The sequence below is a fragment of the Lepidochelys olivacea genome (assembly GCF_965140295.1).
Source record: "Lepidochelys olivacea isolate rLepOli2 genome assembly, chromosome: 8".
Classification (NCBI taxonomy): domain Eukaryota; kingdom Metazoa; phylum Chordata; order Testudines; family Cheloniidae; genus Lepidochelys; species Lepidochelys olivacea.
The window spans coordinates 70,812,249-70,952,193 of record NC_140418.1 but is presented as its reverse complement, the minus strand read 5'-3'; the positions used below and the strand labels follow the sequence as shown (position 1 = coordinate 70,952,193).

The 139,945-nt window shown below is 40.7% G+C and overlaps 4 protein-coding genes across 9 annotated transcripts; all 4 read left to right on the top strand.

Moving 5' to 3' along the window:
- Positions 1-20,263: 20,263 nt before the first annotated feature.
- LOC311525429 (uncharacterized protein) lies at positions 20,264-68,955 on the top strand. 2 transcript variants are annotated; one of them, XM_084637568.1, is made up of 27 exons: positions 20,264-20,348; positions 23,927-24,122; positions 28,880-29,016; positions 30,052-30,143; positions 31,493-31,604; positions 32,311-32,346; positions 32,896-32,934; positions 33,936-33,974; positions 37,768-37,812; positions 39,247-39,285; positions 40,419-40,457; positions 41,374-41,403; positions 42,856-42,894; positions 44,021-44,038; positions 45,090-45,128; positions 48,065-48,094; positions 49,718-49,753; positions 50,614-50,655; positions 54,102-54,143; positions 54,851-54,883; positions 61,935-61,979; positions 62,844-62,885; positions 63,367-63,408; positions 64,006-64,047; positions 64,512-64,547; positions 65,888-65,917; positions 66,677-68,955. In XM_084637568.1, exons 2-25 carry the CDS (start codon positions 23,927-23,929, stop codon positions 64,533-64,535), a joined length of 1,278 nt encoding a protein of 425 aa, XP_084493694.1. In that variant the 5' UTR covers positions 20,264-20,348; the 3' UTR covers positions 64,536-64,547; positions 65,888-65,917; positions 66,677-68,955. The 2 variants fall into 2 exon arrangements, with proteins under 2 accessions (XP_084493694.1, XP_084493693.1); XM_084637567.1 differs by having other exon boundaries at positions 54,099-54,143.
- A 2,200-nt stretch (positions 68,956-71,155) lies between these two features.
- SLC35A3 (solute carrier family 35 member A3) lies at positions 71,156-99,794 on the top strand. Its single transcript, XM_084635940.1, has 8 exons — positions 71,156-71,443; positions 87,768-87,972; positions 89,113-89,267; positions 89,348-89,470; positions 90,145-90,316; positions 92,937-93,055; positions 96,076-96,209; positions 98,259-99,794. Exons 2-8 carry the CDS (start codon positions 87,786-87,788, stop codon positions 98,347-98,349), a joined length of 981 nt encoding a protein of 326 aa, XP_084492066.1. The 5' UTR covers positions 71,156-71,443; positions 87,768-87,785; the 3' UTR covers positions 98,350-99,794.
- An 83-nt stretch (positions 99,795-99,877) lies between these two features.
- Positions 99,878-107,170, top strand: LOC311524642 (uncharacterized protein). Of its 2 annotated transcripts, XM_084635941.1 has the most exons (4): positions 99,878-100,396; positions 101,370-101,566; positions 105,377-105,972; positions 106,520-107,170. In XM_084635941.1, exons 3-4 carry the CDS (start codon positions 105,684-105,686, stop codon positions 106,882-106,884), a joined length of 654 nt encoding a protein of 217 aa, XP_084492067.1. In that variant the 5' UTR covers positions 99,878-100,396; positions 101,370-101,566; positions 105,377-105,683; the 3' UTR covers positions 106,885-107,170. The 2 variants fall into 2 exon arrangements, with proteins under 2 accessions (XP_084492067.1, XP_084492068.1); XM_084635942.1 differs by lacking the exons at positions 99,878-100,396; positions 101,370-101,566 and adding an exon at positions 103,027-103,424.
- Positions 107,171-117,193: 10,023 nt separating this feature from the next.
- MFSD14A (major facilitator superfamily domain containing 14A) lies at positions 117,194-138,683 on the top strand. Of its 4 annotated transcripts, none has more exons than XM_084637327.1 (13): positions 117,194-117,477; positions 119,535-119,613; positions 125,997-126,092; positions 127,820-127,882; positions 128,556-128,683; positions 129,974-130,088; positions 130,858-131,076; positions 131,423-131,536; positions 132,077-132,148; positions 132,845-132,957; positions 133,863-133,960; positions 134,808-134,971; positions 137,830-138,683. In XM_084637327.1, exons 1-13 carry the CDS (start codon positions 117,341-117,343, stop codon positions 138,034-138,036), a joined length of 1,605 nt encoding a protein of 534 aa, XP_084493453.1. In that variant the 5' UTR covers positions 117,194-117,340; the 3' UTR covers positions 138,037-138,683. The 4 variants fall into 4 exon arrangements, with proteins under 4 accessions (XP_084493453.1, XP_084493454.1, XP_084493455.1 ...); XM_084637329.1 differs by having other exon boundaries at positions 117,196-117,427; positions 137,830-138,672; XM_084637328.1 differs by lacking the exon at positions 119,535-119,613 and having other exon boundaries at positions 117,195-117,427; positions 137,830-138,669.
- The last annotated feature ends 1,262 nt before the right edge of the window (positions 138,684-139,945 follow it).

Sequence of the window (139,945 nt, the reverse complement as noted above, 5' to 3'; positions counted from 1 at the left end):
GATTTTCATGAAGGAAGTGCTCCATGACTTCATGCAGCATGTCCTCTTTGCTTCAATGTGGCCTCTTCCTGATTCTTTGTAGCCTCTGGGCCGGTGATATCATGGACAGCTGAGATCTCAAGGTTGCATCTGTAAGGGCAAAATGCAACACTTAACAGAGGCAGCATTGTTCACACCAGACAGAGCAATGATTCCCCTGTACTTAAGGAGGGCAAGCACAGTCTACACAATAGCATAATTTGCCCGTCCCAAAGCGAGCGCACATAACCCACTGGAGCCCCAAAATGGTGAGTAAGCACAGGGTCAAGGGGGACTGATTGTTTCATGTACTGTCCTCTGGGTTTCTGTGTCTTGGGGAGAGCCAACAGCTGCAGGGGACCCCTATACTGAACACTGTCCCCACATTTTCTGAAGGGTTCATGTTTAGCTATTCCACCTGGAAGCAGGCAGGGCACACCCTGACTGTTTTGTAGAAGCAATGCACACATTGCTCTATCCAAGGACAAGGGCTAGATATGAACCATGAGAACTTGATTGTTGGGACAGCAACTGTGGGAAGCTTTCTTAGCCTGGGCTCAAGGCCTGAGAACCAGGATTGTAGTAGATAAAGGATGGTAAATAAGTATATTAATCAACGTCATACATTCCTTTGTGTATCTTTTTGCGGTAGCAGTGTGTAATGCTTAGGGGGGAGAAATATAATAAAAGGAGAAGGTGGAAGGCGGGGGGCAGAACAGCCCATCTCAGCTGACCAGCCTGCTTGCTTGCATAAGGCTGTGTTCTGTCTCATCATTGAACCGCCACAATTTTCCACAGGAGTTCATCCTGGAAGATATCTTGCTGCTGAGGGAGACCTGGGAAGCAATGGAGGGTCTTCTACTACAATGCGGCTTCCACCCTGGCCCACATGCAGCTTGCCTGTGTGCAGCAATGGTCCCTCCGCCCCTCATGGCACAGTGGTGCGGATATGCTAGCCTGACTCCCACAAAACCTGCGCAAGCGCATTGCCCAAGTTCTGGCTGAGACCTTTGAAGAGATCACTGAGGCTGATTACCACAATGTGAGAGAGTACATCAACGCCCTATTCCGCATCTAGGCATGCATGCAGTCCTAACCCTCCTTACCCCAAGAGCCCGCACCGAATAACTTCCTTCCCAAAATAAAAGTCGCTTACTGGGAACCTCCTCCGGTGTTTGTCCTTCCCCAAGCATTGGTGCTATGACTAGCTACCTTCCTCCTGGCTTGAGAACAGCTCCTGGCTGCATGCATCTAGGGATGCCGGGGTGTCTTCCTCCTCCTCAGCACCCTCGCTCCTGCTTTGCTCCTCCTTCTCCTCCTCCTGCCTTGTTGGACTAGGCTCTGAAGTGTCCATGGTGGTATTTGGAGTGGAGGTGGGGTCACCCCCAAGTATCGCGTCCAGCTTTTTATGAAAACAGCGGGTCGTGGGGGCAGCACCGGAGCAGCTGTTTGCCTTGCAGGCTTTGTGGTAGGCATTCCGCAGCTCCTTCACTTTAACCCTGCACTGCAGTGCGTCCCAGTCATGACCCCTTTCCATCATGTCCCTTGATATCTGCCTGAAGGTATCGTAATTCCTACGGTTGGAGCACAGCTGGGACTGGACAGCTTCCTCCCCCAAACACTGATGAGGTCCAGCACCTCACCATTGCTCCATACTGGGGCTCGCCTGGCGTGTGGAGGCATGGTCACCTGGAAAGATTCTCTGAGAGCACTCCATGCCTGGCTGAGCAAACAGGAAGGGGATTTTCAAAATTCCCAGAAAATTTAAAGGGCGGGTCTGACAGTTGGTCACCTGAGGGCAGGGCAGTAGAGTTCAAAGTGATGACCAGAGTGGCTAGAACAGGCATTGTGGGACACTTCTGGAGGCAGATCAGAGTGCACTAACAGACCAGGGTGTCCACACTGGTGCTGCGGCACTCCAGCGGGGGCGCATCAAACGTTATTCCACTCGCTCAGGTGGAGTACCAGGAGTGCTCTAACCATGGAGTCAGAGCACTCTACGTGCCTTGCCAGTGTGGACGTGTCGTGAGTTAGAGTGCACTGGGCTGTTTTAATGAGCTGTAACTCGCAAGTGTAGCCATGCCCCAAGCTGGTGTAACCATACACCACGAGGCCAGAAGGGAGCAAAAGAAGCAACTCCTGGACCTAAAGCCTGGTCTATGTGTGAACAGTTACCACCCAAGATGACCTAAATTCTGAACACAGTTTAGCAGTCAATGTGGGCCAGGACAAATCGCATACATCATCATGTCAGCTAATTGTGGTCAGACTCTGAGATTTGCTGACATGATTGGTCCTGATATACACTGTGCTGCTGAATTATCTAATATGATTATTGACAGCTATATTTAAATGTGCCAGCAGTTCACAGAGGGGACCAGACCTTACATGCTTTCCTCTCTTCCATTCTGGCTCCACAGTATGTGCTTACATCAATTTAGATTCATTTTAGAGCAGGCTTCACAAGTAGGTGTAGGAAGGTTCAAGTTAAAGTAGGCTATGCTCAAATAAATTGGTTAGTCTCTAAGGTGCCACAAGTACTCCTTTTCTTTTTGCGAATACAGACTAACACGGCTGTTACTCTGAAACCTATTTAAACTTACACCATCATCCTGCTCCTTGGCCTATAGGTTATACCAGCTTGAACTCCCTTCCACTCACACTCTTATCAGTAAAAGGCTGCAAGGAGGACTCAGGGTATGTCTACACTTGCCAGTAGATCAGCACTGCTGCAATCGATGCAGCGAGTGTTGATTTAGAGGTTTTGGTGTAGACACGCTAAATTGATGGGAGAGCACTCTCCCATCGATTTGTGTACTCCATCTCCCCGAGAAGTGTAGGGGAAGTTTGCGTAAGTTAGCTTGATTTACCACGGTAGTGTAGACCAGCCCTAAGGTACTAAGTGTACCGAAGTCTACATTATTGCATAGGCATCTAATGTGTGTATAACCTTTTAGTTTTACAAAAATACACCCCGCCCAATGATGTTCTGCAAAAACAGAAACACACCCAATGCTGCCAATTTCAGATTCCCAAGAGATTGTGCCAGGGAGACATTTGCTTTACTCTCACATAGACAGAGGCAAAGTGGGAGGAGTCACTCACGTACATACAGTACCTTAAAGTAGGCAGTGAGATACTTTTTTGCTGGCTATACTCTGATTATACATTGGGTGACTTGATTCATCTTTAGGTAGCCAACTGGTTTACAGTCTCCTGGTCAGCCTCAAATGGGTAGGTAGGAGTAAAACAGAATTGGATGCTTTTTTTCTCTATATATCCAGGATCATAAAGGTGTCTGGTAGAATACAGAGAAGCAACCCAGGATGGCACTACGTTCCTGAATTGAAGGTGCAGATACAATTCCCTTCTGAGCCTACAGAAGAAACCCTTTATACATGAGCATCACTTCTGTTTTGTCTGGATTTAATTTCAGATATCTCACTTGCATCCAGGTTCAAACCTCCATAAGGCACAGAGAAAGCACCAAAACAACAGAATCCATTATTCAGTAAAACTAAATTAGCATTAGGTTCAATATCTGCAGGGTCTCATGTAATTATAGGCCTACATAAATTGCTCCTTAGTTGCCCTTCTTTCTGAAATTGCCACATAATTGTGCCCCAGAATTTAATATTTAGTGTAGCAAAATATTTCTAGTCCTTATGGTGGCAAAGAAAACCTAATAAAATGTGAATGATGTCTGCCTAAGTCTGCAGACAGCTTGAAACAAGAACTCTAAGGATAGGAAGTGCCCCTTTCATCTCAATGCAGTGTTAAATCTGAAGTCTAATGATCCTAGTTTAAATGTTAGCATTTACCATTTCACTGCTGATCATTTTAGAAAAAGCGGTAAGCTAATGTGCTTTGCCACCATGGTTGGTGTGATGACCAAGAGAGTGAGGCAGGGTGCAGTGGGACAGGTACTTGCTGTCAAATGTTGCTAGGTGCAGAAAGAAGAGAACCTTTCACTACTTTTTGTTTCTCTCATGGAGCAAAGCAGTCAGAAAGCAAGCTTCCCCAGATACTTGGGGATTCCTCTTCAATAAGAGAAATCTTGGGTGGCAAAGAACTAGCTACACTCCTCCTGATCCCTGGCACAGGAGGTATTTTGGGGAAAGGTACACAGTCAGGGCACCTGTGCACTCTGGTTTCCTTTGGCTGTTGGTTGGAATGGTCCCTTGGGGTTGTAGGCAGCCAGAAATTGATTAGAGCAACATTTGGGTGTTTTTTGTTTTGTTTTTTTTACTCTAGGGACTGGAGCAGTCCCTAGCCAGTACCCAGATCCAGGGCCACAAAGTTGGTGTAAAGCCCCCGTGTGTCTCCACAGGTCCTTCACTGAGCACAGCTGAGACAGACCAGAGGCTCAATGCTTTCATAACACCGTATCTATTTTACTAGTACACCGTCTGTCAAGGTTCCTCCCCCACTCTGAACTCTAGGGTACAGATGTGGGGACCTGCATGAAAAACCTCCTAAGCTTATCTTTACCAGCTTAGGTCAAAACTTCCCCAAGGTACAAAATATTACCCCCGTTATCCTTGGACTGGCCGCTACCACCACCAAACTAATACTGGTTACTGGGGAAGAGCTGTTTGGACGCGTCCTTCCCCCCAAAATACTTCCCCAAACCCTTGCACCCCACTTCCTGGACAACGTTTGGTAAAAAGCCTCACCAATTTGCCTAGGTGACTACAGACCCAGACCCTTGGATCTTAAGAACAATGAACAATCCTCCCAACACTTGCACCCCCCCCTTTCCTGGGAAATGTTGGATAAAAAGCCTCACCAATTTGCATAGGTGACCACAGACCCAAACCCTTGGATCTGAGAACAATGAAAAAGCATTCAGTGTTTTACAAGAAGACTTAATAAAAAATAGAAGTAAATAGAAATAAAGAAATCCCCCCTGTAAAATCAGGATGGTAGATATCTTACAGGGTAATTAGATTCAAAAACATAGAGAACCCCTCTAGGCAAAACTTTAAGTTACAAAAAAGATACACAGACAGAAATAGTTATTCTATTCAGCACAGTTCTTTTCTCAGCCATTTAAAGAAATCATAATCTAACACATACCTAGCTAGATTACTTACTAAAAGTTCTAAGGCTCCATTCCTGGTCTATCCCTGGCAGAAACCAGCATACAGACAGACACAGACCCTTTGTTTCTCTCCCTCCTCCCAGCTTTTGAAAGTATCTTGTCTCCTCATTGGTCATTTTGGTCAGGTGCCAGCGAGGTTACCTTTAGCTTCTTAACCCTTTACAGGTGAGAGGAGCTTTCCCCTGGCCAGGAGGGATTTCAAAGGGGTTTACCCTTCCCTTTATATTTATGACACGCCCCCCAAATCTCAGCTAGGGTGAAACACTGGCTGGGATTTCTTCCTGGAGCTCTAGGAAAACAGAGTTAATAAGACACATGCATCTCTAAATATACTACCAAGTACATAAAGACTAACAATATTTTCCACCTCTCAAGGACGATTTTAACCAGTTGATTCTGGGAAACTTTCACAGGAGAGTGCATCAGCCACTTTGTTAGAAGCTCCTGAGATGTGTTGGATGTCGAAATCAAAATCTTGGAGAGCTAAACTCCACCGAAGAAGTTTTTTGTTAGTTTCTTTGACGGTGGGAAGCCACTTTAGTGCAGCATGGTCGGTTTGCAGGTGGAAACGCCGTCCCCAAACATATGGGCGTAGCTTTTCCAGAGCGTAGACAATGGCATAACATTCTTTTTCAGTGACTGACCAGTTGCTTTCCCTCTCAGACAGTTTTTTGCTGAGAAACACTACAGGGTGGAATTCTTGATCAGGTCCTTTCTGCATTAAAACTGCTCCCACACCACGCTCGGATGCATCTGTGGTTCCTAGGAACGGTTTGTCAAAGTCTGGGGCCCTTAGTACAGGGTCAGACATGAGTGTCGCTTTAAGCTTGTTAAAGGCCTTCTGACACTTTCCGGTCCACTGAACAGCATTTGGCTGTTTCTTTTTGGTTAGGTCTGTCAGTGGGGCAGCGATTTGGCTGTAGTGCGGTACAAATAGTCTGTAATAACCGGCCAAGCCTAAGAAGGATTGAACCTGTTTCTTTGACTTTGGGACAGGCCACTTTTGGATAGCATCCACTTTGGCCTGTAGGGGGCTGATAGTTCCTTGACCCACCTGGTGTCCAAGGTAAGTCACTCTGTTTAGGCCTATTTGACACTTCTTAGCCTTAACAGTTAGTCCTGCCTCCCTTATGCGCTCAAGGACTTTTTGTAGATGTTCCAGGTGGTCTGCCCAGGAATCCGAAAATATGGCCACATCGTCAAGGTAGGCGACTGCATATTCTCCTAATCCCGCTAGGAGACCATCTACAAGTCTTTGGAAAGTGGTGGGTGCATTTCGCAGCCCGAAAGGGAGTACATTAAATTCATACAGCCCGAGATGTGTGATGAAGGCTGACCTTTCCTTGGCAGATTCATCTAGTGGTACCTGCCAGTACCCCTTGGTTAAGTCCAAGGTAGAGATGAACTGGGCCCGTCCCAGGTTCGCTAATAGTTCATCTGTGCGTGGCATGGGATAGTTGTCTGGGCGAGTTACAGCATTTAGCTTACGGTAGTCCACGCAAAAACGTATTTCCCCATCTGGTTTGGGAACTAGAACCACTGGAGATGCCCATGCACTTTCAGAGGGGCGGATTACACCCATCTGTAACATATCCTGGATCTCCCGTTCTATAGCAGTTTTAGCTTGAGGAGACACCCGGTAAGGTTGGACCCTAATTGGGTGAGCATTACCTGTGTCAATGGAGTGGTATGCCCGTTCAGTCAGTCCTGGGGTGGCTGAGAACGTTGGCGCGTAGCTAGTGCACAGCTCCTGGATCTGCTGTCGCTGCATACGCCCAAGGGTCATGGAGAGGTTCACCTCTTCCACACCACCAGCACATTTCCCTTCGTAGTAGACACCTTCAGGCCACTCAGCATCGTCTCCTCCCTGGGCTGTAAACTGAAAAAACCTTTAATTCTCTGGAATAAAAGGGCTTTAGAGAATTAATATGGTACACCTTAGGCTTTCGGTTGGAGGTGGGGAATGCTATGAGATAATTAACAGCTCCCAGGCGCTCCTGGACCGTGAATGGCCCTTCCCACGATGCTTCCATTTTATGGGCCTGGAGCGCCTTTAAGACCATGACCTGGTCTCCTACTTTGAAGGAACACTCTCTGGCATGTTTATCATACCAGGCTTTTTGCTCTTTTTGAGCATCCTGTAAGTTTTCTCTAGCAAGGGCTAAAGAGGTTCGGAGGGTGTTTTGTAGGTTGGTTACAAAGTCCAGAATGTTAGTTCCTGGAGAAGGTGTAAATCCCTCCCATTGCTGCTTCACCAACTGCAATGGCCCCTTAACCTCACGGCCATATACAAGTTCAAATGGGGAAAACCCTAAACTGGGATGTGGTACAGCTCTGTAGGCAAAGAGCAACTGCTGCAATACTAGGTCCCAATCATTGGAGTGCTCATTTACGAATTTACGTATCATAGCCCCCAAAGTTCCATTAAACTTCTCCACCATGCCATTTGTTTGATGGTGGTAAGGAGTGGCAACCAAGTGATTTACCCCATGAGCTTCCCAAAGGTTTTTCATAGTTCCTGCCAGGAAATTAGTCCCTGCATCTGTGAGGATGTCGGAGGGCCAACCTACCCTGGCAAAAATGTCTGCTAGTGCCTGACACACACTTTTAGCCCTGGTGTTGCTTAGAGCTACTGCTTCCGGCCATCGGGTGGCAAAATCCATGAAAGTCAGTATGTACTGCTTTCCTCTGGGTGTCTTTTTCGGAAAAGGACCCAGAATATCCACAGCTACTCGCTGAAATGGAACTTCAATGATGGGGAGTGGCTGGAGAGGGGCTTTGACCTGGTCTTGGGGTTTTCCCACTCTTTGGCACACCTCACAAGACTGGACATAGGTAGAAACATCCTTGCCCATTCCCTCCCAGTGGAATGATCCCCCCAAACGGTCTTTGGTCCTGTTCACCCCAGCATGGCCACTAGGGTGATCATGGGCTACGCTCAAGAGCTTGGCCCGGTATTTAGTTGGAACTACCAACTGTCTCTGAGGATGCCAGTCTTCCTGGTGTCCCCCAGAAAGAGTTTCCTTGTATAAAAAGTCCTCTTTCTACAACAAACCTGGATCGATTAGAAGAGCTGAGAGGCGGTGGGTTGCTCCGTGCCGCCGTCCAAGCTCTCTGGAGGCTTTCATCTGCTTCCTGTTCGGTCTGGAACTGTTCCCTTGATGCTGGAGACATCAGTTCCTCATTGGATTGGGGACATAGGCTTGGTCCCTCTGGAAGCGATATAGGGGATGGAGCTGTTTCTGTTGACTGTGAACCGCTCTCCGCTGGTGCACTATGTTGGGATTCAGGCTCTGGCTGAGCCTCTTGTGTAGGGTTATCGGCTGCTGCCAGTTCAGGTTCGGTTGGGCCCTCTGGTGTTGAGGTTGCAAGTACTGGATTCAGTGCTGACACGGGGTCTGGTGTTGGTTGTTCGGCTGGTTCCGGTTCTGGGACTGGTTCCGTCTGGGTCTCTGGGACTGGATCCACTACTGCTGTTGCAGACATTGGCCTGGGGTCCAGGTCCATCACCTCTGACTGGGTCCTGATAGAAGTTTCCGGAACAGAGCTAGGCCTCACGGCTTGTTTAGCCTGGCTGCGGGTGACCGTTCCCACCCTCTTGGCCTGCTTCACATGATTGGCCAAGTCTTCCCCCAACAGCATGGGGATGGGATAATCATCATAGACTGCAAAAGTCCACATTCCTGACCAGCCCTTGTACTGGACAGGCAACTTGGCTGTAGGCAAATTGAAAGAGTTGGACTTGAAGGGTTGAATCGTCACTTGGATCTCTGGGTTGATTAAATTGGGGTCCACTAAGGAAGCATGGATAGCTGACACTTGTGCTCCGGTGTCCCTCCACGCGGTGACCTTCTTCCCGCCCACACTCACAGTTTCCCTCCGCTCCAAGGGTATCTGGGAGGTATCTGGGCCTGTGGACCTCTGGTGTGATTCCGGTGCAATGAACTAATCTGTTGGGGTTCTTGGGGCAGTTGGCCTTTACATGCCCCAGCTCGTTACACTTAAAACATCGTCCAGCTGACGGGTCACTGGGGCGAGGAGGGTTGCTGGAGAACGGGGTGGTGGGACGATAAGGGGTCTGGAGGGTTCTTTGGGAGGTAGGTGGGGCTTTGGGCGGCCCCCGGTAATAGGGTGTGGTCTGGGGTGGTCCCTTCTGGTCTCCGCTCCAACTGCGACCAGTTTTCTTCTTCTCTGCCACCTCCACCCATCTGGCTCCAATCTCTCCTGCCTCAATTACAGTTTTGGGTTTCCCATCTAGGATGTGTCTTTCTATTTCCTCAGGAACACCCTCTAAGAATTGTTCCATTTGCATTAGGAAGGGCAAATTTACTGGAGATTCAACACTTGCTCCTGATATCCAGGCATCCCAATGTTTTACAATGTGGTAGGCATGTCGGGTAAATGACATGTCTGGTTTCCACCTTAGGGCTCTGAACCTCCGACGAGACTGCTCGGGTGTTATCCCCATTCTGACTCTCGCCTTGGATTTAAACAGTTCATACTTGTTCATGTGTTCTTTAGGCATTTCAGCTGCCACCTCAGCTAAGGGTCCACTGAGCTGCGGCCTCAGCTCTACCATGTATTGGTCAGTAGAGATGTTGTACCCAAGGCAGGCCCTTTCGAAGTTTTCTAAGAAGGCCTCAGTATCATCACCTGCCTTGTAGGTGGGGAACTTTCTGGGATGGGAAGTGGTACCTGGAGAAGGATTGCTAGGGTTTGTTGGTATATTCTGCTGGGCCTTTATCCTCTCCATCTCCTCCACATGCTTCCTCTCTTTTTCCTTCTCCTCCTCCACATGCTTCCTTGCCTCCATTTCCCTCTTGTGGGCAGCCTCTTGGTGTTGTTCTGCCTCCCTTTCTTGTTCCTTCTTCAGCTGCATGAGTTCTATCTGTCTTTCATGTTCCCTTTGTTTTTCCTCAGCCTGAAATTTGGCTAATTCCAGCTGTAGTCGAGCTGAGGATTTGGCCATTCTAACCTCTCTGTTTTTAACTAACTTTACACCCGAGGTTTAGAAATAAACAAACAAAACTTGGCTGTAAAATTTTGCTGTGCTGGAATAGAATACCTATTCTCTGATAGTGATTGTCAGCCTACAGAAAAAGACAATTCCCTTGTCTCTGCTCTGGGCCCAAATTAAAGCAAAAAAACCTCCAACTACTTGGAAACCTGCTTACCCAGCCCAAAGAAAAAAAAAATTCTTTTTCAAACCTGTGCTCCTTGTAAAACAAAAAAAATCAAAATCCTAAAAAAAAACCCTGCCACTTTTGTCTCCAGGCAAATGGGTAGAACACACCCCCTATTTACTTTTAGGAAGAAAAGAAAAAAAAACCTCTGGGTTGGAAGACTGTGAATTTCCCTGCAGGAGTTAAGTACCCTGCCTCCAGGCAAAGAAAACCTGCAATTCACAAGATAATCCCCTTTTGTCTCTGCTTGGCCACAAAGCAGAGAGAAACCAAGCTGCTTTCAGTTTCAAAGCTGCTTTCTGGACTTTCTTTCCAAAGAAAAAAAAATTTCCTTTTTAAAATCTGTATTTCTAGTTCAAAAAATCTCAACTGGATCTCAAATGATTTCAGGTTAATCCCACCACTGTGCCACCATGTCAAGGTTCCTCCCCCACTCTGAACTCTAGGGTACAGATGTGGGGACCTGCATGAAAAACCTCCTAAGCTTATCTTTACCAGCTTAGGTCAAAACTTCCCCAAGGTACAAAATATTACCCCCGTTATCCTTGGAATGGCCGCTACCACCACCGAACTAATACTGGTTACTGGGGAAGAGCTGTTTGGACGCGTCCTTCCCCCCAAAATACTTCCCCAAACCCTTGCACCCCACTTCCTGGACAACGTTTGGTAAAAAGCCTCACCAATTTGCCTAGGTGACTACAGACCCAGACCCTTGGATCTTAAGAACAATGAACAATCCTCCCAACACTTGCACCCCCCCCTTTCCTGGGAAATGTTGGATAAAAAGCCTCACCAATTTGCATAGGTGACCACAGACCCAAACCCTTGGATCTGAGAACAATGAAAAAGCATTCAGTGTTTTACAAGAAGACTTTTAATAAAAAATAGAAGTAAATAGAAATAAAGAAATCCCCCCTGTAAAATCAGGATGGTAGATATCTTACAGGGTAATTAGATTCAAAAACATAGAGAACCCCTCTAGGCAAAACTTTAAGTTACAAAAAAGATACACAGACAGAAATAGTTATTCTATTCAGCACAGTTCTTTTCTCAGCCATTTAAAGAAATCATAATCTAACACATACCTAGCTAGATTACTTACTAAAAGTTCTAAGGCTCCATTCCTGGTCTATCCCTGGCAGAAACCAGCATACAGACAGACACAGACCCTTTGTTTCTCTCCCTCCTCCCAGCTTTTGAAAGTATCTTGTCTCCTCATTGGTCATTTTGGTCAGGTGCCAGCGAGGTTACCTTTAGCTTCTTAACCCTTTACAGGTGAGAGGAGCTTTCCCCTGGCCAGGAGGGATTTCAAAGGGGTTTACCCTTCCCTTTATATTTATGACACCGTCTGTGGCTCAATTATAGGAAAAACACAATGACACACCCTCTAGAGGTGCAGCTAGCAGTTCCCAGAACCTCCCCCCTCTCACATCCTGGGTCATCCTCCCCTTTTCTCAGGTCCTCCGGTGCCAAACACTTATTTTTAAAAGCAACAGCAATAATGACCCTAATATTGGGGCTTTAGTGGACTCTCTAGATATGGCTTGAGGGATGTTGTGAGGAAACCTCCCATGTGATTGCTTCCTGTAGTGTGTCTGTTCGGTGGTTTAAAAGAAGACTAATGTTGTTACCTGAGCTGTCAGCCTAACCTCTTTCTGAAGCATTACATTCCGTTTTAAAGAAAAAAGAAAAACATCTCCCTTTTTCATTGAACAGGGAGTGAGTGTTAGATGCAGCTGTGGAAGAAGAGATGATGCCACATTCTCTTCCGAATTAAAGCAATGGAAGCCCAAATAAAGTCAAAGTGTGGGACCAGAAAAGGCAATGCTCATGAACGCCGAAATTATCAAACTTTTGTGTCTGTAGGCACATAAATCCATATAGAGGGATCTGGAAAGTGCCCAGATTTGATGCTGAGATGCTGAGCAACTACAGCTCCAAGTAATTTCATTGATCTCAGTAACTAAATTTGGGCATTCAAGTTTGACAATTTTGGGCAAAACTCTGGGTTGGTGCCATTCAGGGGCATGGGATTGACAGAGTTCCTTCAAGACCCAACATGTTCTGTAGCAGTCATAAAAAAGGGCTACAGGGAAGTAACATCAATCTGTACTATGCTACCCACAATGAATCTGACCGTCCACAGGGAGGGGCATATGATGTGGGGCACAGCACCCTGTGACAATGCTTGAAAATTCCACTATGGACTCCCATGCCTTTTGCATGGGAGTTTTCAGAGGAGAGAAGGTGCTAGGGAATGTGCTAGGAGTTAAACCATCAGTCCAGAGACAGGAAATGCCAAGCTGAGGGTATGTCTGTACTTGACATTGGCGATGTGATTCTCAGCTCATGTAGACGTACTTGCACTAGCTCAATGAAAGCTAGCATGCTAAAAACTATAGTGTAGCTGTGCCGAGTACGTACTCAAGGGATTCAAGCGGGTTTGTACTCAGGGCAGCTAGCCTGAGACATTGCTTGCCGCTGCCCATGCTACCATGGCTACACTACTCTTTTTAGTGTGCTAGCTCAATGACAGCTAGCATCAGCATGTCTATGCAAGCTGGGAATCTCACCCCTAGCTCTTAGCATAGGCATAACCTTAGAGAGATGAAGGTATCACTTTCCACTGAGCTAGGTGTTTACCCGGGAGGGTGTGATGGGGTATGCTCCCCACACTGGCCCTGCAAGAGTTGAGCTGGGCCACATGGGCTGAATCATCTAATTAGGTTGCAAAGGGGGCAGGGGGAGCTTGAGGCTGGAGGCAGCTAATTAGATAGAAGCTCACCTATGGGTGCTGGGCGGGGCTTCTACAAAAGACAGGACATTGGAAGTTGAGGAGCCTGCAGGGACGAGTTGCCTAAAGTCTTCCGGGGGTCTGCCGAGATGAATTGCCTAAACATGCTCCCTGGGAGGAGGGAATGAAGAGATTGGCAAACCCAGAGGAATGGGGAGGGCCAAGAACAGTGCTTAATTTGTTCACCTCTAGGCTTGTCAGTTCGTAGCCCCAGCACCTCTGGGCTTGCTGCATAAGTTATGAATGTAAAAAAATTGCTTGAGCTCCGGCACCTTATTAATTACAAATTAAGGCGGTATGGAAGCCGCTCAGGGGAAGGCAGCAAGGAATGGAGCGTTAGAGCGTCTCTGTGTAGAGGGTCCCTGAGCTGGAACCTGGAGCAGAGAGTGGGCCTCAGTTCCCTTGCTAGCCACTGTGGGAATGGCAGTGAAGCAGAAGACTGCCTGAGGCTGCTGGACAGCAGGAACTTTGATCCTCCCCTCCGAAAAGGGAAACCACAACAGTGACCTGCCTGGAGGGCTGAGTCACGAAGAGGCCGCGGCAGCTCATGGAGCAAGAGAGGGGCTGCAGACTGGCAGAGAGAGACAGAGTGATGGCGTGTTGAGCTGGTGAGCTATTCCCCAGAGTGACCAGGAGGAGTCGCCCTCCTAGCTGTGAGAAGAGCAATCCCCGTGAAAGAGGGAAAGTGTGTGTAAATAACATAATTTATTTAAAACACAGACAAACCTTCATTTTTGCCTCCGTGACTAACCTGATTGACCAAGGTTCCTTGCATGATGCAGACAGAGCTGTGAGAGTGATGCCACAGTGACTCTTCAAAAAACCTTCACAGCAAACACAATAATCAGGTTATTACTGTGCACTCAGACGTCACCTTCTATCTGAGGAGCTCAACTACTTCACAACTGGTAATTAAACCTCCCACCACTCTATGACTTAGGTATGGATCATCATCCCTATTTTACAGATGAGGAAACTAAAGCATAGAGAGATTAAGTGACTTACCCCTGTTCACCTCGGAAGTGGGTGGTAGAACAGGAAATAGAACCCCAGTCCCTGACTTCCAGTCCTCTATCTTAACCATAATGACAGGTTTCAGAGTAACAGCCGTGTTAGTCTGTATTCACAAAAAGAGAAGGAGTACTTGTGGAACCTTAGAGACTAAAAAATGTATTTGAGCATAAGCTTTCGTGAGCTACAGCTCACTTCATCGGATGCATGCAGTGGAAAATACAGTCAGGAGATTTTATATACACAGAGAACGTGAAACAACGGGTGTTACCATAAACACTGTAATGAAAGTGATCAGGTAAGGTGAGGTATTACCAGCAGGAGTGGGGGGGAACCTTTTGTAGTGATAATCGACGTCTCCGACTCAAGAAATATTTTCAATACACCTCTGAACAGCATACTAACCCACAGAGACCTTCCTACCAACACTACAAAAAGAAAGATTCTGGGTGGACCCCTCCTGAAGGTTGAAACAACAGACTGGACTTCTACATAGAGTGCTTCCGCCGACGTGCACAGGCTGAAATTGTGGAAAAGCAGCATCACTTGCCCCATAACCTCAGCCGTGCAGAACACAATGCCATCCACAGCCTCAGAAACAACTCTGACATCATAATCAAAAAGGCTGACAAAGGAGATGCTGTCGTCATCATGAATAGGTCAGAATATGAACAAGAGGCTGCTAGGCAGCTCTCCAGCACCACATTCTACAAGCCATTATCCTCTGATCCCACTGAGGGTTACCAAAAGAAACTACACCATCTACTCAAGAAACTCCCTGAGAAAGCACAAGAGCAAATCCGCACAGACACATCCCTAGAACCCCGAGCAGGGGTATTCTATCTGCTACCCAAGATCCATAAACCTGGAAATCCTGGACACCCCATCATCTCGGGCATTAGTACCTTGACAGCAGGATTGTCTGGCTATGTAGACTCCCTCCTCAGGCCTTACACTACCAGCACTCCCAGCTATCTTCGAGACACCACTGACTTCCTGAGGAAACTACAATCCATCGGTGATCTTCCTGAAAACACCATCCTAGCCACTATGGATGTAGAAGCCCTCTACACCAACATTCCACACAAAGATGGACTACAAGCTGTCAGGAACAGTGTCCCCGATAATGTCACGGTAAACCTGGTGGCTGAACTTTGTGACTTTGTCCTCACCCATAACTATTTCACATTTGGGGACAATGTATACCTTCAAATCAACGGCACTTCTATGGGTACCCACATGGCCCCACAGTATGCCAACATTTTTATGGCTGACTTAGAACAACGCTTCCTTAGCTCTCGTCCCCTAATGCCCCTACTCTACTTGCGCTACACTGATGACGTCTTCATCATCTGGACCCATGGAAAAGAAGCCCTTGAGGAATTCCACCATGATTTCAACAATTTCCATCCCACTATCAACCTCAGCCTGGACCAATCCACGCAAGAGATCCACTTCCTGGACACTAGAGTGCTAATAAGCGATGGTCACATAAACACCACCCTATACCAGAAACCTACTGACCACTATGCCTACCTATATGCCTCCAGCTTTCATCCAGACCACACCACATGATCCATTGTCTACAGCCAAGCTCTACGATACAACCGCATTTGCTCCAACCCCTCAGACAGAGACAAACACCTACAAGATCTCTATCAAGCATTCTTACAACTACAATACCCACCTGCTGAAGTGAAGAAACAGATTGAGAGAGCCAGAAGAGTACCCAGCTACACAAGATGCAAGTTACACCAATTAAACTCCCTTAAATATTGGTACATTAGATGAAAAGAAGTCTACTTGAGTGTAAGGGGATCTAAGTTAATGGAAGGGGACCTAATTTACACATCACCTCTGAATTAGGACATCTGTCTTTACTGTCATGCAGGTGTCAACTATTAGTAACACAATATATCCATCATCACCACCTCCAAGTAATAATAGGTTTCAGAGTAACAGCCGTGTTAGTCTGTATTCCCAAAAAGAAAAGGAGTACATATTGTAAGGAGAGTGATCACTTTAGATAAGCTATTACCACCAGGAGAGTGGGGTTGTGGGGGTGGGGGAACCTGGATTTGTGCTGGAAATGGCCCAACTTGATTATCATACACATTGTAAGGAGAGTGATCACTTTAGATAAGCTATTACCAGCAGGAGAGTGGGGTGGGGGGAGAGAAAACCTTTTGTAGTGGTAAACACCCATTTTTTCATGCTTTGTGTGTATAAAAAGATCTTCTATACTTTCCACAGTATGCATCCGATGAAGTGAGCTGTAGCTCACGAAAGCTTATGCTCAAATAAATTGGTTAGTCTCTAAGGTGCCACAAGTACTCCTTTTCTTTTTCCAAGTAATAATGTACTGCTTCCCATATTCTCATGTTATACATCTGGTCAGTTTAGTAAAGAATAGGTTTTAAATGCCTTTATAGTCTTCTTTCTTAGTAGTCATGCATAAGTCATGGGCTTAACCAACTCTTCATTTCCATGAGAATCTCTGGGAATATTCAGAGTATGCCTGCTTCCACTGTGAGCAGCACATGTGTCAGCTACCCTCTTAGGCAACACACCAGTTGAACCAGGGCTTTCCAGAACTAAAAACATAAACTGCTACAGATTAAGATAAAGCCCCCTAACTGGGGGCCGAAACAACTCAGATCTAGCAGGTTACACATGCACATATACACTTTACATCAACATCACATATACAATTGTGTCTGAGTCCCCTTGGCCACCACACTGATTCAGCACTTGTGCTATTTTTCAAATGGCCTTTCCTATCCATATGCTGTGGTTACAGTATCCTATAAAATACTTGCAAACACAAACATGCAGTGATTCTAATAGGTGTTTTGTGTAAGAAAAACCCTATAGATTGCCTATGAATGCACAATTATATGCATTTATATGCAATTATATGCAATTATATGCAATGATACTATATGTCAATATTATGGCTTTCCTGTTTCATGGTGTCATAACCATAAGGGTAGCCTAAAATTCCTCCTTACCTGTAATGGGTTAAGAAGCTCAAATAACCTGGTTGGCACCAGACCAAAAGAACCAATGGGGACAAAAGATACTTTCAAATCTGGGCGGGGAGAGGGTTTGTTTTGGGTTCTTTGTTTCTGTGGCTGTTCTCTCTTGGGACTGAGAGGGGCCAGACAGAAATCCAACTTCTCCAACCCATCCTAATCCAAGTCTCCAATATTACAACCAGCATAGGCAAGCCAGGCTAGTTTATCTTTTGTTTTGCTTGTGAATTTTCGCTGTGCTAAGAGGGAGGTTTATTCCTGTTTTCTGTAACTTGAATTTTCCCTGTGCTAAGAGGGAGGTTTATTCCTGTTTTCTGTAACTTTAAGGTTTTGCCCAGAGGGGAATCCTCTGGGTTTTGAATCTGAATACCCTGTAAAGTATTTTCCATCCTGATTTTACAGAGACGATTTTTATCTTTCTTTTTTTTAATAAAATCTTTCTTTTAAGAACCTGACTGATTTTTCCATTGTTCCAAGACCCACGGGTTTGGGTCTTTGATCATTTTGTAACCAATTGGTTAGGATATTATTCTCAAGCCTCCCCAGGAAAGGGGGTGGAAGGGTTTGGGGGGATTGCTGGGGGAAGAGGAACTCCAAGTGGTCCTTTTCCTTGGTTCTTTGTTAAATCACTTGGTGGTGGTGGCAGCATACTTCAGTCCAAGGACAAATAGAGATTTGTGCCTTGGGGAAGTTTTTAACCTAAGCTGGTAGAAATAAGTTTAGGGAGTCTTTCATGCAGGTCCCCACGTCTGTACCCTAGAGTTCAGAGTGGGGAGGGAACACTGACACATGGGGATAACCTTATAATCATATCCCAGTTCTGTAGCATACCCTCAGCATGGTGAATGAATGTTTAAATTGTGTACCTATGGCTGAGTGTAAAATAATCTACTATGGTGAGGCACAGTAAATCACCTGTAAATGGTAGTTAATTAGATGTGACTTTGCCTCACAAGACATACTACATGTGTTAGCAGTTACACCCAAATACCTATCTTAAAAGTATGCAGAAACTACGTCAGGTCTTCAGCTGCATTATATTGCACAATGCATGAGATAAAAATGAAACAAGTATCATCACCCTTACACATGCTACTCATGTCCCTTGACATCTTTGGCAGCATGTAAATATACAGCAGCAATAAGCCACAGCAGGGTGTGGTTTGGTGGGATACTGATACATATCTCAGGTGCACCCATAGCTTTCTCATGACACTGTTAGCATAAATTATTCCTTTTAGTGTATGGCTCCTTCATTTTCAATTTAATATTTTTAAATGTTTTTAAATGAATCTTCAGAGGAATTTGTGCAGTGTGCCTTTCTACTGTGGAAAGTAGATTGCAGTAGAACTAACTGAGTGCATTGTCCATTTCTACTCATTCACACTCGTGTGAAAGTCCCACTGGCATCACCTGAGTAAGAACTGCATAGCACTTTAGAGAGGGAAAAGAAGAGAAGAAATGTGGATTCAATCAGTCAGACTCCCATACATTATTATCATGCATTGGCCAAAGGACTTCACCTGTGCTTTGAGCTCTTTGAAAATATACTAGGCTCCTTGAATCGGTTGGTTAAGCAACATCAGCTGTAAAACCTTGTGACATCTGATGGGTTATCAAAGAATACTTCAGACAGTTCTCCTCCCACCACTGTCCTACTACCAAGGTCCTTTGTATTCCACAGCAAGTAGGACCTAAATTTTGCTTCAAAGTCCCTAGATTCTTTGGCGCTTCTATGCTGTGGACTGAAAACTCAGCAGCAGCTTCATGTGGATACTAAACATTGATGTTTTTAAATGATAACCACAGCTTTCACCCTGATTTTAAATAAATTTTTATTTATTTTATTTAAATACATTATTTTATTTATTTAAATAAATAAAAAATAAGTTATTTTAAATAAAATTTATCTTATGCTTTCCAGCGTTTTCAGTAGGCCAAAGATTATTTTTAATGAACAATACAAGATAGTTTCACAGAAGTTGTCAGAAGAATGCTGGAGGTTTTGGCAGTTGGGTAGGGACATTTGGGGCTTTTCGCACCAGGAGAGTGGGGGGGGGCAGTTTAGGAATGTGCGGTAAGCACGTTAGCTGGATATTTCTGCTAAAATGATCAGCAGTAACATAATTAAATACTAACAGTTAACCTGTCATCTTTAATTAATAACCCAATGAGAATGAAGAATTTCATCCTTCTCTTAGAACTTTTGTTTCAGACTCCCTGCAGACTCAGGAGAACAACACTACAGCAGTTTACATTCTGCTTATGTTTTCAAGGTTGTCTATACAAAGATCAGAAACAAAAAAAACCCAAACCAAAAATCTAGATTCTACAGGGTGGAATATATGAAGCTTGCCTGTGACTCAGATCAAACACAAGTTCCTCTGAAATAAACCAGAAGAAGAGAGAGGCACTATTCCTTATAGGATCAAGGTACTCGGTTTACAGCCACTGCCTCAAGACCTAATGGCCTAAGTCTCCCCTAGCTGCCTTTGTACAATGTCTTACCAATATTATAGCAAACACAAGCATGTAACTAGCCTTATCAGTATTGCTTTATAACTAATTGTGCACTGTAGTGACACTGCTAGCATTACACCTTCCCACAAAACCTTTTTTAAAATATCAGATGTCACAATCCAGCCTCATTTGGCTCTTTGGGAGAGGGAGGATGCAGGGGGTACTTACCAGCATCCCTCTGATTTGAATGTTCCATGCTGTAATACTGGGGTGAAACAGTGAAAAGCTGAAGACAGGAGTCATGGAACTAAAGTGAAATATAATAGAATATACTTTCACTTGAGATCCTTATGAAATATTGATGTCTCTTATATGTGTATTTTCCCATAGATTTTAGCCAATAAATGTTGCTTTAAGCCATTACCCCTCAAAAGTTTTATGTATCCCAATAGTAGTCATGGCTTTAGGAAGGCATGACTCATTTGTGATCAGTATGCATTGTTATTGCCCCATCTGGATGGGAGAATTCCATCTGTTGTCCTAATTTCCACAGTGGAGATGCCAGTGTCACTGATTGGCTGCTTGCCTTTCTCCGCCCTGTCTGTGATTGGTGGATCCTCCCACTTCTGCCTTGATTTCTGTCTCTTTCTTTGCTCAGATTCTTGCACTTCACAGCTGCAGCTGTTCTACACTGACTACAGAGGGACCAGGTGTTGCTCACTGATCAGGACTCAACCAATAAGGTACATTGCTGGGATTTTGGAGGGAAGATGCACTCTGATCAGATGCTATTTGTTCTCAAAGGCTTCAGAGCAGTGGTGGGCCACCTGCGGCCTGGGGGCTGCAGGAGGCCCACCACTACTTTAGAGTGTGTATTTATGGCTAATGAACAGGATTTAGGACTAATAAGGGAAGAAGAAGGATGTTTTAAAAGAATGAGTCTGGGAAGAGGGTGTCTGTTGGGTTTAGGGGATGCAGGATTGATCCCCTAAATTGCAAGCATGCAAGGGCTCATCCAGGCTATATTTCAAAGGGAAATGTTTAGATTTAATTAAAGTGACATTATTCATTGTATTGTAAGGCTTTGTTTTTAAACACTTTTAGTCTTGATTTAAGGGTTTGCCCAAGATTCTATGGAACAATGGGAATCAAGTCACCAAACTGTGTGTATCTGAGCGCCCAGATTTGGGACAGGGGAAGGGTCTTGGGACAGGGGAAGGGTCAATATTGAAATAATTAAATAAATCGACAAGGACTTACGTTGGTGAGAAGTTATGCTAAATTAAATGTGGCTGGAGGTTTTGAAGGCAAGGGATTAGAGACTACAGTGATGAGGGCCATGTAAGTATTTAGACGAGAATGTATCCAGGATGGGGAAACGAATTAGAATTTTGCCATTAGATATGCGCAATATAGATCACTGGAATCAGTGGGAGCTGACTACATGTATCTGAGGGCACAGTTAATGGTGTATTTTTTAAAAAAAAAACAACAAACCCACCCTCATAGAAGCATGAAAATAACATTTTCCCCTAAAAATGTTGCCTGTTTGCATTTGACAAATATTAATTTTTAGGTTTGTATCAGAAGGATGTTTTCAGGGAGAAAATTATAGCTTTATGCCACCAAGAAATTATATTACACTGGAATCTCTGTACTAAAGCAAAATTTCCATGGGAGTTATTTTTTCTATGGGGATCTCTCTGCATTTATCTCCAATCCAGATTTGAAATTTAATAAGGTGTTAAGATAGCCACTATTTTTGCTCATTTTTAACCTAGTTCCCCAAGATGCCACGTCACAGATATATCTCCTGGCCAGAATGAATGGACTTCCTTTTACAAGTTCTTTGCATTGCTTTTCATCTAAAGAATCAGAAGGCTGATGCAGACGGAAGTCCTTATCACTCATGGTTCAGCATGCTGCCTTTGGTCCTCTGTCTCCCTACCATCCATAAATTGAGAAAATAAGAAACTGAAGGCCAGTTTTCTTGCATAACAGACCAGAGTACATCCAACTACAGAACAGTTCCAGAAAACAAATATTTTAGGGTGAATTTTCTAGTCTCCACTAATTTAAATGCCATGGATGCTATGCTTAAAAATAAAGCAACTAATTAGAAACCAAAACACTTCTACCTATGATATGAGTCAGACAGAAGAATCTCAACAACACAAAGACTAGTTCTTATTAAATCCCTGGTTTCAGAGTAGCAGCTGTGTTAGTCTGTATTTGCAAAAAGAAAAGGAGTACTTGTGGCATCTTAGAGACTAACCACATGAGCTTATGTTAAAATAAATTGAACATAAGCTCATGTGGTTAGTCTCTAAGATGCCACAAGTACTCCTCTTCTTTTTATTAAATCACTGTTTATCGCAGCAGTTAATACAATAGCACCACATGCTATACTTAAATTTTAATTAGAAGTGGTCCAAGTCAAAATTTTCACAGGGAAGTTAGTAACTACACCCACCTGAACATTCCTGAACATACTTACAAGATTTCCATTTAAATGGCATTTTCCATGAAAGTTTTGGGGGAGAGAGTCTCTTCTTTAAAAGATGTGGTTATTTGTTTAGACATCTTCCTGGTTGTGCACCACACTTATTGATTGTGGCATTTCACAAACCTTCATCAGCTTCTCCTCATGGGATGGATTATGATGCAGACCTCATAACTGCCCATTTTGTTATCTGCTGACATGGTGCCTTGTTGGCAAGGCGTTCAATTTCAGTTCAAAGTTAACCCAGTATATCCTTGGTCCCTTGCATCAGCTTTTTATATTTTTCTTACATCTGATTGTTCCTTCCCCTTTTTACAAGGTAGTTTACTCTTTTTTCCACTAGCATGTACAAAATCAAATATTCCTCTATTCTAAATGTGGATTCAGAAATACGGCTCAATGAAAAAAGACAGACAGGCATCCCTAACAGACAGTGTTAGAAGTCCTTTAAGAAATCTTGAGCCAATTTCTCCTTTTTGATTTATTCTTCAGCCTAATATGTCACCACAAGACAACCCACCAACAGGTAGATGTGAAAAATAGGGAGGGCTTTTAAATAACATTCCGAAATCCCGAATAGATCAGCACAATTATAACTGGGACAAAGTAGAATATTCATGAGATTTAATGACCTTATCAAATTACGTGGTGGCATGGTTCAAATATTGAGATTGGTTAGACAGTTGGGCAATAAAATCTAATTTTACAGGCTTTAGCAAACTTTTGGAAAATGTTCTCTGTGTTCTTCAAGACATTGCACCATTAGTGCCACCACTGGGGTGAATTACAAGAATACTTCCTTCTCCCCAACTTTTTATCTCATTGAAGTTCTCTGCAGCATGAATCTATTTTTACTCCTGCTCCCCATCATTAGTTTTTGTGAAGTTGCACGTCTGAGTGACATTTAGTCTTAACTTATTTGAGATATATACAGTAACAAAAAATGAAACTAAGAGTTTAACAGGGGATTTAACAAAATATTTCCTGGCAATCATTTGGCAGTGGAAGGGATGGCAAGAGACCTCGCCAGTCATGATTTTTCTTAACAAGAAGCATGCTGAGGGACAGGGGCTTTTAAACTGGATATGGCTGGACTATAGTGGGGCCTGAACCAAAATTCTGGATCCCCAGACCTGGGGGTTTAGTAAAGGCCTCTTTCTAGTTTTGAGAGGCCATCATGAAACCAAAGAACTGGAGCCTTCAATTAAAGGAAGCTCATTGTTTAAGAGAAATATTGGTTAGGACCATTTACTGAACTGTTGTAATCAATATTTATAGGCATTTTATATTAACAGGTTTTCTGCAAAAAAAAAAAATGAATGTGATGAAAATCAAATCTTTTATGTTTGTTCTGTTTTCTGGTCTGGGGAACAGGAGTAAGCATTAAAGCTGTTGATAGGGGCTGGTCTACAGTGAAAAGCTACATCAGCATAGCTACGTCTCTCAGGTGTGTGAGAAATCCACACCCCTGGAGAAGTAGTTAGGCCAGCCTAACTCTGGTGTAAACTGCACTTAGGTTGGCGAAAGGGCTGGCCTACACTTTAAAATCAGATCAATCCAGCTACATTGCTCAGGGTGTCAAAAATCCACACCCCTAAGTGACATAGTTAAGTCAACCTAAGACCCTGTGTAGAATTCTTCCGTTGACTTAGCTACCACCTCTCTGGGAGGGGAACAATTACAGCGATGGGAGAAAGCCTCCTGTTGCTGTTGTAAGTGTCTATACTGAAGTGCTACAGTGGTGCAGGTGCACCACTGTTCCATTTTAAGTGTAGACACAGCCATAGCAACTTCTCTATGCTTTCTGTTTTTCCACAGATGGACAGATATCCCTTCTTCGTGTTTGTGTTGTGTGGGGTATTTTTGCCAAGAGACCTTTGTTTTCCGCATGGAAACGCTACAATAGATTGTGATACCATGCTACCGCACCATGGAGGTGAACCACAAAAATCCACTCCACCATATGTTATTGCTGTATCTTTTGATAAATATGATCCGGGAAACGAAATCCAAGGTAAACTATATAACTCATTTAAAAACTCTGTCTCCGTGTAAAGGTGCAAGCAGTCCTTGAGCACTCTCTTGCAGCCTGGTGTGGCCCTACAGGTGTGCCCTTCCTTAATTTCCCTAAGTGGAGCAGCAGTAGATTTCAGTTTAACAGTGCCGGGGCAAGGAGGAGCTGCCACAGATTAACAAAATGCCCTCACATTTTAATCAGGTTTCAGACCAGGAATCTTTACAACAAACAGTTCATCAGGCCCCAGGTTCCGGGCATCCAAATTTATAGTCCTCCACACCCAAGTCTCTGAATCAGGTTAAACTTGTCTCCAAGTGCCTGAGAGAGAAACCACCACCCACTGCAGCCCGCTTGCTTGCCCGCCTTCTCTCTTGTTCTGCTTCCAGTCCTAATCTAATTGCCTTCTATGATGAGATAACTGGTTCTGTGGATGAAGGGAAAGCAGTGGACGTGTTGTTCCTTGACTTTAGCAAAGCTTTTGACACTGTCTCCCACAGTATTCTTGCCAGCAAGTTAAAGAAGTATGGGCTGGATGAATGGACTATAAGGTGGATAGAAAGCTGGCTAGATTGTCGGCCTCAACGGATAGTGATCAATGGCTCCGTGTCTAGTTGGCAGCCGGTATCAAGTGGAGTGCCCCGAGGGTCGGTCCTGGGGCCGGTTTTGTTCAATATCTTCATAAATGATCTGGAGGATGGTGTGGATTGCACCCTCAGCAAGTTTGCAGATGACACTAAACTGGGAGGCGAGGTAGATACGCTGGAGGGTAGGGATAGGTTACAGAGGGACCTAGACAAGTTGGAGGATTGGGCCAAAAGAAATCTGATGAGGTTCAACAAGGACAAGTGCAGAGTCCTGCACTTAGGACGGAAGAATCCAATGCACAGCTACAGACTAGGGACCGAATGGCTAGGCAGCAGTTCTGCAGAAAAGGACGTAGGGGTTACAGTGGACGAGAAACTGGATATGAGTCAACAGTGTGCCTTTGTTGCCAAGAAGGCCAATGGCATTTTGGGATGTATAAGTAGGGGCATTGCCAGCAGATCAAGGGACATGATCGTTCCCCTCTATTCGACATTGGTGAGGCCTCATCTGGAGTACTGTGTCCAGTTTTGGGCCCCACACTACAAGAAGGATGTGGAAAAATTGGAAAGAGTCCAGCGGAGGGCAACAAAAATGATTAGGGGACTGGAACACATGAGTTATGAGGAGAGGCTGAGGGAACTGGGGATGTTTAGCCTTCAGAAGAGAAGAATGAGGGGGGATTTGATAGCTGCTTTCAACTACCTGAAAGGGGGTTCCAAAGAGGATGGCTCTAGACTGTTCTCAGTGGTAGCAGATGACAGAACAAGGAGTAATGGTCTCAAGTTGCAGTGGGGGAGATACAGGTTGGCTATTAGGAAAAATTTTTTCATTAGGAGGGTGGTGAAATACTGGAGTGCGTTACCTAGGGAGGTGGTGGAATCTCCTTCCTTAGAAGTTTTTAAGGTCAGGCTTGACAAAGCCCTGGCTGGGATGATTTAATTGGGGATCGGTCCTGGTTTGAGCAGGGGGTTGGACTAGCTGATCTCCTGAGGTCCCTTCCAACCTTGATATTCTATGATTCCTGTTTATATGGCTCAACCCTCAACATGGACATGGCCTCCTTAATTATCCCCAGGCTGCAGGTTGTGGGCTCTTGCCTGTCCATTAAAGGGCTAGAACCCTTTTCCACATATACTCTTTCACGCTCCTTCTCCTACCAAATTCAGGCTGCACCAAAATTCCACCTGGTTTCCTTCTGCAGCATCTCCAAAATGTATCCCTTTCTTTCATCCCCACTCGTCCATACCCAGGTTATATCTTGCCTCTCCATGTGAGAAGATGTTTTTCCCTCGCCTATTGGGCAAATATGATTTCATCCCATTCTACAATGTCTGTGATGAAACTAAAGTCAACTGGCAAAACTGGGCTATGCTATTATTTATTTGATTTGATTTGATTTCATTTGTTGAACACTGGTTGTGTGCTGAGCGCTGTGCAGAAGGAAGGGGAACTACACTCAACTTGCTACAATACTGCAGGAGAGTAAAAGTTGCCTACAAAACTCAACATGTTAGAACTCCAAGGGTGGCTTTGTATGTTGTGCCTCTCAGAAGCTCAGCACAGAATTAGCAGCCCAGGCTTTACACCACCTTTGCACCTGCCCAGTCCTGGGCTGCGGCAGCACCTGCTGTAATTTAGACATCCTTGTTTAGGTTACAGCAGCCTTCCTGCTGCCATGTGGACAACAGCACTGCTTAGATTCTCACTGTTGCCAGCCTGAAGCATTCAACTCGCATGAGTCAGACTCTAAAATTCCATGAGATTGCATGAAAAGTCATGAGATCTTTCTAAAAATAATACAATTTGGGTACTTTTTATTTGCCTTCTGGTTTCTGAGTCTCTAGGTCATGTTCGCTTCATGTTTTCAAGCGTTTTTGAGCAACTGAGAGAGCTAGAAACTTTCAGTTTAAAAAACAAAACAAACAAAAAAACCAGCTAAGATTCTCCTGCAATCCTGAGTCCACCAGCTGGGGCTTTAAGAAATACACCAAAACTTGCGAGACTTGTGATTTTTTTTCTGAGTTGGCAACACAATGTCCACAGTTCTGGATGCTACAGCCCACCCTAACACATTCTTTCCTCCACCATTCCTGACCTCAGCATATCTTCTATGCTGAGGTTTGAAAGGGGGTCCTCAGAAGAAGTGCAGTTCCGGCTCTTTCAAGGTGACAGAGCAGGGGTGAGAATCTCTCTCTGAAACCACAAGAAGCTTGGGGCCTAGCTTAGCACATCTTAAGCCTGCTCCCCAGCACTGATCTGTGGGTCCCTTTCAGCTTGGTGGCAAGGCTCCTAAAGCAACTTCATGTCTATTGACTAACTTCAACAACAAGCCTGCAACAAGCCCCCACTAAAATGAGCAGGCGGTGTGAAGGGGAGTTAGTCAGGTCAGTTTCCTCTTTGAAATCCAGGCAGCTCAAAATGGAGAACAGAGCAGCTGTTGTCCTACTGTGCCCCAGAATGCCTTTGGAATCCCAGGGACCCAGTCCCATGGAGTTGAGATGGAGGGGCTTTCATGGGGGACAGCATACCAAGGACAACACGTAGAAGAAGGGGAACATGTGGCTCATTGTGATTGGAAACATCAGACGAAATCCATGCAGATCTAAAAAGAGGTTTTGTTAAAGGCTCCTCCAAAGATGGCAGGGCTGTTAGACCACTCAAAAGTGCCTATGAGTTTTAAAACCATTCTCAGCAACAAAATGATGGTGGATTTTAAAGGAACATTTAGGTGTGGGAGAACATTCCCATCACGTTTTAACAACATTAAGAAACAGTAAAACAAGCAATGGGCCTTACCAGTTACTAAGATTTTCCTTTCCTGTCCCTCTGGCCTTGCCCTTTTTAAATCCTGCCACTGGCTCCCTATTTTCCATTGCTTCAGGTTTTAAGGTTCCTAAGCTTGCCTTCAAGACCCTGCATAATTCTGCCTCTCCCTGCTCATATCTCTTTTTACATTGTCCCCAGCTCCACCAGCGACATGCTCTTTATCTGCTTCTTTTACAGCAACTTCTGTGCCTTAGTCCACACGGCCCTGCAGTCTATGGAATGCCTTAACCTGAGTTGGTCTCTAGGCCGCTACTCTTTCCTCCTTCAAATCCCTCTTCTACCATTACACCTACAAGAAACTAGTTGACTAATTATGGGCAGGTTGAGGATTAATTGGAGGTAGTCTACTATATTTTTTTAATGTTCGCTCAAGTACTGTATTATCAAGAAGTAGCCAATCACTACCTTAATCTAGACTTTATGTTGTCCCCTGGGTCCTCTATCATTCATCTGGCTATCTTTATTTTTAAGACAAGTTCTTTGGGAAAGGGACCAGGCTTTCTATTATATTTGGGAAAACACCTAGTACTTTGTTGGCATTACCTGAATTCATTTATAATAATAAAAACTTGTCTGTGTCCCTTTAAAGTATGGTTTCACTTTGCAAAGTGACTCTTCAAAAATGACATTGTGCAGTTCTCTGTTTGTCTCTTGATTCTTTCCATAACAAACATAATAGTTTATGAGTAAATCAATGTGTTTCCTAACTTGCATACTCAGCAGCCTGGGATATGAGAGCCAAGTTGGGTTTTTTCCTACCTTGTACATCACTGAAAATAAAGATTCTGAAGTTGGAACTTAGCTAACAAAACAATGGCCCCCTAATTCTGGAACTCAGACAGAAGAGAAACCATCTCTCTCTTTGTCTCTTTCAATACCAACTAGTCCCATGCTGTGTTGGCTCTGCAGGCTTAACAAGTAAAAGTAGAAAATCTTTGTTACTAAAGCCAGTAGTTTAGGACTCTGAATACACACAAGGAGCAGGTTGGATGAATAGGAAGATTTTGATTTTACAGTTCACTTTGTAAAGCATCTGTATTGCAGTTTAAAGTTGTTTAAAGTTGTTTGTAAATTATATGGGGTATTAAGTTACTTCAAAAATGTGTTTAGTAATATGTAACACAGATGCCTATGCTACTTTTGTTTCTTTTCTTCCTTGTCAGTCTTAATATTGCTAATAAAAGCTGCAGTTAGACATAACATTTAAAATATATATAAAGGAACATAAGGCATTTCTGTAGATGCAGGATGCTTTGATACATGGGAAATGTGATGTTAAGTATTATTTAAAACAACTCCACAGCATGTGAAATTTACATTTATTTAAATGACTGTTTTCTCAGTGACTCTAGCGGGAATTGCAGAGCATGGTTTTCAAGGATTTCATCTACAGGCTCGAGAACTTGAAGGAGATATTCCTGTTGGTTCCTTTAAAATTACAGATCCCAACACACAAGCCCTTGCATGTCATAATGTTTCGGTATGTGCTCACTTGTTCAGATTAGTTACTTGGCTTGATTAACATTTATATACTTCTGTTGATACTGATCAAAAGAAAAACACATTTTTCATTATGCAATACATGTGAAATTATATCAGAACTCCAGGGTTCTGGCTCACAGAAAGAAAAGGACTCTTGTTCAGACAAATCATTAGACCTGTTCACCTGTTTGTGGCCTCTGATTTCCAAGCCTGTTCGCTATATGATATATCAGACTTCATAGTGACTAGAATTCAATGCCTAGAAGACACATTTGGATTTTTATGTACAATATTGCAGAGGGTCAACTGCAAAATCAGAGTAAAATGTTTGGTGCTTGGCCCAATTCTTAGTACTGGACTAATATTTCCAGCATGGTGCTGTGGGGCTCTGCTGTGCGGCTAGGTGTGCTGGCTGTTCAATGAGGTATAGATCCAAAGTCCTGACCTCTTGTGGTGGTGAAAGATCATTTGTCATGGCATTTTTTAACAAAAATCATACAGCAGTCATGGTAAATTTAGTAGAAAATCATGGGCGTAAGGGGAAATAGAGTGTAAAATCCTGGGTATGGACAGAGAAGGGGGATGGATTTTGTGCACGACCCTGTGCACCAGGTCGCCAAGCCACTTACTCAAATTTGGTCCGGCCACCCCCCATCATGACAGAGGGGCACCTGGCCCAAATCTGAGTGGAGCTGTGACTCCATGTGCCAGGTCAGAACTCCTGGAGCGGGGAGCTGGGCCCAATCCTGCAGGACAGGAGCTGCTGCTGTGGGCTTAGTGCCAGTAGGGTTCACTCTCCAAACCCTCCTCTTCTTCCTGCACCTCAGGGTCTCCCCTCTGCATGGATGCTTTATTAAAATCATGGACAGAAAGTAAAGTCACGGACAGACTGAGAAATCACTGTACCTGTGACTTTTCAACCACTGTGACAAATCTGCAGCCCCACCCATGTAGCCAAATTCCTTTACTAATATATGCAAGCACATATAGATGAAAAATGCTTTCGCTTTTCATATTTATATTTTTATTACAGAATTCAGCAGTAAGCCACACAAATTCAGAAGTGAAGCACAAAGTTACAACAACTTGGATTGCACCTTTGGACACCAAAAGTATTCAGTTTAGGTATATTTTTGATTATTATTATTTTTTTTGCTTTGATATTTTATTTTCATGGGACAATTCAATATGGTTTCCTTGGGTGTACACTTTCATTCTGGCATAACCATTCTATGCTCTCCATATATTTTCCGTGGCATTGTTTTGTTTCATTGTTTGCATTAGCTTCCCATTGTATTAGTATAATAAAGCCACTACCATTTTGATGTAAACTTTGTTAAAAGTAACTACTGTATATGTGGCCCAGTCCTACAAACCTCTACTCACCCAAATAGTTCCATTACTAGTGGACCCTGGTTCAGAAAGCAATTTTTACCCTTTAGTTCCCCATTCCTTATGCACATGAGAAACTATATGCATGTGAGTAGTCCCATACATGAGAGAGGCCTTTTATTGATTTCAGTAGGCTTTGGCTCAGGCACTAATACAACATTTTTGCTTGTTTAATAAAATAATTTCTTTCATATTGAGTCTGGAATAAATAATGATTAGAGGTGGGAATCCTTGAAGACTAATTTTAAACATCACTTTCTTTCTTTGTTTATTTAATTCTGGCATTTCCATAACCTGTTCTCAGCAAATTTTTTTTCATGCCCTTTTGTGGAAATGACCCAAGACACACACTGAGTGAAGAAAGCTGCTAAAGCCAAATTTATGCCACGTTTTATGTAACTTTAATTAGCCTGGCATATTACAAAGTTTTCATTAACAACAAAAAATAACGTCTGGGGCTAACAATAAGTTTGCCAAGTGTTATTCAAAATCGATTTGAAACAGCTGAGATATTAAACTTCTGAAATCTGAAGTTTACAGTAGAAAGGCCAAATCAGTAACTCCCTTAAGTCCTTACACATACAAAGAGGAGCAAAAAGACACAGAAATGGAGTAACTCTTCCACAGTATGATCATCTCCTCTCCCTGGTCCCATCAAAGCCATGCTTCACCCATAGGTTGAGGCTATATGAATATGAGAAGGTCTGTCAAGGCCTTTCCAAACCTGGTGGATATTTGAGCAGATATCCACACAGGAGTCTATGCTTCTCCAAGCAGCTTTCATTCCTCTTCCATGCATTCTAACCTTCTATTTTGTTGATCCTTAGCAAGATGTTGGACATTAATATAGGAATTATAAAATAAAAAAGTTTCTAAGATTATTAATTACACTTCAAACTTTTTTCTTACACCTTTTCTTGAAGGCTGCAACATGAATTCATACTGAAAATCATACATTTTCAAAAAACTCTAACAAGAGTGAATTTTCTTAGCTGAAAGAAATCTTGTGATTTTATTTCATAATATACTGAAATATAATTTGCTAGAGAAAGTAAATCGTACTGATCTTATTTTCCCTCTAGAGCAACATTTGTTCAAGATTCAGAGAACTTCTGGGTTGGAGTTCTCAGCAAAACTGTCGCTGCTGAACATTCTCAGTCAGCCAATGTCACAGAAAGAAGAAAGAAGAAGAAGGTATGTTTTGAGTTTATCTTGTCTGAGTAGTATAAATAAATGTGGATGTGAAAATATACTTCCATGACAATGGGCCCCATCTGAGGTGTTTCAAATTGGGCATCCATAAACTGAGTCAGACAAAATCAGTGTCTGCTTTGGAAAATTTGACCCTACCTATTTAATCCTCACAACACTCGAGTTATACTAAGTATTATTATCCCATCTGACAGTAAGGAAACTGAGATGCAGAGAGTCCAGTCATTCTAGCCAATGAATACCATACAAAGAACAGGAGAGGGGTTAAATTACGGAGTCAGGTGATCCAAGAGGCATAAGGCACATCATAACCCCTGTCCTCCATGGCTACCCCAGGGCATAAGGATTGGGTGACTACACTGGATGTTCTTAGAAATGAAAGTTTAAGTATCCAGTTCATTTTTATTTTCAAAGAACTCCTCATACTAAACTTTCCCATAGTGTAGGGAGGTGAAGTGAAGTAAGAATAAACCAGGGGACCAGATCTTCCGCTGATGTAAATCACCATTGTTCCATTGAGTTCAATGAAGCAATGCTGGATTGCAGCAGCTGCTGATCTAACCAAAAGTGAACATCTTTCTCTGGTCCTTCATCTCACCAAGTAAATGGGAGTTTCTTTCCCAGGAAAAGGATAATATTCCAAAAAGCTCTTTTACAAAATAATAATTGGCTTCTGTTTTCTTTATAGTCTTCACGGATTGTGATAGAGATGGAATGTATCAAGGTAAGAGCTATTTTTCTACATTTTCCCAGTGTCTTTTATTTTTTAATTGCATTGTGTTTATTATTTGTTTTGTGGGAGCATTTAAAAAAGAATGTCGCCATTTGCATAAATATTTTTCTCCTGAATGTTCCGTGTGGCTCTCACAGAAAATCTTAATAAGACAGACTGACTTTTAAAGGACTGGCATTTAATTTGAGGCTTTGATTATCTCAGCTTTAGAATTCCCATCCTTCATATGCCTCATCCAGTAAGTTCTGGTCCATTCATTTTGTTGATGCTGTAATTGGACATGGACAATGCCAAAAAGTTGACACTGCCTGTGGTTTCTTCTCAAATCTGAGTGCATCATTATCCCGTTTGTTTTTATTTTCGGAGAGATACCCTATCAGTTCTCATATCAGACCATTACATAGTGTAGGGTGATAGAATGGAAACAAACTCCTCTGGTCCTTCACTCAAACCAAGCATGTAAAAGTGTTTATTTTCCTGAAACAATATGGTATTTATACAAGCCCTTTAAGAAGTAACTGGATTCTGCTTTTCTTACAGAAAGGAGGAATTTACTCAAGCAATAGTGGATGTATTCAGGTAAACATTCCTTCTCCACAGAGCACTGAGTCACTATTTGCCATCCACAAATGACAAGAATTGCTTACTTAGAGTTTCTCTCTCTTAAATTTGAACTGGTTGCAGCAAGGAGAAATGATCATTTCCCATTCATCAGAATTTCTCAGAATGTTTCTACTTGTGATAGGCAAAGCGATCACAGAAACTGACCTATATCATGTAGTATATCTAACTCAATTTATTCTTTCCATTTAACAATTTGCCTTTGGGTGAATAAAATCCGCCAAAACTTCTAGATATCTATTTGTCATTACTGCTTTATCCTCCAGATGTTTCTCTCTAAGGTCAGATAAGCTTAAGACTTTCTGCTGTCAGCTTACTTCCTTTATCTTCATTTTCCAGGCATAATGATTCTTTCAGGTTTTGTAGTTCCACCAATATCACTTATCTCACATATTCTGAAATCTTCCTTTCAGTATACAGTAATTTCTATATGAAACTGAACAAAATATGAGTTTTGTTTGAGAAACAATAGGTGACAGCTCAGTGAAGATGTGTTTTTGTTTTGCCTTTCTTGTTTCCAGCAACTATGCTATACATTTCATACACTCCAATGGTTGTGTAGTCGTATTACTAAATAGCTGTGTACAATCATTTTTCATCTGAACATTACTTAGTTTGGAACTCCTAGAAGAATTTACCAGCTCAGGCTCAGTCCAAGTACTGGGCATTAAATATGAGACTGCAACCTCATATTTAGTAAGTAAATGGAATAATGCCAATATAAACCCACTGAAGAGCTGGCCCAATATGTATATTTAGGTTTGTTTGTGTGGAGAGGGGAAGAGGGTTAAGCTTTCTGTAGTAAACTTTTTAATGGTTTAGGTTGGTGGAATGAAATGACCAAAAAATGTCCCCTGTGGTATTTCATTCCACAAGGTCGTTCTTTTTTCCCTAAAGCAGCAGTTTCCATAGAATTAGTTCTTTACAAAATTAATAATTTATTTCTGATTTGTTTACAGCGTGGATCCTCTGGTTCCTCTCATACCAGCTCTTCTGTAGTAAGTACCCTAACTCCCCTCTATTTATAATTTTGCCCCAGTCTAGCTCTTAGTATACTTGAGTTTCCAAAATTATAGAGATAGAGGCTGACTGATGTTATTCAACACCGTGGTAAAATATGTCTCTGTCAGTAAGCTCAGGGATTCCAAACAGTTATTGATCCACTAATGCATGGTAATAGACAATAACCATACAGGATCTAAGTCTTTGCAGGTTAACTTGTTATTGCACTCAGAACTCACTATCCATATCCTCACTACAAACATGGCCACCTCTACTTTATTAACCAAGCATTAAGCTGATACTGTCAACAAAACAATAAATAAATCCTTGTTTCTTTACTTGTGGTGTTAATGCTATCTGGAATCATTACATAAAATTATTCCACGTAGCTAATTTGTTCTTTCACCCTTTTAAGTGTCACTTTTTTTCTTTTCATTCTGCTTGGATAATAAAAATAGAATGTGCAGTTTCTCTTTTGTTTCTAGCCATTTTCGTTTTTTCCCTCTAATTCATTTACAAAATGTTACAAAACTTTCTGGCCTAACGTCCTTGACATTCACTTAATTCAATAATATTTGCAACACCATCTCCAGTGCAAAACATATGACCCCTTCAACGCAGGACTACTGTTGTAATTGAGTTCATTGTCCATTCCTATTGGCCTTTTAAAATTCCAAGTGTACTTATATATGTGTTATTATGGAACAATTTACATCTTTTTAATCCAAGTTATTTTGGGCACAATTATATTTACACTTAATTTCCTTCCTAGTAGATTTGGGCCTTTTTAAACCCACAGGGTCAAGTTCATCCTTATTTTATCTCTGTTGTCTTGAACTGAGTTAGACTGTATATGTACTTAGTGTATTTATTAGTGAGTTATTTGGGAACAGTTTCCACTCCACATACCCCATCCCCAAACCTTGTTGATTGCAGTTGTATCCAGCTATTGTGACACTCTCTGAATAGGTATTTCTTAAGCAACACTGTTACACAGCAAATACTGATTTCCTTAATCTTCAGTTTCAAGCAATAATTATTCTGTTTTCTCTCTCTTTTCACCATATGTATGGACTAGGACTTGGATTGTCATGGTTTGGCATGACTTGTGTATGGATCTTTTTCCTGGATTTTGCTTACACTTAGGAAACCTTACTAACTCAGACTGGCTCTTGAAGGCGACGTATTAAACTGCTACAGCCCTAGACAGCTCACTTTCATTAGATTTTCTCTCCTCTATACCCAAAGCTCACTGAAGTCAATGAAAAAACAACGAGGAGTCCTTGTGGCACCTTAGAGACTAACACATTTATTTGGGCATAAGCTTTTGTGGGCTAAAACCCACTTCATCAGATGCATGGAGTGGAAAATACAGTAGAGAGCTATAAAGACACAGCATATGAAAAGATGGGAGTTGCCTTACCAAGTAGGGGGTCAGTGCTAACGAGCCAATTCAATTAAGGTGGAAGTGGGCTATTCTCAACAGTTGACAAGAAGGGAGGAAAAATCACTTTTGTAGTGCTAATGAGTTCAATGTAATCGAGGTGGCCCATAAGTGTCTTTCCATTAACCTCAGTCGGATTTGGATTAGGCTCCATATGACTAATTCAGGTCAAATGTCCCCTCAGCACATGTGGTATTTTTTCAGTTCTGATGACTCTTCAGCAGAATCCTTCTGCTACTACTATATCAAGCCTTTCTAGTGTAAAGCAATAGATAAAGGCAGACAAAATGGAATGTGAAACTTCTGTTACCCTTCACCTTACCACACAGGAAATTACAGGAAGGTTATTTTTCTAAAAAGCTATTGTGTTCTAACAAGTCCTTCTACAAAGAAATGGCTGATTTATGGTTTCTTTACAGGGTGTGCACACAGGCGCCGACTTTCCAAAGTGCTGGGGGGGGCTTGACCCCGGCATTGTCCCAGGCTCTGCCCCACTCCACCCTTTTCCCAAGGCCCCACCCCTGCCCCGCCTCTTCCTGCCCCACCTCTTCCCGCTCAGTTCCAACCCCCTCCCTTGAGTGCACCACGTCCTTGCTCCTCCCCTTCCCACCACCGCAGCCTCCTGCATGCCGCAAAACAGCTGTTCGCAGCAGGCGGGAGGCACAGGGAGGGAGTGGGAGGTCTGAGCCATGGGGCCCACCGGTGGACAGGAGGTACTGGGGGTGAGTGTGTGGGGAGCTGATGCGGGGGCTGCCAGCAGGTGCTCAGCATCCACCATTTTGCCCCCTTGGGTGCTCCAGCCCCAGAGCACCCACAGAGTCGGTGCCTATGGGTGTGCAAAGTTCCGCATTGGCTGGCAGTAGCTATATGAGCTGTTTCTTCAAAGTATTAGAGTTGGTTTATTTATTTATTTATTTATATAGTTGATCAGCATTCAGCTCAGTAAGGGCCTGATACAAAGTGAATTGAAATCAATTGAAATACTCCCATTGATGTCAATGGGCTTTGGTTCAGGACCACACGGCAGTGATAGTTATCGGTTTCATCGGGTTCTTTACTTTTTGTTGTTGAGGCCAGCCAAGAGTAGGGCCCCATTGTGCTAGGCACTGTACAAACACAGAGAAGTAGAAGATCCTTACTCCAAAAAGCTTACAGTCTTAAAGTGACAAGACAGACCCAGGATGAAGGAAGGGGCAGAGCACACAAGCAGAGTGAACAATGTGATGGCAACAATTATTATGTTCCATGATTTTTTGTGGTGTGGTATTTAAGATGGGATCAACTACATGGAAGGAAAAGGGAGGGGAAGGGGCAAGGGGAGAGGACGGGAGGAGAGGGTAAGAGAAGCAGGTGTGGATGAAGTTGAGGTGAAGAGACTATGGAGGAGGAGGAGGAGGAAGGAAGGTTGGCTGAACAGTCAGTCAATGCAAGGCAGAGAATATCCAGTCAAAACTGTAGAAAGTTATTGGAATGTCTGAAGGACCAAAGGTACCTGCTTCTGCCTATATTGGCTGGCAGCTCTGGCTGGTTAGTGTCTCCAGTTTTCTCTGAAGCCCCATGACAAGGGGGAAGGGGAGGCACCACTGGGTCCTAGCGCCCCCAGAGTCAGTATGGGGGCGGTCTCCTTCACAATATTATAGACAAGAGGATGCTGGCAGGAGGGGTGGTCCCAGCTGGGTCCATTTGACTGCATCCCTGCCAGTGCTGCTTTTGGCTGCTTCTGCCCCTATCAGCTAGAATCTCAAATTGAAGGAGGGAAATTCTTTTGAGGTGAAGGGCAGGAGAGCGGATGGAGACATCATGGAATGTGGAATCTGCTCTTGTCCTTCATCTCACCAGGGAGATAACCAGAGGGAGTTCTCTGTTCCTAAAACAGTAGCTCAGCTTAGCAAGCCCTATTACAAGGAAATAAATTATTTCCATTTTCTTTATCATATATCCATGTTTCACAGGACAGCAATAGCTATTCCCAAGTCAGCCCTCTTTCTCTAGTTTGTAGAGGGTATCTCCATGATGCAACTTTTAGCAACTTCCCAGGTGGAGAATTAGTTCCCTACTTCTGTTGTGAGGGGTTTGATGAAGGGCTACATTCCTAAGGATAAAATTATATGGAAACTAAGAGGATGGCTGAGGTTATCTTACTGAAATGGAATTGTTCCAGGCAATCACATCATATGCGTGTGCCACAGTTACTGACTCAAACTGTATGATAACATCCACCTGTACGTATCCCCAGTCTCCACATACGGCTGAATGGCAATGCAGACTTTTGGTGCTGAAAATTGAAGATTTCTTTTCCCGTGTTTCATAAAGCGTGGAAATAACTGGCATCTTCTTTCTTTCAGGTTGGAGTCATTTCTCCAGGAGGAGGCCGGGGTGGATGTGTCCCAGTAAGCACTTTTCTCATCCTCACTGAATTTTGTCCCAGTGTGACTATTTTAACTACAATGCTTAGCTATCAGTTACATTAGTGTTAATGTGGGAGCTTTTGTTTTATAGCAAAAGTAATGTAGAAAAACTAAGAGATTATTTTGACAATGTACTCAAGTAGAATAGACTCAGCTAATCAGAAGGCAAGGATGCTGCCCAGTTCATAGACTCATAACATTCATAGACTATGCCAGTCTGTGTATTCTGATTTGCTGCTGACCTCAGAATTCAGCAGCTGTAACTCCACAATAAATATCGCTACTTCCATTAAAGGAAGTGTTATTAAAGGAACACTGTCAGGTTAAAAATCTTCGACAAGTAAATCCAATTATCCAGTAAGGCGCTAAGCACACTCAGTTCCTACTGAAGTCTGTGGGTTGAGAACACTCAGCACCTCACAGGACTGAGTGCTTGGAGAACATCTGAAACATTCTTATCATGAGAGGTTGGAATAAATGAAACTCACTTCTACATGAATTTTGAAATCAGCAGAGAGAAACTAAAATTTAGTAATCAGTATTTACCTTTATTTTGGAAAAAAAATCCTTGCTTGTGTTACTAACAACACGTAAGATTGTTAATATTAAAAGAACTTTTAAAATATACACTACTTTTTCACCATTTTTGCTGGTTCTTGACATTTTACCTTACATTCACTTTGAACAATGAAAACAGGAGGCTCCATTTAACTTTTGCTTCTCTTCAGTTTAAGCTTTCTGTTTTACATGCACTAGCAAAATACTACAATGCTGGGCTGTGTAATGGGGTCTACAAACCCCGTACTGAGCATAAACAGAAGGGAGAGGAGAATCTCTCCTGTTTACAAGCAAGCAGTCATAGAGGCAGGCACCCATAGCTGCAACCAATAAAGGAAACAAGGCCTGCTATAAAGGGGAGAGTACAGAGAAGGAAGAGGAGGTAGAAAGGCCTGGGACAGCAAAGGGGCAACCTGCACCTGCACCAGGCTCCCTCCATGAACACAGCCAAGAGACTGAAACAGACTGCTAGGTCCAAGAACTGCCCTGACTGAGAGCAAACTAAGGAAGGCCAGTCAGGAGAAGCAGAGGTCCCTCAAAAGACCATACCAGGAGACAGTGGCAGGCTGCAAACATAATGTGGGCGATTTTTTAAAGCAAATTTAAATTATTTTTCTATTTATTTACAAAATCATCAAACATTTCTGTTAATACCAGCATATATTAATTTATTTAGGGCCAGAATGTGCCTAGCCCTTTTGTGGAGGTATAGTGCAGAACTGGGGGGAGGCATCAGGATCTTTTGCATCTCCCAGACTTGAGGACCAGCTAGAGTTGAGGTTCTGTGTACTTGTGCTTACTCTTCTGTAATAATTACAACAACAATAACAAAATAAGTACTTTCTGTTTCCTCTACAGGGCACTTATGGCATATACAGCAAATATGGCTGTAAAGATGTAAGTATTCGTTTCCCTCTGTATTTGATGTTGTCTCCCAAAATACTACTCAATAATTCAACACTCTGTTGCAAATTGTATTAGATCCATTACAGTCATTGTGTTGCAGAGTTAGATTACTTTGGATAAAGATGAGGCAGGAGCTAGAGGATGTCTGAGGTTAGTTAGCATTATGCTGAAACAAAATTGTCTCAGTTAACCAAGCACAAATATGTTGTAGGGTTACTGACCCAAAAGTAAATGCTAATTGTCAATAACCATTCCACTGATTTTTTAGTGGTCTGATATCTCAACATTTGTATCTCTAAAACAAGAAAGGCAACCATAATTGTTAGTTTCTATCCCCAGTTCCATATTCTGCATAACTATTCCCTACATTCATCTGAGATGATGTTCTTTGTATTATTCTTAGTCAAGTACTGCCTGCTTTTCGGATTCCTCTTTTAAAAATGTAGTATATCACACTCACTGCTCAATTTAACCCTCCTTTTCTTGGTGGAGTTCCCTTTGCATGGCTGAAAAACATGTCCCATAATATCAGTTGATTCTTTTAGCAACGCTTTTTTATTTTTGTATTAATCTAGAGAATTTATGTACTGTCAACGTCCATTTTTTCTTATAATTGTATTGAAATGACATTATTTTCTATTTCTATTTTGAATGCCATTGAAACGAGCAAAATATTTTCACCAGAAAGGTGGCACTTTCTCTGATGTGTACTGAGAACTGAGCACATGATCTGTTTACAATGGGACTACTGCCATGCTAAGCTTAAAGTTAGGCTTATATTTACATGCTGTGCTGGAACATGACCTAAACATATGAGTATAAACTTTAATTTCAAAAGAACACCATCCATTAAACTTACATATGATGTAATGTAGTTGAATGATGGAAGAGTCTGATCTCAGTAACCTTGGCATAAATCCAGAGTAGCTTAACTGAAGTCAGAGGAGTTACTCTGAATTTATTCAGCTGTAACTGAAATCAGAATTTAGCTTAATATTTGTACCTTCCCCTAGTCCTCCATGCCACCAAACAAAGAATTCCATGTAGGTTTCATTTCCAAAAATGGTATTTTATTGAAACACGCCATTTTACAAAGAAGTAACTGGTCTGTGGTTTGTTTACAGAGTGCTGTCTCAATTAACACCGGCATTTCCTATGGCCAGGTAGGAACACATTCTCTACTGTATTAACCAGGTAGGCCCAAATGTTGCCCTACTGTGGGGAAATTCCTGGGAGGACCTTAGAGAGGGATGTCCTGAAATTATTAGGTAATATTACTAGCCCAAATGATTTCAGCAGATGAATGCTGCAGTTATGGGGCATTACATAGCTCCACTTTGTTAATTTCCTTCTTCCTGGTTAAACTGACCCTGGATTAGTCATTTTTTCTACAAACGGACAGCAGATATTTTCTATTTTGATTACTATTGGAAACAAACAAAATACTTTCACCAGAAAGGTTTTCTCTGGTGGATACTCGGAACAAAAAGCAAAATTTACACATAGGCGTTTCCTCTGATTCTGCCGTATGGGAAGTGTATGTGTGGGTCAGTGTGGTGGGAGGTTTCTGGAAATTGTTTTAAACTTCGAACATTTCTGTTCATATGGAGAATTCCATTTCTTCCAGCTGGCTCTGTTCCTACAGTCTTCTATGTTCTCCTGATGTTTCTACCTCTGATCAAGGGAATCAAAGTCTAACTTTCTACTGTCAACGTATGACTTATCTTCCATTTCAAATAATCATTTCACTCTACCTAACATTCCACCTAGATTTATTACTTCAACTATTTGAAACTTTCTTTTCAACATAAATTTGTTGTGTATGAAACTGGCAGAAATAACTAGGTATTGTACTAGAAACAATGGTGACAGTTGGGTTACGATAACTCTTGTGCTCCCATTAATCTGTTGCCTGTGTTATTCATTAATTGCCCCACATAAGAATACTTTTCTTTCAAATGTTTCATGCTTTGGCAATCCAAGATCTTATAGCTATTACTGTCTCCTGTCTGATAGGTACTGAATTAAATTTGGCAAACTCTTTTCTAAGTAAATAATTGGTTTCTGTATTCTTTACAGTCTGTCTCCACAGGCAGTGGTATTCAAAAGGTAAGCACTCATTCTCTGTTGAATTTAAAGGGTCAGATTCTCTGCAGGTGTAATGGGTATAGCGCCTTTAACTTGAATTAAGCTATACTAGTTTACACCAGCTGAGATGTTGGCCCAAAGCTGTTTCCCATATCATCTCTCAGTAACCGAATACTTGGTTTACTAGTTGTTAAATGCATTAGGCTTATGAGTTATATTATGGCAACTTTTGTTGACAGGTTGACTGTACTGTGGATAAAGTACTATAGTTACAAAGCTGTCTATGCTTTTTTTTTTTTTTTTTAAGACATCATAGGATGGAAGGCACTATAGTTTTTGTTACAAAGGGAACTTTAGGATGAGATTGATCTAAATTCATCCCTGATGTAAAGCCAATGGAATTAGCACCAGGGATTAATTTGGCCCATAATATTGAAACCGAATAGTCTCAGACAAACAATTGGAGTACAAGGATGTTGTACATGGACTGAGTCACTATTGTATGGAAATGATTGATAAACCCATAGTAGGCAAACCCCTACACTCAGATTTGTGACTCGTCAGACCTCTCCATCCAAATCACCATAAGTATGGCCACCTCAATTTCCTATTTATTCTAGCATTAAAAAAATACCATGAGGTTTTTTAAAATTACCTATTTTTAAAATCAAATGACCCAGTTCTCCCTCTCATCAGAATTCCCTTGTATATGCAATAAAGTCACTTCCTGTCACGGTAATTACTCCACTCAAGAATACGGGCTATTTTCCTTTTTTAATTCAGTCAAAACAAACTTTTCGCCAGAAAAACAACATTATGAGCAAAACAACATATTACTATTGAGTTTGCTTTAATTTTCAAAGGATCTCCATATTAAACCTTCCCATAGAACAGGAGTGAATGAAAGGACACAAAACGGAGCGTGCGTCCTCTTTTGGCCTTCCATCCAAAGGACCCGCTTCAGCAAGTCTCCATGTCCGGGTCTATAGATTCGGGTTCGCGGGGCTCATGCTATGACACTAAGAACAGCTATGTAGACCTTGCAACTAGAGCTGTAGTTCAGGTTCTGAAGCCCATCCTCCACCCTAGGCTTCAGATGCCGAGCTCCAGCCCAAGCCTGAACATCTACACACTATTTTTAGCACTGTAGCACAAGCTCCTCCAGCCTGAGTCTGTAGGCCTGGGTTGTGAGACTCACTGCTGGGGGCTGCAACTTGCCCTCCAGTGACTCACTGTTGGCCTTGGGTAAATCACTTAGCTCTTGGTGCTTCAGTTCACCCATCTGTAAAATGGGGATAATAATACTTTTTGTAACATGGTTTCAGATATATAAATACGCTATATTGTGTAAGTGCTAGTCATTATCATTCCATCAAACTTTTAAGTACAGAGAGGTTTCTTTTCATGAAACAATACTGCATTTTAAATAAACCCCCATTATGAGAAAATAACTTGTTTCTGGTTTCATTACAGCCAGTGTCCTATCCCGACAGCAAACCTTATCCTCCTGTGGTAAGCATCCTTTCTCCACAATTCTTAGAGTTATGAATCCAAGTGCTTCTGAATAGCCACATGCTTAGCTCTCAGATAGATACAGCAGTCTGGTTGTTGGGTGGAAGCTTTTGTTGAGCGGGATTATATTACTGATGCAATTATGCATAGAGAAAGAGGCTGACTAAATAACTAAAAGTTACATAGAGAGTTAAGAGATCACTGCAATGATTTGATGTATACAGAAATGAGATTGTCCCAGTCAGGTTACAGGAATGTTGTTATTGACTCACCAGTAGATGATTATGTTCTGTAATTGTATAGTGGTCTGATTCACTGCTGATCCCAGAACTCACTAACCATTATATCTACCTCAGACAAGGCCACTTCATTTTCCTGTTTCTATTGCAACTTTCTTCTGTAAACTTACTTCAGTCTTTAGTTTCCAGCTGTTGTAGTTCTGTTGTACCCATTCACTTTGAAATCTTTCTTTCAGACTAAAATAATTTCTGCCTAAAAATGGATGAAATATTTAGGGCTTGTTTCAGAATGAAATGTGGCAAAATACCCTTTTTTCCATTTGCCTCCAGTAACCTTCTTTAGTACTAAATCCTTCAGATTCCACTATTCTTGGTGTAGTCAGCTGACTGAAAAGCTGAATATCTCTCACAAATGATGGGTGTTAAATGTTTGGGGCTATGGACACCTCACCATGCGTTAGAATCCCCCCCCCCCCCCATCTCCACACCCACAATATTCTAAGGTACAAAGAGACTCCAACTGACTCCCGGACTTTGGATCAGACTCTTGGATCTGTGTACTCTATAGGAAGACATAGACTACTATCATTTTAGTTGCCACTCAAATGAACAGAACTCTTTCACTAGGGGACAAAAAAAGTCATAGTTTCTACTGTGTACTCAAAACTGAATGGAGAAGTATAAACACTACTTTAATTTTCAAAGAATCGTCATACATGGTAAACCTTTTTATAGCGTAGATGGTGCAATGAAGAGAGACAAAATAGGTTGTGCACTTGCCTTTGGTCTTTCACTTCACCCAGGCAATAGGGTTCTTTTTCTGAAGCAGTAGTCTATTTTAAACAAACCCTTACACAAAATAATCAGATTTCTGGTTTCTTTTACAGCGTGAAACTCTCCCATCGGTAAGCATGTTTTTTTTTCTTCTGTATTTATAATTTCATGCTATTATGAGCGCAAATCCTATGCCTGGTTTCTCCCATATGGAAGGATGTCCATGATCCCTGCAGAACCAGTGGGACTGATCTGTATGGAAGTGGCACAGGATTCTAGGTGGATTGCTGTTAGGAGGTGGAATGGAGCGTCATCTGAAAATTTTCATTACACTAGATAAAATGATCAAAGGACAGATACTACGCATCCATATAATGCCCAGGCAGAGAGAGTGAGGGAACATAAAGGCTCGTCCCCAACCTATCATGGCCCACTTAAAGGCGAGGCAGAGTTCCAGTTTGTTCAAGGGCAGCTCTATCCCTATTCACATTGCAAATGCACAAGGTGGGAAGGGGACAGGGCAGGGAAGAGGCAGCAGCAAGGCTCCATCCCCCCCCTCAAGCACCAACAAGCTGAGCACTGTGGTACTGTCAGCCACAAAGCGCTGTAGTAGCAGATACTCTAAGGCTCTGTCTACACTGTGAGCTAGGGTGTGGTTCCCAGCTCACGTAGACATACTTGTGCTAGCTCTCATCACGTGGCAACACAGGCTAGCTGTGCCAAGAACAACCCCACCTGACCCCTGTGGGGTGCGTACTCAGTATGACTAGCCTGTGCCACTGCTCACCGCTGCCTGCTATGCTTCTGTTTTTAGCACACTAGCTCAATGAGAGCTAGTGTGAGAGTGTCTACATGAGCTTGGAATCACAACCCTAGAATTAGACATACCCTAATTTAAGCTAGGGACCTGCCTGCCCCCTTGCCAGCCTGCTTCCTGAGACCTGCAGAGCATATATCCGCCACATCTGAGGATCTAGCCCAGAATTATATCCAGTTTATTTTTAGTTTCAAAGAATCTCTAGAGTAAACCTTTCCATAGTTTCGTGTGGGGGAAATGGGGAGACAAACTCAAGTTTCACTTACTCCTTCACTCCCTTAATCAGGGAAGTACAAATCATTCCTTTCCTGAAACTGTATTTCATTTAAACAAGCCCAATTAAATAGCCTCTGGTTTCTTTACAGATCTTGGCCAATTCTGGACACAGAATTATCCATGTACAAGTAAGCACACTTTCCTGATTGTGTTTAGAGTTTTATCCCAACATGCCTCTGAGTGAACTGAATACTTATTCAGCTCCAGTGGATTAGTTGAATGGGAGCCTTAGTTGAAAATGGACAAACTATGGACAGAGAGCTAGGAGATGTCTAAGATTATCTAACAGTGGTCTCGGCAAGTCAGGGATACTATAAATTAGTGACTCACGACTATGCCATTATTTTCAGTAACAATACAATATGGAAACCTTTGATTCTTTAGTGCTCTCAATATCTACATGACCTTAACCATCTAGGCCTGCTTATCTTCCAAGGCCAGATCATAAGGTGATGTAAACTAGCAAAGCTCCACTGGAGTCCATGAAGGTAGATTGATTTGTACCAGCTGAGGATCTAGCCCTCCGTTTTATTCAGCATTAAAAAGATTTTGCAGGTTACTAGTCACAATTGTAACCTGAAGGTTTACAAGCTCTTTCACATGGTAATAACTAGTTTCTGATTTCTCTACAGAGTTCTTCCTCATATGAGATGAAAGTCCATACTCAAATAAGCATTTTCCCCTCTGTACTTATAATTTTGTCTCAGCATGTCTCTTTGTAACTGAACAATTAATTTAATTAGCAATTAGATTATGTCCATTACTTTTATTGAAGGGTTACATCATACTTTTATATCCTACAAGGAGATAAATGGCTTCTCGATTATACATAATCGTACCCCAAGGCAAATAGTCACTAGCCCTCTGCTCTTCTTCTTCCCTATTATAATCAGCAAGGCCATGGGCCAGATTCTCAGTTTCAATGAAGTAGCTACACCAGTTTACAGAAGCTGAGAATCTGGCTCAGTGTGTTTATGACTTTCATGGCAAAAAACAGTTATTTTAAAGATATTTTATACACAGTTATGGATTTGCCAGCCCAGTATGGAGTGAGATCCCTCCATGATTTTCCCCCCTAATTTGGTGTGATAAATGGTCACTAGAGTAGAATATTTGGTTTTTGAAATGCTTTTAAACAACATTATGTTGTAAAGTGAAGAAGATATGTCTCATAATTTCACATGATTTTTATTTTAAAGTTGTATACCATAGCTTTTCTTTTTAAAAAAAAACAACCTGTAATTAAACATTTGCATTTTGCATTTGGCCATGGCAAATCTGTATTAAGGCAAATCTGTGTTTGGTGAACAGGATTATTTGGACCCCTTGGAAGTACTATAAAATCAAACAGAACTTATTATATAAAATGGCATTTTCTCTAAGAATATGACAACTGGCACTAGATAGAGTGGTGGAATAACAGGAGGGAAAACTGAACCTCATCTGGTTTTTCATACCACAAGTATAATATGGTTTCTTTTCTTGAAACAATATACTATTTGAACAGTTCCTCATCAAAAAGAAATTGGCTTCTGGGCTCTTTATAGAGTGGACACTGTTTCTTGGGCAGCAGCAATATTAATGTACCACATTAAGAACTTTGCCATTGACTTGAGCAGGAACAGTAGAATTTTGAAACTGCTTCCCAAATATTTTAGCCATTGTTTAATTCTAGTTTAGGTTTCCCAGAACTTTTTGGATTTATTTCTGATTATTTTTTCTGAAAAATCATCTGTATGATCCCTAATAGATGTGTGTAAAATGTCAGGGCCCCAAAACATCCTTTATCCATATTTTTGTGTTTGATAAGTAGAGGCAAATCCATATATTCCACTCAATAGAAGACATAGTCCACTTTCTCTTTGGAAACATTACATACATAACCAGAATTATCTTGTTGAAAGACTACGTTCTCTTACTTAGAAAGAACCCCCACATGAAATCTTCCCAGAGATGTTCTTTGTACAAACAGTACACTCTTTTAATAAACCCTGTTTCCAGGTGATTTCTGGTTTCTTGTAAAGAGCTCACAAAAAAGCCAGTCCTATGGCAAAGTAAACCTCTCCCACCGCAGTTTTGCTTCAATGTGCTGCTTTCTAACTAAACATGTGCTTACCATTTGATTATGGCTAATAGTCGTGGTTGTTGGAGCCTTGCTTAAATAAATGTGATTAAAAATAGAGAGAGGTGAGTGAGATTCTTTGCAAAAGCTCATCTATCTCGCCAGTTTGGGATTCTCATGTCATGTAGAGCCAATATGGCCAGCATCACCTTCTAGTGTATGTAGAATGACGTAGTACATTACTTTGCCCCCAGTAAGCCCAACATAGTAGGTGTTGCAGGAAGAGAGGACATGGCCAAAACACTGCTGTACTCTATCAATTGCCAACTATGGAACAGTCCCTTGGGGAGATTCAGGGGTTGTCTACACTAGATCTGACACTACCACCAGTGTGTTAGAATAGACAGTACTCACCCATTTTTACCACAGTTTACTGATGTAGTGATAAAACCACTTGTGCCTGTTCTACAGTAGTGGATCATCTGGGACTAGCAGGAGGGTAGCACATCCCACTGGGAGTAACATATGAAAATTTCTACTGTGGACATGGCTACAGTGGAGTCTTCTCCCTCCTCTAGTCTTTCCCTCTCACATATAGGCAAATAAAAATAGGTGTCTTTTGAGCAAGCAGTAAAAAATTCAACATACAAACCCATTTACAAAGAAATAAATGGTTTCTTCACAAGGTTGTCTTCATCACAGAGCATCAGTATCTTTGGCCACTTAACCACCTTACAAACAAACAGAGCCTATTTGACTAAAAATATTACATTTCTCAAAATGAAAATTGTCTACGTATTCAGTTTATTTAATATTTGGAGGAACCCCACCCATACTAAACCAATCCATAGTGCAGGGTGGATGAACAAAGGGAGGCAAACATGGAACCTCCTGTGGTCCTTCACTCCATCAAACAATTTATAAGTTCCTTTTCTTGAAACAGTGTTGTATTAAAACAATCTATTTTACAAGGAAATGACTAGGTTTCTGGTTGCTTTACAGGGTGGACAAAGAGTCAATCCTTGTGATAGAGTGAGTATTCTTCCCTTCCCTACTTCCTCCCACCCCCCTCTCACTGTACTTGTGTTTTTACCTAACTTGCCTCTTAGTCCAACTCACAACAAAACATTTATTTACTACTTCCATTAATTGTTCTGTAGCAACTTTTGTTGAAAGGTAGCATTACTATGGCTAAAGCAATAGAGAGATCTAGAGGATGATGGTGGCTACTTAAATGATAAGTACAGCGTCTTCCTTTTTTATGAGGTAATAACAATATCCTGGGTTGAGTAAACTCTGAGGTTGAAAACCAAGGTGTATAGAAAGAAAACAACTCCTTGGCCAGAAGTGGAGTTTACTAGCCATCATATGATTTATTACCAAGTTGAAAGGTTGTTCAATTATAATTCTTTATTACACTGACATTTTTAATTTATTTTTAAAAGTTTCAATTAAATAGAAGAAAAAATACAAATAAACCGGGCTGTAAAACTGCTGAGACAGAAATTGTTTAAAAATTAATTTCCTCCTCCATGTTCATTTTTTTTTCTTCTTATCCAGGTCAGTAAGGCATTTCTCCACAGTATAACTCTAATATGTGTGTTTACATTGCATTGCAAGACTGAATTGGGGCACTCAAAAGACTGGAATTCCCTCACTGTTTAAAAAAGAAAAAATAGAGACGAGAGTAGTTGGCCCATTAGGGAGAAGACTGTTATTCAAATGTTGGATATGTCCCCTGAGGAGTGACTTCAGGGCATGAAGTTTTCTATGTGGAAACCATGTGTACCAAGGGGGAAATTTTCAAAGGAACATGGAATAGTTAGACACACATCTCTTATTGAAAGTCAGTGGTCACCTTACTCTTATTTTTGCCTTTAAAAAATCTGGCCCAAAGTCCTCTTGGCACACAGGTTTCAAATTTTTAGCCAAAGTAAGGCAGCTACAGAAAAGTGGCCTGATTTTCCAGAGACATGAGTGGTAGCTCCTATAGACATGAGTGGTAGCTAGAGATGCTCATCACCTCTGAAAGTCATCAGTTTTACTTAGATGCCTATAATATGGATTTGGAGGCATGTCCTTAGACACACAGATTGGAAAATATTGGCCTTAGTACTTAGGTGCCACACTGTGCTATTTGTACAGGACTTTGTGCAGAGCTCGACCACCATAGGGAGATTTTGAGAATTGTGCAGAAATTTTGCCTCCTAGAGCCCCCAGGGCTACAAGTTACCCAAAATGGGCCTGGAGAGAGGAGTGCAGGTTGGGGCCACACATGCTTCCCCTCTCTACACACCAGCCAGTGTCAAAGCGCTCTGATTGTGACAAAATCCCCCTGGCAATTTCTTTTAGATTGGTATGGCTTGGCAGTGCCCCTCATATAGGCCAATGTATAATTCACTAATTTGGCCCATAATTATCCAGGGTTTATTTTTGGTTTTGTTGTTTTTTTTTAAACTTTCCTAAAACCTCCATTTTAGACCTTTCATTTAGTGTCCAGTGGTGATCAGTAGGGGCAAAATAAGGACTAGGCAACTCTCTGCAGGCTCTCCCCTCACTGAGTAGATAAATACAAATAATTTCTTTTGCTGAGATACAGTTATATTCAAACAACTCTGCTTACATGGAAGTAACTGTTGTTGGGTTTCTTTACAGAGTTCCTCCTCCTACAACATCATTATCTGTAAACTGGTAAGCACAATCTTACACTGTGTTTAAAGATTTGTCCTGATGTGCCTTTTACGGTAACCAGAGATGTACGGCTAGATTCTGGATGGTCCTTACACAGGCATGGGGGAGAGGGAAAGAGTTTTGAATTACCGCAGAAAGAATTACCAGAATTGCAGCCCCTTCACAAAGGGGAACACTGTACCCTGAAGGGGCAGATAGGAAGGGGCATAAGTTGACCATGGCTCTGCCCTCCCCATGGTGGGACATGTGTATGATGATGTACCCCTTTAAAGGGGTGTAGCAGTTTGCACCTCACCACTGCACTGGAGAAATGTGGGAAGCTTTATGAGACAGAATGTGTCTTCACTGCTCCCTATCAATGGTGAAAAGTAAAATAGGGGCTTGTCCAACACTGTTAACTCAAGCAAAACTCTCATCAGGTTAATATTCTGGCAAAACACTTCAGATTCCTCTGTAGTTAAATAACCTGTGTATATACATTTGACTGATTTTCCTAGGAGATGCTATTAGCTCAGATTGACACCTAAAGGATGATCATTGAATGTACACACACCTGGATACATCAATGTTCATTAGAATTTGCCTCTTCTATGTCTCTGTATAGATTCAAAGCAACTCTGGAGGAGATTTGAGTACCATTCAGTAAATGGTGCTCTTTCACCAGATATGACCCTTCCACAGGAGTATACTCTCAACTTTCCATAATGTAGCCTAATGGAACAGAGGCAAAGCTTGTACCCTTCTCTGTATATTCCTTCCACCATCCAGATAAATACAGATGGGTTTCTTTTACTGAGACAGTATGGCATGTAATCAAAGCCTTTTCACAGCAAAATTACTGATTTATTGTTTCTTTACAGAGTCAATCTTCTACCCCACAGATCAGCAAAACCAATGGCCAAGTATGTACTTTTATATCCATTCTATAGGGTTTTTTTGTGTTTTTTTGTTTTGTTTTGCTTTTAAGCATGGAAAGCTTCTAAGCAGCCAAAATCTTAAAACATAGATTTGGTATATTGGTATCATTGGTGGTGGGAGAGCTGTAAAGAATAAAAAAAAATAATAATTTTTTTTTACAACTACAGCAATCAGATTTGCTTCCTGTGAATATTCTAGCAAAGCATCTGCATTTGTGGAGAGCCAACACAAATGGTCCAAAGTCAAATAAAGAGCCATTGGGTTGACTGCAATTATTTGTGTTATTCTTAAACAAGAGCAGAAGGATGCTGTGTAATTACTGACAATCAACTCTACATTAGTTAGCAGATGTATCCATGCAGTGCATAAATCCCTTTATAGTGATTTGCTTCTCTCAGAATTCAATATATACAGATCAATAACAGCTAGGACCTCCACCGTTTCTGTCTAACATTGTTAATTTAAACTTAACTTAGATATGTATTCAAGTTGCTGAGGTTCATATAATTAATTTAAAAACCAAGGAACCATTTTTCACATCTCTGCTTATTCAGACTGTCCTCTTTTTATTCCTGTCATTACTCCTAACTTTATGTTTATTATTGAATAATTCTGGAACAGTTTCCACTTCCTCTATTTCTTTTTCTTTCTTCTTTTTGGCCTCTCCCAGTTTTTCCCAAATGAATTTCAGACAAGCACATTTTAAAAAGGAAACACACCTATTTTCATTAGGGTCACTATTGCTTAGGGAAACTGTCATATATTTTCCAACCCTTTTGCAATTCTAGTCCTGTCCTCTGTTATTCAAATGCCAAGAATCATTCATAGTTAGATTCTTTCTTAAATGTTGTACGGATGAGATCATGTGGTTTATCCTTTCACAAAGAAATAATTGGCTTCTTTAGAGAAATCAGTCCTCCTCACAAAGTCAGGTAAACCATATTTATTTTTCTCAATTTTTTTACCCTCAATGTTGCTTGCAGTAGTTGAGAGCACTCATAAGAAAACTTACTAGCTCAGACCAGCATCTAAAGGATGGTCATTCCATTGATGGGATCATGGATACCTCATATCTCATTTAAGGCTCAGGTGCACTTAACTACACAGACTCCATATATTCACATGGACTTATTAATACAATTTTAAACGAACAGTGCTCTTCTATCTGAAAATCAAAACTGTCTCTGTGTGCTCAAAACACAACATAACGTCACTTTAGCTTCTGTAGGTCCCATATTAAATCAGTGGAGTGGCATCAAAGATCACTAATACAGTGTTCTCCACCTGTTCCTTTCGTCTCACAAGTAAGAAATACCAACAGACATCCCTTACACTAATAGTACAGTATTCAAATATGCTTTTTTTTTTTTTTTTTTTACAATGAAATAAATGGCTTCTGCTTCCTTCACCGGGGCAGTCCACTATTTCACAGGGCAACCAAATATTCTCACAGAGCAGCCAAGTAAGCAATCTTTTCTCCTCTGCTCTTAGTTATCTTCTGAGTAATCAATTGCTTCCCTACTGTTTGGATTATGTCCTCTAGTGTTGGCATAATTTGTTTTTGCAGGGTTAAATTACTTTAGGTTAATAAAGAGAGCGAGAGGGCTGATGGCAGGGGATACAGAATGCAGAAATGCTGTTTGCAATGGGTCCAAACTAGAATTGTCACAATATAGGCAAAGTCACTGCATGTTTCTTCTCTAGGGCCCTGAAATTATGTCAAAATCTGTGGGCCAAGTTCTCTACTGGGTTAAATTGGCACCACTCTATTGAAGTTAATAGTGCTATGACAATTTATATCAGCATAGAATTTGGCCTTATTTGTCTGTATCAAACATGACTTCCTTGGCTTCTTGTTTCTTCCTGCTGAACGGCGTTCAAAGATCCTAGCAGTGCATTTTCACCAGAAGAGCAGGGTGAGCTTTGGAGCAAGTGGTGCAGAGCAGAAGAAAAAAAAAAAAGGCTGATCCCATGAATAACCTACCAGGGCATGTGAAGCTGGTCCCTGAAGTGTGTAACTCTGGAGGGGAGTTAACTGAAGAGTGCTCTAAAACTGTTGCAAGCTAACTTCTCCATGTTGGCCCTGCTGGCACACTCTAGATCAGTGGTTCTCAACCTATTTACCATTGTGGGCCGCTTTGCAGCTCTCTGTGTGTTATGTGGTCTGCATCCACATAATATATACATACTATCTACATATATATATATATATGGTATTGCCCTGAGGATGTCACATGGACTGCAGCTGTGTGCTGATAGGGCCACAAACGGCCCATGGACCATGGGCTGAGAACCACTGCTCTAAAGGGTACCTAGAGCATATTAACATAGTCCTCATTGAAAGGAGACTACATCAATAAGAACCAGGTACATTTTAGTCCCCCAGCAGGGTTTAACATGGGTCAGTAAGATATGAACACTTTAGTGACACACTATAGTCACTGCAGCTTGTGACTTGGGAAGTGAATCCAGTATCCCAAACCCCACTGAAAATCAGTGTTGGCTTCACCTTTGGTTAGACCTTAACTACACATGTGCCAGAGGAGTGGTGGTGGAGAACACCTTGCTACTAAAACGAATTACAAAGACCACAAATCTGTAGCAGGCTTCTGGGGGTGGGGGAGAGTGATAGCTCAGTAGTTTAGAGCATTGGCCTCCTAAACCTAGGGTTGTGAGTTCAATCCTTGAGGGGACCATTTAGGGATCTGGGGCAAAAATTGGGGATTGGTCCTGCTTTGAGCAGGGGCTTGGACTAGGTGACCTCCTGAGGTCCCTTCCAACCCTGATATTCTATGATTCTATGACTTAGATTTGCTGTGTTTGCAATTTGTATTTAGTCATGTGTGCACTCTCTCTTGCTCTCTCTAACATACACTCTATATATGTGGACTTGCATGCTTCACTGGGACAGTGTCCCCAATGCCCTCTATACTCTTCTGCAATGGCAGCTTGTGTAACATCTGTTTTCAGTGTATTCACAAATAAGGGCCAGGAGTGGAATTTTCAGTCATCTGAGTGACTTAGGACCCTGACTCACATTTTCAAGACTTATTTAGACACTTAAGAGCCTAAATCTCATTGAAAGTCAATGGGATTTAAGCTCCTAAAGTAACCTGAGTCTCTTTTGAAAATGGGAGTTAGTTTCCTAAGTCACTCAAGTGCTTCTGAAAATTGTAACCCAGGTCCAAACCCCATTGCAGTCAGTCTTTCCATTGACTTCAATGGACATTGGATCAGGCCCTAAACGTATAAGTACCTTCTTCACTTTCATTTTGAAAGGTAAATCTTTTCATAGTGTAGGATGGCAAGATAAAGGGAGGTAAGTTGGAGAACTTACTATCGTCTGGTGCTTCACTCCTTCAGACAGAACCCTGCTTGAAACATTATTTCTACAATGAAAATAAATTGTTGGGATTTTTTTTTCCAGCAGGGTGGATCATCTTCTTTCGGTGTCAGTAAGGGTTGTGGAGAGGTAAGTCCCTTTCCTCTCTATATGTGGAGATTTGTCTCAATTTGCTACTTTGTATTAAAACATTTTGTTATAAATTAGATTGTGCCCATTAACTGAAGTAGGAGCTTTTTGTTTCCATTGTTGTGCCTAAAATTATACAGTGCGGAGAACCAGAGAGACTGACATTGGCTACTGTACTGAACAGCAATGGCCTCAGTTAGACACTAGTATATAAATAATAGGTACAGTTAATGACCCATCCATTTTGAGAGTAATCATTAACCATATAGTTCATAAGTACCTGAATTCTGATTCTCTACCCTCCTCTAAAATCACAAACAAACACAGCCATGTGTGAGTATGTCTCAATTAAACGTTGCTGCATTTAACACAACTATAATCAGAGATTCTCTCTCAGGCTGACTCCTCAAGAATGAGAGTTGAATTAGTAGTTTCCTGGTCAAAGACCACCCTTCCTTAGAATTCTGTTCCCCCATGTGGACACTTGAAATGACCTCAGGTCCAGTAACTCTGTATTGAATAGTGAGAACATGGCTATGTGAGGAGAAAAAGGGAGTCAAATATGAGGTCAAAGTAGTGATAGCGAAACTAGGTAAAAGAATATAGTGGAGTTAATCATGAAAAAGAGAGGTTGAGACTAGAAGCTTCAGGAGGAAAGATAAGTTGTTTTGCAAGGAAATGAATGGTTTGGGTGTCTTTTTACACAGGGTACTTCATACGACAGCAATCCCTGCCACCAGGTGAGTAACCTTTCTCCATGGTTTTTAAGGTTTGCCTTCAACTGGTTCTTAGTAATGGAATGTGTTGTTGTAAATGTAATTTCTTGTTCTCAAATGGTGGAACAATGCTGCAAACAATTTCTCTGAAAAGTGTGTATAAACCTCATTAGAGAATTTGACTCTGCCGCTAAACTGCCTAGGTGATTTTGGGCAAAATTTGAAGAACACCTAACTTACTTGGAAGTTTCTTTTTAACTTAATTAAATTGTCAGATCCAGATCATCCACCTCTCCCACCTGTAGGAGGAGGTGTGGGGAAGGATGTGGGGGGGGGGGGGGATCCTTTCACAGCGATCCCACTCCCCAACTCCAACGTTGCCCCTTTGAGGCAGTGAGGTTTGGCCCCTCTGTTGGACCCAAACCCAAAAACTTAGCTGTGTTCCTGGCTCCCTGTCAGTGTGACTACACTGAAGCCATACCCAACAGTATTTTTGAAACTCATTTTAAGCACAAGAAGAGAGGGACCCTCACTGTGCTGGGTGCTGATGAAGCAGTTCCTCAGCACCAGAGAGCTGAAAGACAAGTGACCAGAGAATAGAACATTAGCAAAGACAGAGAATTCCAGGGCCCTGTATTGGGAGGGGGTTGTGTCCCCTAGTGGGGAGAGCACTAGCTCACAATTCCCCTTGTGGCTCATGTCTGTGATCAGCATTAGGGGAATCCAGGCTCTCTCGGTCCACCAGGTTCCAACCCGGGGCCCTGGGACTGTTAGTTCAGGCGTGCAGCCGGGGAAAGAGTATCACCAACCCTGTTCCCTGGATCACTTTCTACCATATTCAGTCTCACTGGAGGCCCAATGTGGGCCAACTGTCAATTCACAACATGCTCTCAACTGAAAGGGGTCCAGGAGCTCAACTCCTTCACCCGTGGGCAGATGTTCTGCTTTCTCTCTGGAGCTGGCCTGCAGCTCCCTATTGAGGTTTGTTCCAGGCAGCATGGGACTTCTGCTGTCCCCCGAGAGGAACTACCTGTGCAGGTCTACTCCCTTGCACTGACCACCCCGACTGACCTGTGTTGCAACCTTTTAAGCTCCACTTACTGCATGGAAATTTATTCCAGCATGCCTCTTGGTACTGGAAAACTTCACTGTAATTTGCATTGTATCCATTAGCTGTTGTGTGGGAATTTTTGTTGAAGGATGAAGTTGTACAGAAAATTAGAGGTTGAATTACATTATTTGTGACTAGAGAGACAAGGTGGATGATGTAATATCTTTTACTGGACCAACTTCTGTTGGTGGAAGAAACTTTTGAGCTTCACAGAGCTCTTCTTCAGAAAAGGTAAATGTTGTGTATTTGGTTGTTGTGGTAATAGAACCGTGTTGTTGCTATTGCAACTGAGTTAGATTATTAGGGGATAGCGCAGCCAGTTTTTGGCTTTGATTAGTTCAAATGTGTGGCAATAAATGGCAGCATTTAAGGTTTACAGCTCTGCCTCAAGTGATTTCTTCCTAAAACTGCTGCCCCCAAGGATACAACAAAGTGGCGACGAGGATGGGATTCCTGTGCTGCCCCAGCAACAAAAGGAAGTAGAAGTCAAGGTGCAAAAAAACAACAACAAAACCTTTTTGCTGTTGGAAGGGGGTGAGAACTGGCTTGTTTGCACTGACTGTGCAATCTGAAACTAAAACCATGGCTACACTTACGGGGCCGCTGGAACCTTTTGAGGACACTATAGTGCAATGGCACATATGTACTGAGCGTTTTGAGCTTTTTGTTATTGCAAATGACATTACAGAAGAGAAGAAGGTACCAATATTCTTAAATGTTGTAGGGGCTAAGACCTACTCCCTGCTACGCAGCTTACTACACCCTGTTAAGCCTGATTCCAAATCTTACAATGACACTGTGGAAATCCTGGGCTCCCATTTTTATCCAAAACCATTGGTAACTGCTGAAAGATATAGGTTCCACAAAAGAGACCAAAAAGAAGACGAAACAGTTGTACAATTTGTAGCAACTTTGAAAAGGCTTGCGGAACACTGTGAATTTAAGGAGATGTTAAATGATGCCTTACGTGACAGGTTAGTGTGTGGCCTGCACAGTGAAGCTATATGGAAGCGCCTATTGACAGAGGCTCAGCTTACCTTACAGAAAGCTGTTGATATTGCAGTCTCCATGGAACTGACTACAAAGGAGGCACAATACATGGGTGCATCCCCTAGGGTGCATAAGGTGTCACAAGAACCTACCCACAAAACTATGGAGAGTCAGGAATGTAACTGCTGTGATAAGCCGGGTCACCATGCATCAGAATGCTGGTGTAAGGACCTGGTGTGTTGACACTGTGGAAAAAAGGGACACAGTGAGTGTGCCTGTAAACAAAAGAAAAAGAGGCCTGTGGTCTGGCCGACCAAAAGGGGAACCTGCATACCCTAGAGCAGACCCAGGACAACCAAGGAGACACCTCTTCACAAGAAGTGCCACTGCACATTTTGTCTTTGGCAGTGGGCTCACAGGAATACTGGGTAACCCCGTTGTTGGACGGCAAACCTATACGCATGGAACTGGACACCGGTGCAGCCATCTCGCTGGTCTCCGAGACTGTGTATAAAGAAAAGCTACAGCATCTTTCGCTTAAGGCAACAAAAACTGTTCTGAAGACGTATATGGGAGAAGCCATGCCTATGTTGGGCACTATAGATGTTAAGGTGGAGCTCAATGGACAGGCTGCTAAATTGCCACTGTTTGTGGTGAGAGGTAATTACCCAGCATTAATGGGTAGGTCTTGGCTTAGGAAGATTCAGCTGAACTGGCAGAAGTGCACTGAATGACTAAAGAAGAAACTGGTCTGACCGCTGTACTAAGGAAATATGCTGCTGTTTTTGGAGAGGATCTGGGAAATATGAAGAGAATCACTGTGACATTGAACATTAAACCTGACAGTCAACCAAAATATCTGAAAGCCAGAACTGTGCCATATGCATCAGGCCGAAAGTTGAAGCAGACCTGGAGTGCCTGGTCACAAATGGAGTCCTTATACCAGTTACCCTTAGCCCAGGGGCAACTCATATCATTCCAAACAGTGAAGAAAGATGGCTCCCTCTGGATTTGTGGTGATTTTAAAGTCACTGTCAACCCGGTGTTGTGTGCAGAGCAATACCTGCTTCCCTGCATCGATGACGTCTTCGCGGGCCTGGCTGGGGGACAAAAGTTCAGTAAGATTGATCTGAGTCAAGCATATTTACAGATGCATGTCGATGAAAAGTCCCAAGAGCTGTTGACTATTGTGACGCATAAAAGGCTTTATCGATACTGTCACCTACCCTTCGGAATAATGTCTGCTCCCGCCCTGTTCCAGAGGGCTATGGACCAGATCTTGTGTGGCTTGCCAGGAGTCCAGTGCTATCTGGATGACATCTTGGTCACTGCATAAAATGAGGAGGATAACCTAAAGAATTTTAGAGGCTACCCTACAAAGACTGGAAGAGTATGGCCTACGAGTCTGCAAAGACAAGTGTAAATTCTTCCAGCCCTCTGTTAAATATTTTGAGAGACATCATTGATACTATGGATCTTTGTAAAGCCCCTGCAAAAGTTAAGGCTATTGTTGAGGCTCCCCCTCCTCGAAATGTTAGCCAGCTTTGCTTGTTTTTAGGACTATTGAACTATTATTGAAAGTTCATTTCACAGTTAGCCACACTGCTAAAACCACTTCACGAACTCCTTGGGCAGAACAAGGCCTGGAAGTGGACTGAAGCCTGTGATGTTGCATTTAACAAAGCTAAGGGTGCACTGCTAAATTCTGAAGTTCTGACGCATTTTGATCCATCCTTACCCCTAAAATTGGCCTGCAATGCCACCCCTTATGGAGTGGGAGAGGTCGTGTCACACATTTATGCCTTCGGGAGAAGAGAGACCTATTGCTTTTACTTCACACACTCTAAGCAAAGCTGAAACTAACTATGCCCAAACCGAACGTGAGGCATTGGGAACTGTTTTCGGAATTCGGAAGTTTCATCAGTACCTGTTTAGGCAGAAGTTTACTCTTTTCACAGACCATCGACCTCTGACTTCAATTTTTGGACCTCACACAGGCATTTCCCCATTAGCTGCTAGTCGTATGCAATGTTGGGCATTGTTGCTTTCAGCGCACACGTATGAAATCAAATATCGGAAATCCACTCTGCACGGCAATGCGGATGGTCTCTCAAGGTTGCCTTTGCCAGTCAAACATCAAGATATTGCCCAGAAAGAAATCTTTTACTTTGAACAGGTAGAGAATACACCCATCACCGCTACTTAAGTAAAGAAGGCAACTCGCGTTGACCCAGTATTGTCCCAAGTTATGGACCTGGTGATGCGTGGAACATCTCGATGAACCTCTCCAGTCTCACCTGACCTAGTTACCTACATGTCCAGGAGGACAGAGTTATCGATCCAATCTGGTTGTTTGTTGTGCGGGAGACATGTCATTATCCCACCACCACTGAGATCACAGATGTTAGAACAGCTACATTCCGGTCACTGTGGAATAGTGCGCATGAAGGAAATTGCACAAAACTATTTTTAGTGGCCTGGATTGGACAGTGCTATAGAAGAGAGGGCAAGAGCTTGTATGTCATGTCAGGATGTGAGGAATGGGACACCCATGGGACTGGCCTGAAAACCCATGGCAACGTATTCACGTTGACTTCGCTGGCCCCTTTGAGGGAAGCATGTTCTTGGTGGTGGTAGATGCCCATTCTAAATGGCCAGAAGTCTCTATATTGCAGTCCACTACTGCAGAGAGTACTATCCAAAAACTACAGAGACTCTTTAGTCGTTTTGGTCTGCCAGAACAACTTGTGAGTGACAACAGACCGCAGTTGGTCTCTCAAGAGTTTCAAAATTTTATGAAGGCAAATGGGATATACCACATCACTTCAGCACCATATCATCCATCCACCAATGGATTAGCTCAAAGTTTTGTGCAGACAATGAAACAAGCTTTGAAATCGGCAAGGGGACAATTATCCATTCAAAAGCGTCTGGACAACTTTTTACTATCCTACAGAAACACACCTCATGCTACGACCCAGGCATCCCCGGCCTTTCTAATGATGGGACAACAGCTGCGCACTTGCTTTGATCTGCTGCAACCTTCTGAACCCCGACAAATTGTGCAACGTCAGCAGCAAGATCAAGTCATCAGGTGTGCACCCAGAGCAAAAGACTGAACCTTTAGCCCAGGACAGCCAGTTTTGGCTCGGAATTATACTTCTGGAGCTAAATGGATCCCTGCCACGGTCATCGCTCAAACAGGACCTCTTTCCTATACAGTCTGGACCGGAAAGGATCTCACCTGACAGTGACATGCAGATCAGCTGTTGCCCGGTCATACCAGTCCTCCAGACACATCTTCAGTTGAGTTGCCTGACTTCATCGCTTCTGGCGAGAAACCTGTTCCTGACTGTCCCCTTCCATTACTGCCGGCGGCTGAGATACCCCCGCTGGCCGGAATGAGCTGATACCACATCCTCACCCATTCACACTACGAACCCTGAGCCCATTGTCAGGCCTGCGCCCAAGACAGACACTTTCAGATGCAACAACACCAGAAGTCTGCCATAATCCACCTAGAGACAGAAGGCCTCCTCAATGGCTGGATCTTTAGCTAGTGCGAACCCACAGTTACGGAGCAAAATAATCCCTGGGGTTTAGCGGGGAACGGAAGCAGTCTACCCTCCTTCTCTAGTTTAGTGTTTGTTTTATTTAGGGGATGTTCTTTTTACGGGGGGAGGAATATGTTGTGTATTTGGTTGTTGTGGTAATAGAACCTTCTTGTTGCTATAGCAACTGAGTTAGATTATTTGGGGATAGCCCAGCCAGTTTTGGCTGGTTTTGGTTAGTTCAGTGTGTGGCAATAAATGGCTGCTTTTCAGGTTTACAGCTCTCTGTGTCTCAAGTGATTTCTTCCTAAAACTGCTGCCCCCAAGGATACAACAGTAAACATTGTCACAGATATATACAAGGTGGAAAAGACTGTTAAGCATAAGAGGTTAACATATGTTGCAGGAGATCACATAAAATGAAGTGGGCAGTTAACATCTCTGCAGTCCTAGAACACAGGAGAGTTAGTAGGTTACAAATTGTTGTAATGAGCTATAAAATTAGTGTCTCTGCCAGTAACCAAACTATAACATAAGAACATAAAATCCTGAGCTCAATGAAGTCAATGGCAAAACTTCCATTGACCTCAGTGGGGCCAGGATTTCACCCATCCTTGGTTATACATTTTGTATTTCCCTATAGTTAGAAAAGTCATCTTGCTGACTGACCCAGGTATGCGCCATTGTCAGTTTTGGCATTCCAAGGAGATATTACTATTGTCGATCAGAGTTCCTCCTCAAGGATGAATGTTGACCATCTTGGAACCTTCAGTTCAGACCATTCATTAATATTACCCTCCTTGAAGCTTCCATGTTCACGTGTGACAAACTCGTGGCCATTCACTGTATTAATGCAATAGAAGGACATGGAGTGCTCCATTCTCCATGCCATCCACTTAAACAGAATTTTTACTGAAAAGTGATAGTTTCTGTGGAGACTGTTCAAAATTGGGCATATGAGGGCAGTGTGGAGCATTTAAAAAATACAAAGCATTTATTGCTCCACAGTATTTACCTTTTTACTATTTTCAGTTTATATTTAAGTCACATAATCATCAAGTCTGCAGTGTTCACCATTCCCTAATCCTTTCTTCCCCTAAATAAATATCAATAGGGTTCTTTTCCTTAACAAAATCATAGTGAACCAATTTACTAAGAAATAATTGATTTTTAGTTTACTTTAAAGGCTGGATCATTGTCCTCTCAGAGCTATGGCAGTAGCCAGGGACATAGCTCTTCATTTTGCTTGTTAAGGTCTTATTTTACTCCTTATCACAAACCTTAGTTTTTAGGGACTCTTTATGCTACCAAAGCTTTCTATTTGTGTGACCTTAACTTCCAAGCTACAGGCCCCAAGATCTAGTCCATTGTCTTTAAGCAACCCATGTTATGAGGAAATAACTGATTTCAGATGTCTTTACAGGGCTCACAAAGTAATTCAGGCAGCAGTAGCAGTGCTTGTGGTCAGGTGAGTACTTTTTTCTCCAGTGTGTCTAAGTTTTTGTCCCAACTTTCCTCTGAGTAAATGAGCACTAATTTACTTGTCATTCTATATACACTCACCTAATTTTCACCTTTCATTCAGCTGTGAAGACTACGAGCCAGGGTCACTTCTGTTTCTAGACACTGCTTTTTTCCTTAGGCACTAGCACAGTGCGGCAGTGTTTTCACTGAAAACACCAAAGGGAAAAATGTCTCTAAATCCCCCCCAAAAACTAACAACATTTGAATTGATATTGGAATTTCTAAACTATTATATGTGTGACAACACTTATAGTATATGATCTTGACTGTTTATTTAACTATGGTCAAATGAAACCCTACGGGGCCATTAGTGTGGTGAATGGGGTTTTTTTTACCGTTCATTTGATCGTTTACATAAAGACTGAAGCTATTTGAAATTATATTGATCTGTATTGACCCCTTCAACCAGCTTTCAATGCTGCTGCACAGTTGTTCAAAATACATAATACTTTTTAGCACCATACAATAATTCAATTTTTAGTAATCATATAGTACTCAAACCTATGTACTCTGACTGAATATTTCCCTAAGAACTCACACTCCGTATGCACACAGCACATGGGCATATCAAACTCTTGTGTCACCCAGAGTTAGCATTCATTTAAATCTACATATATTCCATTTTTAAAAAAAATAGTTCTCCTATGGCTGCATTTACCCCATCAGGGCTCTGCTCTTGGGCTTTCACCTAGTGGAAGCCAGGGTAAATCTGGGCAGAATCTGTCCCAGGGAATTTTACCTTTGTGTAGGTGAATGGACTATCTTGTTACTTCTACAAGACAATAACTATCTTCTGGTTTTTTCACAGAGTTCATCCAGCTGTGCAGGCAGCAAGACTATCGTTGCCCGGGTAAGCACACTTTCTTCATCGTATTTAGGGGATTTTCTCTAGTATGCCTCTAAGAAAATGAACACTTGGTTTATTTACTTGAAGAGTAATTTTACTGTAAAGAGAGTTAGTTTTCGGAGAAGGCCTGATTTTGTAAGGTCCTGCTGCGGGGTTCAGGACACCCTTAGTTTCCATTCATCTTGCAGAATTGGGATATACTGAAATTAGTGGACATTAAACTGGAATAGAATTATTTCATCCAAACAGTGCTCAGGAACGCTGTACAGTTGTTGCACTCAACAAACATGGGAGGTGTGGACCTGGGAATTATGTACAAATAAGCCTTTGTATTATAATTATGTATTATACCATTTAATTTATAGGCCAAAAGGTCTTTGGATATCAGAACAAATAAAAATATAGCCCAAAATGAGGCATTGTGCCTGAATGTACATGTCAAAATTTTCATGGGTTACTAGCTCATTTCGTTGTCTTTTTACAGGATACAGCTCATGCTCTAAGCAGAAGCAGTTACAATGGACAGGTAAAGCAATACCGGTCATTTTTTCCTAGAATTTTGTCTCAGAGTAAAGCTGTTGTAATGCTAGCAGTTTTGAGGGTAGACATACGCTAAAGCTAGGTCTACAGTACCACATATGCTGGCAAAACGTACGTTGTTCAGAGTTGTGACTATTCCACCCCCTAGCTGTCACCTAAACTAGTGGCTAGAGAAAGAGTACAAGGTCACTGGACCATATTCACCTGTTTCCATAAGATGTCTCCTGACAAATAGTAGTTTTTCAGGATAAAAGACCCAAGGTGATGTACACCAAGAGAGTAGTATTCAGAGTCTCTTTTATGTGATGAACCCTCAGAACAGAATACATATTGTTAATGACACAAAGAGCTCAGAGGCAGATCCATCCAGTGGAGACAGAGCATTTCCTGCTACAAGTGCATGCTAGATAGACTGTTGTGTGTGCATATGCGTGGAGAACCCAATACGCACTATTGGCAAACAAGAGTGCAAATCTGGCGGCTAAACCAGTATAGAACTACATTGTGGGGGAAATCTTCTTGTAAAATGATGGTGGTATAATTGTTCTCACAGAGAAATTACTCATTTTTGTTTTCTTTACAGAACGAATCCTCTAGCACAAACAGCATTAGTGCCAATGTCGAGGTAATGACACATTCTCTACTGAATTTAAAGTCTCCCCCCAAAGAGCTTCCTAGTGAATGAACATTCAAGTTTCAGAAATTACCTCCACTTGTGTTGTACAGTGAACATGGTTACACAGGGACTGAAGTTATTTGATGATGAACTGATTTGGAATGTCACTTTCTGATCAGATCTAAACTCCTATAGGAGTTATCTCAACTTCCTTAGAATCCCCATCCTTCATACTTCCACAGCTGTTAAAAGCCTGTCTGATCATTATACTTACTCCATCGCAGGACATGAGCTGTCTTTCATTTTGGCTACTGTTCAAAGAGAACTTTTAACAGAAAAACAATCATTCAAAATCATTCAATCATCCTGTACAATCAGGAAAGTACAAATAAAGTAAATATCTGTTCCTCAAACTGGACTATAGTTAAAGACGATCTTTTACACTAAAATAACTGGTTTGTACCTCTTTACAGGGATTACCTTCAGGAGGAAACTAGTCTGGTGGAGACGTAAGTCCTGTTTTCCCCATAGTATTTACCACTTTCTTCCAGGAAAGTGAAAATAATAGATATCATTTGGATATCAGTTCTGCTGTGAGAAATATGTTCAAGAATTACTTTACTCTGAGTAAAAAAATACATAAGAATACTGGATGTTACTACTCTGCAGTGGAGTAGCAACACAAATGCTGCACATCACAATGGGGAGCCATTACAGTAAATCAACACATGTGTAGCATAATGTAGTTCTCTCTCTCTCGCTCAAACTAGTCATGCATAATCACCCGAGGGTTTCCCATATGATGCAGGCACACTCCAGGTCTGCATGCTCAGTCTGTAGGCACCATCTTTTCATGTAATAATAGAGTTGTAATTAGAACTTTATATTCCTGGTATCAGTCTAAGTACCTAAAGTACAAAGACTGCAGCACATTCATGAGAAGATACTCCGAGGCATGGTTGTTGTTTGAACGGCACCTATAGTTGTGGCATGGGATATTTTATTGAAAACTTCCTTCAGTTTCAAACCATAATGATACTATAGTAATCCCATATAAGGAATCACATCTGACAGAAAATTCAGAGTGATTCAACAGCTTCCTTTCTCATTAACCAGAATGAAATAGCTTGGTCTCCTTGCAGAAAAAAAAAATAGTGGCTGCTGTTTTGAAATACTTGGGTTTTTTATCTTACTGTAGCCAGACTTTTGTGCGGTGTATTAAGACCACGCAGCTCACAGTAGTTGGCTCATGTAATGGTGGAATTCACACCAGTGCAGAGGGCCAGCACAAATAAATTTTAGGTTGCTTTTCCTCACAGACCTACAATCACAGAAGGTATTTTTAAACACATTATACTTTGTTTACACTTTTGTCTGCTAGACTGAAACAGTTACGAAATTTCTGTTCTTCATGTAGGTACTTACAGATTATGATCAAGTCATCCCTTAACCTTATCTTCTTTTGATATCTGTTTAGTTTGAGCACCTCGAATCTTTTACTGTAAGCCATGTTTTCTAATCTTTTTAACCAGTCTCATGCCTCTTCTCTGAACCCTCTCAAAGGTTTTCAACATCCTTCTTGAATTGTGGACACCAGGCCTGTGTGTAATGTAAGGTAGCTGAATGAAAGGAAACAAAATAAATGTTCTTTCATTCCATTTAGCAAGGATTTTTAGATAAAGTCAGTGAGCCTGATTCACTGCTCCATTTTATGTCCATGCAACTTTGTCTTTGTGAGATTACAGCAGTTTCAAACCACTTTCTCAGAATAGTCAAACCCTCATACCATAATTTAAAAACCATTTTACATGTGGGAGGAAATAACTGTTTCCATTTTTTTATTAAACAGGGCTCACATTCCTCAGAAGGTGGTTACAGAGTAAGCACTCTTCCCTTATAGCTTTTACTGTTTTCTTCTAATATGCAGCTTACATTGAAAATATTGATATAATTTTGATTAGGGCTGTTTGTGATATGAGGGATCTATCAGAGTTCCTTTAGTCGATGCAAATATCTGAGAATATTGAACGTTATAGTGAAGTATAATAGGCTCATCAAATTTGAGTAGAAGTATACAAAATACTGAATTTCCACTGTATTGCTTCGATTCAGCCTACCACTTAGAAACTGAATGCGTGGTTATTTTTTAGATTTGGTCTAATAATTGGAATATTTCATTATTCAGAATCCTCTGCCTTTAAAGGACCAGTATTTCCTTTTCAGTGCCAGGTAACTGAACACAGCACCCCATTGAAACCCAGCATAAATGAACACAACTCTACAGGAATCTCTGGCCTGCACCTCCTTAAACCAAGTCTGAATTTGGTGCACGGATTCTGAGTTCTGCAGACAAACCAAAAAGGCTAACTGTCACACATACTCCTCCCGTACAGTTGTTGTTTTTTTTACCCCACCACATAAAGTTATTTATGTAATATACTGGCTAGCCAGTACTTCTACCCAAACCACACAGTCAACATTTATTAATGCGAACAGATAAGTAGTGCAGTTCTCTGGAATTTACCATGCTTTGAGAATCACAATGAATAAAATTGTTCTTTGCTTCGGATTTATCAAATTGTTCCTCATTGCCTGGCTGTTTCTGAGAATGAGTAACATGTATTTCTGTTCTTTGTAGAGCTCTGCTGGGACACAGTCCAGCCCTGGCCTTTTGCTGCTATTCAGTGTTTTGAGTGCCTTTGCCATCTCTTCTTCAGTTGTGCCCAAGTGAACATCTGAAGACGTGACTGGAGACCACAAAGCGTATTCTGTAATAACAGATTAATTTTCTGTACAAAATTCTAGTCAACGTTGAATATATAATTTGTTGGTTTGTTGTAATGTCATTATGTATGGTTAATATGCCACGCTTTTGATTAGTTCTACCTTTTTTAGTTTACAGTATATGCTGGTTTATTTTTCAGTATTTTAGGCATCATTTGAAAAGGAGATATTGTGTCCTAACTATATTAATTTTTATTTCTAACTGATGTGATGAATACTTGATTTGAATCTGATCTAATTGTGAATCCAGCCACTCAGATATCTGGAACCACATGGCTATTAACCTGGGGGTGGGGGGAATTGCAGATTGTCATGTGTGAAAGCTGAAGGCTCTCACTCGTCATTACATAAAGCCAATCCTGTAATTTGTATAAAAAGGCCTCAGTGGAACAGAAAAGCAGTGTTGGACCATTACTCTTAATCTATTACAGTAATTAAACTAGAACTAAGTGTAAATCTTGCAATGCACAAATTTCTTATTGCAGTGAAACTTTTGGATATTCACCTCTTCTATAAAAGGCCATTGAAGGGAGACCTTCTGATACTTAAAATAGAACACCGTGTGTCTAGACCAGTGGTTTTTAACCTTTTTTCATTTGCAGACCTCTAAAAAAGATTTCAAACTGGAGGTGTAGACCCTTTGGAAATCTTAGACATAGTCTGTGGACCACAGTTTGAAAACCACAGATCTGGACACACTCCACCTAATGCCTTAGTAGGGAGTGTAGCCCGGAAGAAGCTATGGAAGGCTAATAACCTTGGAACTGGTGAAAACCCACCCACTCTGGGAATGTTTGAGAATTACTCTGGCTACTGAAACTGCTAGTATCTCTGTATCAGCTCTCTTTCAGCAAGTATTTTGCCTAAACTACAAGACCTGATTTATTGTCAAATTTAATCTCAAGAATGATATTGAGATCCATAAAATAGTATTGATGTGCAGCAGACATAGTCTGAGAGAAACATCATCTTTGACTGGCAAGGATTTCAAGGAAACAAAGTTTTACATATAGCATCTTTTAGCAGTGTTTTCCCTTGGAGCTCTGTTCAGAAGTGTTGCCTTTGAAAGGCTGGATATGGAATCTGGGAAGATGCAGATTACACCCAGAAAATGCAAATGCTAGTAGTTTTAAAATGTAACCTGTTAACATACTCACTTCCAAGCAATAAATTCCTAGCAGCAGGTAAATGGTGTTTAATAAATTACATCTTTATTGTACTGTCTCTAACAGATGTGTACAACTGTCCTAGTTCCAACAGCATGGTATGTTTTAAGATAGGTTGAATGTTAACCACATGCACCTAAAACACTTTAAAAGAAATTAATCCAAGACCTATAGAAGTTGTACGTAGTCTTAAAGCACTTAAAACTATATCCACACTGTAAACCTGAAATCCTGTCCCCATTGAAGTTGATGGGAATTTTGCCATTGACTTCAATAGGGCCAGGATTTCACCCATTGCTGTTTTTTCCCCCTATGTTCTGTACAGAGCACACTGTCAGCATTCCATAAATACTTAATATTATCAAACCAAATCCTGAAGTCATTACTCACTCAAAATGAGTTTTGCTTGAATAAGAACTCCTAGATTTGACCCATAGTGCATATCTTTAAAACAGATTTATATATACAATAAAATAGTTATCTAAAATACAATATGCTGTGTAGTGTTCATTTGCATAACTTTATTGCAGCAGTGCAATATCTATCATTGGGTCCATACAATGTCTTGCCATTCATCACTTTTCTGAGGTATAAAAAAATTAGTTTTAAAACTGTTTTTGGTATAATACTTGTGAGCAGTTTTATGTGAATTATGAAACTCATAACATATGATAACTAAGTGTGGGCAGAGTGAAAATGCAAGGATTGTAGGTGTAAATAATGTGGACCTGAGAATTATGAGTTTGGGTGAAGTGATGTTTGAGAGAAAAATACCATAATTTTCCCTTATTACAAGGTTTTTCTAAAGTATTCTCTGTATGGCTTTGTCTCCAAATCAATAGCAGGAACAAAGGTAACATGGGATAGTTGGAGTGAATCTCTACACTGAATTAATAAGAGAAAAAGAGAGGCTTTATATATAATATTGTTTTCCTTATTCTAATAAAACTTGTTCAGCTGTTAAAAATTTTCTGTAATTATTTTCCATTCGCACAAGACACCCACCAATAGATATGATCATCTGAGCAGTTTCTATAGTTAGCTAGGAGTTTTGGGCTGCCACTTCTAGATGGGAAAGAAATTGAGTCAGAACTATTCTTTGGGTACAATGAGCATCAAGGCTGCAACTCTAACAATCAGACTATGCACGTGTCATGAAGAAAGCTGTGGAAATCAGTGGGACTTAAACTTTGCTCCAAGTACTTGCTGGGATTATTATTTTCTATAGCACTTTTCAGAAGCATTAAAGTGCTTTACAGAATTATAGACAAAACCACATATACATGATCATGTCATTAAATCCTCTTGTGAATAGAGTAGCCATAACCCCATACAGCAAAATTGCACAACACTTTTAGATTGGGAAGTGAAGACTACTGAATTCAATTTAAGTGTGGGGAAGTAGATGGGCAAAAAGTATTTACCCAAACTGGAACTTGGCCATGACACCAGGGCTTACATCTTTATTCTTGCAAAAAAAAAAAAAAAAAAAAAGCAGCCATGTGCTGTTTAACAAGTGGTCACATCCTTGGTTTTGTGTTATCTGAAATATGGCATTTCCTGTCCCTTAACAACGTAGTAGGACATTTGCTCAGTACTACCTTAGAGAAAGTTTGCAAACCTTTCCCACTGTCTGACACTGAAAACTTCAGTGTTGACTGGCTGTTTGCTGCTGCTGACGCTTTCTAGTGTCATCTACTGTACTCTGTTAGAGAGATGGATTATTACAATGTCAGTATTGGCTGGCCCACTGTACAAATACCAACAGTGTTAATGCTGCTAGAGCTGAATCAGTACTAGCAACAGCGAGAAATCTTTCTAAAACTTCCTTTAGTGTGCACACAACTAGAAGAAAAGTGTTAGCTTGAAATTTTAGGAAATCAGTCAGACTTTGATTGCACAAAGTTTAACTGATGGCTTATGGCTGATGTTTTAGGTGTATTTCTTTCAGCGTCTGTTTTATGATTTCTTCCCATTAAATCTACAATTTATTTCCTCCTCCTCTTATCCCTGCTCCCCAGAACAATTAAAAGGTGGAACCAAACCAAACAGGTTTGCCAAACTTGGCATATTTGTGAGGCCAGACTGGTTTTTCCTGTCCAGCATGGAATTTCAGTTCAGTAGTTCAATCTTTTTTTTTTAAAAAAGCAAAAACTATTTCACTCTTAGTTACACATTTTTGCATATTACACATTTACAAAGCCTGGGATTTTTTTTTTCTATGCAAAAGAGCTTGTTACTAACTGTGCCTTCAATGCTAAACCTTATTTCCTTGAATTACAATGTTGAGCATGTGTAAGGACCATGTATGTCACACTTTACACATGGACAAGTGAATCATTTGATATTATTATGATGTTAAATGCTTACTGCTGTGAAAAGCATACAACAAACTATCGTTCCTATGAATTGGAGGCTTCCATCCAAACAGAGGGACAACACACAATGGACAGAGAGAGGAAGGTTCTTCCTTAGCATGTATTTTTTCTTTTTCACTTTAACATACTGGGGCACTGCCAAGTCACTACGTTTACAAAGTTCTTATTCAGGGGTGCAAGTAACACTCAACACTTACTGGTACGGGGGCGGGCTCCTCCACCCAGCCCACCTAGGGCTCCAGTGGCGATTTAAAGCACTTTAAGCAGGGTCCTTTGGCAGGGACCTAGGGATCTGGCAGGGCCGCCAACAGGGGGTGCAAAAGGGGCAGCTACTGGTGGCTACTTTTTACCGGTACGCCGTCGGGGCCTGGACTGGGTTACTTTCACCCCCTAATCGTATTACAGCATGGGTTACATTTTCTCTCCTCCTCGCTGACTTTCCATCACTCTCCCAGGCCATGACCTCCCCTCCCTGGCTCGGAGTATTGTTCCCCTGCGCTCTGACTCACAGGGCTTGGCACAGCAGATGTGTGCTTGGCCTGCCCCCTCTTCTCTTAGTACCTGTGGGGGGAGGCAGATTGTATCACCAGAATCACGCTGTCTCTGCCCCAACACCTGTACGACTGCTGGGCACTGACCTCGCAGCCCGTTACCCCCGATCACCCCGAGCTAGATACCGACAGGCCCCTGTGCCCCACACGTACACACACCGCCCCTAGCCCTGGCTCCTGTTTTTGACGCTGCCCTAAACCGACTCCTCCCGCAGCAACGGGCTGGCCGAGCCGGGGCGGGGCAGCCCAGCCCCTTCCTGCGGCGCACGAGGCGAGCCGGGGCCGAGCGGGCTCAGACCGAGCCGAGAGCGGAGCCAGCGACGCCGCACGCCGGGTCCTGGGAACGGAGCAAGTGGGGCAGCGGCTGCAGCCGGGGCCTTTGTGGAGCTGGACCGACCGGCACCGGGGCACCCGGAAGCGCGCGCACAGCGCCGGGCGGGCGGCTGCAGCGAGCGGAGCGCCGGGGGCAGCCCGAGCCGGCGGCGAGGGGCTGGCAGGGAGCGGGGCCGTGCTCCCAGCGCGGGAGGTGAGACGCTTCCTGGGTTCGGGGCGGGGCCTCAGCTCGGTCAGGGCCGGTACCGGGTAGCCACGGGACCGAGGGGCCGGGCATGGGGTAGCCCGGGAAAGGGGCTATATGGGGGCAGGGTACAGGTTAGGGTGGCCCAGGGGAGGAGAGGGGGGCAGGATATAGGATGGGGGTAGCCCCGGGGGAGGAGAGGGGATATGGGGGGGGCAGGATATAGGATGGGAGTAGCCCCGGGGGAGGAGAGGGGATATGGGGGGGGCAGGATATAGGATGGGGGTAGCCCCGGGGGAGGAGAGGGGATATGGGGGGGCAGGATATAGGATGGGGGTAGCCCCGGGGGAGGAGAGGGGATATGGGGGGGCAGGATATAGGATGGGGGTAGCCCCGGGGGAGGAGAGGGGATATACGGGGGGCAGGATATAGGATGGGGGTAGCCCCGGGGGAGGAGAGGGGATATACGGGGGTAGGGCACAGGATTGGGTTCGTCCCCAGGGGGGAAGAGAGGGGCTGTATGGGGGGCAGGGCACAGGATTGGGTTTGTCCCCAGGGGGGAAGAGAGGGGCTGTATGGGGGGGCAGGGCACGGAATTGGGGTAGCCCTGGGGGAGGAGGGTGGGCTGTATGGGGGGCAGGACACAGGATTGGGGTAGCCCCTGCGGGGGGAGAGGAGGGATTTATAGGGGGAGGGGGTGACGTGTGTGAGTGGAGGGTAGGTTATGATATTGGAGTAGCCCGGGGTAGAGGATAAATGATGGTTTGAGGAACAGGGAGTTGTGTGAAATAGTCAGGGAGAGGATGATGTGAGACCAGGAAGCAAAAAAACATGGACAGCAGATGTTTCTCAGTTCTGGACGATGAAATCCCAGTTGTCACTCATCTGTCTTGGATAGTTTCTCTGATTCACACCAATATAAAATACACATCCTTCCAAGTAGCACATAAATTAAACCACATTTAACACAGCACTAGGTATATTTTATAAGAAATATGTTGTAACATTGGAACTTTGTATGGGGCTTTTGAGATCAAAATTTTTACAATCTATATCAAGCAAACAGAAAATGAAGACAACAAAGGACACAGTAGGCCAAGAGTAAACAAAGATACTGAGAATTGGATCATATTTTGAATGAAGCTTATAATCTATATTTTAATTGAGAATGTGGCAGATCAGGGTATATAGTATGGGAAGGGAGGTCACTTGTGGAAAGTGAGGGGAAAGCAGTGACTTTTGAGGAAGAATTTGGAGGAGACAGAACATTTGGTACAATGAAAGAAGGATGTCATTTTGAGCAATGTGGAACACACATACAACAGACCATTCAAAAATTAAGCTTTTCCACAACAATGCCAATTCATCTGCATTGTACAGAGGTATAATTTTATTTGTAATTACTGTTTTTTGCTAATAAGCACCTGTGGGTTTGACTTCATTGCAACAGTTAGCTCAAGTGAGAGTGGCCACTCTGTGAAACAACACTACACAGAATTGTTATATTAGCAGTTATTCGTTGTGCTAAACCAGTCCGTAGCTTCATCCCCATTACTAGCTCAGTTAGCAGCAGCACTCATGATTCAGCCCATAACCTTGCAAGCTAGCTTGAGTTTAAAGCACTACTTAATTCAAATTGGAGGTTTTTGTGTGTGGACAGGAGTTGGGATGGGGGCAGTACTTGAGTTATACTTGGGACTAACACTGTAGTGAAGACAAGCCCTATGTATGTATTTATATTTGAGGTGGGGCCTGAACCAAAACCCAGAACTGAAGACCCCTCAAGTTTGGGGGAAATTTATATTAGGATCTGAATTTTGCAGCTGAGGCCTGTCTCTACAGTGATATATACAATGAATAGTACAGTGTATGCACTGTTTTTAAAAAAAAAAAAGAGGGAGAGAAAAATTTGATACCATATGCCTTACTGCCTATGTGGCAGACAGGGTTTGGTTTGATAACTGTTATATCAATATAAAACTTTTGCACCAGGATGCGTGTACAGTAACTCTGAATCTTATAAACACTATTGATATTAGATTCAACTCAACGACTTCCTCAATTTCCTACGTAAAGGAACACTGAATGTTTACAGGTTCAATATTTGATCTTGCTTACTTGTCGTCTAACTTGTGAGATCTTATTTCTGGGTTCTACATTTGTGTGTAAGAAGTGAGGTAGAGAAGGAGCTGCAGATTTAACCTCAGGTAACTTTAAATATGTCATGCAATACTTGAGGTTCTCAATTTCCAGTTCTTGCTGCACCCCAACCCTCTGCCCCAGCCCTGAGCTCCCTCCCACACTCTGAATCCCTCGGCTCCAGTATCCCCCACCACATTAATTTTGTTATGTGCACCAATATGAAGGTGATATGCCACACATCACTTCCACACATCACCTCCATATTGGTGCACATAAAATTAATTCCATACATGTGTGGGGAAAAATTAGAGAAAACACTGGTCCCCACGCTGCTAGGTTTTCTACAAATACTTAGGAAGAGACAGCTGTTGCCCCAAAGAAGTTACAGTAGTATTTGAAACTATGCAGAGGCAAGTGAGGATATCATTGGACTCCTTGTCAGACATCAGTGATGTTGGAGTCTTGCACTTCGATGTGCCAGCGTGTCAGTGACATACCCTCCCTATTCTTGAAGGGGCCCTAACTCTTAGCCACAGAAGACTATCTAATTGAAGCAAAGTTGAGAGGGAATTTTTAGCAAATAAGTTTTCTTGTGTAACTATCCTTTGAAGAATTTTTTAAAAATGCATTTTCTGACACTCAGTCATAGCAGCATGCTTGTAAAAGGGGGAAATATAGTATTGTGCTCTGGGAGTTCGGTAGCTGTGCTGGAACAAGATGGAATCATCGTGTTTTTTGTACTGGATGTGTTTTATATTCCCATCATGAAAATATTCAGTTGCAAGTTGTTGTTTTTTTTAAACTCCTTAACTGGATAGAAAAAGTAGAAAAGCTGCCCTTAGGAAAGCTCCTATTGAAAACAGAGCTTTGTTGAATGAGCAGGTTGTTCAGATTCTACAAGTGGAGAGAAACTTTGCTAGAGCATTTTTTTATTTAATGTGAAAACATTGCTGAAGAAAGTAAGTACCAAGAGAAATACACAGCTTGTTTTACGGTATTGTCTATAAAGCGCCTTACAAAGAGAATGAGTCACAAACAGAAGACCAAAAGAAAGTGACTGAGGTGAGATTTGAAATGATAAAATGATTTAATGGCTTGGATCGAAGAAGTTCCAGCTGTATGAAGATGTACATTTGAAAGTGTGCATGACAACTGTGGAGAGTTAATGGGAGGGGACAAAGAGGAAACCAATGTTAAAAGTGTGGTTTGAGAGTGGAGCAAGTCTGTGGAGAGTTTTTAAAACAAGAAGCATAGTAATTGGGATTAGTCCAAGTGAAATTATTTACAAAACCATTGTGACTTTGCACATATAGTATAGAGACTACATATGGGAAAAAATGTCATTTTTCTGACTTTTTACTATTTAGCTTGTAACATTGTAAAGTTTGTAACATTTAGGAAGTGTTAGTGAATATCTACATTTCAGCACATAAACTAGTTCAACAATACTTTTTGGTAGACTTTTAGTTATTAAGAATTTCTGTGCATTCTAATTGCCATCTGTGTACTGCTTCTCACTCACAGAATATTTTACTACCTTAGATATACTTTAGAGGTGTCGATTAATCACAGTTAACTCACGCGATTAACTAAAAAAAATCAACTGCTATTAAAAAAATTAATTACGATTAATTGTGCTGTTAAACAATAGAATACCAATTGAAATTTATTAAATATTTTGCATGTTTTTCTACATTTTCAAATATATTGATTTCTATTACAACACAGAATACAAAGTGTACAGTGCTAACTTTATATTATTTTTTATTACAAATATTTGCACTGTAAAAATGATAAACAAAAAAAATAGTATTTTTCAGTTCACCTTATACAATTACTGTAGTGCAGTCTCTATTGTGAAAGTGTAATTTACAAATGTAGATTTTTGTTATTGTACATAACTGCACTCAAAAACAGAACAGTGTAAAACTTTAGAGCCTACAAGTCCACTCAGTCCTACTTCTTGTTCAGCCAGTCGCTAAGACAAACAAGTTTGTTTACATTTATGGGAAATACTGCTGCCCTTTTTTTATTTACAATGTCACCTGAAAGTCAGAACAGGCGTTCGCATGGCACTTTTGTAGCCGGCGTTGCAAGGTATTTAAGTTCCAGATATGTTAAACATTCGTGTGCCCCTTCATGCTTCAGCTACCATTCCGGAGGACAGGCTTTCAAGCTGATGATGTTCATTAAAAAAATAGTGTGTTAATTAAATTTGTGACTGAACTCTTTGGGGGAGAATTGTGTGTCCCCCTGCTCTGTTTTACCTGCATTCTGCCATATATTTCATGTTATAGCAATCTCTGATGATGACCCAGCATGTGTTGTTTGATTTACGTACGCTGTCACTGCAGATTTGACAAAATGTAAAGAAGGTATGAATGTGAGATTTCTAAAAATAGCTACAGCACTCAACCCAAGGTTTAAGAATCTGAAGTGCCTTCCAAAATCTGAGAGGGATGAGGTGTGGAGCATGCTTTCAGAAGTCTTAAATGAGCAACACTCAGATGTGGAAACTACAGAACCTGAACCACCAAAAAAGAAAATCAACCTTCTGCTGTTGTCATCTGACTCAGATGATGGAAAATGAACATGCATCGGTCCGCTCTGCTTTGGATCGTTATTGAGCAGAATCCGTCATCAGCATGGATGCATATCCTCTGGAATGGTAATTGAAGCATGAAGGGATATATGAATCTTTAGCGCATCTGGCACGTAAATATCTTGCGACACTGGTTCTCACTTTCAGGTGATATTGTAAACAAGAAGTGGGCAGAATTGTCTCCTGCAAATGTAACCAAACTTGTTTGTCTGAGCAATTGGTTGAAGTAGGACTGAGTGGACTTGTAGGCTCTAAAGTTTTACATTGTTCGATTTTTGAATGTAGTTATTTTTTTGTACATAATTCGACATTTGTAAATTCAATTTTCATGATAAATAGATTGCACTACAGTACTTAGGTGAATTGAAAATACTGTTTTGTTTTTTTCAGTGCAAATTTGTAATCAACAATAAATATCATGTGAGCACTGTACACTTTGTAGTCTGTGTTTGTATTCGAAATCAATATATTTGAAAATGTAGAAAACATCCAAAAGTATTTAAATAAATGGTATTCTATTATTCTTTAACAGTGCAATTAATCGTGATTAATTTTTTTTAATTGCTTGACAGCCCTAATATACTTTATTGAACCTGTAGATCTTGTGCAGAATGACTTACTGATACACTCAGCTGCTGAAAAAGATTTAAGGAATAGAACCATCATACGAAAAATTTTAGTTTTGTTATTTTAAATAGCCTGTATTCATGTTATCTAATATGGGTGGAAGAGTAAAGCGTCAGAGTTGGACTGGAGTTTAGGAAGAAAGAGAAGGCACATATAACATTGTACAGAGAAATAACATTTGAAAATGCGTGCTTCAAATTGCATGTACCAGAAGCTTCATATTCTGTGCATTGCATCAGTTTTTAGTAGAATTCAGATAAACTGAGTGGAATCAAACCTTTCTTGTTTGTTTTCCCTTCCTTGTTTGCCAAAGTCTTGTTAATAACATTTCTCTCTGTAGTATATTTGTCAACGTGGCATTAACCACTCAGTTCATTTCCCTCTTTTGTCTTCCATTTTCAGGAAACGCAAACACAGGTGGTATGCACAAACCTGTTTAACTTGAAAAAATTTACGAACTCTTTCACCTTATTTATTACCTCTTTTTAATATCTTGTGGTGGGGTGCAGAACTTGAACTATAGTTAAGCTTACCCTCTGCATTTACTCAGGTCCTGAATCTGCAGTTCTCTACAGTCTCACTTTTTGCAGAAAGGCAGGTGTCTTGATTAAATGTTTTCGTGTTCTGATTTTTTTTTCTGTGCAAAAAGACATTGATAGTCAAATGTACTAACATTCCATTGGAGCAGAACGTCCTGTCAGTCAATGTTTATGTTCTAAAAAAGTCTCAACCCTGAAAATGTCAAATGAATTTAGTTTTTAGCCATCCTGAGTGCAGCTTGTGTTAGCAGATAATTGTCACTGTGAAGGCTGAAAATGTAACAATAAGAACAATTTGACACTGTTTTATTTTAAAATTTAACTTTCAGTAAAACAAAAAAGAAAAATAGATAAGATAGTAACAAAAGATGATTTTCTTGCCAAACATAATTATGAATCTGTACAAAGTAGTTTAAACATTTACTCCAGCTCTCTGTTACGGCACATGAAACAATGTTAACACAAACTTTGTGTTTACTCTCTATGTTGTTGTTTATGATCTACAGCCACAGACTAAGACCCTAATCTTGCAAGCTGTTACTGGTGGGCGAAAACCTGTAGCTGCATGAAGACCCAGGGTCTGTGTTGCAGGATTAGAGTCTAAAATGGAAATAAATATGCCTTCACTATTCTTTTTTTAAATGTCTCTGGTTCAATCAATACTGGAGCATTTTGAGGATGCATCAGTGTTTGCCAACGTTAAGTGCACCCTTATGTGTAGGCAGAATTTTATGAAGATGTCACCAGCATGCTTTAGTTCTACAACTGTAATACTTCCAGACTGAATCAGAGAGGTGCTGACCTCCTGCAGTTCACATTGCCTAAGTCCCTATGGACTTGCTCCTCAAAAGTACAGTGTGCCTGCAATTCCTGATGAGGCCTTTGGGAGCTGTAGACTCTAAAATTGTGAATTAATTATTTTTAAATCCCAGGGCCCGACAGAAAATAACAGTTAAAAGAATTGCAAGTGGATGATATCTAATAATAAAAGTAAGGAAATAATGAGGTATTATAGGAAGAATAGAGCAATAATATTCATAATCGTTGTAGGGCTGCTTTTGAGTACTGTATTAGTCATAACTGAGAACAAGACACTCAGATTTTTCTCAACTTGTAGTGAGAATAGTCTGACTTTTACAAATGCTTAATATCAGAATGTGAAAATCACAGTTGCATTGGAATTTGTAACAAATTCATTATTTAAATTTACTTATATAATGTTTTTGGAACTCGAGAACACAAAATATAGTTACTGCTACTAAACCTACATGCTCTGTTTTCAAGTTTTTCACAACTACCGTAGAAGTTTTGTGTCTTCGTAATCTTTCTACATCTAATTTAATGTTTCTGATTTCAGTAAGACTGTGACATTTTGTTAATTGGCTGAGAAAATATGACTCAATAGTAGTAGTATGATGATTAGTGTTGGTAGCTCAGTTATTTGTCAGGAAACTTCATAGTAAATCAGTTAGTTTTATTTAGTTTTATTATAGTCACTTAACTGACCCCTTTCTGCTTCCCACGACTCGTTAGCTAGCATGAGTGGTTACTTGTATTATACTTTGCCTGTTCCTCTGTGTAGTATAGAATCATAGAACTGAAAGGGACCTCGAGAGGTTGTCTAGTCCAGTCCCCTGCTCTCAAGGCAGGACTAAGTATTGTCTAGACCATCTCTGACAGGTGTTTGTTCACCTTCTCTTAAAAATCCCCAATGATGGAGATTCTGCAACCTCCCTAGGTAATTTATTCTAGTGCTTAACCACTCTGACAGTTAGGAACTTTTTCCTACGGTCCAACCTAAACCGCCCTTGCTGCAATTTAAGCCCATTGCTTCTTGTCCTATTCTCAGAGGTTAAGAAGAACAATTTTCCTCCCTCCTCCTTGTAACAACCTCTTATGTACTTGAAAATTGTTATCATGTCCTCTCCCAGTCTTCTCTTCTCCAGACTAAACAAACCCAATTTTTTCAGTCTTCCCTCATAGGTCATGTTTTCTAGACCTTTAATCATTTTTGTTGTTCTTCTCTGGTCTTTCTTCAGTTTGTCCACATCTGTCCTGAAATGTGGCGCCCAGAACTGGACCCAATACTCCAGTTGAGGCCTAATCAGCACGGAGTAGAGTGGAAGTATTATTTCTCGTGTCTTGCTTACAATACTCCTGATAATACATCCCAGAATGATGGTTGCTGCTGCTGCTTCTTTTTTTTTTTTTTTATTTCCAACAGTGTTACACTGTTGACTCATATTAAGCTTGTGATCCACTATGACCCCCAGATTGCTTTCCGCAGTACTCCTTCCTAGGCAGTAATTTCCCATTTTGTATGTGTGCAGCTGATTGTTCCTTCCTAAGTGGAGTACTTTGCATTTGTCCTTATTGAATTTCATCCTATGTACTGAGACCATTTCTCCTGTTTGTCCAGATCATTTTGAATTTTAATCCTGTTCCCCAAAGTACTTGCAATCCCTCCCAGCTTGGTATTGTCCACAAACTTTATAAGTGTACTCTCTCTGCCATTATCTAAAACATTGATGAAGATATTGAACAGAACCGGTCACAGAACCGATCCCTGCGGGAACCCATTCATTATGCCCTTTCAGCATGACTGCAAATCACAGATAACTACTCTCTGGGAACAATTTTCCAACCAGTTATGCACCCACCTTATAGTAGCTCCATCTAGGTTGTATTTCCCTAGTTTGTTTATGAGAAGGTCATGCAAGACAGTATCAAAAGCCTTACTAAAGTCAAGATATACCACTTCTACCGCTTCCCCCAATCCACAAGGCTTGTTACCCTGTCAAAGAAAGCTATCAGGTTGGTTTGACACGATTTGTTCTTGACAAATCCATGCTGACTGTTACTTATCACCTCACTATCTTCTAGGTGTTTACAAATTGATTTCTTAATTGTTTGCTCCATTATCTTTCTGGGTACAGAAGTTAAGCTGACTGGTCTGTAATTCCCCGGGTTGTCCTTATTTCCTTTTTTATAAATGGGCGCTATATTTGCCCTTTTCCAGTCTTTTGGAATGTCTCCTGTCTGCCATGACTTTTCAAAGATAATTGCTAATGGCTCAGATATCTCCTCAGTCAGTAATTTTTGTCTTGTTCTTTCCCTATTTTAGACTCTGATCCTACCTCATTTTCACTGGCATTCACTATGTTAGACGTCCAATCGCCACCAACCTTTTTGGTGAAAAGAGAAACAAGGAAGTAATTAAGCACCTCTGTCATTTCCACATTTTCTGTTATTGTCTTCCCCCCCCTCACTGAGTAATGGGCCTACTCTGTCCTTGGTCTTGCTCTTGCTTCTAATGTATTTGTAGAATGTTTTCTTGTTATCCTTTATGTCCCTAGCTAGTTTGATCTTATTTTGTGCCTTGGCCTTTCTAGTTTTGTCCCTGCATACTTGTGTTATTTGTTTATATTCATCCTTTGTAATTTGACCGAGTTTCCACTTTTTGTAGGACTCTTTTTTTTTTTTTTTTTTTGAGTTTTAGATCATTGAAGATCTCCTAGTTAAGCCAAGGTGGTCTCTTGCCAACTTCCTATCTTTCCTACGCAGTGGGATAGCTTGCTCTTGTGCCTTTAATAATGTCTCTTTGAAAAACTGCCAACTATCTTCAATTGTTTTTCCCCTTTGACTTGCTTCCCATGGGATTTTACCTACCAACTTCTTGAGTTTGCTAAAGTCTGCCTTCTTGAAATTCATTGTCTTTATTATGCTGTTCTCCCTCCTACCATTCCTTGATCACTCCCTCTACCATTTCATGATCACTATCACCCAAATTGCCTTCCACTTTCAAATTCTCAACCAGTTCCTCCCAATTTGTCAAAATCATCTAGAACAGCCTCTCCCCTCATAGCTTTCTCCACATTCTGAAATAAAAAATTGTCTCCAATACATTCCAAGAACTTGTTGAATAATCTGTGCCCTGCTGTGTTATTTCCCCAACAGGTGTCTGGGTAGTTGAAGTCCCCCATCACCACCAAGCCCTGTGCTTTGGATGATTTTGTTAGTTGCTTAAAAAAAGCCTCATCCACCTCTTCTTCCTGGTTTGGTGGTCTATAGTAGACCCCTACCATGACATCACCCTTGTTTTTTACCCCTTTTATCCTTACCCAGAGACTTTCAACAAGTCTATCTCTTATTTCTATCTCAACCGCAGTCCAAGTGTATACATTTTTAATATATAAGGCAACACCTCCTCCCTTTTTTCCCTGCCTGTCCTTCCTAAGCAAGCTGTACCCTTCTATACCAATATTCCAGCCATGCGTATAATGTTGTCATGTATATAATGTCACAATGCTTTCTCTTTTACCTTTTCATTTGGGCACTCCTTGTTTCAGTATTCTCTTCTTGCACTCACCACTTCTCTTTTTAATATTCCTGAAACAGTGTTTCTCAGATTGTAAAGCTGGCCTTTCTGGAGAAATTGTGTGTAGATAAGCTGTAGTAGGTGTGGGAAGAGGAATACAACAATTCAACTTGAACTATTCAAATCTAATGGAGGATATTGAATCATTTTGGATAATCTTAGTCTGCGGAAGAGAAGAATGAGGGGGGATTTGATAGCTGCTTTCAACTACCTGAAAGAGGGTTCGAAAGAGAATGGATCTAGACTGTTCTCAGTGGTAGCAGATGACAGAACAAGGAGTAATGGTTTCAAATTGCAGTGGGGGAGGTTTAGGTTGGATATTAGGAAAAACTTTTCCACTAGGAGGGTGGTGTAACACTGGAATGTGTTACCTAGGGGGGTGGTGGAATCTCCTTCCTTAGATATTTTTGAGGTCAGGCTTGACAAAGCCCTGGCTGGGATGATTTAATTGGGGATTGGTCCTGCTTTGAGCAGGGGGTTGGCCTAGATGACCTCCTGAGGTCCCTTCCAACCCTGATATTCTATGATTCTATGAATCGGAACACTGTCAGTGTGACTGATAGACACAGGAGCAAGGAGCCCAGAGTCAGATGACTGAAATTTGGATTATCGTGGTCAATTGCAGTGGTTTTTGTTTAGTTCTTGCCAAAAATAGAACGCAGTATTATTTTGTAGGGACCCCTCCATATATGATTTCTCTGTCTGTAGAGGCCAAATTGAAAATGACCTATCAAAAAAGGATCAGCCTGTCTCCATTCACATCATTGAGATACATTTCCCAAAACAATTTATCTTCTAATTTTTCCCTACAGAATACTTGTGTAACAATAAAAAACAGGTTTGCAGCGGGAGAGGGCTCACAACTTTTTCAGCGTTTCAGAAAGAAATGCTGTGACAGGTAGCAGAGCTGAACGCAGAGTATTGGCCTTCCTGATAGACAGTGGGCCAAATGTTCATTCCTGTGGAAAGTGTAAGTAAATAAGCTTTGTTTTGGGGGTTTTCTGTGAGGATTAGAGTAGGACAGAACCTTATTCCTTCCTAAGTTGTATATCACCAGTGGAAGTGCTCACATTGCTACTGCAGCAACTGCCACAGCCTTTGCACTCTCCTTCCAGGTGAAGTTGGCAAGTCATGGAATTGCTGTGGATGCCCCAGCTTTCAAAATCCCTTGAGTGGTATGGTATGAGGAGTCACCACATAGCATTGTTCTGTGGCACGCAGGGGGGGCTAAGTTCTCCTGTGCAGCATCTTTGCAGCTGGGACTTGCACTCAGTGGAACAGTGCTGGTTTTGCTGCTCTTGGAGCTTTCTGCAGATCTTCTAAAGGAATTGACCGTTAGTGAGCAAACAATGTATAGCTCACCAAAACTAGATAGAGTACATATAAAACACTTGATGAGGCCATACTACTTGGACATGAAGCTGCTGCTGAGTCCCTCCTTCCTAAAGGATGTTGGGGACCTTTTGAAGGGCCACTTCTGGGAAATTCTGTGGAGGATTCCAGCCTCCTGATGCTCCTGCAAAGAGAGCTGGGGGAGCGGGGCTACTGAGACCAGTGCAGTATATGGCAAAGAAAGAAAGGTATGATTTTAACATTTGTTGATATCCTAGTGTAGATAATGTATTTTGTAGTTTTAGCATGTTAGTTGGTTGAGGTAAACCCTGGCAGGAGCCTGGTTTCCAACAACCAGCTAATGTATTAAAACTGCAAATTGCCTTGTGTATGCTAGGATGTTTACACAGGGTTAAAAACACACTTTTTTTCTCGTGAAGACAAAGTACCTATGCCAACAAATTCTTAGCTTTGATTAGCCCTTCCCTCTGACTTAGGTGCTGCTGGCAGCCACTGCTACTTTGCAAGACATTAAAGTGCTGAGCACTCTGGCTCCAGCTTAGCAACTCACCTAAGCAGCATATGCTTGACTCCAAGCATATGAGTAGTCCCACTGAAGCCAATGAAACAATTCAGATGCTCAAAGTTCAGTACCCGTTTATGTGTTTCAGTGGATCCAAGTCCCAAGTTTGCACTAATTTGTATAAGCTGATACGTTATCCTTCTGGAAAAGAATGAGGAAAGACGCAAAGCTAATACACTTACTGGGAAGTTGCAAAGTTAAATGGGTGGGTGATTTATTGGAATGTGTAAGTTCAGTTGTTACACAGTTCCTGGCATGTGACTTTATCTGATATATAGCACCAGCCCTACACCCTAGAATTCAGTGTGATTATTGTGTACAAGCCTGTGTTGCTGAACACTGATGAGGCCACTTTTCATGGAATCTATTCTGAATTCAACTCTTAACTCAGAGAACAACCTTTTCTCTACATCACTGACCATACTTAGTTTATTTTGTGTCATTTGTAAAACTCTGTGGCTTCTTCAGGGAATATGAAATACAAATATGACGTTCTACTGCTACTACCTTTTTGAGGCACTTTATCCTGTTTAAAAATCTGCTTGGAAGTGGGGGAGAGAATTGGTTGAAAAAAATAACCCAAGAATTTGAGATCAATTTTAAGGAGGCAAGCTTAAATAAGTAATGTCACCGTCTTAAAATTTCTGTGTTCCTAATCATGGCAGTTAATGAAAGAAGATTGTACTCCAAAACAACATTTCTGTATGTATTTTTCACATTTGTCTAGTGTATGTTTTGTTTTGTTTTAATGGAAAAGCTTTTGTGATGGTATTTGTGATGCTGAATATTAATTTGACAATCATCATGGCTAAACCATTAGTGCTATTTTTAAATTACTTAATAAAATGATGTGTTTCAATAAATGGAAATGTGCAGTATTTTCTGATACTATAACCCATTTTAAAGATCATCTCAGAGCGCTGTTCAAAATTCCATCTGTAGGGATGACCTATATTTCAATATTCCATTGCTAGTTCACAGAATACAGAAGTTCATGATCAAAGGATTCTGCAAAGGTCTTTATTCTAATTTATATGTATTTATTTCAGAGGAATTTGGTTCAGAAGCATTTTAATTGTGAGTTTTAAGAGTGTATTTTAGGAGAAACACATATTCTCTTTAACCATCTAATGGTGATTGTGTAACCAGATCCCCAACACTCCTTGTTAAAAGAAAGGGTGGGCACGGTAGAAGGTAGGAGGAATTTTTTGATGTGAATGAAAATTGGCAAAGTTCTCATATTAATATGCAAGATCACCTTCAACCAAAAAAAGAAGAAGAAAATATGGTGGCTTGGAATTCAGACAATGTAATATGAAATTAATTTCATACGGTACTACTGGGTTTCAGCCCTAAGATCTGCTGGCTTCAGAAGCAATCTAATACAACGTGGACATGCTTGTAATCTCACACCTATGAAAATAAAACCGGGCAATATTAGGTCTCTTCTATACTGGGAAAATTAGCTCCTCTGTTTCACCATCAGTGTAGCTTCACTATCCCAGCAAATGAAGGCTGTAGTGTAGACAGGACTCAAGTGTTTGTCTACTGCATAGCCTCCACCATTGCTACCACAGGTGGAAAGTTATCCAAGTTTTCTTTGTGTAGACAGCCTAAGAATAATGTGCTTATCTCACAAACTCAAATATTGCCTTCTGCACCATTCCAGGTGTCAAAAACTCCAAGTGCAGAAATCTTCAGCTTTACCTTAACATCTTCTCTAAAATAATACATCTCCAATGCATTGAAGATATAAAAAAGTTGGAGTAGCATAAAACCGATAATTTAATATCAAATTATGTAAATAAATGATATTGTAGTAACTATCATTCATTTTCATATTTAGTTAAATAACTCAGTTTTTGCATTTATCTAAAACTGCTAAAAATCTTCAGTCTGCTGTACCTGATTGCCACAGCGTTAAGGTCAGACTTGCTGCAAAGTACATAGGGTCTTTATATTGCTCAATTCTGGTTAATGATCAACCAGATAATTTTCAACACCAGTAGTCCTGTATTACCTCCTTACTTCAAAAGTTTTTCTACTTGATTTATTCCAGTTCCAATGGGCTTTTACAAAAATGTATGCAGCCAGATACAACATGCTGCAAATAATCTTACTGCCCAGAGAACGGAAATGCAGTTAATCGCCGTCTGTGGCTGAATGGTTACAAATCTTGTCAAATTTATGTTGTTTCCTTAAGTACCCACAGTTTATAGCCACTTTACATACTTACCTGGAAAAAAACCTAAACTCTGAGACACCATATCTATATAAGACAGAATTATATTAATAATACAGCTGTCCAGATCTGGGAAAGAATAAGTGCAGTTTTATAAAATATATTTTGACACAAAACTGCAGTAATTTTAAAATAGCTTTAATTTCAGGTGCAAATTTTCAAAGGTACTTACATATTTTCTACATGTTCAGCTTTACACACGAGCCTGATACTTGTAAGTCAAGATTTCTATATCACCTGCGTGTGCATGTACACCTCTCCACCTTGTGCATGCATTGGGCATTGCATATATCAAGCACAGAAACTTAAAAATGTGGATCACGATGTCTTGTCTTGAATTTTACTCTTTGTTTATTCTACTTGGAGTAAATGTATGCTCCTGGACTTCCCTTTTTACCTTTTTTAAAAGTATTATGATTTTGGTTCAATATGCACATAGTGAATGCTGTAAATGGTACATTTTCCATGGAATGTAAAGTTTATGTGTCTTCTGTATGAGTCTGTTTGTATGGTAAGCATTCATAACTAATAACTGGGAGTAGAAGAAAATGAGGTAACTATAATGTACTTAATACCAGTGATACTGTTCTGGATTTCCTTGTTAACCTGAAACATTTTGCTAGCTCTCCTAAAACAGCTCTCCTAATCATCTCTCTTGCCTTCTGTACTAGGTGCTGCTTAGCTCAGATCTGATCAATACAGTGCTTAAAGTGATGGTAGTAACCAGAGGCCTATCTATTTTAGGATTCCTGATGTTGATTCAGCTTCACTGGTGTAATCAGTATTCGCTTCAGTGTATTTTCATACTGTAGACAGGGCATTTAGGCTTTGCCACTTGCTGATGTATTTGCAGAAGTGGGTTTTTGTTCTTTTCATCTTACTGATATGATGTAATTGAAATTACACCTGTAGTTTCAGTGTTAGCCTTTCTCGGGGCTACATAATTTGACATTGTTTGACAGACAGATAAATTTTCAGTACAAAGATTAGGTTCATCAACTTCACTGATGATAACTGGAGTTACTGTAAATGTAGTTAGTAACTATTGTACTGTGAAACATGTTAAGCATGTGCATAAGTGTTGGCAGGTTTAGGGCCTTTCTCAACATTTCAGATGTTTCTAAAGTAGAAATTTGAGGGACTATCTTACTCTAATTGGTAAATTAGAAGATAATATATAGAAATGTATAGTGGGAGAACCTGCATTAATAGCTATCATAAAGATGTCTGTGACATTTTTCATTACCCAGAGCAAATATAAAGAATATTTCATTTTAATACAATAATCAGCATATTGTTTCTGCCATCACTGCAATGTTTGTTGTTGAATCTATATTCTTCTTATCTATAATAGTGTATTATGAAAAGCATTTAAGGTTTTTAGGCTTTTATATCCCTTTTTATTAACATTGTCAAATTAATTTATTTGTTTCAATAGATCTTTGAATGTGCAAGGAACTGTTTTATTCATGACCGCCATGTTACTATACTAAACTTTATTAAGTGGAATATTTACTTTTCATAATCTTTTAAGTATCAAAGTCCTATTTAAACAAGTTTATTCCACCCTTGACTGTAATGAAGTATTGCATAGTAATAATAAAAACTGAGTGAGACTCGAGAGCATTATTATAGCAGATGTTTCTTATGTAATAATTATTCTTCTTAAGATTTGGTAGTATCACCATACATTATTTTACTACACCCAGCCCCCAGGAAATGAATTCGTTCTTTACACCATTGTTTTCTGATTAGGGAATTGGATAGTCAAACTCTCTTAATTCCCTTCAGTGAATACCCTGGATACCCTTTAAAAATGCTAATTCACAGAGGAACTGTCTGTTTTTGGTTTTAACTTTTAATTTTTTTCTTTTTTATTCTGTTTCAGGAAAGTGAAAGTCAAGCAATGTCTACCAATTTAAAATACCTTTCCTTGGGGATCCTCGTCTTTCAGACCACTAGTTTAGTTTTGACTATGCGATATTCTCGGACATTGAAAGAGGAAGGACCTCGTTACTTATCCTCTACTGCAGTAGTTGTTGCTGAATTTTTGAAGATTATGGCCTGCATTTTATTGGTCTACAAAGATAGCAGTATGTTTCATGTTTTAATCTAGGAGTAGCTTTCCTATATTTTATTAATTGTTGTATTTTGGTGACAGCTGCAAAAACAGGTGCTCAAATGCTGTGATGATAAGGAGTTATGTGAATGCCAAGACAGAGAGAACAAAAGATTGCCCTTCCCACCTCAAAATATGTGAAAAGAAGATCTAAAACCCTTTCTATGAGAAAGTTAACCTACAAGCAGGAAAGACCTCTGTTTGCACCTCATACCTAAGCACACAATATAATCTTTTGTAAATTTTGTATAAATATATACCCAAAAGATTCCACTTGACGGGCCATGGATGTAGGGTAAGAACTGTTGTTCTGGTAACAGGCCTGTACCTTCTCTTCACCCAGAAAGCATCTTTAGAGAAGAACAAATAGGAGTAGGAGAAAGGGAAGGTTCTAAGCTGTAAATGTGCTTGAAGCATAAGTGACAAGTGCATGAGCCACAGTGAGGTCATGCAAGCATGAAAGGAGAGAAGCTGTTTCAGTATTACAGAAAGAAGCACAATATTTAAGATCAAAAGAACTCGCTGTATTTTCAAACTCACTTTAGTTCTCACATTGTATGTTTTATATGGCACAATCATTTTCCTCTTTCCAGAACCTCAATATCTTGTCCTTGATTTTCAACTCTCAAACAAAAATCTTCACATCTCGTTCAAGTGACATATCCATAAACACATAAGGGGTTTTCAGAACCTCGGTATAAATTTAAAGAAAAGATTGAGCTGCAAAATGAAGCGATGTTGAAGTTTCAAGTGGAAAGATTTCTACTTAATTGCTTTTTTCTCTTTTTTTAGGAAGCCTTATTAAATTCTTAGTCACAGAAATTGTAATCAGCATGGGATTTATGAACATTATTTTGGATAATTGTTTCAGCTTTAGTATTTTGGGCTAATGCAGACACTTTGCTATCATACAAAGTATCAGGAGTTGCATACCTTATAGAATCAATGTAAAAACCTGAGAAAGATCATACAGCATTTTGAGTTTTCTGAAGACAAAAGTTGTCGTGAAAAGTGTGTAGCAATCTGAGAAAGCTGTTACAATTTGTAGCCCTCCCATTTTCCGTGTCTCTTTTTTTTAATCTTTATCTCTTTTTTTATTATTTCTTTTGAGTAGAGTGCAATTTACGGGCTCTGAACAGGGTGCTACATGATGAAATTCTTAACAAGCCTATGGAAACACTTAAACTTGCTATTCCATCAGGGATTTATACTCTCCAGAATAACTTGCTGTATGTAGCACTGTCAAATCTAGATGCAGCCACTTATCAGGTATTGTGTTTTTAGATTTTTCCATAATTGTACAGACAAAAAATGGGTTGTATAGTAATTACTTTATTTTCTCTTTTCAGGTCACATATCAATTAAAAATTCTTACTACAGCATTATTTTCTGTGTCCATGCTAAGTAAGAAATTAGGTGTATACCAGTGGTTATCGTTAGTGATTTTGATGACGGGAGTTGCATTTGTACAGGTAAATATTAATAGTATGTGTCCAAGTTATTTGGGAATACTTTTATTCTTTTTATTAAGGAACACAAGTATTTGAAAGTAGGTAATTATATTGTGCCCCGAGAACTAACAGAGTCAAATACAAAGTTTCCAAAATTTCCAGGGTAGAATCATAGGATAGGAGAGTTTGCTGAGATGGATTAAAATTTTTTTGTCTGCTCTGAAGTTTTTGAGTTACTTTTTTATTTTTTTAACCTCTTATAGTTCTTAAGAGACTTTTCAATATGCCTTTGCCTACAGCTTTGCATCATTTTTGTAAAATAATAAACATAATACACACGAACACTATATATAATATCTATCCTGCCATTCATAAAATATCTTGGGTGAAATCCTGGCCCTGTTGAAACTAATGAGAGTTTTGCCGTTAATTTCAGTGAACACAGAATTTCATCCCTTATTCAACAAGATACAAAGGAAAAAATGTTAACGGTAGATTTGGCTGAAATTTTCAAAAATATGGGATAACAGAATACAAGACTTGACAATAATACAATAAACCTCTCTGCATTTATCAGCAGTATAGACCATTGATAGAAAACAAACTTGCATTCTATAAACATTAAAACTTAATTTTATGAAATAATTTGTATCATTTTTTAAAATGTACACACACGGTTTTGTTTTTACACTTAGTGGCCCTCAGATTCTCAATCAACAACAACTAAAGAGTTGTCAGCAGGATCTCAATTTGTTGGTCTTATAGCAGTCCTTATAGCCTGCTTTTCAAGTGGATTTGCTGGGGTTTATTTTGAGAAAATTTTAAAAGAAACCAAACAGTCTGTCTGGATCAGAAACATCCAACTTGGTAAGTCCAGTTTTGGCCATTTAAAAAAGAGATACTGCGTTTAAATGAACAGTGAACAAAATTCAGTTATACAGTAAAATAAGTATAATCATATTTTATCATGCTGTGGATAATCAAATTATTACACAAACATTTAGCAAGATTGATATCTATTTTGCTAACAGGAATGCCAGGAGTTGCACCCTGCTCTAAACTCACTTAGTGTATTTAACTTGCTAATTCAACACTTGTAAGTTTGTTTACTTTGATTAAAAATGGAGACTAATGGGTTCTAGAGAACAGCTAGAATATAGCCAATTGAATTTGGACTGTGGAGCATTTCAGATAAGGGTATCCTATGTGACTTATTTGAAAGATGATGTGATTGTCTTGTAAAGTAATTAAGTAATATGTGTCCAGTAATATGAATCCAACACTTTTCATAAATACTGAATTGATTTCAAAAGTATTGACACTATCTAATGAGGGTTTTATAGAATTTAGACATACAGTAGAACAAAATAAATGTTTAAAGCTATATTTTTATAAGAATGTAAAAGTAAACATAACTCCTATATCTCTGACTATAGGGATTATAGATTGACATTTTTAAAGACACAGTGAACTCCTTTATTACCCACATTTGTTCACATGGATGAACTATGATCCTAGCTCTCAGTGCTCGGATCATGATTCTACCACCTCACTATCCTCATCTACTGCATGCTCTATCTCTCTCACACCACCCATCTCAAAAGTGGTTCTGAATCCCCTGGAAATGGCTTTTGAAGATGACAGGGACAATCCATTCCAAACTGGCTTCCGCTCCCTTTGAAACCAGTTTCCTCACATGGGTGGAAAACAGCAATACCTCTCCTTGATCCCCTGCCTCCTAACTGGTCATGGAAGGAGACACCCTTCTTCTTCTAGTAGGCAGAGGATGGACATATAATCTCCACCTATTTTGCAACTGTACTCTATTAGTATTTACATTTAAGTAAATGCCTCCAGCAGGATTTGAACTCTTTTATTTTTCCTTTGAGCTCTCCTTGTTGCAATGAATTGAACTAAAAATATTCATAATTTGACTAGAACATAGAGAAGAGTGTTATAAGATTTGAATACACTTTGAAAAGGTATTTTAATTTCGGGAACTGTATATATTCTTAATCATTCAAGATGGAGGGAAAATTAATGCACTTGTTTACTTATGGTTACTTACTGTTGTATGTAATTGAACAGTCTTAATCTATTTTCTGGTTCCTTTCCTCCTGCTTAACAGGAAAACAGGATTTACTATACTTCTAACTGTCTACACACACACGCACGGTCTGAATACATTAGTTATGCTTACTGTCTCTTATGGTCCCACAGATTTGGTCTCACCCACCCTTTGCATGGCATAGAATTTATGTGGAGGGTGAGAACTTGCACTGAATCTTGGGTTTTCAGATGTGGACCACAATCACAGTCCAAATACTTTGTAGGGGAACCCTACAAGTTTATTTGAACCAGGCCAAGTCTAAAATTTAACTAAAACTCTGGAGTCACCCTCACTGTAAGGATCTAATAGCAATGCACACATTTGAAATGATTACAAAGTAAATATTCATAACTATGTTGAAAAGCGATAATTCTTTGATAAATTGTTCTTCAGATTTTCTTCTATAATGCAGAAAGGAATCTACAAATACAGACAAGTTTATCAGTTTGATGTTGTCCCTGTCCCCCTCTCGTACCCTCCCCCCTCAATGTTCCATTACTTGGTATATGAGAACAATTACGTTCTCAAAACAGGGTTTTAAAGTGACTGCATGGGGTAATGATACATTGAGCTATGAATTTAAATTTGAGGTTTATAATAGTGAAAGGCATGTCAGCTTTTTCAGAAAAATATTTAAAATTTTCAGTTATTTTAACTTAAGCTGATGCAATAGTTTGAATAATGTCTGTTTCATTATGTTAAATGTTTAGAAAGTTTTTAAGTTTTCTATTCAGAAATTAAAGAAATATTCGTCACGATTTCCTTTTTAAATATTTTTCTAAAATTTGTATAATACAGGATCACGATCTAACAGATTTTTTCCCCCCATCATTTATTTCTGTGAAGTAATACTCTAACACTTCCAGTTCCAGTACAAACACAACATTCAGGAGAAATTCTGTAACAACAAATGCATTTATGAAATAGAACTTTAAAAAAAAAAATAAGGAAACAGATTTTAAGCTTCTTAAAGGTTCATTATAAACTGCAAATAATTTTTAAAATAAAAAAATCATTTGAGAGTATCTTTTCTAAAAATTATATCCATACACCAGAGTTATCTGCAGGCTTATATGTAAAGGAACAAGGGCCAAGAATACGTCGGTCTTATAATTGATCAAAAAATGATAAATGATCAAAATCTGTTATAAGAGGAAAAACTATTTAAAAAAAAAAAAAGTTCCTGTCAGATCCATTGGTTGGGTTTAAACATGGTTATTATATTGCAAACCAAGGCTTGATCTTGAAACTTGATTTACGTGGGCAGACCCTAGTAGTCATGCAGATCCAGTTATAGGAGTGGACACCGTCCCCCTTCCCCCCCCCCCCTTTTTTTTTTTTCATTTCAAGCTTTCAGGTCTGTCTTTTATCTTTTAGGATTTTTTGGTAGCATATTTGGATTGATGGGTGTGTACATATATGATGGAGAACTTCTGTCAAAGAATGGATTTTTTCAAGGATATAACAAACTTACCTGGATAGTTGTAGTTCTACAGGTAATGTATCTAAACCCATATGCTTACATAAAAGGCACTTGGAACCTATTCCCCCATAAATGCTTGGGGAAATTACACTGGTAGTTCCCATTAATGCTAATAGGAATTTTGCAAGTAAATGTCCCTTGCATTAGTGGCAAAATAAACCTCTAAATAGAGAAACTGCAAATTATTAGCAATCCCAGCATTGAGTTTTATCAAACATTCTGCACAATAAAATTCTATAACAATATTGATTTTGTAATATTAAAAAACAGATTAATAAAGAAAATAAAAGCTTACCAGCAATTACACAGCCTACCCTCATAACCACCTTTATGAGCCAAAAATGTAGTACACCCACTCAAAAGTAATGTCCTCTTGGTAATATAATCAGTGATCTCTATTCTACAGAAGGAGTTCTGTTGTCAATTGCTTTCATCTTCCATATCCACAACAGCATAAAATATACCTAATGCTTTTATATATAGCTAAAAACTTTTTAAGAAATGTGTGCAAAGATCTTGAAATAGATGTTACCACTGAAATCATCAATTACATATCACAGTTTCAGGTAAAAGCACCTTTAATCCTTGTCTGTGGTCTTCTGAAAGAATGCCTGCTCAGGTCTCAGGACTTTAGCCTTCAGCTCTCCTCTGATCAGGAGTCTGCACCCCCACTCTCTTCTGACCAGGATTTTAGGCTGCAGCTGCCTGTAGTTGCATTGTGCTTCTTTGCAAGCATGTCTGACCAGTGTCTAGCTCTTGCTCTCTGCTTTCTCGACGTGGTTAGTGTTCTTACTAGTGGTTACAAGTTACCACATAGTTCTTTCAAAGCAGAGCACATTTAATCTAGGATAAAAAACATTAAGAGAAAATTTATAGAACAAAAACAGGATCCCAAGCACTTGACCAGTAGCTCCCCATCAGTCCTGTGGAGACCCTGACAGACTCTAGTCTTTAATTGCAACCCTTCAACATGGTTGGGCCCTCCCTTGTCATTTGGTGGCCTCCTCTTCTTGTATTATGAGAAGAAGTAAATAACACTTCCTTATTTACTTTCTCTATACCACTCATGATTTTATAGACCTCTATCATATTCCCCCCTTAGTCACCTCTTTTCCAAGCTGAAAAATCCCAGTCTTATTAATCTCCTCATACTGAAGCCGTTCTATACCCATAATAATTTTTGCTGCCCTTTTCTGAACCTTTTCCAATTCCAATATATCTTTTTTGAGATGGAGTGACCACATCTGCATGCAGTATTCAAGGTGTGGGCCATGGATTTATATAGAGGCAATATGATATTTTCTGTCTTATTATCAATCCTTTTCTTGATGATGCCCAACATGGTTTGCTTTTTTGACTGTCGCTGCACATTGAGTGGATGATTTCAGAGAACTTTCCACAATGACTCCAAGATCTCTTTCTTGAGTGGTAACAGCTAATTTAGATCCCATCACTGTATATGTATAGTTATGAGTATGTTTTCCAATGTGGATTACTTTGCATTTATCAACATTAAATTTCATGTGCCATTTGTTGCCCAGTCACCCAGTTTTGTGACATCCTTTTGTAGCTCTTCGCAGTCTGCCTGGGACTTAACTATCTTGAGTAGTTTTGTATCATCTGCAAATTTTGCTACCTCACCGTTTATCTCTTTTTCCAGATAGTTTATGAATATGTTAACTAGGACTGGGCCCAGTACAGATCCCTGGGGGACACCACTATTTACCTCTCTCCATTCTGAAAACTGACCATTTATTCCTACCCTTTGTTTCCTATCTTTTAACCAGTTACCAATCTACGAGAGAATCTTCTGTCTTATCGCATGACTGCTTATTTTGCTTAAGTGCTTAAGAGTCTTTGGTGAAGGACCTTATCAAAGGCTTTCTGAAAATCTAAATACACTATATCCACTGAATCTCCTTTGTCTGCATGCTTGTTGACCCCCTCGGAGAATTCTAGTAGATTGGTGAGGCATGGTTTCCCTTTACAAAAACCATGTTGACTATTTCCCAACAAATTATGTTCATCTATGTGTCTGACAATTTTGTTCTTTACTATAGTTTCAACCAATTTGCCTGGTACTGAAGTGAGGCTTACTGGCCTGTAGTTGCCAAGGTCACCTCTGGAGCCCTTTTTAAAAATTGGCGTCACATTAGCTATCCTCCAGTCATTTGGTACAGAAGCTAATTTAAATGATAGGTTACAGACTACAGTTAGTAGTTCTGCAATTTCACATTTGGGTTCCTTCAGAACTCTTGGGTGAATACCATCAGGTCCTGGAGACTTATTACTGTTTAGTTTATCAATTTGTTCCAAAACCACCTCTAATGACAACTCAATTTGGGACAGTTCCTCAGATCTGTAACCCAAAAAGAATGGCTGAGGTTTGGGAATCTCCCTCACATCCTCAACAGTGAAGACGGATGCAAAGAATTCATTTAGTTTCTCTGCAATGGCCTTATCATCTTTGAGTGCTCCTTTAGCATCTCGATCATCCAGTGGCCCCACTGGTTGTTTAGCAGGCTTTCTGCTTCTGATGTATTTAAAAAAATTTTTGCTATTAGTTTTGGAGTCTTTTGGCTAGCTGTTCTTCAAATTCTTTTTTGGTCTTTCTAATTATATTTTTACACTTCATTTGCGAGAGTTTATGCTCTTTTCTATTTTCCTCATTAGGATTCATCTTCCACTTTTTAAAGGATGCCTTTTTGCCTCTCACTACTTCTTTTACATTGTTGTTTAACCACAGTGAATTCAAAGGAAGCTTCACCCTATGAGTTAGGAACATACAAATACATATAGCATGTATTGATACAAAGGTCTATAAATATTCCACTGGCTCATATCTTCTTGCCCTTCTCATTATAATGGTCTTTGAAATTTTCATGTTTTCAGGGCCTAGCTCAAACACACTGATTAACATTTCATAACTTTAAATACAATAGTCTGAAGATATGCCTGTGTTTGCCATATCTGTCATTTAAAAAAATATCTAAAATATGTGCTAATCTTAAGTGTCTTTCAAACTTTTTACAGGCACTGGGGGGCCTTGTGATTGCTGCTGTTATAAAATATGCAGACAATATTTTAAAAGGATTTGCAACATCTTTGTCAATTATATTGTCAACCTTGATCTCCTATTTCTGGCTGCAAGATTTTGTCCCAACCAGGTGAGAGTTATTGTCCATGCATACTTGAATATAAAAGTTGCTGAAAAATTAGGTACTTAGTGAGTATTGGTATATATAGAAGAATGGTTGAAATTATTTTTGAAGGGATTAGATGGATTCCTGAACTAAAATACAGAGTTAAGGATTCCAAACTTCATTTAATAACATGATAGTTCATTACATTTTGCTTAAGTATTGTAGTATAGGTGGCAAAATTATGTTTTCTCTGAGAGCTCTCCAACCAGAGCCCAGGAAGTGATGTAGAAATGAACTTCCTGCTGCTATTTTTCTCAAAGCACTCTGCCTTGATCTCTTTCCCTTCGTGCTTTTAGCTTGCTCTTTTCCTTCCTCTTTCTTCCCTGTTTGCCACCCCCGTTGTTTCAGCTTCCCCAAAACTTTGTTCAAGCATGTGGTTTCTCTCTGCCTGTTCCCCATCTCCTCTTCTCCCCTCTCCGCCACCCCCCCCCCCCGGGTTTTTAGTTTGTCCTTTCTTTATCTGGTTCTGTTTTCGTGTTTGTTTTTCTCTTTATCTGGTTCTACCCCACCAGCTCCTCAGTTTTTACCTTATCCCGCCAAAGTTTGTCCTTTCCCCGTTCCCAATTTTACACTTTATTTCTACCACTCACTGTTCTCCAGGGCCTGGGACTTCTCCGTACTTAGTAGCCTATATGCACTGCAGCACCAATGTCCAAACTGTGCTCCCCAATGGCGGTTCTTCACTCTCCCGGGTTCTTCAGACTGACTGCTGTTGCCTCTCCATGCTCGGTGTCACTTTTGTTCCCCTTTAGAGCAGCATACCAATCCCCAAGGTTGTCACAACAGTATTACCTGTCCTCCCCCCTCCAATGGCTATATCTCGTGTTCCTTGGGATATGATGAGTGATGATTTAATAATAATACCTAGCTCTTACAGAGTGCTTTACAAAAGAGGTAGGTACCATTATCCCCATTTTACAGATGGGGAAACTGGAACATGGGAGGGTGAAATGACTTACCCAAAGCCAGTGGCAGAGCCAGGAATATAATCCAGGTCTTCTGAGTTTCTTTTTGGAAAGAAAAAAAAATATCAGTCAACAAAGTACATAAAGTATGTATAGTACATAATTGTGTATGCCTATGAGCAGGCTAAATAAATTAGAGCTGGACTATAATGGAGTGCACCACTGTAATTTGGAGTGCACTTCCAAAATACTACATAGTATGTTCAGAAAACTCTAATTATCAAAATTTTACACATCTCCAAGGTAATGTTTTTTAAATATTTATATACTATCTTTGAGCTTAGATATTGCATTTCAAACGTTTCTCTATCTAGAAATTTGTAAAGTCTCCCTATAGTATTTGAGTACCAGTAGTTCATAAAAAAGATGCCTGTCTGTATGTATATATAATATAAAACGTGTAGTATGTATGTTTACATAAACACCATATTACAAAAGTTAAACCCTACCTACCCAAGAACCAGTTTAAATGTAACAACAACAATCTGGTTGTTGCTCATCTGTGTCCTTATATGATTTGGCACATTGTCTCCCATAACAGGGTTTAAAATAAACATATCCTAGCCTAGGTGTCTAATACAGAAAAACTTTAACACTGTTTGACACATTGCACATAGGACTGGCAAAACTATGTTAAAACATGGTTGGACAGCAAATATAACTACTGCGGATAGTTTTGCATGCTTATGTATTGTAGATAGGGAGACAAAAGGGACTAAGAATATGCAGCTAGATTGATTATCCTTTGGCAATTGCTTCCTGAAAAGACAATCCTGTTTAATCTTTGGAGTACTTCAGTGAAATATCATGTTTTTGACTTCACTGTTGATAGGTTCAGGCTTCTTAGTTCCTTTCCATCTCTCCCTATTCTCATGTTTAAGAATAATAGATGAGTAAGTTTCCAGTTCATTACAAATTGAAGGAACATATTTTTCCCCCACTAGAAATAATGTAGAGAATGAATGCCATTTCTCCTGACCGGATAATATAAATACAATTGTACTGACTGAAAAAAGTAACTTTTTTCTCCCCTCCCTATTCCATTCAGTGTCTTTTTCTTTGGAGCCATTCTTGTGATAGCAGCTACATTCCTATATGGTTATGATCCAAAACCTGCAGGAAATCCTATCAAGGCATAGCAGATTTCATTATCAGCCTGTTTCTCAAGACTCTGCATTAGGGACCTCAACAAGAATTCCATATGAAAGATTTCATCATGCACTGGAAGGAAAGGATCAATACACTGAATCTGAGCAAGAACATGTTAATGGTTTTGGAGAACCAAAGGGTTAAAGACAGAAAATAATGTATGTAAAGCTGATGAAAAAAATTAAAGGAGAAAGCCTAATACAAGTTGCTAATAAAAACTTGAAAGGAACAAAATGTTTCCAAGTAACTACAATTAGGAATGTTTACAGCTTGAACTTGAGGTTATATTAGATGATTTTACTGTTTTGATTGCTGCAGAAATATATCCTATGCACTCTTTGCAAGAGCACATGACAATATTTGTCAGACTGTATCTGTTTTTGCAAATTGATTATATTTAATGTTAGTAAATGTGTTTTTAACTGTTTGTCTATAGAGATCAAATTGAATATAATGGATCTTATTAGGGGTTCCTTATTAAAGCTGTGAAAACTGTGATTGAAAGACATTTTCACACATATCCAAGATTTTTATATTTATGGACGGCTGATTTTAATAAACAGAAATCTGAATTCTGTTGCTTAACTATATAAAGTTCTTATAAGGTCAAGGTTCTGACTTAAATCTGTAAAAGAGAGAAATTCAGAGTAAGGGCTAAACATTCCAACTTTAACTAAGGTGGTCGCTAGTATTATAAGCCATCTAATAACTCTGCATGAACACACACCATAGGTTCCAGCAATAACCCGGCACAACGGCATTGGTGTTAAAGATGAAGTGCTTGCTTGGGTAACATTCATTCCTTTATCCCTATTGATATAAATCAACTTCTTAGTATTACTTTAAAGTAGCTTTTATGGTTTGTTTGCTTTGGAGATTTTTTTTTAATTGTGATTTTAAAAAAAACAAAAACAAACACCTTAACAAATAAATGTTTTAAATTATTGTTATCTTTTACAGCTTGTTTTGGATCAATTATGGTATATAATGTATATACTGTAATGTACCGTATTACAAAGGGTTTTTTAAATGGGTGTTAACACATAAGACCTCCTCCAAGGCTGTTTAAGCAAGCCATTATATACAAATGTACGAGAGATTTTTTGTTTTGTTTTGTTTCAGGAGTCACTGAGCCAATAAACTAAATGGGTCTTCTGGAGCTATTCAGTCTAGTGTTAGAATTACATAATTAGAAAAAATGCTGATTATAGTAAACAAGAAAATAACGGGGAATAGTTATTGTGTAATAGATAAATAAAAACATATATTATCCTTTTTTACCTAAAAATACCAAAAGCAATTAGACCATGTTATGGACAAATCTCTTGCTAAATTATTTACGTATACCTATTTGTTCCACTCATAGTGTTCCCTTCTCCCCCCCCCCTCCCGAGGATTAAAAATAAATTGTTTTCATAAGACCTTTTATGACAAGTATTAATGTGGAGTGACTTCTTATCTAAGTATTACACTTGTGAAAGTATACATTTTTAATAGAAATGTTGACAGTCCCTTACCTGTAGCATCACAGGTAGTGAAAATCAAAGTATTTAATGTCACACATGTACAGGTAAGCAGAAATTAAAATTGTTGTTATGACAGAAGAGTTTTAAAAAATGTTTACCAAAGTATTGCAACCAGTTTTCCAAAATGTTTTAGTGATGGACTATAGAGAATTCCACAGAAAATGCTGTAAAATGCCATGAGATTTTAAAGTAAACTATTATAATGGTGAGGGCAAAATTCATTCTTATTTCTAGCAGGTAAGAATAATGCTTTTTTCTAGGTAATGATATGGATTAATTGACTTTAATCAAACTTTTGTGTTTACTACTAGGGAAATAGAATAGAGGACTCCCAAAATGTATGCAAGTGGTTGAACTAGAGATACTATCGGCTCTAAGATCTATGGATAATTGTTATGCTCTCTGATCTCCAGATCAAGGAATATCATACCTTCAAGACCTATTTTATAAGTTGTCATAAAGTGATTTACAAACTGGATCACTTCACTCACCACAGAAATGCACTGCTGAGGTAAAGTGTGGTAACTAACAGTGCCCAGCAATACTTACATAGCAGTTTAGGACAGGAAGTGAAGGATTCCTTGTCTTCTTGAAACTACATAAGGAATTTATGTAGTTGGAATACACTTACCTGACTTGGAACTTGCCCAGGACCATAATATCCTCAATTTCATGAGATTTACAGCAGTGGTAATTAGCAGGTGACTTCTATTGGCTAATCCATTGAGAAACTTCTTTCAATTTGAAGAAAAGCAAGGGAAAGTGTATTGGGGGACGAAGTGGAGACAAAAGGCACTGTGTTGTCAGACAATAGACAGTGATTGGCAGGGTCTGCTGTAAGAAATCCAGTCTTGCTTTTTCACCCAGGGCTGGACCAATATCACAACAAGTATCAGTTTAAAGGGAAGAACAGACACATATGATACTGTGAATAAAATAGGTCACCTCCGGGCTTTGGAAAACATCTCTCTGCTACATTAAGGGGCATATCCCGTTCCTGAGATACATGGAACCAATGTGGTTGCTGTGGAAAGGAATAGGGCAGGATTTGAAGAGGCTACACAGGTTGTCTGCATCTTGTGTGTGAAGCAATGCTGTGTGGAGGGCACAGTTACACTTTCTCACAGGAATAGTTTCACAGCCAGGTAGGATGACATGCAACTGTGGATTGACTGGCCATCCATTCCTATGGAGAAAGTACAGGAATTGCAGAACCATGGCCATTGCAGAGCATTCAGAAGCCTGAAAAGTAGCAGGGACATGGTGTGCTTTACACGTATCCCAAAGCTAATTTTTAGCACACAGACTAGCTTTCCAGGTCTAAGAGACTTTCTGAGCCATCTTTTCATTCTTTAGAATAGTCGATTAATTTAATTTGTATATTTAGGTAGCTTAGTACCAAGGTTTTATTTTAATATTTATAAAGTTATAGCGTGGTATTTATTTACAACAACATGAACGTGTGATTGTTTGTTTCTTGAAAGGCACACATTATGGAATTACCAGTATTTTATTTAATACTGTATTTGGAAATCACCTGAGGACCTCTAGAATGTTCAGCAACAGTAAACTGTCAGGCCAGCTAGAACAAAAGAAAAGCATCATTGCTTGAAACTACTGATATATGGAATTATCCTGCAAGTGAAATAAACCAGCAACTCAGTGGTGGGAAAATCATGAGGTAAAAAAAAAATTTTCTTCACAAATTGATATAATCTATCCACAAGTGCCCATTAAAACTGTTGTATCACAGAGAATTCAAATAAGTTTGGTTGTAGCTTTATTAAACTTATTTGTTTTTGACAAAGTACAACACAGTTGCTCTGTCACCAAGAATTTTGAAACCTGTGGGTAGATCATTAGATTGGTGGTCTAGTTCTTAATTATATAAAATAACTTGTTTCCTGTGACTTTTACCTTTCTCTTCATGAAGTGGATCTTGTGTTTTGGCATTATACTTACTTTTCAGGTACTTAGACCAGTGGTTCTCAACCAGGGGTACATGTACACCTGGGGCTATGCAGAGGCCTTCCAGGGGGTACATCAACTCACCTAGGTACTTGCCTAGTTTTACAACAGGCTACATACAAAGCACTAGTGAAGTCAGTACAAACTGAAATTTCATACAATCACTTATTTAAACTCCTCTGTATACTATACACTGAAATGTAAGTACAATATTTATATTTTATGATAAAAATGAGAAAGTAAGCAATTTTTCAGTAATAGTTTGCTGTGACATGTTTGCATTTTTATGTTTGATTTTGTAAGCAAGTACTTTTCAAGTCAGGTAAAACGTGGGGTACACAAAGCAGACTCACTCCTGAAAGGGGTACAGTAGTCTGGAAAGGTTGAGAGCCACTGACTTAGACGTCCTTTCTTTGGTTTGGGGAACATGTAATTGTTTGGGGATTTTTAACTTATTTTCATGAGTATAATTTAGAAGAACAAAAAAAGCAAACCAATTACATTCAACTGTTTTTCAATTGATAAATCAATCTTGGCATTTGTTATGCCACCGGTTCTCAAGCTTTAGCAACCCGAGAACCCCCATTTTGATTTAAAATTTGTCACGGACCTCTGGCTTGGCTTCTAATTTTCCCTGGGGGTGCTTAACCCCTGCTCAGCCCCCCACCATTGTACCTCTTCTGCCATAGCCCCAACCGCCCCCACCTCTTCTTGCTCCCGCTCCTCCCCCTCCCGTCCAGTGCCTCCTGCATGCCACAGAACAGCAGGAGGGAGGGGGTGCTGGCAGGGAAGGGAGGAGTTGATCAGCGGGACTGATGACCCCAGACATGACTCACGGACCCCCTAAAGTACCCTCATGAATCCAGTTTGAGAACTACTGTTATGCTATTCCTGTATTGCATATTTATCAAGACTTTTAATATTATTTCCTGATCAGCTATTCATCTTCTACTCCCTTGTAGTAAGATTTTCCCCTGATCAGTCACTGTCTCCAACACTGATCATGATTAATTTTGCTTTTGTATTACTGATATTATTTCCAGGCTAACATTATTGAGAAAGGGGTTATAATATTCCTTTTTCCTCCCCTCCTAAACTAGATATTTTCCTGTAATAATGGTAAATATAACATTACAAATCAAACTGCTTGTGTTACAGAAAACTTAAAGTAAAATAAATGTCTTTGGCACTCAGTTATTGTGTGAAGATCCAAGGAGTGATCCTAGACCTTTGTTTAACTGTCCTGCCCATTTGTAATGTTAATTTTTTTTCTATTGTAAGTCAATCCAGAACTAAGGAATTCCACTCTTCCCAGGTGAACACATTGTGTGTATTCATGCATACTTTAGTGCCTGAGAATCAAAAGACATTAGTGGGAAAGATATAGGGAGAAATAAAGCAAAATACACAGGTTCATACTGGATGACCTAAATGATCTCTTCTGACCCTTTTCTTTTTCAGCCAAATTCTTTCCTCCAATGAATTCACGGTTCCTACTAGAATCAGTGACAGCCACAAACCAAATTCTGCTCTTGTGCAATGCGACACCCATTCCTCAATGAGTGTTCCAGGTATGCATCCAAGGGCAGAATTTCTCCATCATGGTATATGATGGTGATAGTATTTAAAGGAGAAGGTGCAAAAAGCTTAGGCCTTGTACTTGCCTGTCCCATTCAAATACTAACCTACGTGTGAAAGGCTTTTCAGAGCTGATTACTGTTCCAAATGCCTGAGCCAGCCAGTCCTCCAAGATGTGTAGTTCAATGCAGTGGGAATCCCAGCAGGTAACCAGGCAAAGTTCTCCATCACTGTGACATATCATGACCCAAAAGCTGGTTTTGAGCATGGCCTAGAGAATCCTACTACTGATTCAGAAGCACCATTTTTGGTTTGGCCATTGTGGGATCTGCCCTCTCCCCTAGGGCCCCTGCTCTTTGGCGTTAGCTATAATTGTGAAGGGAGAGTGTGATGCCAGAGGCTAGAGCTAGGGCTGCTCTGTGAATCAGCTTGAAGGGGATGTAGATGTGACCAGCCATCCCCAACCCCCTGGAGACTAAGTGCGACAACTCTACTTTCATAAGGAGCTAGCAAGAGACCCCAGTTCACCTCTTGACTCAGGTAGCTGCTAGCACAACATGATCTTTGCTCCCAAGCTGCCAAACTGATGCTATTTTTAAAACATTCCCATACAGATTAATGTCAAATAAAGCAGTTCAAGTGCAGCATCTTAAGGAAAACTTTCAAATAACATATAATTTCCACATGCCTTTCATCCTAAAATGTGCAAGTAGATTATTGCAGCTTAGGTGAAACTCAAAAGTCCTCCAAGTGACAGAAACAAAGGGCTTTTCTCTTTTACACATTAGACAACAGTGAAAACTGTTGTATTTTTGCTCTTTCACTCCATTCTTTCCCATGCATTCTGGTTATTTTACCACTCTCTCCCACACCACCTCTTTATTTCTTTTCCAGATCATTAAAGTCTTTACTGCAAGTTTCTATGCTTAGAAAAAGCATTTGTTGTGTATGCTTAGGGGATTTGGATGAGGCTGTTTGTACTGAGTGGATGGTGGAAGACTGACATGCACATGATATATAAGAAACTAAGGGACAGATCCTTGATCCAAGGATGTATAAACAGGGTGACAGAGGTGAATTTACCTCTGTGTGCAGCATTGATGAGACCAGTCCGAGAATACCGCATCCAGTTCTGTGGTCCACATTTTGAAAAGGATGTTGATAAATGGAAAAAGTGCAGAAAAGAGCCACAGAAATTATTCAAGAGCTGAAGAAAATTCCTTACAGTGAGAAACTTAAAGAGCACAATCTGTTTAGCTCACCAAAGAGAAAACTGAGAGGTGACTTGATTACTGTTTATCAGTGCCTTCACAGGGAGAAAATACGGGGTACTAAAGGGCTCCTTAAACTAGTGGAGGAAGGCATAACAAAAACCAATGGCTGTAAGCTGAAGCCAGACCAATTCAAATCACATCAGGACTAGAGGCATTTCTGGAAAACATTCTTTAGTTGAACATAAGTTATCAGGCTCAGCACAGGGGTAACTAGGTGAAATTCTACAGCCTGTGTTATACAAGAGGTTAGATTAGTTGATCTAATGCTTCCTTCTAGCCTTAAAATCTCTTTAAAGTCTTGCTTTGCAGGTGTGGACAGTCCTTAGCCCTGGTCTACACTAGGAGTTTAGGTCGAAGTTAGCAGTATTAAATCGATGTAAACCTGCACCCGTCCACACGATGAAGCCCTTTTTTTCGACTTAAAGGGCTCTTAAAATCGATTTCCTTAATCCACCCCTGACAAGTGGATTAGTGCTTAAATCGGCCTTGCCAGGTCGAATTTGGGGTACTGTGGATGCAATTAGATGGTATTGGCCTCCGGGAGCTATCCCAGAGTGCTCTATTGTGACCGCTCTGGACAGCACTCTCAACTTAGATGCACTGGCCAGGTAGACAGGAAAAGGCCCGCAAACTTTTGAATTTCAATTTCCTGTTTGCATGGTCACCTGCAGCTTGCCACGCTGGCCAGAGCTCATCAGCAGAGGTGACCATGATGGAGTCCCAGAATCGCAAAAGAGCTCCAGCATGGACCGAACGGGAGGTACGGGATCTGATCGCTGTATGGGGAGAGGAATCTGTGCTATCAGAACTCCGTTCCAGTTTTCGAAATGCCAAAACATTTGTCAAAATCTCCCAGGGCATGAAGGACAGAGGCCATAACAGGGATCCGAAGCAATGCCACGTGAAACTTAAGGAGCTGAGGCAAGCCTACCAGAAAAGCAGAGAGGCAAACAGCTGCTCCGGGTCAGAGCCCCAAACATGCCCCAAACATATGATGAGCTGCATGCCATTTTAGGGGGTTCAGCCACCACTTCTCCAGCCGTGTTGTTTGACTCCTTCAATGGAGATGGAGGCAACACAGAAGCAGGTTTTGGGGACGAGGAAGATGATGATGATGATGAAGTTGTAGATAGCTCACAGCAAGCAAGTGGAGAAACCGGTTTTCCTGACAGCCAGGAACTGTTTCTCACCCTGGACCTGGAGGCAGTCCCCCCCGGACCCACCCAAGGCTGCCTCCTGGACCCGCCAGGCGGAGAAGGGACCTCTGGTGAGTGTACCTTTTAAAATACTGTGCATGGTTTAAAAGCAAGCATGTTTAATGATTAATTTGCTCTGGCATTTGCAGCTCTCCAGGATGTACTCCCAAAGCCTTTGCAAAAGGTTTCTGGGGAAGGCAGCCTTATTCCACCCCCCATGGTAGGAGACTTTACCACACCAGGCCAGTAGCACGTACTCGGGAATCATTGTAGAACAAAGCATTGCAGTGTATGTTTGCTGGCATTCAGACAACATCCGTTCTTTATCTCTCTGTTATCCTCAGGAGAGTGATATCATTCATGGTCACCTGGTTGAAATAGGGTGCTTTTCTTAAGGGGACATGCAGAGGTGCCCATTCCTGCTGGGCTGTTTGCCTGTGACTGAACAGAAATGTTCCCCACTGTTAGCCGGGGGGGGCAAAATGCGACCTTGGAACGAAAGCACATGTGCTGTATATGTAATGTTAACAGCAAGGTTTACTGTGAAAGAGTGTAGCCATTGTTCTAGAAAATGTGTCTTTTTAAATACCACTGCCTCTTTTTTTTTTTCTCCACCAGCTGCATGTGTTTCAGTGATCACAGGATCTTCTCCTTCCGAGAGGCTAGTGAAGATTAGAAGGCGAAAAAAACGCACTCGTGATGAAACGTTCTCTGAGCTCATGGTGTCCTCCCACACTGACATAGCACAAACGACTGTGTGGAGGCAGACAATGTCAGAGTGCAGGAAAGCACAATATGACCAGGAGGAGAGGTGGCGGGCTGAAGAGAGGACTGAAGCTCAAATGTGGCGGCAGTGTGATGAGAGGAGGCAGGATTCAATGCTGAGGCTGCTGGAGGATCAAACCAATATGCTCCAGCGTATGGTTGAGCTGCAGGAAAGGCAGCAGGAGCACAGACTGCCGCTACAGCCCCTGTGTAACTAACCGCCCTCCTCCCCCCCAGGTTCCATAGCCTCCTCATCCAGATGCCCAAGAAAGTGTTGGGGGGCCTCCGGCCACTCCACCCCAGAGGATTGCCCAAGCAACAGAAGGCTGGCATTCAATAAGTTTTAAAGTTTTAAACTTTTAAAGTGCTGTGTGGCCTTGTCCTTCCCTCCTCCACCACCCCTCCTGGTGCTTCTCTCCTCCACCACCCCTCCTGGGCTACCTTGGTAGTTATCCCCCTATTTGTGTGATGAATGAATAAAGAATGCATGAATGTGAAGCAACAGTGACTTTATTGCCTCTGACAGCGGTGATCAAAGGGAGGAGGGGAGGGTGGTTAGCTTACAGGGAAGTAGAGTGAACCAAGGGGCGGTGGGTTTCATCATGGAGAAACAAACAAAACTTTCACACCGTAGCCTGTCCAGTCATGAAACTGGTTTTCAAAGCTTCTCTGATGCGCACCGTGCCCTCCTGTGCTCTTCTAACCGCCCTGGTGTCTGGCTGTGCGAAACCAGCAGCCAGGCGATTTGCCTCAACCTCCCACCCCGCCATAAACGTCTCCCCCTTACTCTCACAGATATTATGGAGTGCACAGCAAGCAGTAATAACAGTGGGAATATTGGTTTCGCTGAGGTCTAAGCGAGTCAGTAAACTGCGCCAGCGCACTTTTAAACGTCCAAATGCACATTCTACCACCATTCTGCACTTGCTCAGCCTGTAGTTGAACAGCTCCTGACTGAAATGATCTGCCTGCACAGAATTCATTGCAAGAGCATGACCTGGGGTTCTAGAGTGTGCACAACGGTTGCAATCAGATGGCTTGCATTTGATGCAGATTTTATCTCCAAAACCAGCTGCAAAACTTTAAAATTCAGGATGTTGGTTAAGGGGGGGATTTTCTAAGGTGCCTAAGGGAATTAGGCTCCTAACTCCTATTGACTTAGCTCCCTTAGGCTCTTCTGAAACACCTACGTTAATGGTTTAAATTTCAATAGCCATTTTTGGCATTCATTCTCTTTTTTTATTTTCTATTCAATACTTTCACGCTTCTCCTGATGTGAGCAAGTAATTGCCTAGAGGACCTCTCCGAAATGGACCGTTTCATACTAAATAAATTGAAACCTGCAGAGTTTTTGGGTTGGAAGACTATATGAAAACAATGTGGATATAACACATGGATATAACATCATGCTCCCATTACAGAGCAGAGAATCATACACTTGGAAGGGACCTCGAGAGGTTATTTAGTCCAGTCCCATGCACTCAAGGCAGGACTAAGTATTCTCTAGACCATCCCTGACAGGTGTTTGTCCAACCTGCTCTTAAAAATCCCCAATGATGGAGATTCCACAACCCCCCTAGGCAATTTATTCCAGTGCTTAACCACTCTGACAGGAACTTTTTCCGAATGTCCAACCTAAACCACCCTGGCTGCAGTTTAAGCCCACTGTTTCTTGTCCTATCCTCAGAGGTTAAGAAGAACAATTTTTCTCCCTCCTCCTTGTAACAACCTTTTATGTACTTGAAAACTGTTATCATGTCCCCTCTCAGTCTTCTCTTCTCCAGATTAAACAAACCCAATTTTTTCAGTCTTCCCTCATAGGTCATGTTTTCTAGACCTTAATCATTTTTGTTGATCTTCTCTGGACTTTCTCCAGTTTGTCCACATCTTTCCTGATATGTGGTACCCAGAACTGGACACAATACTCCAGTTAAGGCCTAATGAGCATGGAGCGGAGCAGAGCAGAAGAATTATTTCTTGTCTTGCTTACAATACTCCTGCCAATACATCCCAGAATGATGTTTGCTTTTTTTGCAACAGTGTTACACTGTTGACTCATATTTAGCTTGTGATCCACTATGACCCCCCAGATCCCTTTCCACAGTACTCCTTCCTAGGCAGTCATTTCCCATTCTGTCAATTCTGTCAATAGTCAGCACAGAGGAAGATTAATTTAAGATAGGAAATCAGCAAAATAACCTTTAATCTTAAAAGCAGTATCAGTATTGAAGCCAAGCGTACAACATTTCTAGAACAGAGTGCAATGTGTTTGTCCTCCAGTTATCATTTAGGGGATGACTTGATTTCTCCTTTGGCTTTTGTCTTATTTTTCTTTAATGGACAGGTGTTTCCTTTTGTGATAATCAGTAAGGCCAAGAGAACAGTGCTTACTTCTTTCCCATTCTGGTCTTTTTGTGTGCTGGCACAGGGTGACATTTATGGGGAGATGGACCGAGCTTCCCCTGTGATTAATCTGAGGCTGTGGGACTAGGGATCAGCTGGTAGCCTGGCTGAAGGGCTACCAAGAGCTCAGTTGAGGGAGTGAACTGCAAGGAGCAGGGGAAAGAACCCAGTTATTAGCTGGCTCCCAGACGGCTTGGTAAATAAGAGCTGCAGGAAGGCTCCCACAGGAGTCCCTGGGTTAGTGCAATGACCTAGAGGGGCCAGGAAAAGCTTCTCGGAACTGTAGCATTGTTGGGCAGAGGAACTACTTTATTTTGATATTTTATGTAAGTTCGTGGTTAACCAATAAATTGTGTCCTGAGGCAAGGGCCTGAACTAGCTGCTGGCATGGCACTGATCCTTCGCTGGCTGGTGAGAGAGCCCACCAGCTAGCACATGTGTACAATGGTTGAGCGTCTAGCACACTGCACTGAACTCTTGATTAGTTCAAGACAAATAGTTCTGGCCAAAATATGGGCCAGCCCCAAGCCAGCCAGATTGAGTTGGTGGGACATTGTGAACGGGCATCAGTAGACATGTAGCATTGCACGTTGCAGTACAGACATTGTCAAGCCCAGCTTTCAACACAGAAGAGCATCTTCAGGAGCTGCTGCCACTTTGGGACGTGGCATGTCTCTGTGAACAATCAGAGGTCCGTGAACCACAGAAAGGGGAAATGCTGGCTTAGATCAATATTCATTAACCTTTCATGATCTGACATTTCTGTTTTACTTTAGGACTATTACTTGGAGGTTGCTACATCAACCCTTTTTTCAGAACTTGTTCAGACTGAAGTTTACATAGTTGGCGATGTCCAGTGTATTTAGGAAAACATTGCATTCCTTCATATGTTAGTAGGTAAAACCCTCTACGCTGAGACTGATGCAAGATTCCAGTTCATTCTGATCTGTTTTCAAATGGTAAAAGTGTATACGAAAAAGGGGCTTCTTGAAACAACACACTTGGGCTTTTTTCTTCAGGTTACATTGAACTTGCTGACAAAGGCCTCCACAGTCAATCTAAAAGATTATTCAGCCATTCATCTCTGTGCAGCCTTCTTTCAAGTTCTCACCATCAGAAGCATTTCTCAACATGTGCAAGTTGCCAGTTGCCTTCAAAAGGGAAGATTTTCATTAAAATTTGCATTTTTGAGCTACCCGCTCACTAGTGTTGCCCAAAGTAACATGGTTTGGGAATCAAGATGCCAGCAATTTAGCAGCCCATTGCTACACAGAGCTAACCAGTTTCCAGTCTTAGCATGGATTTACCAAATTTTAAAATACTTTTAGCGTTAGATGTTTCACTTATGGAACTTCCCTGTTGACAGTTTGATTGATTTTTTTCACTATTACTTTAGGTAGGTGGCACAAACATAGAAAAGTCCCTGTATGAAATTCCTTAGAAGGAAAATTCTAGTGAACTAATGCATTGTTTTAACACTATTTCTTCTGGCAAAGGCTACTTCTGTTGGCAGTCATTTGAGATTCTGAAGTTGGCCTACAGAAAGGCAAGGCTCCATTCTCTTTTAATTCTTCTTTGTAATCCTTGACCAAAAGGAATACAAATTAAATGGTTACTTTAGGGGGAAAAAAATCTCTGTAGCAATTCCTGACAAACAGTGGGATTTGCAGGAACTACACAAAGAAAATCTTATTCTGGTGTTTCCACCTCCTTGGACTCAGGTCTCTGAACCCACATGTTCCCCCACAGAGAGACAGGCACAGAGAAGGGAGCACTTCTCCCTTGCCTTAGTGCTGCTATTTCCATTTAAAAAACACCCTGTTACAATATTAACAACACTGAACCTTTATTCCATAGCAACACTATTCCTTTAATTCCTCAAAAGATGGATGTAGATGCCCTCTACACCAACGTTCCACACAAAGATGGACTATAAGCTATCAGGAACAGTATCTCCGATAATGTCATGGCAAACCTGGTGGCTGAACTTTGTGACTTTGTCCTCACCCACAACTATTTCACAATTGGGGACAATATATACCTTCAAGTCAGCAGCACTGCTATGGGTACCCGCATGGCCCCACATTATGCCAACATTTTTATGGCTGACTTAGAACAACGCTTCCTTAGCTCTCGTCCCCTAATGCCCCTACTCTACTTGCGTTACATTGATGACATCTTCATCATCTGGACCCATGGAAAAGAAGCCCTTGAGGAATTCCACCATGATTTCAACAATTTCCATCCCACCATCAACCTCAGCCTAGACCAATCCACACAAGCGGTCCATTTTCTGGACACTACTGTGCTAATAAGCGATGGTCACATAAACACCACCCTATACCAGAAACCTATTGACTGCTATTCCTACCTACATGCCTCCAGCTTCCATCCAAGACACACCACAAGATCCATTGTCTACAGCCAAGCTCTAAGATACAACCGCATTTGCTCCAACCCCTCAGACAGAGACAAACACTTACAAGATCTCTATCAAGGGTTCTTAAAACTACAATACCCACCTGCTGAAGTGAAGAAACAGATTGACAGAGCCAGAAGAGTATCCAGAAGTCACCTGCTACAGGACAGGCCCAACAAAGAAAATAACAGAAGGCCACTAGCTGTCATCTTCAGCCCCCAACTAAAACCTCTCCAGCGCATTATCAAAGATTTACAACCTATCCTGAAAAATGATCCCTCACTCTCACAGATCTTGGGAGACAGACCAGTCCTTGCTTACAGACAGGCCCCCAACCTGAAGCAAATATTCTTCAGCAACCATACACCACACAACAAAAACACTAACCCAGGAACCTATCCTTACAACAAAGCCCAATGCCAACTCTGTCCACATATTTATTCAAGGGACACCATCATAGGACCTAATTACATTAGCCATGCCATCAGGGGTTCGTTCACCTGCACATCTACCAATGTGATATATGCCATCATGTGCCAGCAATGTCCCTCTGCCATGTACATTGGCCAAACCAGACAGTCTCTACGCAGAAGAATAAATGGACACAAGTCTGACATCAGGAATCCTAACATTCAAAAACTGGTAGGAGAACACTTCATCAGAGAACATCTCTGGCCACTCAGTAAAAGACTTAAGGGTGGCAATTCTGCAACAGAAAAGCTTCAAAAACAGACTCCAACAAGAAACTGCTGAGCTTGAATTAATATGCAAACTAGATACTATTAACTTGGGTTTGAATAGAGACTGGGAGTGGCTGGGTCATTACACATATTGAATCTATTTCCCTTAGTTAAGTATCCTCACAACTTCTTGTCAACTGTCAAAATGGGCCATCATGATTATCACTACAAAAGTTTTTTTTCTCCTGCTGATAATAGCTCATCTTAACTAATTAGTCTCTCACAGTTTGTATGGCAACTCCCAACTTATCTGTATGTGTGTATATATATCTATATCTATATATCTTCTTACGAAATGTTCCATTCTATGCATCGGATGAAGTGGGCTGTAGCCCATGAAAAATTATGCTCAAATACATTTGTTAGTCTCTAAGGTGCCACAAGTACTCCTGTTCTTTTTTCAAAAGAAGCTGACAGGCTAGTTTCCATTGCCATCTACCATCTGTATTAGAAAATGAATCAAAACCAACCAGAGATTTTGGAACTGTAGATACTTTGCCAAGGGCTGTTATTGAGGCAAATGGCTTAGTACTATATGGTTTTTGTTTGTTTGCTTAAAGAATTGTGCATTTATAGAAATAAGAATAGCACCTATCTCTGTATACTAGGTGGGATAAAATTACAAGGGGGAACTACTGTATACTTCACTGCATAAAGTGTACTGCAGTATCAATTATTTATGAAAAGGTAATCATGGTAATGATGCATGTGCCCCAGAGAGGTTTGGGATGCTTTATATGTCTGGCAAGTGAGCAAAGAGGACAGTTATGTCAAAATCAGCACTACAGCTGGTGGGGTTTTGTTTTGGTTTGGCTTGGTTTTTGCTCAAACATTAGACTGAAACCATGGATTTTCCACCAAAATGAAAATGTTCATTTTGATAGAAATTTTGCAGATTTTCAGCGAAAGAACAAAAATGATTCCTTCCTTATTTTTATCTTTTGTAGTGGAATTCAGGCACACTCGGGGGCAGAAGGTGTCTTTGTACTTTGGCATAATTATGTCTCTTTGTACAGCCAAAGCATCTAACATTCACTCTCCAGATAAGTAAAGAGATCCATCTGAAAGACTTTTTTTGTCTTTTCTTTTGGGCCTGTATTTCAATTAGGTTTGTTAAAAGGTTTAGTGATGTAGTTTATTAATAATGAAAACTTCTTTTTATCCCAGCTCGAACAGTGTCCTGTACTTTTAGTGATCGTGTTAAAAGAACTCAAATTAACAAATTCCATCAGATTAAGGAGTCCATAGTGTCCCTTTGGTGTGTGACACACACTAAATCCATTACTGTTAATGGCAGTTACCTCTATAAATCAAAGGGAGAATAAAGCTTTAAAAGCCTAATTATTTATGGCATCAAATTACAGTAAAGTGGGGACAGCTTTAATTGTAGGTTTTCTAATCTCACGAGAGATCAGATGAATACCATGTTGAAGCTCATCAGGATTCTCTCGTCTCTACACATTTATTTATTAGTGATAGTATAGACCAAAGCTGACCCTAGACCAAATGGCGCCACAGTCAAGCAGTGTCTTTGGTGCCCCCCCCCCGCTCCATTTGTTAAACTTTTGAATACCTTATTTTTTATTGCATTTGCAGCCCATATCACAACTTTGATGCAGAAGTTGCATTCATAATTTATCCCTGTCACATAAGATGGACTTCAGAAAAGCAGACTTTGACTCCCTCAGGGAACTGATGGGCAGGATCCCCTGGGAAGCTAATATGAGCGGGAAAGCAGTTCAAGAGAGCTGGCTGTTTCTTAAAGAAGCTTTATTGAGGATGCCGAAAGAATAGCAAATATGGCAGGTGACCAGCTTGGCTTCACAGAGAAATCTTCGGTGAGCTTAAACACAAAAAGGAAGCTTACAAGAAGTGGAAACTTGGACAGATGACTAGGGAGGAGTATAAAAATATTGCTCAAGCATGCAGGGGTGTAATCAGGAAAGCCAAAGCACAACTGGAGTTGCAGCTTGCAAGGGATGTGAAGGGTAACAGGAAGGGTTTCTACAGGTATGTTAGGAAGAAGGTGGTCAGGGAAAGTATGGGACACTTACTGAATGGGGGAGGCAACCTAGTGACAGATGACGTGGAAAAAGCTGAAGTACTCAATGCTTTTTTTGCCTCGGTCTTCACAGACAAGGTCAGCTCCCAGACTGCTGCACTGGGCAGCATAGTATGGGGAGGAGTTAAGTTACCCTCAGTGGTGAAGGAACAGGTGAAGGACTATTTAGAAAAGCTGGACGTGCACAAGTCCATGGGTCCAGATCTAATGCATTGGAGGGTGCTAAGGGAGTTGGCTGATGTGACTGCAGATGTGATTGGCCATTATCTTTGAAAACTTGTGGCAATCGGGGGAGGTCCCAGACAATTGGAAAAAGGCAAATATAGTGCCCACCTTTTAAAAGGGAAGAGGGAGAATCCAGGGAACTACAGAGCAGTCAGCCTCACCTCAGTCCTTGGAAAAATCATGGAGCAGGTCCTCAAAGAATCCATTTTGAAGCACTTGGAGGAGAGAAAGGTGATCAGGAACAGTCAACATGGATTCACCAAAGGCAAGTCATGCCTGACCAACCTAGTTGCCTTCTACCATGAGATAACTGGCTCTCTGGATATGGGGAAAGCGGTGGACATGATATATCTTGACTTTAGCAAAGCTTTTGATACGGTCTCCCACAGTATTCTTGCCAGCAAGTTTAAAAAGTATGGATTGGATGAGTAGACTATAAGGTGGATAGAAAGCTGGCTAGATTGTTGGGCTCAATGGGTAGTGATCAATAGCTCGATGTCTAGGTGGCAGATGGTATCAAGTGGAATGCCCCAGGAATTGGTCCTGGGGCTGGTTTTGTTCATCTTCATTAATTGATCTGGAGGATGGGATGGATTGCACCCTTCACAAGTTCACAGATGACCCTAAGACGGGGGAGAGGTAGATATGCTGGAGGGTAGGGATAGGATCCAGAGTGTCCTTGACAAATTGGAGGATTGGGCCAAAAGAAATCTGAGGAGGTTCACCAAGGACAAGTGCAGAGTTCTGCACTTAGGACAGAAGAATCCCATGCACTGCTACAGGCTGGGGACCAACTGGCTAAGCTGCAGTTCTGCAGAAAAGGACCTGGGGATTACACTGGATGAGAAGCTGGATATGAGTCAGCAGTGTGCCCTCATTGCCAAGAAGGCCAATGACATATTGGGCTGTATTAATAGGAGCATTGCCAGATCGAAGGAAGTGATTATTCTTCTCTATTTGGAAGTGGTGAGGCCACATCTGGAGTCTGTGTCCAGTTTTGGCCCTCCCCCCCCCCCCCACTACAGAAAAGATCTGGACAAATTGGAGAGAGTTCAGTGGAGGGCAACAAAAATGATTAGGAGGCTGGGGCACATGACTTATGAGGAGAGGCTGAGGAAACTGGGCTTATTTAGTTTGCAGAAGAGACGAGTGAGGGGGGATTTGATAGCAGTCTTCAACTACTTGAAGGAGGGTTCCAAAAAGGATGAGCTAATCTGTTCTCAGTGGTAGCAGATGACAGTACAAGCAGCAATGGTCTCAAGTTGCAGTGGGGGAGGTCCAGGTTGGATATTAGGAAAAACTAGTTCACGAGGAGGGTGGTGAAGCACTGGAGTGGGTTACCTAGGGAGGTGGTGGAATCTCCATACTTAGAGGTTTTTAAGGCCTGGCTTGACAAAGCTCTGGCTGGGATGATTTAGTTGGGGTTGGTTCTGCTTTCAGCAGGGGGTTGGACTAGATGACCTCCTGAGGTCTCTTCCAACCCTAATCTATGATTCTGTGTGACATCAGAATCAACTTCCTGCAATGTTTTAGTATTATTTTTACTTAAATTGTCAGTTCAAGCTATGCCACTAACTTATTAGATTTCTCCTAAGGCCCATTAATATAGGCATAACTGCATCCACCTTGAGTTGTACCAGTATAACTCTGCTGGTTTTTTAAAAAATCATACACCCCCCTTACTAACACAGTTGTACTAGTAGAAAAACTATTTGTACACAAGGGTTTAATTAACTTTAACCACGCATCCAAACCTATTATGAATATTTCCTATTCTGCTTAAACATCCTAATAGGTGTCTCAATCCCATTTTTTAATGTTATTTTGCCATTACTATTCCATTGCTCTTCTACCCCATGGATGGTGGAGTCTGCTGTCATAAGTGGTACTGGGGCAAAGTGGGTGAGAAAATACAGTATTTTTAATTGGACCAATTTGTGTTGGCGAGTGAGACAAGCTTTTGAGCTACACAGAGCTCTTCTTTGGGTAGGGTGATGCACCTGTATGCTGTCCCCAAATAAGTGTAGTAGTACTCCCTGCCTGTTGCACACAAATCAAGCTTTGTGGAAACCTGGATTGGCCCTATGGGGGAAAGGATATCATGTCATGACTGTCAGGACAAGGAGCACCCCACTGTGGCCTTGCCAACTCTTTTAAACAGACTAAAGACCCTGGAGCTGCTTTAGTCGGTCCTGGCTGATGGGTGTGGTGAGGATGAGGGACAACAAACTTCAGCGTTTGTGAGCTATGCTGGCCCAACACCTTCGGTTTATGATAATCTCATAATCTCAGCGTTTGTCTACACTACATTGCTTTTAGCAACAAGCTGTGTGGCTACAGCCGAGCCGGTAGGGCTGCAGGAGGGCGCAGGCCCAGTGCCTCGGGGGGGGGCCCGTGACAGGGACCCTCTGTGGTCCCAGCTTGGGGGCTGTAACCCGCCTGGGCGTAGAGCGACAGGCAGGCCCTGCGGAGGCTGAGCGCCGTCCTTCCGCCCGGAAGCGGCGGCGGAGGAGGGGGGCGCCGGCGGGGAGCACCGCAGAGCTGGGAAACTCCAGCGGCTGGCGGTGTGGGAGAGCCCCCCAACCCGCCGTCAGGCGTTCCCGCCCGGCTGCCTCATTCCAGCTCGTGAGGAGGCGGGGTATCCGTGCCCACGTGCCCCCGCGCAGCCAATCGGAGGATCGCGTGATGTGAGAGTGACCAGTGCTGTCCCCCAAGATGGCGGCGGGCGCTCAATGAACGTGAGTGGTGGCGGCGCGAGCTCGGAGCAGAGGAGCGAAGGCCCCGCGCCGCTCAACATTCCCCCCCCGGGGCCCTAGGATGGTAAAATGACCCAGGGGGGGAAGAAGAAGAAACGGGCCGTGAACCGCAGCATCATGCTGGCCAAGAAGATCATCATTAAGGACGGCGGCACGGTGAGGCCTGCGGGGGGTTGGGGCCTGCCCTGGCCTGCGCCAGCTTCGGGGTGCGTGACGGGGGCTGGTTGTGGTACGGAGGGGAGTGAGGCGGCAGCTGGGGAGAGGTAGGCGGAAAGGGTCCGGCTGAGGTGCGGGGGCGCGTTGAGGCCTTGGCTGGAGGGAAGGGGCTGGCCTGGAGGCGTGCGGGGGCGCTGGGTTGACCCAGTGAGGCAGGGGGAGGGAGCGTGGGGTGAGGTGAGGCCCTGGTGCATGTAGGGGGCTGGCCATTGATATGGGGAGGCCAGGCTGGAGCAGTGCGGCCTGGGGGTTGGCCTGGAGCCGAAGGAGACATGTTGCGTTGGGGTTCCGTGAGCTGGGCATGGGAAGGGGCGGACCTAGCAAAGTGAGGCTAGTCTGGCTAGACCCCAGACCGGGGGAGGGCTATTGAAAAGCCCAGCACAGTGAGGGGGACACTTTTCAGGCCTGAGTGCACAGAGGATCTCTCTGGTTAGGTCTGCAAGGGAATCTGGGGTTGGCATTAGGAGTGGCCAGCTGCCAGTCTTCAGCTGGAAAATCTGGTCAGTAAGGGAACCCGACAGTGTCTTGTCAGATTTATTGACCGGACTTTCAAAGTCTGGTTACTGTGGGTGAGGGAGGCGAGGAGGTACGCAGCCATCACCTGTGTCAGCTCCTACTCACCTGGGGCTCCCTCCTACCTGCCTCGGGTAGCTCCAGCTTCTAGCTGAGCTCCACAGGAGTCTCTCTTCTGACCTGGGGGAAGAGGAGTGCATGGAGGTGGGTCCGGGCGGGGGGGTGGGATTCTGGTATGCCTACTGAAGCGTTCTGGTTTTTAAATGTCAAGTTGGCAACCCTAGTTGGCATGGTAGGCCCTGGCTTGAGGGCAATGCCTAAAACAGGTCAACCTGGGACAGAAGTCTGACTCTAGCTAATGTGGTAATGAAGTGCCACATGCAGTGCTACATTGTCTCTGCTGTCTAGCTTGCTGGGAGATCCTTTATCTCAGCAGTTCTCAACCAGGAGTCTGGGGCCTCCGGGTTTTAGGGTGTCTGCCAGAATAAACCAGAGAGCAGGGTCAGTGTTAGACTCACTGTGGCCCAGGGCAGAAAGCTGAATCCTGAGACTGTTGCCCAGGCTGAAGCCAAATCCTGAGCAACTTAATTTTCTGAGGCTGCCTGTGGTATGGGGCCCTAGGCTGTTGCTCTGCTTGCTACCCCCTAACTCTGGCCCTAGCTTTTAATCTACTGAAAAACAGTTGTTGTGGCACAGGTGGGCCATGGAATTTTTATAGCATGTTGGGTGGTGGCTCAGCAAGAAAAAAGGTTGAAAAGCCCTGCTCTCGGTGGAGCTACCTGGGACCTGTGTGATGAAGAAGCTGCCCTATGAAGGGCTCCTGCCTCTGATGTGTAGTTTGACTTGAAGCCTAACTTGGTCTCCATTCCCTCTGGTTGCTTTCTACCAGAGCTGGGTCCATGCTGTGTTCTGAAGGTAGCACATGGGCTGGGCATAGGAACTTTGTTCCCAAAGAGCCTCTGACTCTTTTTCCCTGGTGGGGCTGTCTGGCAGCCTTGGGTGGGACTAAAACTATGTTCTTTGCTGCTGCCTCATGTGGGATCAAGAATTCTGGGCTGGTGCAGGGTTTTTTGCCATTATTTCATGATAGAGGGGAAACACCTGATAGTAAGGAAACCTATCTTATTGGAATCCATTTGGTCATCATTTGTTAGTTTAAAAGTATTTCTTAAATCTATACCTACTATGGTGATTTGCCTTTACTCTAAGTAGTAAGTTTATGAGTAATGAGCATTTGTGTCAAGACTCAATAGAAGGTAACTTTACTTAAATCCATGTATTTACCATTCTGTATAAATATGTGTAAGTCTACAATATTTATGGATTAGATAATATTTAAACTCTTAATCTTGAAAGGAAATACCAGCTAGAAAACTGCTGTGCATTTTCAGGTAGCAGTTGGTTTCACAATAGCCTAGGATGATGGCAGACTGTAAACCATTGTAGAATAGAGCAGGGAGTTCTGAGTATAAGAAGTAGGATGTGGTTCTGCTGTTGGTGAAAAGCCCATCTGTGATGTGCTTTACCCATACAGTGTGTGCATCGCCATCATGGGATCCTTTGGTCTTTGTTCTGTCTCCTTCGGCTTCCATATTCTGAAAAAGAATAGGTGGGTAAGTGTGAGACAAACTTCTGTATCAAAGTAGTACTGTAAGGTTTTCAAGTTCACTGGAAGTGTGATAAAATGTTTCCCAATAAATAGTTATTAAGTATTTTATCTAACAGAACTTGGAATACTTAGTGATTGAATGAAGTTGCCAGAGATACTTTTAAAATGTACATCTATAATCAGCATAGTTCGGTTATGGGAGAGAGAGAACTTGGTCCAGCTAACTGTAACAATGTATGTCTTGCTTTACTCGTGTAGTTTAGATATGATTTTAATGCATTTTGAAAAAATATTATTGCTTTAAGATAGGTCCTTCAAATAAAGGTAAAACATCAGTTTGCTGGTCTTTTGTACAAACAGCCAAGAACTGTCTTCATCAACTTGATGAGCTACTGCAGGGGTAGGCAATCTATGGCGTGCGTGCCAAAGGTGGCATACAAGCTGATTTTCAGTGGCACTCACATTGCCCTGGTTCTGGGCTCAGCTGCTGGCCTGGGGTACTGGCTGCCGGCCATCTCCTAGCTGGGGTTCCATCTGCCAGCCCTGCTCAGCTCGCTGCCAGCCCCAGGTTGCGGTTACTCGTCTTGGGGGCTCTGCTGCCAGCCTGGGGTCCCTGCCGCTGGCCCAGAGCTCAGCAGCCGTCCCCAGCTGTGGCCCACTGGCCCCAGCCTGTGGCAGTGAGGGGTACAGACAGGGGCAAGAGAGGGCGCAGCTCAACACCCCCACCTTAAAAATTGTTCCAGCACCACTGCTGAAATATTTTTAAGTCCTGATTTGCTGCTTACATCACTATCACACCACGTGGAACAACACACTTCGTTTGATGTTGAGATTAGAATGTGCATGCAAGAACTGGAATCAGAATTTTCTGACAGACTTCAAGATTTCCAGCGATTTGGGCCAATCTTTTCTTTTCTAATTAAACCTGAAAAGTTCAATGAAAGCGACTTGGATTTGTCTGTATTTCAGTGGATGGGTGTTGAAGATTTCAAAATGCAGCTCATTTAGTTAAAAAGCTCAGAATTGTGGGCATCAAAGTTTGGAGATCTGAGGAATGCACTTGAAGCTACTGAGAGAGATCGTGGGGCCTCTATTCTGACTTGCTGGATGTCCCTGCCAGTGAAATTTAACTGTTTGAAGAAAATTGCATTTGCAATGCTTTCAGCATTTGGATCCATATACCTGTGTGAACATGTGTTTTCACACATGAAATCTGTCCCCTGTCCCTCTTGGAGCCGGTTAACAACTGATCACTCAGAAGTCTGTGTGCAGCTTAAAGTATCCAAATACGTGCCAGACATTGGAAAACTCAGGAAGGAAAAGCAAGTGCAAATACGTGCCAGACATTGGAAAACTCAGGAAGGAAAAGCAAGTGCAAATACGTGCCAGACATTGGAAAACTCAGGAAGGAAAAGCAAGTGCAAGGATCACACTAAACTGATAAGATCTGCATTTTAATTTAATTTTAAATTAAGCTTCTTAAACATTTTAAAAACCTTATTTACTTTATATACAATAGTTTAGTTATATATTATAGACTTATAGAAAGAGACCTTCTAAAAACATTAAAATGTATTACTTGTACACACAACCTTAAATTAGTGAATAAATGAAGTCTCAGCACACCACTTCTGAAAGTTTGCCGACTCCTGAGCTACTGCCTAGATTACTTAAGGGTCAGAGGCAAAGCAAGTTCATATTTGACTGATAAATATCTACTGTGAAAGACCAATAATACTGTTTGTCATTTCTTTACAAAGTAAAAACTTATGGCATTACAAACATGTAGGCACATGTTTTTTACAGGATTAATATAGTGAGTGAATACAGACAGAGTAACTTTTTTTTTATGCTCCACTAGTTCATGCAACTAGTGAAATTAGAATTTCTTATTTGGAAACAAAAATTGAGTTGTTACAAAAGTGCCATTCTCTAATTTCCACTTGGATGGACTGCCTCCGGGGATAAGGAGAAAATTTAATGTATCTTCCAGTTATACCTAAAATAGTGCCTTCAGTGTCAGTTACCAATATTAAAAGCTGAGTGCAAGGCCATTTGAAAGTACATTGAGTTCAAATGTACAGAAACATAGAGTAAAAAACAGGCCTGCAACTGTTTGGGAAGTCATTAGACAACACAGATTGGTTTGTGATCTGTTTGTGCAAATATTTGCCTATTCTCAAACCCAGGTAGGGAAAGGATATTAAGACTTTATTTTTTGTGAGTTAATGACCTGTTGAGGCTGTATGCTGTTATACTAGACTATGTTACTTATAATGGCAGCAAGAACTGTTTAGATGCATGGATCGTACTGTAGACAAAAACAAACAAACAAAAACAAAAAAACCATAAATTGGTCCTCTGTTCTATTCTCATCCTCCCCAATTCCTCACTTGCCTGACATGCTGAATGATATTTTGGGGAACAGGTAAATTGAAAGGGCCTTGAATTTCCCTAATTTGCAGCTCAGTAGCAATAAATTTAAATTATTTTTTATCAATCACTTATGGGGTAAAATCATTATATTTTGAAATTTTTTAGCCCCAAAGAAACTCAGTCCTTTTCTCTGCAAGAATTCTTTTCAGAGAATGGGGGTGTATATTTTCCTAAATAAGTTGCAGAGGTACCTACACCATTAATTTCAGCAACATTTTCTGTAAAAAGACTAGAGTATGGTGGCAATGTGTAGAAATGTCTTTTGGAATAATAATGTGGCTTCTTGTGTACTCTCTATCAGAACATCATTCAAACCTGATTTGGCAGTAATGTCACTATGTATTATTCTTATAACTCACAGTCCTCATTAAATTAAGAGGATGCTTACAGCAGTGACTGCAATTAGACTTCCTGTAGAACTGTGTGATAAAGATCTTACCGTAGTGCTATCCTCCTTTGTATAATTTGTTAAATAGCCATAGTCAAAAACAAATGAAATACAAAATACATTTCGTAAAATACTTGTGATGTAGACTCTCCAAAGGAAGGCAATAATAGTAGTTCAGACCCTTTCCTTAATTCATCCTGTTTTGATTTATTGCAATTCATGTCATATGTACAATACTCATTCTTCTCAGACCATTGATGAAAGGAAATTTGAGCTAGGATACTTGAGTCTGACAGGGTGAGTTAAAGCTTTGAATTGTTCTGCTCTTTCTTGTAATTCACTTAGAAACTTATTCTGGTTTGTAAACTATATTAATAACAAGTGGAGTCTCAGCTTTTATGATTGTACATTTGAAGTTGTCCTTGCTTTAGAGTTTTTCCAGTGTTGTATCAATAGAAGTATTCTTCTAGCTATAATCCACATACAAGTTCATTTTATCGTTGGCTTGATCTATAATACAAAATCCTCTTGGACTAGAAAGATGCCTATCTGACCTGGCAGATGGGGTTTCTGTAGTTCAACTAGTGCGTTGCCTGTCCCAACACAACTACCATCCTCAGAATAGATAATGACAAAACATCTGCTTCTACCATGAGTGTCAGATCCCAGTTCTGACTTGAGTATTTAGCTACACTTTTGTCTTTAGGCTTTAATTTTTGTAGCTAAAATACATCTCTGTTGTGGAAGATGTAAAAATGTTGTTTTGAAATGCATTTAGTGATTTCTCCTTTAGTTTGTTTATGCTTAGTTGATGCACACTAATACAGTGTTTTATGTGATTCATTTTCAGACTCCAGGCCTACTTGATGTATTAATCAAATCCCATGACAGTCAAGGTTCTGCAGAATCTTAAAACGTACATTTTTATAAATTTTTCTTGTACTTGGGGTTACAACAAAAATATTCTAAATGTACTTTGCCTTTTCATTCAGTAGACAGAAGCAGATACAGTAATTCTGAGAAGTTAGCTCCCTCTCTGTCAACTCAGTTGTCTGTTACTGCTTAAGCCTAATGATTTTAAATTTTGACACTAATTCATGTCTGATCATTTTAGCACAAACATCCTGCTAAATGATTTATGGCTGAATGCAGTGGCAGATAAGGGTAGTCACCTTCCCCCATCTCTTTAAAAATATGTACTGTTGTAAGCAGTGAAGCTCTTCAGTGGAGTCTCTGATTCATTTCCTTGACCTGCTCTCACCTGCCCAAGATTAGGTGTCAGTGGGGTAGAGACACTGTTATTTCTTCATGCCTTGCCCATAGAAATGTTGGAAAAGCTCTTGACCTCTGACTCTTGGGGTTGTAAGGTGGGTGTGTCTGCTGAGTAGCTGCCAGTATCTACTTCTCCTACTCCCACCCCACCAACTGTTTCTGTACTCCCTGGTACAGTGAGGAACCAGAGATAGCAGCTGAGAGGGAGGCTCCATTGTGCAGGAGCGAGTCTGATGCTGATCCGTAGCCTGGGAGGGAAAAAGAGTATTTGTTGCCCGTGGTACTTACAGAAGTTTACTGTTTGGATCCTGTACTGTAGTCAGGTTGGGGTGGGAGTGAAACCTAGAGGAGCTCCTGCAGGCAAGGGTAGTGCTGTGAGTTCAAGCTGTTCTCTGGCCTCTTTAAAAATTTTAAAGTCATCTCTACTCATTGGAAAACAGAAAAGTGTAGCAAAAGAATATTCATGAATATGCTGGACATGTGTGTGGTAACTAGGGAAGGAAGAAGAAAAGGGCAGAAGTAACCATGGTACTAAAAGTATTCTGAAACATATTCTGAAACTAAACATTACAGAATATAAAGCTTTTATTAGAGATGGGTTGAAACAACAAGCTTTTTTCCAAATCTGTTCAAATTCAATGGGTGGTGGGTGCAGTTTACCAATTCCAGTAGCTGTATTTAGACCTACTCCTATAGCTTTGGTTACAAGTCACTTGATGCAAAACCAGAAACTTTATTTTTCTGGCTTGGATGTAGCCAAAATCTTATAAGAATAGCTGAATTAGAGTGGCAGAAATCTCAAGATGGCAGAAATTTTGCAAGAACAGCTCAGAAGATTTGAGCACTGTTAAATCCAAATCTTTGTCTGTTTGCATTTAGTCATATGAACATAGTAAACCAAATCTAATTCAGGGCTGAGCATTGCCTCTTCATTCTCCAGTCTCCCTTGAGGGTTGAAAGAGTATGTGTTGAGGCAGAGTGTTTTTTTTGTTTTTTTTTAAAGTCAAAAGAAGTCCATTTGGGTAAAAAGTATCAGAGGGGTAGCCGTGTTAGCCTGGATCTGTAAAAGCGGTAGAGAGTCCTGTGGCACCTTATAGACTAACAGACATATTGGAGCATAAACTTTCCGGAGGTGAATACCCACTTCGTCAGATGCATGCACGAAAGCTTATGCTTCAGTACGTCTGTTAGTCTGTAAGCTGCCACAGGACTCTTTGCCGCTTATGTAGAAAGAACAGGAGTACTTGTGGCACCTTGGAGACTAACCAATTTATTTGAGCATAAGCTTTTGTGGGCTACAGCCCACTTCATCGGATGCATAGAATGAAACATATAGATAGATACATACAGAGAACACAAAAAGGTGGAGTAAGAGGCTAATTAATTAAGATGAGCTATTATCAGCAGGAGGAAAAAAGCTTTTGTAGTGATAATCAAGATGGCCCATTTAGACAGTTCACAAGAAGGTGTGAGGATACTTAACTTAGGAAAATAGATTCAATATGTGTAGTGACCCAGCCACTCCCAGTCTCTATTCAAACCCAAGTTAATGGTATCTAGTTTGCATATTAATTCAAGCTCAGCAGTTTCTTGTTGGAGTCTGTTTTTGAAGCTTTTCTGTTGCAGAATTGCCACCCTTAAGTCTTTTACTGAGTGGCCAGAGATGTTGAAGTGTTCTCCTACTGGTTTTTGAATGTTAGGATTCCTGATGTCAGATTTGTGCCCATTTATTCTTTTACGTAGAGGCTGTCCGGTTTGGCCAATGTACATGGTAGAGGGGCATTGCTGGCACATGATGGCATATATCACATTGGTAGATGTGCAGGTGAATGAGCCCCTGATGGCATGGCTAATGTGATTAGGTCCTATGATGGTGTCACTTGAATAAATATGTGGACAGAGTTGGCATTGGCCTTTTGTTGCAAGGATAGGTTCCTGGGTTAGTGTTTTTTGTTGTGTGGTGTGTGGTTGCTGGAGAGTATTTGCTTCAGGTTGGGGGGCTGTCTGTAAGTGAGGACTGGTCTGTCTCCCAAAATCTGAGAGAGTGAGGGATCATACAGTGCTGTGTTTTAAGACACTTCCAGTCATTCATTGTGCTTTACCCCTCAGTGGAGTTTCACTGTATCAGAGCTTACACAAGACAATTATTCAGATTCCTGAAACAGCTTGTTTTGAGCCATACTTCATCTTACAATTTCTTGCTTATAAACCAACATTCAAACAACTTTCTTATTAATAAAGCAACTTTTAAAATATTCTGTAGTAACAACTTTTTTGTTTTTGTGTTTTAGCCTCAAGGAATAGGTTCGCCTAGTGTCTACCATGCTGTCATAGTGATTTTTTTGGAGTTTTTTGCTTGGGGACTTTTGACAGCACCTACTTTGGTGGTAAGTGATATGGTTAATGAACTTCTTCTGTATTGCTTGAAAAGTTTAAAAAAAAAAAAGAAAGAAAAAAAAAAAAAAGCTAAAATATTCAGTTCATTGCGGTATTATCAGAGCATTAAACTTGAAAATAAAGTTTGGGTGGAATTGAGCTGGCCTGAACTTCACACTTGGAAGAGCATCTCGTGTGTTATGTTACCAAATGTGGTCAAGATTAAACAATCCATGTAGATCAGAGTTGGGCTTGTTGATATTAGTCACATATCAACATATGTAATCTGTGCTAATTGCACACACTTTTGAGAAGAAATACTTTAAAAAACCCTCAAACCTTCCTTTCCTGTTACCCCCACAGACAGAGGTCTGTCTTGAGCACAGGAGTAGGATCTAGGAATGCATGGGATTCCAGTCCCAATTTTAAGAACTTTGTGACTTTGATCTTAAAGGATCATTACTGCACCTGGCCATTCTTTAAATATAACTCATTAAATATTATGTATTTTTCTGTACTGTCTTTTTAACCTTTGGTAATTAACAAGGTGATGGCAAGCAGAAACTTTCTCTTTTGTAAACATGTTTTCACTCCTGCCTAAGTAATTCATTTATTCTGCAGTCAGTGATATGATTTAACTTCTCTGAAATAAAGTGTGATACCACGACTGAAGTCTATGGACAGATATTGTATCCTGATAATCTGCAATATAAGGAAAGGAGATTTTTAACTTTTGTTCTTGTTTATATGCCATAATTGTGCACAGTGGTTTACAGAGATTAAGGTTAAACTTAAAAGTTTTGCCAGCATAGCTCTGGTTTAGGAAGTGATGGTTTGGGGTGTTTTTGTTATATGGCTATGGTGTTGAAATCTATAGGCAAAAACTTCTTTGCCTTGTAGACAAGGTTTAAGAGTCAAGCACTCATAATCTAATGTTTTTATCTTGTAAACACATCAGTTGACCTAATGCCCATTGTACATGTAGGCAGGCTGACCTAATTATGTTACACAGGGCACAAAATTTGCACAGCTCTGAGTGCTGTACCTAGATTGATATAATTTGTAGGTGTAGATGAGGCTTTAGTATGCAAAAAACAGTGTATTCAAACCATCTGAGCAGTACATATGTTCACCATTCAGTATCTATCTGTGGTGTTGTGGTACTGGTTTTGTGTTACATGATATTGAAATCCTTTTAAGCAAAATGACCTTTGTGAAAAGTAGTGTGTATTTGGTGTCTGAACCAGTCCGTCACATAAGTAAGGCGTGTCCTAATAATGTGTATTTTTCCTTAAATAAGGAAATCCTACAATAGTATTCTGTCTTCATTGAAGTAGGAATGATACTTTTATCAAACTTAATGAAATTTTGGTCAGTCTTGTGTGGTAAAATGAAGAAAATACACTGATTTTGAAGAACGTTCTTTCCTTATTTTACTAACCTGAGCTGTAGTGCTAACATTGTAGCTTATCTACTGGTGCCTTTATTTCTGGAAAGTAAGAAGCATAGCATAATTTACTATTAGAAACTGTGTAGTCTACTATATAAATGTCTGTAGTGCACTATTTAACAATGAGATTATTGATGTTGAATTTATTAATTTCATTGTGAATTTTACTGTAATTTATATTAAAATTGTTGGCATAATATGCCTCATATTAATCCTTGAGTCTGTATTCATATTTAGTGTTGTGAAATATGGATAATGCCATATGTAATGTACATAATTCTTCTATAGGTGTTACATGAAACCTTCCCAAAGCATACATTTCTAATGAATGGCCTAATCCAAGGAGTAAAGGTAGGTAGAATGAAAATTCAGTCTAAATCAATAAGTGAGAGTACAATTTAAAATGAATAAAGGGTACGTACATAAGTGCTGGTGCTTTATTAAGTGGAATAAGGAGAGCCTTCCAATATAGCTTTCAAGCTGTGAATAAAATGTGAGGGTAAATTTACCAAGGAGAGCTCAAATGCAGCACTTTATTTGAATAAGGTCTTGCTTTTGCTAAAATTTGTACTTGGTTTGACTGAGGAATAAATAGGCCAGTTGAGTAGCCCAAGATCACACAATCAGTGGGTGTCACAGCACGTAAGAATCCGAGATATCTGACACCCAGTCCTTTGCTCTGATTGTTAGACCACATGTCCTCAGTGTGTTGAAAAATGTTCTCTCTCCTAAATACAGCATATAAAAATGTAAAATGCATTTTATTAAGCTGTGTGTTGACTGCATTTGGATTCACATTTTGGGTTTCTGTGGGTTAGTAAAATTCAAATTGTAGGTAACTGCTGCTGAGTGGAAAAGGGGGATGAAGGATACTCATAGAAGATATTGCTTGACACATTGTTCCATATAGCCAACATTTATCATTAATCTGCAAAACAAAATCAGTCAGTTTCTAACAATCTTTCAACTATTGTATTTTCTTTCATTTCTTGATTTTTATTTAAAATTTGTTTTTACTTTTCAGGGCTTGTTATCGTTTCTCAGTGCCCCTCTCATAGGTGCTCTATCTGATGTTTGGGGACGAAAGTCCTTCTTACTGTTAACAGTATTTTTCACTTGTGCACCAATTCCATTGATGAAGATCAGCCCATGGTTAGTAGCAAGCATAGTTATTTATGGCTTTGTCTTTAGTGTGTTATTAATTACATACAGCAAGAACATGTAGCATTTATAATAGCACTTGTGTTCCAGTTAATGTACCAGAAGTTGTTTACTTCTTAGCACACGTCTGTGAGGTAGGTGTGGAAGTACCAGTCCATTGCAGAGTTGGGGAAACTGAGACAGGGTAAAGTGACTTGCTGAACGCCTCAAAGCCAGGCTTAGAATTTTGTATCTCCAGTCTGTTAGCTCCATGCTTCCTTCTAAGCCTAGTACATTAGTACTGGAGTGACTTGTGACTTTTTAGTGGTGTTTGCTTATGTAGCGGAGAGAGCCCAAGAACTTGAAAGATATATGGCCTGTGAGTGGCTGTATTGTACTTTTAAGCCTTTTGGGGGTAAATAACTTAATAGTTGAGAATAATTTTATACAGTATATTTCCCAGTACCTTAAATGTCTCTCTAATCCTTGCATATCTTTATTTGGCTGAAATTTTCAGCAAAATCATTTCAGTACTAAGTATATAGTCACTAAGAATTGAAAATATTCTTCAGAACTAGCATATACCTTAAGCACTAGTGTGTAATATTAAAACTGCTACTGAAAAAGTAGCTGCAGCTTTATTATAGTTGTGCTTATCAAATATTTGAATCTAGCAAATTTTGTGTAGCTGGAATTTTAGTGTTCTGTTAGTACACCTCCATTCATGAGTCTAATGTCCCTAGGACAATGGCTAGTTCACAATTGTCTCAAATTTTGTACTGCTCCTGCAGATAAATCTGAAATAAGATAGGACAAGGTCTTAGAACTAATAGAGGTCTGAGAGTCAACTGTTCATATTGTATCAGGCTAATTCAGTTTGCTATCTAGTCTTTTGTGGTCTCCCCATTTTGATCCCTATGCCTGGGTGATAGGCTATTTGTTTAACAGTTTATATGTTGCAACATGCATTTTGAGTGAAATAATTGCCAGTCTGTGGACTCAGGGCTAAGGCTAATGTTGAACAATCTGTAATGAACTATCCTAATTTAACCTACAAAGCCTTTTTTTGTAGAATGGCAAGTAATTATGTTGTACCCTCAGTGCACACTGGAGAGATTACATAACCAAATAAAGACACATTCATACTGACTTTATAAATATTTAAATTACTTGTCAGGAATACGTTGGACAATCATAGATACTTTAATCTGTCTGGATGTGTTTCAGAAGTTTGTGAATCACTACAAATTACATTTTAGCTCCACTGAGCTGTTATTTTTTCTGATTCCTTTTTGTCCCCAGGTGGTACTTTGCTGTTATCTCTGTTTCTGGGGTTTTTGCAGTGACTTTCTCCGTGGTGTTTGCTTATGTAGCAGATATAACCCAAGAACATGAAAGAAGCATGGCCTATGGGCTGGTATGTACTTAATTTCTCTGTACCTTTAAGCCTTGTGAGGCTCAACAACTAGAGTTCTCTTAATAAAGCTTTGTCATATTGCTGCAGGAGACACAAGCTTTTCAAAGTTGATATCTTTGCCATTATAAACTCTTATTTTGGCCACTCAGTTTTTTAAAAACACTGTTCCAAATGGAAACTTGGTCCTATCATCCAATTCTGCATCTCCTGTTGAATGTCTTGTTGTCAGCTTAAATTTAAAATGGCCATTGTATAATCTTTTCTCTCCATTCTTTTCTATTTCCCCCTTTCTTGGGTCAGTGTGAGATGTTGGCAGGATGGTGCTATTTTCCATTTTGTTTGCATATGCAGCTTTTATTATACAATGTAAATTCTTTGATTTTATTAAGAGCTGCGGATGTTGTGCAAATAAGTATAGTTTCTTCTACCACCCCCAAAAGAAAATGTTATACTGAGTCTCCCCCTTTATCAGACCTCGATATGTCCAATTAAACTTCACAAATTTGACACAGTCTTAAAGCTATACAGTGCTGCCCTGCTTAACCAAAATTTTTTCATTAAAAACTTCAGATGTCTGAAATCTGTGGTTGCTGCTGCAATGCCAGAGAAAATAACTGCATTAGTTCAGAACTTGTCCACCTTATTAGGGTGATTTGTAGCTGAGTTTCTGGAAGTATTCAAGGTGCTGAAAGTGAAGTTAGAGAAAGAGTGGATACGTTTGAACTTCCTTCCTGGAAAATGTTCTCATACTGACTTTTGTCTGTTACAGGTTTCAGCAACTTTTGCAGCAAGTTTAGTTACCAGCCCAGCTATTGGTGCCTACCTTGGTCGAGTCTATGGAAATAGCTTGGTAGTGGTCCTAGCTACAGCTATAGCTTTGTTGGACATTTGTTTTATTCTTGTTGCTGTACCGGAATCACTGCCCGAGAAGATGAGGCCAGCATCATGGGGAGCACCCATTTCTTGGGAACAGGCTGACCCCTTTGCAGTAAGCTATTTAAATGTTTAAGTATGGAGTGGTAGCTTGATATATGCAGATTTGGATTTGTACTGCTTTTGAGTCAGGAATGGGACTGATAGTAATTTATCTCGATTTGGGTTTTTAAAAAATTGTTTGAGGAGTTCCTAGGTTTATTGGGGAAGGGTGTGAGTAACTTCAAATTGCTGATTAGCAAATGCTGATTAGTAAGTGCTGAAAGACACGTTTTAACAGTGCTGTATGCATTAAAGGTATCTGCCTCTTTCCGTGTAAATTTTGTGAGTCGTTGGTTATGAATGATGAAGAGTAGATGTTTTCTGTTGTTGACTTTACAGCTGTGTCTTTTTTGTCCTAGTCACTAAAGAAAGTGGGTCAAGATTCCATAGTGCTTCTAATCTGCATAACAGTCTTTCTTTCCTACCTCCCGGAGGCAGGTCAATATTCCAGCTTCTTCCTATACCTCAGACAGGTAAGAATTTGCATATGAAGAAATTAAATTTATAGAAGGGCGTTTTCTTTGCACTTGTTACATTACTTTAGCAATATATGAGTAGTCAATATGATTGATGGCTGACAGTGGCTTTTAGTTACTGTGATAATTAATAAAGAGACGAATCTGTTTTCAAAATATTTCTCATGTTTCTTAATAATTTGCATTATTCCTTGAAGTACAAGTTCCAGTACATTGCAGTGGTTAAAATTAGCTTTCATTAGCTGATAAACTATTTTTAGTCTTACAGTATGGGGTCGATTTTCTTTCAAGTTCCATACTCAATGGTAGAAGTTATTTTCTGTCCCGCACTAGATCTTTCTCTTTATTTTATGCAAGAGTAAAATGTTGGTTTGAATGATTATGGGATCGAATAAAATCGGGGATGTCATCTTCTATTTCAGATTAAGCTTTTTTCTGGCTACTCCATTTATTCTTTCCACTGATGTCACAAAACATGAAAGACGTGTCAATGTACATTTGAAGTTTAATGATCAAATTACTTCTTCTCTAATGTAGATAATGGGATTTTCACCTGAAAGCGTTGCAGCATTTATAGCAGTTCTTGGGATTCTGTCCATTATTGCACAGGTGAATATTAATCTATAAATTTCACTGATGTAATGGGTTCAAGTGAGAGCGAAGTATTATGACAATCCCTGTAACTGTAATTCCAGGACCCAGTCTATCTGATTTCAGGAGGTTAGAATAGAAAAGGAAAGATGCTTTGAATTCCGATCCGATTTTATATGGCTTCCTTTTTTTCCATCACCTATTATCTGACCATTTCATAAACAATTCATTCTCAAATCCTGGGAAGTAGAAAAATATCACCATTTTGTGGAAGAACTGTGATGCACAGACATTGAGACTACCTTAAATCTGTCAGAGCTGGGAATATAATCCACATCATGAATTCTAGTCTAGTGCCTTAACCTTAATTTATTTCTTCCATAGTCACACTCCCAAACCTCTTAGAAGTTGATTCAGTCTTCTCCTTAAGCTTAGTTTGGGTTGAAAAATAGCTTGTTTAAGCCATCAGGGCAGGTTAAATAATATATCCCCAGTGTATGGATTTCTCAAGGGAAATCTAAATTGTTGCATGTCAAGAGCGAGGTAACAATCTCTTCACATCTCTCTCTCCATTATTACGTGTTTCAATCTCTGTCTAGAAAATACTACATCACATAACTTTACTTTGCTTCTGTCAAAACTAGTGAACTGTTTATATGTATTGCTGTATAGCCTGATTATTCACAATTAAAATTACATTCTTTTTCCCATCAGACAGTAGTTTTGAGTTTACTTATGCGGTCCATTGGAAATAAAAACACCATCTTACTGGGTCTGGGATTTCAAATATTACAGCTTGCATGGTATGGTTTTGGCTCGGAGCCTTGGTACGTACGTTTCGTTTTAGTTGAATTAATGAACTGACATATTAAGATTTTAAATTGTTATTTACTACTTAATAAAGAAACATTCACAACATTGTGTTTTTTTTTTTTACATGCATCAGATTTACATGAGAGGTTACAGGCAACACGTCCTTTGTCTCCTCTTAAGCTGGAACCTTTTTTTTTCTTCTTCTTTTTAAAGATGTAATTGGTTTGTACTTGGTGAAGTCAAAGAAATCACTACTGTCTGGTGAACCATCCCAAACCAAGAATTTGGTATTGTACTGTATGATTGACCTAAACAATGTCAATCTCTCGTACCAATATTCTTAAAACCAAAAATTGTTCATGGATATTTTTAATCTAAAAGGAAATGGACACTAAACAACATTGAAAAATGCTTTGTCCTCTTTTCTCTAACAGTCAGATTTTCTTGATTATTTATTTTATTTTTGGTCGTGTTGCTTGTAGTAGAGTGCATTGACTTGTCAAGATGTCAGCTTACATCAGAGCACTTCCCCCCCCCCCCCCCCATTGCACCCTTTACATGTGCTAATGTACCAGTGACCTAATGGGGAAAACTAAGTTAAGATAGCCATTTGGATGTTAACTCTCCTCCCAAATTAAGAAGAGGTGATCAAAATACATGATCAGTGCTTCCCAGCAAGTGTCAGGATTTTGCAAGGATTAGGGATTTTTCTGATCATCTCTTAAATGATTTTACACCATTTGTTAAACTCAGAATAATTGGTAGGTATGAAATCCAGCAATGATGATTAACTTGTGACTTCACTATTGCATGGGGTAGTGTGTGCAGTTCATTCTAAACTTTGTAATGAGGTATATGGAAGGTAGAAATTCAGAATTCTTATCTTGATTCTTTCTCTTAACACTTCTATGTTTTTCAGGATGATGTGGGCAGCAGGGGCTGTTGCAGCAATGTCTAGTATTACGTTCCCAGCAGTAAGTGCACTAGTTTCACGAACTGCTGATGCTGATCAACAGGGTATGTTTTATAAGTGGTGGTGGTGTTGATAATTATAAGGAATATTCAAACTAGGGATATTCTGATCTCCTTACCACCAGATGGATCAATGCTGTCTTACTGGTACTCAAGGGTTATCCTCAACCTCCATGCTAGTTTTGCAGGACAAATTAGCCAGCATAGTAGTATGTTAATGTAAATGAGAAACATTAGTCTAGTTTTAACTTCACTGTAGAAGAGTGGTAGTTCTCAAAAGTGATACGCAGTTGTCAAAGGCCTGTGGACTGTTTGGAGGTGGTTGGGTTATACTGCTCAAACAAGACAGATGAGAATAGTGAGAGTCTCTAGCATAGGGAAAACCCATTCATTGAAGGTAGCATAATACTACATCACTACTTCTCTTGATTCAGTACGTCAGCTGATCATGTTTCAGTTCTTTCCCACTGTGCATGGATTTACTCAATTCTTCAGGTGCATTTATTTATTATTACTGTAGTGTTTAGGAGCCCCAGTAATATATTTTTGCTTTTCTCTGAACCATGAGGCATAGATAGCTGTCAGAGACAGCATACCAGATTTGACAGCCTTTTGGTCAGAATGGCATAGGAAATGCTGTGTTCTGTCTAAAACAAAGTTTGTCTTGCCCAATGTTCCTCATTTTTTTTTGGTTCTGGTGTAGGCATGATTCTCCTCACATCAGCCTTAAAGTGGTGTATCCCAATTGATTTTAGTGAAGTTACTCCTAGTTTACACCAGTGTAGGGAAAAAGTGAATCAGGCCCCATTGCATGTTAGACAATTGCCAAAAAGCATTTTAAACAGTCTTCATTGTATACACATTTAATTTCATGGAATGCCTTTTTCTTTAGGTGTTGTTCAAGGGATGATAACAGGAATTCGAGGATTGTGTAATGGTTTGGGACCAGCACTTTATGGTTTTATATTCTACATATTCCATGTAGAATTGAATGAACTCCCAATGACTGAAACTGAGTTGGGAGGTAACGTGGCCACACAACACCATTCACAACAGGTATTATTCCTATTTATTTATAAATTACAAGAAATGCAGCAAAGATCAATCCTAGACCAGTGGTTCTCAAACTTTTTTTTTCCACAGACCACTTGCAAATTGCTGAGGGTCTCAGCGGACCACTTAGTGATGTTTCCAAATGTTTGCACCATTAGCTAACTGTTGTTGTAAAGCACTTTGGATAAAAGTGCTATATAAAAAACTTTATAGTTTTAAGGGTTTTTTTGTTCTACAAATAAAAGCACACCACTCGTATTTTAATATCCGTAGTCTTACCTTTCTAATGTGATGAATATGCCCTCTCTCTCCTGTCGCAGCAGACCCCAAGCTGGGGCTCGGAAGGAGGGGTGGGGGAGGGTCTCTTCCTGCCATGGCAGCCCTGGAACTGGGGGAAGTCACCTCCTCTTTTTTTTTTTTTCTGGCCATCGCAGCCCTACATGTCCCAAATTCTCCCCCACTTCTCACCCACTGCCCCCTCCCACATACCACCTATTCCTCCCCAAGGCCACCACCTTGCCTTACATGTGCGTCTTCTCCAGGCACCTAATTAGGGAGCCATGCCTTTGCAGCTCCACTAATTAGGTGGGTGGCCCTTCATTCTCTCGTGTGGAGCAGCCCAGGCACTCATCTTAGAGGGAACTATGCACACCACATGAATAGAGCTTGCGGACCACTGGTGATCTGTGGACCACAGTTTGAGAACCTCTGTCCTGGACCTTGGGAAGGTGGGCGGGGGGGAAGTAAATTGGATACTCTAGTTCATCTCGCTGCCAATTCAGGACTGTACCCTGTGGCACATTCTACAGTGCTTTAGTCAGTCCAGCTTTAAATGAATCAAGCAAAGGGACTTCTCAAACCACTTCTATTGTGAGACTCTTGACCTGTCTAATAACTCTTGCAATTAAGACAATCCTCTTGATATTGAGCCTAAATTTTCCAGTGATTGATTAATCCCGTTGCTCCTTTGGATTGCCCTAAAAAGAACCCCATTGGTTCACGTTTTTAAACACTTTCTATTCTCAGTCTTCTGACCAAGTTACACATCTCTTGATTCTTTCCTTGTATGTTGGTCTCTTTTTTGCCTGTTAACTTCTGCTTTTCTCTAAATTTTCTTTAACTTGTAAATATTTATTTCTGGTATTAATGTGCCCAGAATTATATCTTATGTCTAGTGAATATTTTTAAAACACGTGATTTAGACTGGACACTAAAAAGCTGAATATGCTTTGCTGTTTTCATACTTCCTTGTGGCGTGCTTCTTGTCAGGGCCTTACCACTTCCTTGTAGCACATTCTCCTCTTTATTTGACATTGCAAAACATTCTGGCCTGTCAATATGCCCTCTGCCTACAAGGAGGCAGAAATTGCCATTGTGGTCATAGATACCAGCCTATGCACTACTTCCTCATTCCTTGAAAGCGAGTGCCAGGACTGGTCCTTCAAGCTATAGCATATTATTTTTAAAAATAAATACCTAAAACTTACTGCTGCAAAATAAGCCTACAAGTCAGTCTTTTTGATGGTGTGGTGAAAGACAAAGATTCAAGATCTTGTTGTCCTTTATTTACACTTGACTGGAGAGGGGGATTGGTTTACTCAATTTACTTAAGTATTAATGCTCATATTGCATGAATGAAAAGAGTAGGACCATAGAATGAAATTCAGACATAAAGTAACTTTCTGGCTGAGATGAAAAATAAGGACCACAAATTAGATCATAGTCCCTTTTGTATAGTTAAATGACTTCTTATGGTGTCTAGGTCTGTGAACACTGTACCATTGTAATGTCTACAACAGGATATATTTAAGGGTGAAGGAGAGTGTCTTCTGCTTTTGTATTTTCTGTTTAATTCACAGTCCTGTTTTTATTTTTTTTAAATAGTAGTAAATACCTTGGCTTTGCTTGTTTAAACGTAGCCGTTAGCTACATTTGAATTGTGGGGGGACTGATTTAAGATCTCGATAATCCTGTTTTCTCACACACACACACACCCCGCTCTCAGGAAAGGTGAAAGAGGAGTGGGGAAGCAAGTGTTGCTAACAGTTCATTCTCTTCATAACTTGCTGTAATGCTGCGCATATCTGAGAATTGCATGGTGAAAGAGCAGTCTGTTCAGTTAACTTTTTATTTCAGTACCTTATGCACATTACTTTCTGTCTTCGGGCTTGTCTCCACCGCAACAGTGAGTTCAAGTTTCTCCACTCTAGCCTAGTTCCAGTGAGAGTGACCACATTGTTGATGCAATATTTGAGCTACACAGAGCGAATGGATTAGCAGTTGATGTTGGATTACTGTCTCCAGTGTCAGCAGCATTCGTGTTTCAACCTACTCCCAGTCCCAGATGGACCAGCAAGCTAGAGATTTGTGTGTTTGAAAGGAGCTGGGTTAGGGACAAAGCGAGTTATACCTCAGGTTAACAGGGCGGTGAAGACCAACCCTATACTTCATCTGGTAGCTACAGTGAGTTTTTAACTACTTGGCTGGAAATAGCAGTTCAGCTGTATGATTCTCTAAGTTTGTATTTCTGGCAGGTAAGACATTAGGCAGTAGCATGTTTCCTGTGAAGTTAGAAGAGAATTCTGCAGTTTAAAAAACACCCAAAGAGAAACTCATCTAACAAGTTTCTCCTCTTCTGGATTTCCTCCCTCAACCTTTGAAAATAACTATTGTTCATCTATGAATAAGGTTTACTAGGGCTGGGTATTGAAATAGCCCGCTCATTAAGAGTGTTCTGCCCTAAACTAATTAAATGGTAAAATATTTTTAAGTACAGAGCCTGATGTGAAACAACCAGTGTCTGTGAACTATGGATCTACTTAACTGTTCCTCTAGAAAATAAATGTTCTTGTTATTTTCAGAACTCCATAATTCCTGGACCCCCATTCTTGTTTGGAGCATGCTCTGTGCTGCTGGCTTTGCTTGTTGCCTTGTTTATTCCTGAACACACCAATCTAAATGTACGGTCCAGCAATTGGAAAAAACACAGTGGCAGTCATGGTCATCCACACAGTCCACAGGCCCCTGGTGAGGCCAAAGAACCTTTACTGCAAGACACAAATGTATGATGACGACAAAATCCAGAAAAACGTTTTTATATTTCATAGGTCTTGTTTCCAGTTCTGGATACATTCCATTTACATAAAAAATGTAATTTCTTAACGTTCTCTTCAGAAATGTATCTTTCTGCATGAAATTTGTAGGAACTACAGACACAGAACTGGAAATTTCTCCAAAGATGTTACAATTAAATTAACTTGCTTTTAAAAAGAACAGACTAAACACTGGTCTCATACTATTAATATAATTAACCTTTTCATCCTGGTTCTGAGACAAAAAGGAAAACATATTCAAGGTATCAGCATGTGTCCCTGTGTCCATTTCCTTAAGGTGTAAAGCTTTAATTCTCTTCATGCTAAGTCTCAATGAGACATACTAGCATATTTGTGGACCCATTCATTTTATGTTGTAAAATTTTGGGTCAGATGGTACAAAGCCTTAACGTAAATGCACTCAAGTAAGGAAAAGGTGAATTGGTTTCATTTTAAAAACACTGTATGGGAGGTTTTATTAAGTTTCTACTAATACAAAATCATGTGGTGAGCACGCTTGCTGAACAATAAAAGTTCTTTGTTTAAGTGCATTAGTCTAATTCTTCCTAATTTTTGGAGTACAAGATAGTATCAAACAGTATTTAAATTTAGGGGGTCTTTTGAGCCTAAAGATTTTAATATTGGCTCTAAAACTGTTTTCTCAAATACAGTTTGTTTATACCACTATATTTCTGATGTTTGCGTAATCATAAGGACCTCAAAACTTGAATACACAAACTGAAATATAAGCTGATAGCCTTGAGAATGTCCGTGTGCTATATAGTGGCCTTTCAGGACTGGCTAGTAACTTTTTACTTTTACAGAGCTAATGTTTTAGTCCTAAATTTTCAGGACCCTAGTTCAGGAGAGAGCTTTATACAGTTACTGATGTGAATTTCTCTAAAAATGTATATTTTTGTGTCCAGTTGTATTATTTAAACAAGTATTCCTTTGTATAAATTGTGTATAAAATATAGTTTAAAATGTTTTCATTTTGTGGTTACTGCTTACTGGTTTTTTAACTTTGAACATGCACCGTGGTTGATGGAGCGCTGGAAAATGTGTAAATATATTGTTAATAAATCAATATTTTAATGAATTTTTTAAGATGGTCTTTGACATCAATTTAAACCATATACAATCTATATGAATTCTGTAATGTGTCTTGTAGCCTGCTGAACATATTGTAGTCTTAATATTGCTTTCTTACTTCCTGTCAAGTTTTTGGGTTCCTTAGTGCTTTGAATGTAATTTGATTCAACAGACAAATACCAATTGTAGGTAAATTGTGTGAATATTTTACCCTTTTCATTCCTGCATACCTGTAACAGCTTATTTGTCCTTGTACTGCAAAATTTTCATGAAAAGCTTTCTTAATAGTGGTATTGTATTAAATCCAGAAGAAACTAAAATAACGGGCAATCCGTTGCCAAGTAGAGCGCTGCCTGGGACAACATTTTTAATCCTATTCCTGTCCTGCAATACCCACTCCCATCCACAAAAACCTTAAATCCTGCAAGGGAGATTCCCCACTGTTACTAAAAAAAGTGTCTTTATATATAAATATATATATTAAAAAAAGCATTCAAAACAATTTTGCCTACTGCAGGGCTCTACCTTATTTAATTTAAACTTGAACTTGCCATATTGACATGAGCAAGCTGTTTATACCTTACATCAGGTTTGCTCTAAACCTAAGCGTGATGCACCTAGCCTGTGAATGATACTTACTCTGATAAATGTACAGCTGGCCCTCCCTGTGTTTTGGAAAAAGGAGTATGGCAGATACTGTAGTAATAAACTTTCTTCTGATAGAAGGTATTCATTCATTTGGATACAAGTTCCTAATTTTTCCATCAGGGAAGTGGGGGTGGGTAGGCTGTAA

What these genes read in the sequence shown, in the direction of transcription:
- SLC35A3 (XM_084635940.1), top strand. Translation starts at nt 87,786, where the DNA reads ATGTCTACCAATTTAAAATACCTTTCCTTGGGGATCCTCGTCTTTCAG. An exon ending in GATCAGAAACATCCAACTTG is followed by an intron (nt 90,317 to 92,936) that starts GTAAGTCCAGTT and finishes TTTATCTTTTAG; the next exon opens with GATTTTTTGGTAGCATATTT. An exon ending in GGATAGTTGTAGTTCTACAG is followed by an intron (nt 93,056 to 96,075) that starts GTAATGTATCTA and finishes AACTTTTTACAG; the next exon opens with GCACTGGGGGGCCTTGTGAT.
- MFSD14A (XM_084637327.1), top strand. Translation starts at nt 117,341, where the DNA reads ATGACCCAGGGGGGGAAGAAGAAGAAACGGGCCGTGAACCGCAGCATC. An exon ending in GCCTAATCCAAGGAGTAAAG is followed by an intron (nt 127,883 to 128,555) that starts GTAGGTAGAATG and finishes TTTACTTTTCAG; the next exon opens with GGCTTGTTATCGTTTCTCAG. An exon ending in TCTTCCTATACCTCAGACAG is followed by an intron (nt 131,537 to 132,076) that starts GTAAGAATTTGC and finishes TCTCTAATGTAG; the next exon opens with ATAATGGGATTTTCACCTGA.
- LOC311524642 (XM_084635941.1), top strand. Translation starts at nt 105,684, where the DNA reads ATGCCCCAAACATATGATGAGCTGCATGCCATTTTAGGGGGTTCAGCC. An exon ending in AGGCGGAGAAGGGACCTCTG is followed by an intron (nt 105,973 to 106,519) that starts GTGAGTGTACCT and finishes TTTCTCCACCAG; the next exon opens with CTGCATGTGTTTCAGTGATC.
- LOC311525429 (XM_084637567.1), top strand. Translation starts at nt 23,927, where the DNA reads ATGGACAGATATCCCTTCTTCGTGTTTGTGTTGTGTGGGGTATTTTTG. An exon ending in GCCGGGGTGGATGTGTCCCA is followed by an intron (nt 37,813 to 39,246) that starts GTAAGCACTTTT and finishes TTTCCTCTACAG; the next exon opens with GGCACTTATGGCATATACAG. An exon ending in GAAGCAGTTACAATGGACAG is followed by an intron (nt 63,409 to 64,005) that starts GTAAAGCAATAC and finishes TTTTCTTTACAG; the next exon opens with AACGAATCCTCTAGCACAAA.